Genomic DNA, 143405 nt, shown 5'->3' with positions numbered 1-143405 from the left:
AGCAGCTCAAGCAAGATGATCTGGCTATTACACAACCCACAGATGGCTGTGCTGGCTCCCAGAGCTACTCAGAAAAAGGGGGAGTGGGAACAGAAGACATTTGCCTCCTTCAGGTTGTACTTGTGTCGGATGGGACTAGGCTCAGCATGGAATTTGGGCCTACATTAAAAAGAGAAGCACTGTTCTTGATTTCAGATTCTCCTTCCCTACCGAGGGAAAATTTTGAAGTGGATTACAAGATGCATCGCTAGGAAGCTACCTTGCAAGAGTTCAGTAAGTCACGCTAGTAATCTACCCCAGAAATCATTAAAAACAGAGAGGAAGTACATGTGATAGCAATCTTTCTTGTGTTGATAGCATGAGTGTCGGGGATTATAGTTCATCACTAGCATTAATTTCCAGTTTACTACATGTGTGCCAACCACCAGACTTAAGCAAAGGTGCACATGTACAAGTAGGAGCCTAAACTGATATGCAGAAAATTATTGAAAGGGAAGGTTTTAGCCTGACATTTCCAGACAAGGTTGAATTTGCAGGAGAGAAAGAAAGAGAAGGGGAAGGAGAAAGAAAGAGAAAGAGAAAGAGAAAGAAAGAACGAATATTCCTGATATATGATCAGAGACAGACATATGAAAGCTTGTAATATTACCTGCAGTCAATTTTTAGAACAAAGCCATAGTTCCTGTATTCATGGGCTGGTCTGCTACATGGCATGGAGAGCTGAGCTAAAGATAATTGGTATGCACGGTATTTTGAAGGTATGAGACTTGTACTTCCTTGGTGAAACAGTGTCTGTCCTCATCAGCTTGCCTGGTCTCTCTACTTTTCTCTCTAGCATTCTTAATAAAGGCAAAGTACACTGAAGAAACATCCATGCAAAAAAACCAGGATATGTTTCTTGCTCAGCTTTAGAGTACTGTATTAAAAAAATGCTTGTTTCTGATGTCGTTAGCTATTAACCTTTTCTGTTTATCACTTGTGGGAGCACAGAAAATGCTGTTCAGCAGTCCTTTGGGGATAGGAATTGACTTGCAATCCAGTAGTACACAATTACGTTACTGTGGCATCTTAGACAATTTATTGCTGTTAGTTACTTACATTTCTTTTTAAAACTCCACAGTTGGGTTTTTAGAGGGGGCCATACATTCCTAACAATCTAATATTTTGGGGAAATGGCAGACATCAAGACATCAGTATGAAAACAGATTTAATATGTCATTACCAGCTGATCAGTGCTTAGCGCTATAAAAGCACGCAGATCAGATTAGGCACCATGTGATACGAATTCCAATGTGTACCTAGCAAACGGTATATGATTGTACGCACAGCCTGATAAGATTAAAAAACAGCAGATCACCTGAACTCCTTTTCTGACCTCTTTGCTAATTGTTCTGAAACCTTCTCAGCTCTGGGGACCTTTATCGATATTTTCCAGAAATCACAGTCCAACAAAAGCTTTTATTTATATTAATCAGTAGGAGGTTGCTGTTTTTTTCTCTCTTCCTAAACATATCTTGCTGGCATTGATGCTATGGATCAGGCTCTGCTTGGGGTTTTGCTTAAATTGAAGAGCAGATATAAAACGACAGCGATAACGACAAAGTTTGTAAAGGTCGGCATGAATGAGAGTTTTTGTGCTTTTTACCATCAGAAAAAAAAAAAGAAAAGAAAAGGAAAGTATGTTTCTTCCTGTCCTCCTGTAGGCCAACATGCAGCGTTCCCAAGCCATGAATAGGAGCAGTCCCTGGCAGCTCTTCTACCACATGCTGATTAGAGTCCACCAGCAACCAGATGCTGGCAGGGAAAAGCTGAGTGCCCCATGCTCTAACCCATCAGCTCTGTGGCAGTAGAGGCTCTCCCCATGCTGATGGTTTCTACTCCTAAAACATACTTAATCTTCTGTGAGTGCATATACAAACAGAGACCCATTTGCATCCTACAGGGTGGTTTCTTTATGCCATTCCAGAGAGAGAAGACAGCCGGCGTAGTCTTTGTCATGACTCCCTTTCTTCCATTTTCCCAGCAAAGGCTCAAAACATGTGTGCACCCATTCTACTGGATCAACTTGGCTTCAACCTGATGTTCATTTTTATATTAATTGAGCTACCTCTTGTTTGCTCTTTCCTCCCACTCCATTCTTGTTTTTCTGTAAGCTGTTTTCTGTCCATTTTTCTTGTCCTCCTGATGCATTTAGTTCTTTCCACTCCCCCAGCTCCCAAACTGAACAAGTTAAAGACGCTCTTTTCCCCTCTGTACTTTTCTCTAAACTTGCTTCTTTACTTCTCTTTCCCTATTACTCAGCATTCCCTATCATCTCAGTTTGGCATTCTCCCTTTTCACTCTGGCTTCCCTCTTCCTCCTATTCCAGAGCTATAATCAGGAAAATGGAATGGAAGCTGTTTTTTGTAGAAAAGTTATTCAAGAATCTTGCCTTTCCTTCTTGATATATTTATTTACTTATATAAATATGACAAGGGCAAGAGAACAGTTCTAGCCAAATGCTCCCCAGGCTAAGATGTCTAAAAAATGACCAGGGTTCCCTGTTTTGAGTTAGGCTGGGTAGATCTGGCAGTTGTCCCATCTCATCAAAACACAAAGAGCAACTGGCGACGTTTGCCAGCTCTTGGTACTGAACACAACTCAACTCAGAGGCAGAGCAGACTATATAGAGTACATTCTATATAACAGGATGCACACAAGGGATACTGTCCTCTTGCTACTGGTCATTTTCAGTAATTGGAAAGAAGATTTTTATTGAATTTACTTAAATCTGCCGCAGAATTTCCCATCTGTCACAAAACTCAGCACCAGAGTGCATGCCAGAAACCTGGAGTCTTGCCACAGACTCGGATCCAACTTACTGCCGAGTGCACAGGGCCCTGCTTATTGTGCATCTGCCCCAAACAGAAGCCTCTCTGTACCAATGGATGAGAGTGACAGATGAGCACTTTAACCACAGAGCACAATTTAGTAACTACAAAATGAAATGCTACTTTCACACCGAGTACAGGAAAAAAAACCCTGCAAGGACGTCACATGTCACTGAATCCCACTGCAATGATTACAGCTTCCTTCACAGGCACAGTAGAAAGAATCCAACCCTTCCATTTGGCTCCTCTTGGCCAAGACGACTCTGGTTATTTTTCTAATTATTACAACACATTTCCTCGTATCTAGCTAATAAACTGGCTTGTTTTTATTGCTTCATTACTGACTGCAAATATCATACTGGAAGGGTGGAGGAAGAGGAAGGAGTGAGAAGAAAGGCAGAGAGATTAAGATCTTGTGAAGCAGGATAGGTTGGCTTTAAATCAGCAAGCAAGAAGCCTTGATTTAAAACATCAATTTTAATCTTGTACTTATTTTACTAAGAACAGGTCGCCTCTCATTTGTGTTAAACTGTATGGGGAAGATGATTCAAATTCAATGACAAATACACAGGAACTTTTTTATTGAACTAAACAAAAGCTTTAATGTACCGATACATCAGACAATTCACTGGATAGTTTTGTTCAATCAACATGCAAAAAATCTACCTGCAGCTCATGAGCAGATGTCATTGTTTCTGGTCACCAAGTTTTAAAATACCAAGCACCAAGTTTTGGTGCTTCAAGTGTTTAGAATTAGGACTGTGGCTGGGCAATGCCTCTCAGTATGCACCAGCTGAACAGCATCCAGGTCAGTCCAGCTGAAGGACCCCTGAGATGACTGGCTTCTGAAAGTTAAGGGCTCACCCTCAAAGGGTACACCCAGTATGAAGTGGTAGAAAAAGAAAAGGTGAGAAGGGCTAAAACAGGGGTGGATCCAGCCTGCTGACCAGTCTGTCCCAGGCCCCCGGCAGACTCCATTTCCCAGCAGGCCCCGACGTGGGGGGTCCTACAGGCTTCTGTGCTGGACCAAACCCCGCTGCTCGGGCACCCCAGCCTGTCTGCCCTGCATCCACTGCTGGGGGCAGGATCTGTGTGGGCAGGGTGTGCAGCCAGGCGGCTGAGACTGGGCTGCAGCTGGAAGCGAGGCTGGAGGATAGGGCCAGGGACACTCTGGGATCTTGGGGCAGCGACAGCGTGGGCTGGGGCAGAGCTGCGATCTGTCAGGATTCCTGATGGCATAAAAATGACTGCAATACTTTATTTTTGTAGAGTCAGATTAAACAGCTTGCTACATATACATAAACAAGTTAATTTATTATAACAATATCCCAGAATATGGAAAACTAAGTATAAACCAATCAAGATTCCTAAATAATCTAGGAAATGTACAAGCAACTTAAGTGCTTCAGAACTACAGGGAAACCTGAGTGTACCTGGCTGATTAGCAAGCAAGCAATTTATATTTACATACGTTTTACCTTTTTACCATCACATATATAACTGCCATAATTTTTTTTAGCAGTTTCCCATTGTGCTTTGTACATCTGTCAGCTGCTTCTTGATGTAGCACAGATATAAGGGTTTTTTCCGCCCCCCCCCCCCCAATATAGGAAGTAGGAAGAAATACATTCAGAACAGGAAAAAGGAGTTGGCAAAATAAAAATCAAGATGTAGTAATTTGAAAGTTTTGTAAAGCTGACACGGGTTAATTAAAGAGTTACAACCAAGTGTCGCTAAGACATTGTTTTTCTTTCCATTGTCTCAGGCCTACTTAGAAGCTGGAAGATAAAGTCTAAGCTCATTTTCAGCTTTACCACCCGGTAAAACATTGTAGCTTGCTTTCTGTCAGTGGTTCCAGAGGTAAGAGCAGAGCTACTGGCTGATTTCTGACTGTGCACCAGTGCTTTATACTGCCATGTAAGATGGTTAACTTTTTTTTTTTGGATTCCAGCTAGATTCCAAGGGGTTCCAGTGAATGGGTGAAGTGTTGTGCTGAAAAGGAGTGGGTTTCTGGCTAAAACATGAATATAGTTGGTCTAACAAAAGAGATCACATTTACCCGAAGAACCTTGTCTGCCTGTGTCCTTAGACCAACACGGCTGTAACGAACAACCCTGAAGTCAGGAAGCAACATGAAGAACACCATTCATACTCGCCTGCCCTGCCTTCTCTTTACTACTGCAGTCCTTGATCCTCAACCTTTGACAAGGGACCAGCATTGGCAAAGCAAGGTGCCTGATGAGATCAGATGGAGCAACTGGCATGCTGTCAAAGGCAGCTCTGTCAGACAGCTGTGCCAGTATTATCATTTGGGGATGTGAAGAGACTACTTTGATATGAAGTGAATGAAGTAAAGGGAACAGAATCTATTTTCCTTTGCTCCAGTTATGATATATCTGTAGAGTCAGAAGTGCGACTATAAAATGAAAGTTTGGGTATAACTACATGCAACTCATGTGGGTACCAAAAACAGCGAAGGAATGGTGGGATGGATAAGCCTATAAAGTATGTGCTCAAGGTCTCACGCAAGCTTGTATAACTCAAAGACTGTGCCACTGAAGCCTTGGTGCTACTGGAATACAAGCTAACTAAATTAAAGCTAGCTTGGGTGTACTTACACTGCAATCAGACCACCCAATTGATGCGCAAATGCAAGTTTACTCTTTGTATGGGCTCTTGACTGAGCTCACACAACACTGAATAAGTACCATCCATTTCATTCACTACCTTCCCTCTGCTGGAAAATACCGGATGTTCATTTATTAGTTATTATCGACCAGTAAAGGGAGTTGAAGCACAGTTGTATTCATTTCTTCTTGGGACCAATGTAGGATTTGGAATCCATAAAATACTTGCCCTTTCAGATGAAGTGTTTGGCTCAACTAGGCTGGTATTAATTAAAAATGCACACCCCCCTCCCCAACATATTAACCCCCACCCCCAAAAGTCTGTATTATGAATCCAATTTTTAAACAATTCTCTCTCAGCAGCAGTTTACTTTGTTCCTTTAAAGACACCCTTTTATTCCATGCATTAAAGCCTGCTGGATTGGTAACACACATTAGAAACAACTCCCTGAAATGTGCACCTCAAATGAAATCTCTACCTCTACAATGCATTAAGAGAACACATTTTGTGGCTAGATCATATTACGCCATTTGGTTCCAAGTATTAGCCACAATCTAATTACTGCAAACTGATATACAAGCAAGCCAAAAACTTTGTACTCATCACAATCTTTACCTTGGATTGCCCTAAGCTCATTTATACTCAAAAGCAGTTTGAACACCAACTTTTGAGTAGTGATTTGTATGCGTACACACATGTGAACGAACTCAAAACTGCAAGAAAAAGTCTTGAGAAGAAGAAAAGTCTGGAATTTCTGGACAGCCTTTTCTTAACCTAGACCAGCAATAAACATTTCAGCTGCAAAACAGTACATAACTGAATGACATCTTGAATTCACAGAGAAGCAAATAATTAGTCTTACAATGTTTATAAGGAGAAGTGGGACAAAGTATCTTTGCACAAGAAAAGGGAAAACATGTTTTTAAAAAAAACCCCAAAACTTAAATTTGGACTACAAAGTTCAATGCTTAAAAATAAGCCTTTATAAAAATCTAAGGCCAGGACCAACTGTTCCATGCATTTCTAAACACTGCATTTCAATGGCAATAGCTTCTAAACAGACATCTCTCTGCAGGGTTTGCTACCCACGCACTAGTGTTGAGCCTAAATAAGAAACAGGCATCATTCATTTTCACTGTCCAGCAAGTCTGTGAATTTATATAAAAATAAATTGAATTCCATTTCCAACTTCAGTAAGCTAAGGTGCTAACAGAAACAAACCTAGTGTGTAAATTTTTTTTTTACTGTATGATATACAAACTAATTTCACACTGTCCTTTTAATATCTTATAATAGAAATTCATTACGCATTAGAAGAAAAATCTTCCACCTATCTAGGACAGCTTGCAGGAGGATTTAGAAGACTGATAATGAGCTGCTATATGGCCCTCAGGGACATGGGACTGATGCCCGATTTCAACACCACGACTTACTTGTTTCTAGAGTATCATGCAAAAAGCTATTTATATACTTGGCATAGGGCAAGTTATTGCATCTTGTCTCCACATATGCATAGTAATTTATATTTTTTCCTGTTGGTGGAAAAGGGGAGGAAGGAGGAGGATAAAAATGGTGTTTCAGAACAAAAGGAAGAAATATCCTTAGCAACAGTCAAATGATTAAATTCCCCACCAATACCCAGCAAGTGAAAAAGCAGTTAAACCAGCAATCTATCAGAGACAAGTAATGTCACTGATCAGTTCAAGAGCGGAAATAATCAGGAGGAAGGGAAAAGAAAATAGTGTCTCTGGGGGCCTCGGGGTGTTTAGGAAGGGCACGCAGGAGCGGAAGTGGTTGTCGCACTTCAAATGTGCCAGGACAGCATCTCTAATCTATTTTTCCCACCCAGCAAGATTACAAGGGAATGCAATGACAGTGGTGGGGAGATTATTTTGTAAACATGCAGGTGACAGTGATGCTGGAGTGACAGCATCCCTAGGACCTGGGGGAATGCTTGACCGAGCTGGAGTTGCTGAAACAGCAAGACATCAGGTTGCAGCAGTCACTGTGTAAATTCTGCATCTGTGCCTCAGTTTGCTATCATTAACCAGGATGCTGGGTCTGCCCATCCTTCCGTCATTAAAGCTCCTTTCGTCTTATTCTCTCACTCGAGGTTGCATCTTTCATGCCATTCAAAGCTTCCTGATCTGTTATTTCTTAAAAACCCCTTTTGCCTGATCTCCATTGTCAATAATTCTGCCAGCTATCAACTGCAAGCCTTTCTACTGCATTTGAAATAAGACTCCCTGTCTTAAGCATTACAGCATTACACACACCTATACTGGTATATAATTATTAGAAAAAAAGAGAATGTGGTACATAAAATAAAACAAAGGGGTCTTAAACCCCGCCCCAAAACACAGTGCAAACATTTATGAAGAATAAATCCTTTTCCAAGGAAGAGAAAATGCTAGCTTACTTGCATGGCAGAATGCGGACAACATCGTTCTGCTTGTAACTCTCAATGCAGACAGCACAATGATCAAAGTCTGGGTCAGTTTCCTAAAATGAACAGCATGAAAACTAAAGTCAAAAGTTATGACTGTATTAAAAGCAATGTAGGCACTTTGCAACTGAAGAATCCCACTAGCCCACGGAGCACTAGATATGCAAGACAACTATTAAGAGGAAGATACAGAAAGTGATACAGGTTATTAAATCCTACATTTCCCCCCCCGCCCCAAAACCCACATGTTTTACCTGCATGTCAAAGTCACCCACTCATCTAAAACTACTGTTTATATGTACCTGACATTTAAGTTAGAGGAAGACAAGACAGCTGTAACCATTTTGTATAAACAATCTCTTCACATTGACTCAAGGAGGCAGTAATTTTCAAGGGTGTTTTATCTATGTTCTAGTCTATGGCTATGGTTTATAACACACTTTTTTTGTATAATACTAAAAGATATTCTTTCATCCTCTCCTGTAATAAGAAATAACATCCTCTCCTGCCATCATTCCATGCTTCAAAAAGTCCAGCGTGCTCTCAATCTTCAAACCCTCTCCACAGCCTCAAAATTACTCATGCCCTTCTTAAGCAGAGAGGGATTCAGGTCAGGATGCTTGCTGGCTCTGCAGTATTTTGCTACAAAGATTACACTCCGATTACTGTTTCTACACTGACAGAAAGAATTTCACTTATTTTAAGCTTTCCTTTGGAGAAAGACAGATGTCACGTAGGCATATCCATGGCATTGTTGGTATACAATTAAAACCTTTGTGCTGCACACACAGACTGTGCTTTCTCCCAGCCCAAATTCAGACAGTTCTTTTCAACACCAGCAAAGTACTGAGACAAGGACATCAAAAACCACAGCAAGACAAAATTAGCAACTCTGCTGTAGGAAACAGGCAGTCAATATTTCATGCAGAGAACCCTGATGGGCTGCACTGATGAATGACAGATTTATTCCTGTATTCCTTTCAACTACATATACGCCTCCTGCTGCCTGTACTGCAACCTCCATATCACGTAACAGTCTTGCAAGAAGACAGCATCTTTCCTCTCTGTATTAAGTTCTAAATATATTCACGTAGGCAAAGATCTATTGCAGAAAGTTCTTATAGCCAAAAGGCATGGGGGGAGGAGGGGAGGAAAAGAACACAGGCTTGGGGAAAAACATCTTCCTCAGATTTCTCTTCAGGCAGGCACAAATTCAGAAAGCTTCTGCCATTAGAGATGGTACTGGTAGGAAAGATGAGACAGGCAGGCCTAAAAGGCCAAAGAGAAACTGCCTGCTTTTTAATACCATTTATTTAAAGTCAGGTCTATGCATGATGCAAAATGCAAAGGGACAGTAAAAGAGGCTATAAGCAAACCTCTGGTAAAACCAAAAACCTGAAGAATACCTACAGATTTATAATTTACAGTGCATCAATTATTCTGTGATAGCCAACCACAATTCCTACAGTTTCAGATGGCAGTGCCAAAGAAAATAACCTTATTGTGAATCCAAGGAGAGGATGTGGCAGTAAAGATTAAGGACTGCCTGACGATTAAAATTTTTAATTTTGTAACAGCTCCAAGCATCCTTTAAGTAAAAGCTAGTGTGCAATTCAACTCGTGTCACTCCAAGAACACATGACTGTTGAGAAATCACTTGTATGTGCATCTTCATCCCTAAGCCTTCTTCCACTTTGCATAACATACATGCAACTGCAAGTTTACTGCGACTTGCATTACCTGATTTTAACCCTGCCTTTTCTTTGGTACTGATCATTTATACAGAGCATAGTAAAGAAAACGTCATGATGGTTAAACAGGGTTCTGCATGACGCTTTCTGTACTCCTGCCTGCAAAACCACCAGGGCCAGCTAGCACAGAAAAGCACCTGACATTCAAGTTGCCAGACAGCGCTCACCAAGTTTACAGGCAAGAAAACTTCTCCGTTGGGGAAGCAGAAGTCACCTAGAGCTTTTGTGCATACTGTAGACAGTAAATATTACAGAGGGTGACCTCTCCAGCAAGCCACACAGTAACAGATGAAAGGGAGGAAGAAACAGTAAATTATTTTTCCTGCCAGAGTGAAATACAAGGCTCATGTTTATTGTGAGAAGTCTCATTACTATACCTTATCGCCCTTCTTTACTGTCCTGGTTGCTAGTTTGCCGATGGCTTTCTTGGCAGCATCTCCAAGGCGACGCTATTAAAAAGTTATAGAAAGAACACAGGAATTAGTGCTGAGAATCAAGCTATTTTTTTCCTTTAGAGGACTTATTTTGGCTAATTATCAGCACTGCAATGTCTGTCTGCTATAGCTAGGCCAGTGCACAAACTGTAGAGGGTACAGTAAAGACACAGGTGCTGGCAAATATATCCAGAGAGAACATCCAAGTACAGACCACGTGGGTACAGTTAGGGTAATCAGGAGTCTCAGACTGTTGTAGCCATGGCTTAAAAACAAAACTCATCCCCCCAGCCACACACACTTCAACAGAGCTATTAAAGACACAGGACAGGAATAGAAACACATGACCTTTCACTAATGTCTGTTGCATTCTGCTCTAATCACTTTTTATTCAGTGAGCCATAACAGCCTTCCCTTTTCTCTCCATACACTGCTTAGTTCTGTTTTTTCCCCAGAAGTGGGCAAATCTACCCTAAAAGGTTTATGGCTATTTTTTTTTTCCATCTCAACACAACCTGAAACTACCATTATCTATACATGGGGAAACAATTTAAGGACCATGAAATCTAAATCAATCAATACAGATGAAATAAAGCTCAAATGAATACTGATTCCAAAACTAAACTCTATCGGGCTGCAAAGGGTCAAGCCACTCTAATGGGCAGCAGTGCTTGGAAGCAGCCGTTTCTATGCTTAAAGTGCTGATCCTAATTGCAATGCCCTGTTTGGAGCCAATTAAAAATGGCTATTTGCCAGCTGGTTCAAGGGATTCCAAGGACAGGTCACTTTGAGCTGAGCAAAGCTCACGTTTCCTTGTTTCAATAACCAGAATGCCCTGGAGAAACAGGATTAAGTTTACACTGATCAGGACTTTTTTCCCCCTCCCAATCATTTCCAACTCCTATAGTCATATCACAAACACTTATTGCAAAAATGTTCCACCTTCACCCCTTTCATCCCAAGAAAAACGTTGGGTTGTGAACCTTGTTCATTCTTTGACTCTGAGTAGATGCAAACTGCACATGATATAAGTCACTACAGGTCTGTGAAAGAACGCACAAAGTAAAATGGATTCGTTCATCTCCAACTCTTCATAAGCTTGAAAAAACAATATCTGCTTTACAAGGCTACAGCTTTTTCTGTGAGTTTTTTTTATGGGTTTTTGGACAGCCAAAATGAACTTGTAGGGAGGCAGTTAGACAGGCCAAAGCTACCATGGAGCTGAGGATGGCAACCCAAGTAAAAGACAATAAGAAATTGTTTTTTAGATATATAGGGAGTAAAAGGAAGGCCCAGGGAGGAATAGGACCCCTGCTAAATGGGCAGAAACAATTGGTGACGGACAGAGGGGACAAGGCTGAACTCCTCAACGAGTTCTTCGCCTCAGTGCTCCTAAGCGAGAGGCACGACAAGTCTCTCACTGGGAGTGTAGGGAGGCAGCAGCAAGGCACCAGACTTCCATGCGTGGACCCTGAGGTGGTGCAGGGTCACTTGGAGGAACTGGATGCCTTTAAGTCGGCAGGCCCGGATGAGCTCCATCCAAGGGTACTGAAGGCACTGGCCGACATCATTGCAGAGCCACTGGCGGGAATATTTGAATGCTCGTGGCGCACGGGTCAAGTCCCGGAGGACTGGAAAAGGGCCAATGTGGTTCCCATTTTCAAGAAGGGGAGGAAGGAGGACCCGGGTAACTATAGGCCAGTCAGTCTCACCTCCATCCTTGGCAAAATCTTTGAGAAAATCATCAAGGCTCACATTTGTGAGAGCCCGGCAGGACAAATTATGCTGAGGGGAAACCAGCACGGGTTCGTGGCAGGTAGATCGTGCCTGACCAATCTAGTCTCTTTTTATGACCAGGTCACAAAACGCCTCGACGCAGGAGGAGGGGTGGATGTCGTATACTTGGACTTCAGGAAGGCCTTTGATACGGTATCCCACCCCATACTGGTGAACAAGTTAAGGGGCTGTGACTTGGATTACTGCACAGTCCGGTGGGTGGAGAATTGGCTGGAGGGTCGAACCCAGAGAGTTGTGGTGGATGGGTCGGTTTCAACCTGGAAGAGTGTGGGCAGTGGGGTCCCGCAGGGCTCGGTGCTTGGTCCGATACTCTTTAATGTCTTCATCAGCGACTTGGACGAGGGGGTGAAATGTACTCTGTCCAAGTTTGCAGATGACACTAAGCTATGGGGCGAAGTGGACACGCCGGAGGGCAGGGAACAGCTGCAAGCAGACCTGGACAGGTTAGACAAGTGGGCAGAAAACAACAGAATGCAGTTCAACAAGGAGAAATGCAAAGTGCTGCATCTAGGGAGGAAAAATGTCCAGCACACCTACAGCCTAGGAAATGACCTGCTGGGTGGCACGGAAGTGGAAAGGGATCTTGGAGTCCTAGTGGACTCCAAGATGAACATGAGTCGGCAGTGTGACGAAACCATCAGAAAAGCCAATGGCACTTTATCGTGCATCAGCAGATGCATGACAAATAGGTCCAAGGAGGTGATACTTCCCCTCTATCGGGCGCTGGTCAGACCGCAGCTGGAGTACTGCGTGCAATTCTGGGCGCCGCACTTCAAGAAGGATGCGGATAACCTGGAGAGGGTCCAGAGAAGGGCCACTCGTATGGTTAAGGGCCTGCAGGCCAAGCCCTACGAGGAGAGATTAGAGAAACTGGACCTTTTCAGCCTCCGCAAGAGAAGGTTGAGAGGCGACCTGGTGGCTGCCTATAAGTTCGTCAGGGGGGCACAGAAGGGAATTGGTGAGTATTTATTCACCAAGGCGCCCCCGGGGGTTACAAGAAATAATGGCCACAAGCTAGAGGAGAGCAGATTTAGATTGGATATTAGGAGGAACTTCTTCACAGTTCGAGTGGCCAAGGTCTGGAACAGGCTCCCAAGGGAGGTGGTGCTCTCCCCTACCCTGGGGGTATTCAAGAGAAGGTTGGATGTGTATCTAGCTGGGGTAATGTAGGCCCAGCACTCTTTCCTGCTTATGCAGGGGGTCGGACTCGATGATCTATTGAGGTCCCTTCCGACCCTAGCATCTATGAATCTATGAATCTATGAATCTATGAATCTATGAACACGACTCCTTATGTTTAAAGCAAAAGGCCTCTATTTTGCCACCACAAATGTGTTTACACACAACAATCATTGGCAAAGGCACATTATTCTGAACGTGCACAAAGGTCCATGTTTTCGGAGCCAAACCTAAGGGCCCAAACACTACTGCACCTTCCAGCTGGGGATAGGGGGAAGACAGTGGGGGGCAATGTAATTTAAGGTGCATCTAGACCTCCCAAAGTTTGGACTTGACTGGGGCCTTCTTGGTCCCCAGTTTAAGTTAGTGCAGCCTCTATTCTGTTAGAAGTGCTTTGCCAGTAAAGCTGTACTGGTATACCATACCAGCACAGCTCCCAGTGTGGACACAGCTTACACCGACAGAACTGCATTTTTGCCAGCATGCACTGCTAGCTGCTCACAGCCTGGCTCTGTGCAAAATCACTTGCATCAAGAAGTCAGCACTTTTAGTTGTATAAATGTACCTATACTCTGGGCTTTTGCCAGCACAGGTATGTCAATCGCTAAGCATACATCTTTACCCTTCTCCCCTGAACAGCTAAGTCGTGCTGGCAGAATGTTTTTACATCGATATAGCCTTATGTGCATTTTCACACTGCCTATGGGTCATGCCAGCAGTCCAGGTAACTAGAAGACAACACCGAAGCCCTTCTCTTGCTCTCAGCTGGCCTGTGTTGTCACCAGGGATGGCATATGGCTGATACACCAGCCTGAGCTGCCAACAGAACAGCCTGTGCTAGTGGACCAGCTCAGGGACACTATATTCACAAATAATGCTTTGGTTTTTTTTTATGATCCGAGATAAAATAGTCAAAACACTTCCCAAATTTGATATTCACAAATGCGAGCAATTGTGCATGCTGAAGCACGGCAGATGCCACACGGGCTTTCCACAAGTTGGGCAGTGCAATACATTCTTGACCTTCAAGCATCTCTGCAATTTCAGTATAAAGTGTACATTTTAAGATGTTTGTAGAGCCTAACAGTCTGCAGGACATGCAAAACTAGTGAAAGCTGTTAAATTTAAATCAGGTGAGAAGTTTAATTATGGTTTAATATTGAAGGAAGGGGCTTATAATTAAAAATGCTGCCTTAGAAATAAAGGAATAGTTTTTCCACACAAGTGTTAAATTAAGTGGCTGTTCTCATGATGTATTCAGACAAAGTTTTCATTGAAGAAATGTCTGTACAGAAGGAAAGCACTTGCACATAATTACAGATATCAGGTATCCCTCCACTAAACTGCAACCACACCTTCAGTTAATGCCTGAATCGCTATGCCTCTTAGAACAGGACATGAATGTTATTGTGGTCAATGGAATCTGAAATACAAATATGCAGAGGATTTAGCTGTTAAATTGCTTTTCAATCCTTTGGAGTATATCCATTGTAGGAGGAGCTGGCACCATCACCTATGATTAAGGTCAACTCATTCACTTCTGACAATAAAGATACTATTTTCAGTTTGCAGATAACTGCCAAATTAACAGTTTGGGCTGAATCCTTCCATGCTAGGGTCTGCCCTTTTCAGCTAATATCATTTAGCTGTTTCTGAGAACATTGGGGGAAAAAAATACATTTTCTCCACATTAAGAACAGATTCCTACAATTGTTTCACTGAAGAGCTCCAAGACCGTCATGCTATAAAGAAGGAATCTGAAACCTGGCAGGAGTTACCCTGATGTCGGATGCTTTCCCTATAAGAACCCATCCAAATCTGGCTGTTATGAGCTTCTGGGGAAAACAAACACACCAACCAACCACCCAACCCACCCTGCTTAAAAAAAAATTAAAAAAATAAAATAAAAATATATTAAGATTGGTATCTAAAATCTCTGGAGTTTTAAACAGTATTGGGTAGGTTTCAGTCTAGAGGCATATTTGATTTGAGCTGGACTTGATGGCCACACTTGGTAACAGATTTGGTAAATCTTCCTCTGCTGGTGTCTACAGAGCAAAGAGGACACAACCTGCCTGAAATGGGAGGATGAGAAATGGTGGGGGGCAAGAATAGGGCAGTAGGAAGTGAGGAGGAGACAGCAGGAGCAGAACGGGGAGGCTACGACTCAGGATGTGGCAAATAAGGCAAGGTAGACTGACAAAGTTGGCCTGAAGGGACAGAAGGGGTTTCATCAGGACAGCATGATCTCTCCAGCCCCTGGAACTGAAACCCAAAGTCCTGAATCTTGACAATGCCATGCTGTGAGCAAATAGCTTTACAACTTATTTGCAAAATATACTATCTTTCCTCCAGTGGCCGACTGGTCCACAAAGAATCTACCCCCCCATAACCAAGGACTTCATTGGTTTCAACTAGGTAGGGCAAGCTACAGATACAAGAGTCCAAAACCTAGCTCATGACCCAAACAGAAGGGCAAATTATTATTTTTATTACTACATTTCTTGAATGGACCTAGGTTGAAGACAAAAGAAAATCATGCTTCATGACATCTTCAATTACACTGCTGCAGACTATTTTTTTCTACCCTATCCACTATCCTGAATTCAGTGCATGTGAGGGCGGCAAAAATGGGTAGAAATAGGGGTGTGACAGGAATCAAACCCTGCATTTCCCCGAGTGCTTGACATTTAAGCCAATATAACCTAACACCACAGGCTTTTTGCAGGTGATTTATCAATATTGTTTGTATTACATGCACCTATACACTTGCACGGAGTGTTATCATTCATACTTAAGTATCAACTCTTCCAAACGCTAACAAAATTCAAGATGCAGTTGACTGCATTAACATTTATTACCACACTTCATTACCTTTGAATTCTATTTAATAGTTACATGATCATGTCAAGGTTAATGTGCATCTATATCAGGAATTTGCATTAGTACAAAAGCCCATGTCACTAATATTTCATAGATTTCATAGACATTAGGGCTGGAAGGGACCTCGGGAGATCATCGAGTCCAGCCCCCTGCCCAAAGGGCAGGAAGTCAGCTGGGGTCATAGGATCCCAGCAAGGTAAGCATCCAATTTACTCCTGAAGGTGTTCAATGTAGGTGCTTGAACCACCTCCGCTGGCAGGCTGTTCCAGACCTTGGGGGCTTGGACAGGAAAGAAATTCTTCCTTATGTCCAGCCTGAAACGGTCTTGCAGGAGTTTGTGACCGTTCGACCTCGTCATCCCTCGGGGCGCTCTGGTGAACAGATGTTCCCCCAGATCCTGGTGGTCACCCCTGAGAAACTTATAGGTGGCCATCAGATCACCCCTTAGCCTGCGCTTTTCCAGGCTAAAGAGTCCCATGGCTCTCAGCCTGTCATCGTAAGATCTGTTTTCCTGACCTCTGATCATGCGCGTGACTCTCCTCTGGACTCTCTCAAGCTTCTCCACGTCCTTTTTGAATTGTGGAGCCCAAAACTGGACGCAGTACTCCAGCTGCGGCCTCACCAAGGCCGAGTACAAGGGGAGAATTACGTCCCGGGATTTGCTCGAGAAGCATCTATGGATGCACGCCAGCATTTTGGTTGCTTTACTAGCCGCAGCATCGCATTGCAGGCTCATGTTCATCTTGTGGTCAATGATGACCCCCAAGTCTTTTTCTTCTGTAGTGCTAGCCAGCATAGCACTGCCGAGCCTATAAGGGTGCTGCAGGTTATTCCTCCCAAGGTGGAGAACCTTGCATTTTTCGGTGTTAAACACCAGGAGGTTCTCGTCTGCCCATTTGCTGAGCTTGTCCAGGTCAGCCTGGATCACCCGCCTATCTTCTGGCGTGGATGCTTTGCCCCAAAGTTTGGTGTCATCGGCGAACTTGGCCAGTCCGCTCCTGACTCCAATGTCCACATCGTTAATGAAGATGTTGAACAGGATGGGTCCCAGGACAGAGCCTTGAGGGACCCCACTGGTCACAGAGCACCACAATGAGTGACTGCCATCAATCACAACCCTCTGGGTCCGACCATGGAGCCAATTTCCCAGCCAGCGGATCGTGGTGGAGCCAAGGCCACAACTGGCCAGTTTGGCCAAGAGGTGATCATGGGATACCAGATCAAAAGCTTTTTTGAAGTCAAGATATATGACATCAACCTCTTCTCCCTTGTCCAGGTGATAGGTCACCTGGTCATAGAAGGAAATGAGATTGGTCAAACAAGACCTACGCGCAACAAACCCGTGCTGGCTATCCCTTAGGATGTTAGCCTGGGCCAGTCCCTCAAGGATGGCCTCCTTAATAAACTTTTCTAAGATCTTCCCCAGGATAGAAGTCAGGCTAATGGGCCTGTAGTTAGCCGGATCCACTCTCCTCCCTTTCTTGAAGATCGGCACTACATTGGCCTTCTTCCAGTCTTCGGGCACTACACCAGAGCGCCAGGAGTTTTCAAAGATCCGTGCCAGGGGCTGGGCTATGACGCTCGCCAGCTCCTTGAGTACCCTGGAGTGCAGATTGTCAGGGCTGGCTGACTTGAAGGTATCCAGCTTCTCAAGGTGTTCCTTCACGAGGTCAGCATTGATGGAGGATAGGGGATCCCCCTCACCCAGATTTCCCTGTCCCATAGCAGGCATGGGCATCCCGTGTGACTGATGAAAGACTGATGCAAGGTACCTATTTAATAGGTTGGCTTTTTCCTGGGCGTCAGTTGTCAGTTGCCCCATCTGGTTTAGCAGGGGTCCAACATTGCCCTTGCTTTTCCTCCGGCTCCCCACATATCTGAAAAAGGACTTTTTGTTGTCCTTGATGCCTGAAGCTAGTTGGAGTTCAGCTGCAGCCTTGGCTTTCCTGGTTTGCTCCCTGCAGGACCAGACCAGTGCGGAGTAATCCTCCTTGGAGGTGAATCCCGTCCTCCATCCTTTGTAGGCTTTCCTTTTTAGCCACAGTAGGTCTGCTAGGTCTCTGGAGAGCCAGGGGGGCTGCTGTGCCTTCTTGCTGCCTTTCCTCCGTGTTGGAATAGATTTAGCTTGTGCACTGAGGATCGCTTCCTTGAGAAGCGGCCACTCTTCTTGAACTCCCCTCTCCCTGGGGTCATGGTCCCTGAGGGCCTGACCGACTAGCCTCTTGAGCTTGTCAAAGTCGGCTTTTCTGAAGTCAAGGACTTCTGTGTTGCTGACTGACTTGCCAGCTTTATGGCGGACGGTGAAGGTGATCAGCTCGTGGTCGCTGTCACCCAACTTCCCATCAATCACTAGGTCGCCGATTAGGTCGTCCCCTGTAGCCAGTACCAGGTCAAGCAGTGCTTTGCCTCTCGTTGGCCCATAGACTTCTTGAGTCAGGCAGAGGTCATCCACGCACGAGAGAAAGCTGAGCTTTATTGCATTAATGGTCTCAGTTTGAAACCAGGATAGGGGAGTGCACAAACAAGATTGCATGTATGCTATTCATTTTCATTAGCACACTTACGCTGGTGCAAAATTTTTAACTGTAGATAACTATTTAGACAGGTCAGTGTCATACATGCTTTTTTGAGCAACTAGGACAGTGATTCTCAACCAGGTGCCATGAGACGCCTTGAAATCCTTTCATGGGTGCTGGGGGGGGGTGTTCCATACATTACCACTGTTAGGTCTGTAAATACAATTCACAAGATAAACCCAGAGATCTCAAATAAGAACCACAGTGTTAAAAACAGTGTAGACTCATTGTGGTCTGAGTTTGTACCAGGAGAATTGCTCTAGTACTTTTTGTAATCAAAAACAGAGTGAAAACTAAGAGCTGATATTTTCTGAGGGGTGCCACAAATCTACCAAGGGGTGCCTTGACCCTAAAAAGGTTGAGAACCACTGAACTAAGATGTACCGTATATTTGCTTATGGAAAAGTTCAGCACTATTACCTAGCTGAAAACCACAAAAGGAGTTTAATGTTTTTGGCCTAGTGGAAGTGCACAAGGTTAATCATGTGAAGCACCTGTATCGTACAACTCTACTTACATTTTCTTTTCTACAAAACAGCCTGTTTTCAATGGTTTCAGTAAACAGGAAGTGTGCTTCTGTACACGACAGCTTAAAACAACAGAGCTTAGAAATGAGCCATTGTTCATCAGTAATAGCTCTGGCTTCTCCGTTACAATATGAGAGCACTTCAAACTGGGCTCTAGCTGTTGCCACCTCCATATTAAACTTTAATAAGCTGAGCTTTTTAAACCACATAAAAATTTCATCAAGTTTCTCCTGACCTTTGTAAAAATCTAAAGAAAGAAGAAAGGTCATAAAAGCCCTTTCCCAGCGGAGCAACTGTTTTGACATGTGGGCATTTGGAAGTAGCACACAGCTAGGCCGGGGATCCACAGGAACAACTCTGTACTCCATGGGCATTCCTGGTGCATTTAAATCTTTATCTTCCCAAGGGACCACATTAAGTACCAGTTACAGTCTGGTCAGTCAAGTAATTAAATTTTCCCAAAGGTGTTTCAGGATCCCCTTTGGACCAACAGCCTACTAGAACCTATTTCTGGAAGCTAAGGAGGACACCCTTGGACACTTGTGAAGTTTTAAATCTGAGGTTTATTCAAGTAATGTTAAACAGATTCTTTAGACCTTCAAAGCAACTATAATGAGACCTTTCTTTAACAGAACATATCCCCCTGTAAGGAACTGTTAAAGCAATTCCTTATAGATGGACTAATTCCTAAAAAAACCTACATTATTCCTGCAACTATAGCCAAACAGTTGAAATTCTGAAATCTGGAAGAAGCCAAGAAGGCCTACAAAAGCTCCTGAGGTTTTCTAATCCCCTCCTAACAAAAACAATGGCATGGCACATGGGAACAAAAGACGCTGGGGGGGAAGCTCATGAAATATCAGGCTTGTCACACCAATTTAAGGAAGCTTTCATCGCTAGAGCTTAGCTTATATCTTAGTCTATAATCATGTAAGTGCTATGGAAAAGTAGGGAATGGCAGAGTGCAGCGATATTTAGTTAGCATTGCACCCAGAGAGAAACAGAAAATTGAAAGTGAGAGACAGTAATAAAATAAAGTTGAAGGAATGATTTAAGCTGATCACTGGAGTTTTGTTGATACCAAGAGCCAAGGACATTCTTCTCAGTTAAGAAGGCTGAAGTTTACTCTCAGCACTGAAGGCAACCAGTTCTGGAATATGTTTCTTGGTTCTTCAGAATTTAATTATGAATGTAAAAGCAACACTACTATAAATTGCATTATGATACTTGAAGTACAGGACCAGGAAAGTCAAGAGGTCTGCATATATATCATACTCTCTTGGGCAAAGGCACAAGTCAGGACACATCACATTTTGTGCCTTAGTTTCTTAATCTATAAAACTGGAACAATAATTATGTTACAGGACTGCTGCAGAATTCACTCACTGGCATCTGGAACGTACACCGACCATCTTAATATAATGCTTGACAGTGCATTCCACAGAAGCAATTCTCAGTTTAGTATCTTGGATAATGAATGCGGTTCTCATTTTTTTAAAAGTAGTAACAGGGTCCATCTCAGAAACAGCATCTTAAAAGAGTCTGGGAGTTACTGATTACAGGGCCTATTGAACTCCATGAGAATTGTGGGCTCTCATCTCGGAAGAGAACGGTGATCTTTTAACATCTTGCTTCTTGGTCTGAGTGCCCTTGAGCAGCTCTTGGAGACTGAATCAAAGTTAGATGCTGAATCTGGAAAGACATGAATTTCAATGATCTGGGCAGCAGATTAGGTCTTAGTTATTAACTGCCATAATCCTTCAAGTCGCGCTGCAGGTAGCAAGGTAGAGGAATTCTCTCCAAATGCATGCTTTGCTTACCATGCAAATATATTGCACTCATTTAAATCAACTACCAATTGGGATCTGTGAACTTTTTCCATAGGAAGCATCTCTTTAGACAATCTCACAGATCATTTACCCTCCCACTTGAAATGTCATGGCATCTGTGGCAACTGCTTACAATGTCTCTAAACAGCTCTAAAAACAATTTAGCACCTGTAGATGAGCAGATAGTGCTCTGTGAGGAAACAGATCTGCCGCTGCTCACAGCACCAGCCACTTAGAGAGGTAAACTCCTCTTTCATTTAAATACAGTCCACCTATGTACTACTAGTTTTAACATGTTAACTTGACTCAATGTATCAAGAGGGATTCAATTACCACCTTCCCAGTCTTAACTAATATCTGCTCTTGATTTTTAATGGGTTCTTAAAACCCCTGTTCCACTTGAATGTGTGTAATTTTGTGGGGGCATGCCTTGTGGAGCACTGCCACTTGGATACACTGAATACACACAACGAAATCCATCATCTGCAGACACAGATATTAGTGAAGCAGAAGTGCTCATGCAGAAGCAAAAGATATCTACTGAAAATCATGCCAACAACATCATAGACTAGATCACATTTCACCTAGTAATTCTCCTTTCTTATCAGTTTCTGTAACAACAACCTAAAAAAAAAAAAAAAAAGAGCAGTGGAGACAGGTATTTGGGGACTCAAAGGTCACTTCTACTAAGTCTCTTCATAGTTCAGCTGTTAGGATAACTGTACTTATAATATTAAAGCAATAGGGCACATTAATATTTTCACATGAACAGTACAATTGAAATGGCAACACATTCTTAAAATGTACTCATGATTCAATAACCAGGTCCTCTTATCTCAAGAGGAAGACATCTGCATAAACAATGTTAAGGTGCTATAATTATTAGCAATATAAAGGGTTTCAGATCCGTACTGGCTAGAGATGTGCAAATAGTTCATTCAGTTTGAGATTACTGTTCAAATGGAAGACGGGACCTAAATCAGAATATAAATCCTATTTCTTCTCCCATTTGTGTATACTAAGCTAACAGGGGTGTAATAAAAGATATCAGATTCACCCAAAGAACCTTGTCTACTAAGCTAATAGATATTCGTGCTTCTTTTAAATTTTATATCCAATTAATCTGTCCTCAGTTATTCCTATTACTATGTCTGAGAACAGAGAGAACTAATGGTAAGTGACACGGCATTCAGCTTTTACCTGTGTTTGGGAAGACTGCATTACACACAAGAAAAAAAGCCATGAATTAACCATGAAATTTTCAAACAAAAAGATATTGATATTGTAATCTGCATATAGCACATTTTATACAAAGTATTTTAAAAGATATTTAAAAATATTCAAATATTTTAAAATATTCAGCACATTTATTGGTACCACTTTTCCATATTTTTCTTCCTATTATACCACGCCCTGACTGCCACAAGTCTGACTGTATGGGCTCTTAGAAGAGACACTGGGTAATAAATATTTTATCTACTTTTGGTAATATTTAGCAGTGTTCCCCATACCTAGTCCAAACTCCTTCCTAGTGCACATCTATCCATGAATTCAAATGGATGCATTTCAAATGGATATGGTAATACGATTTAATTTTAGTCAATTCATGGCTGGTAAGGTACCCATTAAAAGGTACATTACTTTTCCAATATCCCTTCGGAGTTTCACATGCTGTGTACTTAATGGTTGCTTTTACCTTCATCGGAGCTTGGTTTCTCAATTCCCCATAGAACATTTTCTTCAGGGAGCTGATAGGAGTTGCTTCAAATCTCAGGACAGAGTTCCCTCTATCCTGAGATGTAGCCTCAGCAGAGGGATTTATTGTAGCTACTGTGGCAACAGGACTGTGTAGAATAAAAAGGCATTTTTTCCTGTGAGCTACTAACTGGGGTGGAAGAAACATTTACTGGTATACGTCCCTACATCAAGTATATTAGTCACGTGGATGATAGGACTAGAATGGAACTCTTCCAACAAGAACTAGACTTTGACAACAGGTGTGTGCAGTTTCTTTTTATTGGTTCACCCCTCCCATTAATGTTCAGTTAAACAGACTGGGCACATCTACACCTGGCATTAACACACTTTAGTTAACGCACATTAAATCTAGTACCGCCAGGGATTTTTACATGTGCTCTGGGTTACAGCATTGGGCACTTTAATTAGCGAGCCGCGCCAATTAAAAGCATCCACATCACGTGTATCAGCATCCCTGAGCTGCAAAATGGTGGCGGGGAGCTTTGAACTAAAGCTCATCGAATGTGTTTTAGTTCAAAGTGCTCCACTGCCATTTTTTCAATACAGGGATGCTGATGCATATGATGTTTAGACTAGACATCTGAAGGCACAACTTCACAGTTAGGGTGGCTAGGATCTGGAACCAACTTCCAAGGGAAATTGTGATGGCTTCTACCCTGGGTGTCTTTAAGAGGAGGCTTGATGCCTACCTGGCTGGGGTCATTTGAGTCCATTTCTCTCTCCTGCCCAGGGCAGGGGGTCGGACTTGATGATCTACAAGGTCCCTTCCAACCCTACATCTATGAATCTATGTGGAAGGCTGCCAGAGCACATCAATTTCCATGCTCCAGCAGACTCGATTAAATCGATTTTCAGTGTGTTGGAGCAGGCTCCCTGAACATCTAATAGGAGCCTTCCATTGTGAGGCATTAAGAAAGTGAGCATTAGCCTGTCTTAAGGCGCATTAACTAAAAAGCAGTTTTTAAGCAACACTTAATGCACATTAGTCTATTTTAACACACAAACTGAATAGCACTTTTTTAGTGATGCTGTAATGCTCATTAAAGTGCTTGTGTAGATGCACCCACCAAGTACTATTCTAATCCCTACTTTGACCACAGTTCCTGTGTTAAACAATTATTTATACCCACTTTCAATAAGAGAGGAGTTAACTTCTGGGAAGTAGTTAAATGGGCTTATCACTGCCAGCTTGGTTTCTTCCTCAGTCTGTAGACAAATGAACTATGACACAAAAGGGAGTGGATATGTACCATGCATCAGATACTCACGGATACTGTCTGTGTGCCCACACTTACCCAGGGGTAGATGAAAACTAAAAACTACAGCAGCTTGGATTTCTTTCACTGAAGTATCTTAGTACCTTTCTTTGAGTACTGAGCTACTGCAGTGTAGCTTTCACCTACTGTGGAGCAAGAGAGTACTTACAGTGACAGTGCCCCACTTTCATTTTGATTTAGGCTGTTTGCATTAAGTCATCTGAAAGCTTGCAATCTACTTGGTATAATTCTTACCAGCACAGCTTTCACCAAGGTATTCAAATCTGAACCCCTATTGAGATTTCTGTTTGATATTCTTCTGATATCCAAGATATGTCTATGGCCCTCACAGCATCCAAATACATCAATATTTTTAGTGCATTTATCACAGTGCTTCCATGAGGCAGGAAAGTGCTTGACCTCCATTTTACAAACTAATTTACCCAAGGTCACATAGAAAGTCTACAGTAAGACAGAACATTTAACAGACCTCCTGAGTCCCAGGCTTGTGCCCAAGCCAGCAGACCATCCTTCCCCATACAGAAACCACAGAAGAAGTAATCCTGATGAACTTGGCTTCTCTGAAACTTTTTTCCCCTTCTTCCCTCTACACCTCCCATGCACTATGAAGATTTCCATGCTAGTCACTTATTACTAACAAGAGGCTGACAAACCAGATTTCAATAAGAATAACAAAAGTTTCTGTGCAAGTGTCTGCCATTGGCTAGTTAGGAAGTTTCATGCCAGACATCTAAAGCTCCATGAAAGTTATATGACAACCTACCTGAGATTCCTAAAATATTGCACAAGGAATGAACTAAAAATTAAATTGATTTACAAGATAATTTAGAAAGATTAATAGAGGCGCACCAATACATTGGTCTGAGATCGGATTGGTAATGATATGAAGAAAATGGTCTATATTGGCCCTATGGAGCTGATAACGTGGCTGATAAATGCCCATGCTGTGCGCAGCTGCAGCATAGCAAGGAGCAAAGTCAGCAGCATGGAGAGCTTCCTCCAGGTAGTAAGTCAAAAGGGAAGGGGCGTGGGGGGGACAGATCAACGCTCCTCGTGATGAGGGAGGGGGCAGGCACTGCCTAGATGGGACTTATCAGCAGATGGCAGCTGTATCAGATCGGTATCGGCCGATATACTGCCTTAAATATTAGCATTGGCCCCCAAAATCTCTTATCGGTGCACTCCTAAAGATTACATATATGATCCAACCCTCAGTTAGCAAAATCTCCCCAGAACAATGAGCAGCCAATTTCCTCCAGCAGCATACCATACAATTTATCTCAAACTTCATTTCCTTTTAAAATCTCTAGGGATTTTCAAGAGAAGCAAAAAATATTATACTCTAGTTCGCCAAAAACGGGTGATTTTTGTTCTCAACGAATGAATCTCACTTCAGAGGACTCCATGTATTTTATTCTTCAGTTTCCGTGCATTAATCTCACAATGAAAATAAAAATTCTTCCCTTAGGAAAGAAAGATTATATATCTTACTATACACAACTATCACATAGCGTCTTATGCTCTGAGCACCTAAACATCCAGAATCTACATTTAAAGACTACAAATTCACAGTTTATGGCCCAACAGACCATGTATCAGCAATCAACTGTACAGTATACCATTTTATATGTATTTTCATAAATTGATAGGAGAAAAACAACCTATTACCTGGTTCCTGTCACGTGCACTTGTGTACCTAATCTTTTGGATGAAGTAAAAGATTAACCATGCTGAAGAAATGATCATCAAAACGATGAATGATATTGACACAAAGACCAAAGAGCCACGACTGAAATTCTTTGGAGGAACACGACCTCCGACTGCTATTGCCATCAAGACAGAAATGTTCTTCTCCAAGTAATTCAGGATCTCCTTCACCTTTGACTCTGTAATCATCACAGCAACAATGTCCCCAGTTCCTAGAAGAAAAAAGAGAAAAAGTTCACACCAACCTTTTAACACACGTGCATCCTACCTACTTAAAAAGAAATGAATCCTAACCCTTTGGCCCTTTGTGACTGATATTCACAACTTGTCCTACAAACCCAGATCCCCAACTTATAACATTCATAAACGCACCTGTACCATAGTCCTCTAGCAAATCGATAAGCAGCATTTATTGCTTAAAACAGCTACAAAGGCAATCTCAGAATGCACAACTCCTTTCCTCCTCTCCCCCAAACACATTAATCCATGTATACCTTGTAGATGTTACCCATGTGACTTGAACAGCTATTACTTTTTTCAGTCTTTAAGACTACTACACAGGAAAACCTGCTGGAAATTCATTCCACAGGGAACATAATTTGGGACTTCTTTTTATTTTATTCATTACAAAGCTTCACATGCACCACCCTTGTAGAAGAGCAGGGTACTTGCAGCAGTGACTACATCACCAAAAAAACGAACTAGTCCAGGGTATGAAGTGGAAAAAAGAAAGTTTAATTTCTTGCTTCCTTAGGAGGCACCATTATCAAATGAGGATGCAACCTGTGGGGGGTTGAGTGTGCGGGGGGGATAAAATCTGAGAAGAGCGAGGGAAGCAGTGCAGGTTGCTGCAGAACACATTCAATGCATATTATTCAGCTTTATAATATTCAGGTAAGACACCAAATGCAGCAAGGTCCTCCTGTAATAGTAATGAACCAGGTAAAGTGACTGGAGCCAGCTATGAATTCCCAGCAAAGGGCTCTACTAATCGAGACTAGAAACTGTGAATATCTGAACAGTACTTCATGGGAAAAGCTTAGTAGAGCACTGTAGTGATCAAAAGACAAGAGATTAGGGAGTCTGGCAATTCAAATTTTAAGGTGACACTTCAAGGAAAAAATGTTGTGCGTTCCCATAATTACAGTTATTTAGATGGCTGTAATTCTGCTGTGCATCTCTAAAAAACAAGAACTCTACAAACAAATTTATTTTCAAAGACCAATGCAAATATCCAGTAGCTACTACGGTGTCTGCATTTTTAAAATTCTACTTCCAGTGTCTGACAAAAGAATCACTGCTTCCACTCTCTTTCCCAAGTCAACTCTTTTTTGTGGCTAAGATTACCATTTGTTTCCTGGTGACAGTTAACAGGCAATTAATTACTGTGTATGAGAACTATTCCTTTCTGATCACTACTTTTAGGACTGGAAAAGTCATAATGATGATGGGGAAAAAATAAAATGAATAAACAAAAAATAATATTAATAAAAATAAAAATAGTAATAATAGTCATATAATAATAATAATAATAATAATAATAATAATAATAAATCTCATTATAAATCCTACTAGTTTTTCGTCTTCTAGCATCAGGCAGAAAGCCCAGAAAATCAGCCTTGGCCTTCCATATTTCGTGGTGTGCATGGAAACAATCTGGTGTTCTGTTTAAGAAACCTTAAGGATGGGCAGAAACCTCCAGCGACGTTGTTTCGGGGTGTTCTACCTGGAGGACCAGCTGAGAATACTGGAAGGTCTTCAGCACTTTAAGAAACACTATTTTTTGTGTGCCTTCTGCAAACAGCTTTGGGATCTCCCCAACCATCTATTCTAGATAATCCAGCTCTGAGAGGCTGCTGCAGACAGCTGAGCAAATGGCCCCAAGAGGAACCATCTTGACGTACACAGCTCAATGGCAACTGCTGGGGAAAGCTACAGGTTTCCCTCGAGATGATTTGCCTGTTTCGTCAAACTAGTACCAGATGCCGTATTAACGGTGGAAGCTAGATTCAAAGGAAATGGCAAAAGTTAGGTTTCTGTGCAAGTCACTCTGGAGAAAGCAAAACAAAAGTAATAACATTTGGGTGCAAAGCAGAGGGAAGAATGAAGTGCTAAGATTCAGCAGAAAAATCAGGAGTGACACCTGCCAGTGGTACAGTGAGAGCTGGTGGCTGAGACAGATGCTAAGGCTTCTACGTGCGAAAGAAAGGGCTGTAGAAGGACAGAGTTCTTGTAGAAAAGAAAAGGCCCTGGGAGAGGAAACTGGAAAGATCATGTGCTGGGTGCTCTCATCACCTGATGAAGCTGATCAGGAGGTTGCTTGACAATGGGACTGGAGAGGTTAGGAGGAGGCTCTGCAGATTTGAGAGAGAATCTTTTTATGTTCCAGAGCAGTGGTCTCCAAACTTTTTTGATCGTACCCCTATCAGGAAAAAAAATTTTGAGCACACCCCCCAATATATGCATATTTATATAAATATAAATAGAAGTTCTATTTTCTTCCCGCACCCCAATGGATCGTCTTGCGCACCTCACTTTGGAGACCACTGTTCTACAGGAAAGGGAAGTGGACAGGCATCTTTTCCCTGCACCTACCACCATAAACACAGATCCTTGAAAACAAGTTCCCTCCAAATAACCTTACATCATTTAACACTTACAGTATTTTAAATGAATAGGTTGGAAGTAGCATTTAAACAACCCTGCATTTTAGAAACCAAGTTCAAGTGCACAAGACTCAGTGCCTTCTCCTGAACTGAGTGTTTTTTAAAAGTAAATTATTACAATAACATAGAAGTTTTACGTAGCAACCAGAAATCAACATGATTTATGGTAATCATTTATTTTACCAGTAGTGCACCAGAAAATCACCAACCATCTAATACAGACTATCTGCAAAGGCCTTTCCTCCATTCTCAAGGCAGAGGGAACATTTTTACAAGAAATGTTACTGGGATATTTACTGGGTGGCAGGACTTGAACAACCAAACAAGAGCAAAAGTTTGACACAGTTTTATAAACACTGTCCCCTAATTGTAAGAAAAAGGTATTCCCTGGCTTTCTACCTTGGTTCCAGTATAGAAGGGATGCTCTGAAGCGTCTTCCCTTGCAGCTGCAGCTACAAGACGACAAAAGTCAGTGTGCCTTTGGCAAAGAATTCACTGAAAACATGAAGTACTGATGTAGAAGTATTTCTCTATCCCTGAACAGTATATAGCTCAGATGATACATGATCTATCAAGATTAGTAATTTATTATTGTTTTTCCCCCTAGATTTAACTTCTGCTTTACATACCTGATGGTGGAGGAAGAATGATTTTTCCCAAGAATGTGTTGGGTTATCTTTCCTACTGCGTTACCCACTGTGATTCTGGGATCATTTTTGTGTTGACCTATCAACCAACATACCCAAAGTGGGTTCCCAGCATGATATACATGGAGCCATCTGCAAAGCACAACTAAAAGATCATATGATCTTAGTGTCTAACTGCAAAAGCTTTTACTTCTAGTCCTACCTCGATGAGCTGACAATCTGTCATGTGTTTTTACAATGCCTAGCACAATGGGGTCCTTTGGCACTACTGCAACATAATTTGAACACTGAATGACTCAAATTGAAAAACAACTGCTGTTTCTGACCTTGCAAGGGCCAAGAAAAATGCAGAACAGAAGAAAAGGTTGCGCCTGCTTAAAACATCCTAAAGACGTTCAAATCGGTGTAAACTGTAACTTTGTTGGAAGGGCTCCTTACTGCAGAAAGCTATTTAATATAGTTCATAAAAATGCGTTCATCCAAAACCTTAGACAAAGAAAAATAAATTTTTCGCTTCTTACATCTTCAAAAAAGTATAGCTCCAGGTAGACTCTGAATTTGTATTTGTAGACAAATCTCTCGATATTAAGGGTAATTAAAAAAATCACATTCCAATATGCTAATAAAAAGCAATGCTTCCATTAGCCCAGAACAAAGCCATTTTGTAGAGGAAGGGGAGAGGTGCTAGAGTGTTAACTAAACCCACTTGGAGGCCATGAGTTAAGGACAGATGCTAGATCAAGATTAGGGATAATTTACAAATCCCAATGTTTAAATTTAACTTTTACCAGCACTCAGCTTTTCCAATCCAACAAGAATACCAAATTAAACAATTCATCTGGCAGCACTATGAAAATGTATGGTAATCAAAACACAATCATGATGTAAAATTAATTTTATATGGGAGAGAAAATAAGAGGAACCGAAGACAGAAGAGCTGAAAAACAAGGAAAATGGAACAACAACAACAAAAACAACAAGCTGTATTCAAAAAGGTCCCAGTGGTTTTACTAGTAAATTATTAGTAGAGTTCCTAGCAAGTGCCGGGCGTTTTGTTAGCTGGTTCACTCTTGCTAGCTATTTTAAACAACATTTCGAAGACAGGAAGTTATATCAAAGAGCATCAATCTCTCATGTTTGCCAGTGTCAATGCAGTAAGTTTACTCATACTTGTTTTTACTTTAAAGCTAGCAGATATCATCTGAAACTCATGGTGTGAGGTCAGGCTACTGCATCAGTCAGACTGACTGCATGCAGCCAAGTGTGGTCACACAGTATGTGGTGCTGCAGACCAGTCTGTGGTGATGCACTGCACACATTTCAGGTATTCCCCATGCTGTACCTTGGGGGGGGGGGGGTGTGTGTCTGTGTGTGTGTGTGTGTGTGTCTGTGAGTGAGAGAGAGAGAGAGAGAGAGAGAGAGAGAGAGAGAGAACCTGTGCAGAAAAAAGCGGGGAGGTGCATGTGGCGGTGCACCCCAAACTGGAATCTAGCTGGCTGGAGCCACACTCTGGCTGCCAGCCAGGCTCCCAGATGCAGGAGCACCATGGGTGCAGCTTCCTAGGCCTCCAGGCAAGGCTGTTGGGGCCAGTACAGTTGGTGGCCCCAGCTTCCACTACCCCACCTGGGGTAACCTGCCATGTGCCAGAGGGCATGTGGCACAAACATTCCCCAGAGACAAGCAGCAGTGGCACAAGTTGTGCCACTTCTTGTCCTCAGGGAAACAGACATCCGCACTTGTGTGAACGTGGCCACTGTAACTGAATCTGATCCAGTATGCCATTCCTTATTCTCTCCTACTGCTAAAAATGTGACTTGAAGAGTTAGTCACCTCTGACTGGATGAAAATTTTTCAGGTAATACAGTAGGATGCCTACAAGCATCCAACTGAATAAATCAATGCTTGGAGCGAAGCAGAGAAATACTGTGGAAAAATCTCTTTCAAAGAGGTTGCGCTTTTTTTTTTGTTTTTTTGAGAAGCAGGTCGAAACTATATTTCAGCTGGGTGACAGCACTTCAACTATGTCACTGTATACAGCCAGTTATTGGGGACAGTGGTCCAACTGATTTTAGAAAGGGAAACCATCTATGTTGGTTTAGCAATAAAATATGAAGAATTAAGGACTGGCTATTGGCACTAGTTAGTTAAGACGACAATGTCACCAGGACATTTGCTCCTGATGAAGGCAAATCAGGGAGCAGGAAGCCCTGGACAGGACTTGCTTCAGTGAACAAAGCAGAAAAGTGTATGTATAGTGGCATAAATAACCATTATAGTGCACAATGAGGTGGGACATGGAAATGAAGTGGATGGACAGGTTTTTACAGCCAGACCTTCATGGTCACATTACAACTCCACACACACATGATCAGAATGTGCTAAATCAAGTCACAGGAAAACAAAGATCACAATTATGCGTGTCAGTGTTTAACCTCTAAAAGCAAGGTTAAACACAGTTATCATAGCTGGGGAAAAAATAAATTTTAAAAGGACCACCGATTTACTGGAACTTCTCTTTCTATTATATTTATACCATTAAACCATTGAACAATTGCTTAGTACGTACATTTTTACATTAGGATGTCTGTTCTTTTATGGGAGAGAGCGGTACTGGGACTAGAAGAGATGTTACCATATACGGAAAGAGAAAACTGTAAAATACATAACTGCACATGAAACATTGTGCCCTTATATCCCGCTGAAGCATCCATGTGAAACCATAATATGCCCTTGGGAGCCCCTGGCTGCCTCAAATTTCTGAATGTACAGTGCAACTCCTTTTGGATACTGTTAGACAGGCAATTTTACTGAACAAAACCAGGCAGATCAGCTACCAAGACACTGGTTAAAAGACTGATCTATGGAATAAATTACTTTTGTTCACTTGTTTTTCTTCTAGATACCTGCCAAGCTTTAACATTCAGAAAAGGCCAAGCAGTTTTGGTGGTTCCAGAATGAAGCAGCAGCATTAATGGAGCAAGGACAGTGTTGTAAGTATTGTACTACTTAGGCCACATTCTTACAGTTAGTTACATGTGCTAAACTTTATGCATGCTAATAAGCCTGTTCAAAAGAGCAGAACTAAGTTGGCATGTGTTATGTACGCTAAAGTTCAGTTAGTCCGTCAGATACATTTCTGAAATAAATGGAATTTCCCTTCTCATCATTTGAAGTCCTCTTTCTAAAAATGGATTATTAGATTATAAAATCTTGTAACATGTTCTTCTGAAATCATATATAGGCATTCCAAAATAAAAACTGCAATACATACATTTCTCCTTCCTGCACTAAAGCCACCACCTTTTATTCTTACAGTCCCTTGCTGCAATTTCTCTAATCTAGCAGCTATAATTATTTTCTCACTTAGTAGGCTACTGGTTATATCATCAATTATATGTAAAGCTGTGTAAATGCAGGGTCAGAGTTGCCCAGAAACTGGAATATTAATTACTGGTAAATGAGAAGTGACCAAGATGTGAAAAAATGGACTTGCAAACAGTTTATTAGGCTCTGAGCAACAGTGGTGTTTTATCTTGCTCTTCTGTATGTATTCGAGTCATTACTTTCATAGTCACATGCATGCATGATGTGAGCAAAGTTAACGGGCAATGCGCCGAACTTATAAAGCAATTACTATTTTTCACATTTAACTATCTTGGCATCTCCGAATGCTTACAGCCTACAAGGGTCTGCAAGGCATTCCACAGAATCATAGAAGTAGGGTCAGAAGGGACCTTGTAGATCTTCAAGTCCAATGCCCCCCCCACCTGGGCAGGAGAAAAACTGGGCTCAAATGACTCCAGCCAGGTAGAAATCAAGCCTCCTCTTAAAGACCCCCAGGGTACGAGCCAGCACCACTTCCCTTGGAAGTTGGTTCCAGCTCCTAGTTGCCCTGACCGTGAAGCAGCGCCTCCTGATGTCTAGTCTGAACCTCCTCTCTAACAACTTGTGGCCGTTATTCCTTGTTATGCCAGGGGGCGCTCAGGGAAACAAGATCTCTCCCAAAAATGCACTAGCATTTAAATGCACTCGCATCTCTGAATGCTGGTAGTCTATTGTCTTCCAAAGATAAGTAACACCTCAAAACCAGCAGATCACATCCAAAGTAAGATTTATGTTATATACTTATACACGTGCCAGATGTCTGCTCCATTGCATGATAATTAGCACACAATTAAATACAGCAGCCTCCGTGTCATGTCTATTCAGTGTCCCTGAACTTCAAAATGGCACCAGAGGTGCTTTAACTAAAGCTCGTTGAAGATGAAGGACCTGATCTTGAGAGGTGCTGAGCATTCAAGACTCTCAATATCCCTAGACACCACAGATGGTTAGCAACTAAGGATTAAGGCCAAGTCACCAAATTCATGTTACAGGACATTTGTACGCAACTCTCCCACACCCTCCTCCCCATAATTACATTGACATGGACAATACCACACTGATCCTATTTCACAGTCCTTTTGTTTCTGGGCTGCAGATAGTCAGTATACATAATTAATAAATCTTTTATTCAGGCTGCTGGTCCCAGGTATAACTATAAACTGCATCTGACTGGAAGGCTTGGTGGCAACATAGTGGAGCTAGTTATGGTGGGGTAGCTCCTATAAAATACCACAAGGTTGCAAACTCTAGAGTAAGGCAAATATCAGGCGCCTCCCCCACTGCCTGGTGGGCAGTCCTTGGCTGGAGAAAGGACAAGAGCCATCACCCTGGCAGAAACATGCCTTTGCCGAGGCATCTGGCAGTCAGCAGCAGTTCTTATCTGTCGCTCTCTAGCAGCAGCTACAAACATCGAGGCACTGAACATCTGGACTCGGTCTGGCCTTTGGATTTTGTCTCAATGGCCTGAAGGGGAGGGGTGATAGGTCTTGGGGAGCCTCCACTCCTCCACACTTCTGCCTAGGCAAGAGGCGCAATGTCCGTGTCCAAGGTCTTGGTGCAATGGTCACAGGACTCTGAACAAGTGGATTCATAAGGCGCTCGCCTAGACCTCCTACACGTACACCATGATCCAGAGGATTGAAGGTAGCCTACTTGTATTCAGGCTTAAGAGAACAGTTCAAAACACTTGAAGTCTTATTGTTCTAGTGAAGCATTATCAAATGTGCACACGTTTTGATAAAATTCACTTGCTCATTTTCACTGAAAAGTAAGAGCCTGATTTCAAGAGAACTCAGCTTAGTCACCAAGTTTGTTTGTTTGGAAACGCCACCCCTAATTGCCATAAGGAAATCTCCTGGATAGTCTACACTTTTGGAAATCTGGCCAAAGTTCCTTACCACTTAGTTTCACACTTTAAAATAAGATGAATTTGCAAGATTAGGGCTTTTTAAAAAAGTATGAATAACTGTTGATATTACATCACAATTGCAGCATTTTTTTGAAAAAATATCTGCAGCAAAAACTGCCACGTAATAAAGAAAACCTGTCAGGTTTACAGTGCTGCACTTCTACTTCACCATGGTGGCAAGAACAACAACAAAACAACTGTGTGACAGCTGCTTCATATCAGCCAAAATAACATTAAAAGGGTATTACAAAAAAAAAAGAAGAAAAAATAGATTCCTCTCTCCAGTTCACTGATTGCAAGATAATGCCATTACAACCAATTTAACTGGCCTTGCTAACAAACATTCCCCTACTACCGTGCGGGTCCCAATTGCAGGAGCACAAGGTTCCCAAGCGCCGCCGGCATTTTAACCACAACATCCTGAACATCAGTGGTGCTATTAACTGTGGGAAATTTCTGAGAAAAACAGCTTGCATGGAGAGAACCTGGAAAGATAGCAAGATCATCATAAGGGGATCTCTTTTCAAGACAAGACTACCAGCCTGCAATGGGAAGACATAAGGATAGACTGAAACTATTACTTAGCACATTGTTGTGGCTGCATCTTCTTAGATTAAGGTCGAAAGGGAATACGAGAGGAATCAGAACCCTAGAACAGTTAGCCGGAGGGATCAAATAGCATCTGAATCGATCTGGATAGTGTACTATGTACTTTTAAGAAGTTGTATTTCCTCAAATGAGTCATTTTTATGGATAGCTTTACTTTATAGATTCAGAAAAAGCAGAAGTAACAGATATCACCATATAAGAGATACAGTTAAAGAGAGGATTGAGGGTGCATATAGACATGTGGGGATGCATACTCCGACATGCTGCAATTACAGTGCCTTGGAGCAGACTCATTAATCCAGCAGATTAATAGTCTGCTGGGGCATGCTAATTAGCATGCTCGAGCAATCTCAGTGTCTTGTGTATTCAATGTCCCCGCGGGGCTAAATGGTGGGGGCACTTACTTAAAGCTTTTTCAATGAGCTTTAGTTCAAGCACCCCATATTTTGAAGTCTGTGGCTGTGTAGTACAGGAAATATAGAAACACAGATCTTGTTCCTTCATTGCAACTATACAGAGCTATGCATCTAGATTGGCTTTTGCAATATTCTGAAGATTTGCATTTTTAAGCTACTTAATTCTTAAATATCTTCTTCTGAAACCACAAGGATGGTATTAAAATTTATGCAGACTATCTGGAAGAGAAAAAAAAATCCTTTACTTACATGATTTAATTGAAGAAACATTGGCTGGAATCTACTGCATTCAATATTCCCCATTTTAGAAAAAGGCAGAGACTCATCTGTCTTTTTCCTTGTGATATATTTTCAATGCTGCACTCCTTAGGATACATAAAAAGTACATAACCACAGCTGAAGAGGCTACTGCAAACGTGGACTACTGTGCAACAGTTCAGTACACTGAATAAGATGCACAAAAAATACTAACAAACAATAGGCAACACGGAGGTTGCACACACCACATGCAGTCAGGAGATGAACACTTTTTTTTTTAAATTAGAGTTTACCACTTTGTGGAGAGGACCTAAACTTTGCTCCATGAGCAAACTAAAGCTCTAGAAATGAAGAACTCTCAAACCATGACTCAAGACACAAAGGTTTCCCCTTTGGGGCAAATTTAGTCAGCACTATGTCTAACAGCAGAATGTATCTATTTAACCAAAAACAGCACTGCTGGTGCTAAAAGCTGAACTTTAGGCTTCCGACTGCTGTGTTTATATGCTACAGGAAGTAACCTTACTCTGTAAATTCTTTTTACAACAGGAATCGTACCGCCTTCCCAAAAAGCAGACATTTGGCATATGGGCAACAATGAAATCATAGGGATCTTAGCTTACAGGAGCTACAGGCCCTGGTGAATATCACCAAAATTTGCTGACATGTTTCAGTATCTTGGATTAATGGTTCTCAATGGCACTACTATGACAGATGTGGTTAGCGGTTCACTAAATTCCTGTTCTCTTCTTTAAGAGAGGGGAATGACATTAAGACAAAGAACTACAACCAGAAAGCATCAGCAGCTTTCCAAAGAGTGGAACTGTGGTATTTTCAAGAAGCAGCAAAGTTGTATTATGTACTAGTTTAACAAGGAAAATATTTAACAAGATATTTTTCCATATCCCCAGCATATTTAAAAAGCCTTAAAGACAGGAATTTCTTTCCAACAGAACTGCTCCAAGCCTTCAACATAACTTTCTGAATGCAGTGCTTTTAGACCACCATTATGAACTGACAAGCCCAACGTGTTATTAAAGGGGTTTTTAGATTAAAGGGGTTTTTAGATGGCAAAACAAGAGACCTATTTTTTTGCCCAAATTCTTGGCTACCTTTAAAATGTTAACTGTTGGGACCTGAATTGGTTAAATCGCATTATTCAGTTCTGCCACTCACTGAAGCATTAAGTGGATGGCCATGCATGAGTGACATTTCAAGTCTAGAAAGGCATATCTGGCTTCTGGGTACATCTGTCTCTTCACTATACCCATGGCTTCAAAAAATGAATGTGGTCTAACAGAAGGCCTCATCTGCAGAAACATGCATGTCTAGTCACATACATGTATAGTCCTAGTATGAAAACAATGTCACTGTATTAAGGACTATAGATTTTCCTCCTCAAAAAATTCAGGAAGCATGCATCTCACTGCCTAGCGTAACTCACCTACACTACTTAAAAACCATTTTAAATGTATTGTTATTAAACCCCTTTTGTTTAATGAGGGAAGTGTCCAGTTCTTCCCTAAGTCTTGCTCATCATCATATTCGCTCTACTTCAAGTCACCATTCTCCTATTTTACCATCTCACAGAGGTATTGGGAGCAAGTCCCAGGAGGTAAGACTAGCACCAAAACTACTATGGAGTTTAATTTTAAATTGCAAGGACAGTTTCTTTTGCGCTCTTCCCCACCCCCACTGACCTCTTAGACTACTGCCTGGTTCTTAAAAATCAAACAGTGAAATAGCCAAGATTATTCCTCTTATAGTATATTTTTTTCTGGATGCGGAGCATGTTGCCTTCTGGAAACAGGTTTGTTTTTAGTAATGCTTCTAGATAAAGTCTTGGAGAATCTAAAGGGATCTCAGCGCAGCGAAAGCAGCTATAATATAAAGATGCTCCTTAATGCAAGAGACTGAGGAAATAGGGAATTGGGAGATTGTCCCTGAGATAGAGAATAGCTAGTTAGAGACATGCAAAGAGTCTGCAGAGGTTGCCTACTGCTCACATTAAAAGCTGTTGTTTAGTTCTTCTCAATCACGTACGCCTGTCTATGCTTTCATTGAACCCTATGATCGCTACTCTCAGGAAATATTAAGTGATAGAAATTATATTCAAAAGGCAACCTAACCCTTTTGCCTGTTAATTCTTTCTAAGCAGGACAAAAAAAAGCTGGAGAAACAGGGATGAGGCAGCTGAACTTTGCAACACATCTACAAACCCCTCACTCAATAGTTACCATCTCTACCACATGCTGCTTCTATCCATCTGCTTGACCCTGCAAGGCTGGAATCTGAAAGAGAGCTGGTGAAGAAAGTCCCTTTTATTCCAGCATACTTATGAGAACTGTTCATATTCCTTTTCTGAAACAGATCTGTTAACATCTGTCTTTTCAGTGAAGCATTCATTTCCTTCAGACCAGTGGTTCTCAACCTTTTTAGACTCAAGGCACCCTTCAGGAAAAAAAAATGTCAGCCCTTAGGTTTTCACTCATTTTTTGACTGCAGAAAAATAAGTGCAGTTCTTCTGTTACAAAGCACTCAGAAAAACTACAACAGGTCAGAATGGTTTAACCACTATGGATTCCCAGTTGAAATCTCTGGGCTTACTCTGAGAGTCATGTTGCACACACAACAGTGCTGACACTGCATGGCACCCCACAGCACTCTTGAAAGGATCTTCAGGTACCGCAGGGTGCCACAGCACCTTGGCTGAAAAATCACTATGTTATTCTGACCTCTTTTTGAGTCAAACTAGCACCTTCTGCAGTGGGCAAAATCTCACAAAATGCCTACTCCAAACTTACATTTTTTGGAGGACAATTCTGTTATACTGGAGATATGTACCTGCTTCCTGTGACCTCATGTGATTTCAACTATGTCTGTCATGCATGCCTGTCTCCCGGAGTGCTATTAAGAATCCTGTTAACATTTCAAGTGTAGTCTGAATGATAGCTGTGCTTGCCTCTGGAATAAAACAGAGACTCAACACAGGTGTTGATCAGAGGACATGCATCTAGCAAGATAAGAGACTGAAGTAGTAAAAGGCAATTTATCAGAGGGGCACACAACCGCTTAATCATGCAGCTGTCATTAATAAGAGTCATGCCATGTACCGATCTGAAAACTTACCTATATGCAACGTGTAGCTTAGTTAGCTGTAGCCTTCTTAGAAATGCATTATGCATTGCAACTCACCAGGTTTGTCTTTTAAGTAAATATGGCTACTATAAAAAATCATAAAGGATACCTTTTATTTTTAATTAAAACAAAAAGATGCAGAAAAAGAAAGAGGGTGATAAATCTGAAAAGTCATTCAGTATTTCTGGGTTGCATGTTTATTTATAATTAAATTGCATGACAAAAACCAGCATGAATGTTGAATAGTGCCTGTCCTTGAGAGGAAGCAGCTTTATCAGAAAGTCACGGCAGAAATGTCTTTACCACTCTCCTCCCCACATCAGTTTGCATATATGTTTTCCCCCTTTGTTCAAATTAATTTTATTGGACAGATACGGAAACAATGAACTTGCAGTAAGACTGCAAATGGGGTTCTCACTGTTGGGAAATCAGCAAAGCTAACAAGCAAGGAATGAAAGAGATAGGAAGTCTTGAGCCAATGCAAAACTTTAGAGTTAGAACAGCTTAAGACTAAATCAATTCCAGAAAACTGCAAATGAAAAAGGGAAATAATCAATGACGAAAATCTACTCTACATCTCACAAAATCCCCATTTGAGTATTCTTGCTAGTATGAAATTAGAGGGTAAAACAGCGAGTGACTTTTCTACAAGCCACTGAAAGGAAGTCTTTTGGAATTTTTTTCCTTCTTATTAACTAAATATTATAAGATGAACTGATGCCAGCAGAGCTGGAGAAATGACAAGATGCATATGCTACTTATCCTGCAAATGAGAAAGTGAAATATAATAACGTTTCTGGTTTTTCTGGCAACTTCTTCATTTCATCCTATTCATAGCTCAGTGAAGTCAATTAAATGCAAAGCAGCATGCTTCCTAACTGATTAGCAAGCTATTCATATTAATATATTTGGGGGTTCAATATTTTTGAGGAAAGCACTAGTACTCATTGGAGAGGTTTTCTACACACCACTTTCAAGGGGTTTGCCATGGAAACACAATGTAATACTTCAGCATTTGAAGCACGCCTGGTCAACTAGCTTCTAGCTACGTAGTCATTTGCCTTACATGCCATTGCCGTCTATGAAGGGGGACTGATACGGACTACTGCTACGGGCAAACAGTGGTCCTCCTCTTTATTGTGAAGTCACACTGTACCATAATTGAGGTTATGCAGTTTGCAATTCAACAGAAATGAGAAATAAACTGTAGAAGTGGAAAAGCAATAGACCTCACATAGTATCTGAAATGGCCAAAACGGTTTTTATGAATTAATTTACTGCTCGAAAAATAACCTGCCAGAAGTGACTACTTGTAAATATTTTAGAAGGCGTTAATGCCTCTTTTAGATCCTTGCGATCTGTTTGCGTGCGTTTGTTACCTTTATATATAACACGCTGATTAGATCAGTGTCATTTACGAACAGATCTGCAGCTTGGGGGTAGGGTGGGTATAATTTCCTGCACTTTTAAGTTGGTGGCAAATCTATACACTCCAAGTTAGCAAAGACATATAGCCACTCATGAAACACCATTCTTGAATTGAGAAAGAGCAAATTATATTCAAAATCTCTTTCTGAATTACTGTTGGTTAAATTTCTATGCCTTTTGCCACACTAGCAAAACCAACACCAAGTTGCCTACCTTACAGAGCTTTATCTATTTAAGGAATAAAGAAGAATTTAAATGCTAAATCTGTATCTCTAAATATTAAAAGTAATACATTCCCCAACTTCAAAAGCACACTCTAATAAAACCTTAACCATGACTTCCAACAACGTACAGCAGAGTAACTTCTCAACTGCACGGAAATTGTGCCAATCTTTTGACCGAAGACAGCACGAAATCACTTGTTAAAGATTTCCCTGAGTTACTTCATATTGCAGAAATTGTAAGTAGTCTGGATCAAGGGAGGCTCAACCCCACAGACCATGGGCCAGATCTAGTCCCCAAGGCTTGTCATCCAGCCCACATAGCTCCCCAAAGATCTGTGGAGATCCCCATGGACCACGGCACAGTAGATCATGCCTGATCCCAGCATGCGGCAGAATTGGGCAGGGGTGATACAGGGTCCATGGAGTCCAGTCCTGGCCAGGTGGAGGCAGCCCACGGCCTAATCCAGACCTCACACCAGTCATCTGACCCATGGGACACAAAACTGTGAGCACCATTGGTCTGTACCTACAAGATCACAATTACCAAAGTTAGCTAGAGCAATGAGAGGAGACTTAACAGGAAGCACATTAGTAAGGGTTTCAAAGCATTTCAGATTCAGCACAGGAGAACAGGACAGGAAGTAACTATACACAGACTATACCAGCAGGGGACATCTCCAACTTCAGCTATATAGATTACCTATAAGACTTCTCAATTTCTCAGACTCTTTCAAATAATAACAGGTCTCTTCACTTTAAATTACATGCGTGTCCACTTCCTGTTGCATTACATTAATTGCTCTTCTTGGCCTGCTGCTCACAAACAGGGAAGAACTGGGGGGATGTAGTAGCGGATGGCAACTTGGGCAGCAGTGACCATGAGATGGTTGAGTTCCGGATCCTGAGGAAAGAAAGGATGGAGAGCAGCAAGGAAAGGACCCTAGACTTCAGAAATGCAGACTTCGACTCACTCAGGGACCTCATGGGCAGGGTCCCCTGGGAAGCCAGACTGAGGGGCAGAGGAGTCTAGGAGAGCTGGCTGTACTTCAAAGAAGCCTTACTGAGAGTGCAGGAACAAACCATCCCGACGCACAGGAAGAGTAGCAAGCATGGCAGAAGACCAGCTTGGTTTAGCAGGGGATTCTTCAGTAAACTAAATCACAAAAAGGAAGCCTATAAGAAGTGGAAACTTGGACAGATAACTAGGGCAAAATACAAGAGCACTGCTTGGGTGTGCAGGGATGAAATCAGGAAGACCAAAGTGCAACTGGAGTTGTAGCTAGCAAGGGATGCGAAAGCTAACGAGAAGGGTTTCTAACAAGTATGTTGGTAGCAAGAGGATGATCAGGGAAAGTGTGGGTCCTTTACTGAATGGGGAGGCACCGTTGTGACAGGGGATGCAGAAAAGGCCTTTTTTGTCTCAGTCTTCACAGACAAGGTCAGCTCCCTATTACAACAGTGTATCACACCAACGTTTGTTAGCAGTTTGATAGCCAAATATTTGATTCAGTTCCATACCATAACATGGTGTGAAGCTAGTTGGCATCTCTTGTGGTTACTGTTTCTAGAGTTTTCCACCTGATGCTGGAGCCAGAAAATAAAAGTATTCTTAATGAGGGGAGGGGGAAGGAAGTATCCCTTGTATACTAATTTTGTATTGGGTTTTTTTTGCTCAAACAGGACCATTAATGGAACCTTAATTCATTAGTGCAAAGGCCCAGTAACAAATGCACAGACTAAAAATAGCACTTTGCTGCTGAGGTTCAGTCATGGATGACAAACAGAACTTAACCCCTCACAATGTCACGGCCTTTTCATAGTGACAAGAGTGATCAACTTCTCCATCCCCTAAATAACAAGATAGCTCTACCTTGGTGGCTGTAACTACTTCTGAAGACGGTGAAATAACATCTGGAAAATGTTCAGGTGCGAGAGTTGTGGCCATGATGGCCCAGGAAACGCATAAGAAAAAGTGTCGCCTTTTGATATGGGCACAGATTATTCTCCAATACACTTTAATAATGTGTCCATTCACTGGAGCAGTTTTTCCCGGCTTATCCTGGAATGGCTCTGGTGTCTCAGCTTCCTAACACGCACTCTCCTGTTAACAGTCAAGACAACTTTACTGCTTAGACTTTCTTTTTGATTGGTATGCCTTTAAATTGCAATGAAAGACTAGGTTTACATGCATGTTTTTTTTGCCTCCAGTCACTTACCATTTTACCTTGCGTAACCTGCAATAATTAAAATTGTGTATTAGCAAGAGGCAACAGTGCAAACTTCTCTTCCTTGCCCCAATATCAACCCTGAATCTTGACTTGAAACCACTACCCTTTGGAGGCAAAAGCATAGTTACTTTTATATATTCGTTCCCTTCTTTAATGCCCAAGTGCCAACAAGCAGTATCATGGCAATTTAAATGAAAGGTTCTTAACATGTACAATGCCAACCTTGAACCCTCAATGACACAAATGAAAGAGCCATCAGGTGGCAATGACAAGCCACTACTGTCCCCATTCTGCCTTTAAATTTGAGACCTAAACTTATAAATTCTCATCTTTGATTGCATTTTAGAACAGACATGAATCCTGCTTTCTTAACCACTCTTCTGTCAGATGGAGACCAACTATATACTATCCTGGGGGAAGTACATCCTCCAAAAAAGTTAACACGCCTTTCTTACAGCACAAAGACTTATGGCAGAGAATCTGCCTACATACCATGCCAAACAGAGATGCTCGAAAAAGGAACAGATTATTTAGCCAAAAATGCAATGAAGCCACATCAAGATCAATATCTGCAAGTTTGTCCTGAAGCCTTTCAACACTTAATCTTGGACAATTACCCACCCAGGATCAGCTATTATGCTAAATACAGAGTAAAGACTTAAATGAATCTTCTTAACACAAGCGATACCATTCATCCATCACTGGAATTTGGTAATTTTTATATTGTTGTTTTGAGTCTCCATTTAGATGAGTTTTATTTTAAGTGCTTAAAAAAAAAAAAAAAAAAAGGAGAGGAAAGAACCTATACTAACCTCTAGAATAAAAATGACAGAACTTTATAGAATAAAAATTCCAAGAAGTTAATGGAGTAAAATTGCTACAATTTGAGAATTAATCATAGTTTCTACAGCAATTTTTTTAAAATGAACATTTAATGTTAAAGTGTTAGTTTACCTGCACTTCCTTCCCATTCCCATAATTGATTATAATGGGACAGCTACTAAATATTTTCTTCCACCACATATGCACTCACTACATTAGACAGTATTTGTTCTGCTTGAGTAGAAGTAGCAAACAAAACCACCCATAAAGCTGCCTTCCTGCCAGTAATATCATAGCCTGTAAAACCTGTGCTGGGAAGGATGTCCTCTATTGAGAAAATGAAGGGCATTTACCAGGTTATGCAAAATGTACATGTTTTACTGTGGGTATATAGACAGGGGAAGCAAGATAAAATTTGCTGCAACTCAAGTCAGCAGAATTTTTTGGTTTTAGAAGTGGATACAAACTTAGTAAGGTCAATGCCTCTTTTGCAATTGGGCCCTGGGTGACAGCAGCACTAAAACCCAAGAGTCAAAGACAATATACTATTACAGCACCAAGGAGCAGGGGAAGGGAGGAACAACTCTTAATGTTAAAAGAGCCAATTGTTTTCAAGTGACGCATGAAAATGTTTTTTGATTGAAGAGTGGTGATGGCTGACATCTGGCCACCAGAAAGGTTTTGTATTCTGTTGAAGCAACGTGTGGATTACATACATGCACACAGACGTCTGTACCCTTTTTTTCTTCAAGATGTGCATTTAGCCTCAAAACAGAACACAACATGGATGAAACCTTCATGAATATGCTAAAATAAACAGACCTGCAGGAGGGCCGCTTGCTCACATCTGCAGGGAAATAGGTGCCCTCTGAAGGGCAACATAATGTTAAAAACTGAATAGATAAAGGATTACCTTTACATGCAAGACTTGTATGTCCAAGACTCAACTAATCTGGGTCTCATCTCATTAAGAAAGTAGAGCAGATGAGATCACCCATGGTGCCTGAACAGGAGGAGCAGAGTTGGAGGAAAAAGGCAAGGGATCCTTTGTTAACCCTATTCAATGGCTGGACACGGTGAAGTTCAGAACATGCAAGAATATTTTCTATTTCTCCAGACTTATGGGGAAGAGGGCTGATGTGGGAGAAGATAACAACTGAGGGAACAGCTGCCACATCATCTTAGAAGGATACAGATGTGGTACGTTAGGTTTGTGGGCCTGATCGGAATGGGAGCAAACTAAACTGTGCTTTCAAAATAAAGGCAGCAAAAGCAAACCAATATTTTTGTATGCAGCCCTGCCTCTTGTATTGCTCTGCATCCCTGGGCTGTTTGCATGGGTCCCAAGCACTATCAGACCAGGATCAAGCACGTACATGGCCCACAGAAAATGTGTCCTGCACAGCTTCTGTTCTCCCTGCTTTCCTTCTCTGGAAGAACAGAATATGCCCTTTGAATATCTCAGAAAGCCTACGAAGCAAACACACAGCATGCATTTAGCAGCACTGGGCTGCATCTAGTAGACCCTTGTGCAGTCAAACTGAGAAAGGGGACATCCTAAATGCCCTATGGAAACTGTGTAATAACTGAGAGTACTGGAAAACTGGCATGGAAAAATGAGTGTGTCTCATGTCTATTTACCTATCAAATAACTTTATTTTAAGAACACCTACTTGGTTAGACTAGTTAGACAACAACTGTCACAGCCATGGAAAGTCAAGCCCTGCTGAGTGGGAAACTGCAAAGAAACAAGGTAATGGACTTCAGTATCTTGTTAGTGCAGAGAATGCCAGACTCCTTACAAAATGACCAGCAAGGAATATAGGTAATAGTACAGGGAACTGAAGGGTCAAAACCTGAGAATATTATGCTGAGTTACAGAGATTCACCTAAAAGACAGTAAGATTCATAAATCAGAATACTTGAGCCATTATATAGATGGATTCACAGTGGGTAGGAAGCTTGGAGGACCAGACTACACAGCTATGAAGTGTGTCCTCTCTGACATCCATTTTAGTGATGAATTGAAGTTACAGCGATGACTAGTCTAGATATCACAATTGCCACATCTATAAAACTGCTGTTTCCCCACTGACAATTAAATTTTGCTTAGGTCAGCAAATAATGTGACTCATAAAACAATGTTGTAGCCCTATACAGAGTCTCCAATGCTTGTTCTCAAGACAAAGTAAAATACAGTTGTGTTCTACTTTATTACCACGACATTTAATACTGACATTAAATTAAAGCCGAGATAGCACATTATTTTGAATTTGCTAAGCAGTTTGAATTCTTCAAGTCTAATATCTGGTTCAGTTGGTACTGACAGGTCTCAATCAGCAAATGAGCCTGTTTTACTGTATTAGGGCCAGTACACAACAAAAAATGGCCCCTGCCCCAAGTAACTTCAGGATGCAACATGCATTTTTTGTGATTAATATTTTTATCTCCTCATGCAAAGATTAACTTAAATTACATGTGGCATAAAAAAGGTGGGGAACTAAAGGAAGCACATTGTAAAACATTTATTTTTCAAACATAAACCACCCATGTAATGATATCATGAGTCTCTGTCCTTGTGACTCCTCACTAATGGTTCTTGGGTCCTTACAGTTTGAAGAATTACATTAAGATGTCAGCCCCAAGACCTACTGAAGGACTCTTCCAAGGAACTAAACTGGTACTTGTGCTGAAGTGCTGAGTGAACTTTAATTTTCCCTTTAACAAATGGACACATTCATAACTACACAATGTATGTACCAAACTCAATGAATTAGGATCCTCTCTCTCAAGGGCCACCTTATGTTTCCCTTAACATTCAATATTTGAGTTACCTCTCTAGGCTTTACTTGGTAACTGAAATGCTACCGTCAATGTTTTAGCGCAGGGGTGGTCAACCTCTGGCCTGCAAGCCAAATGTGGCCTGTGGAGCCTTGGCATCTGGCCCACAGGGCTCCCCAAGGGTGAGGAAATTTGGTGGTAGGGGAACACTGGCAGTTAATACTGCCACCCCTCCCCTGCTGCCAAATTCCCAAGTTCTGTGCAGCATATTGGACATGGGGTACATCCCTTCCACCCATATGGTTAGATCAGGGCCAGGCCATGCCCTCTTCTTGCAGGGCTGAATCAGGGATAAACCACATCCTTTCCCTGCCACGGCCTGATTGGGGCTGGGCCAAGCCCCATCCCCCAGAGACTTGGGCCATGCCCTCTCCACTCCCATGGGGCCAGGTTGGGCCAGACTGATCCCTCTTCCCCCTCTGTGCTGCCAGATGGGGACCTGCAATATCTGCCCCGGGTGCCGGATCAGAACCACCACTAGGACCTGGGTCACAGAGAGACTGGGCACCATCCATCTGGCACACCAGATAAAAAGGTTGGGCACCACTGCTTTAGCACAAGTCTCTCCAATCTTGGATGTTCCTATAGTTCCCTTCCTGACAGACCTGTCTAGACTTTCCTCTTTTCTTAAAGGTCACGCCTACTGAATAACTTATAGGAGGAGGAAAAGCGTAAGTCAGTAGAATGTGGTCAAGGACTTTATATGCAGCATTCTACTATTTATTAACAGGGTAGAAGCAACAAATTGTTTTAAATCTATATGTACAGTTGTTGATATAGTTTATTACAAAAGGTATCAATAGGTGCAATATCAGGACTTCCAATTCATTAGGAGCATTAGAAACCACAAAACATACGTATTGCTAAATACAGGCAGTAGGCACTTCAAAGTCTTATCCACTGGCCCTGAAAAGGCAGAGATCAAAACTGAAAGGTTTAAGGGGAAACTACATAAGCAGAGGAGACAAAGAATAAAGATGTCCCACAGAAGGAAGATGTAGAAAGTGTTTTAATAGAACAAAGCAAAAGACAGCTAGCAAGAGTTATGAACATAGGTACTGGGTAGTTTCCTCTGTATGAGATTTTGCTCAAATCCCAAATTAGGTATTCAAGAGACTATATAGTTCCCTTAGCAAAGCATATTTAAAACTATTTCACACGTGGGTTCCACAATGTGCAAATTGATCATTTGCAGATTCCAACTTCTACAACCATTTCCTCTCTGTTTAAAAAGAAATGCACTGAAACAATTTTAGAAGAATATTTAGAGGAAACAGCCATCAGAAACATATGAAACTTTTCAGGGAAGGGAAGGATGAAGACAACTCAAAACAGACATTCTTCTGCAAAAATAAAGCAAAATTTTGTCCAGGCTTGAAAAATTTACAAAAAATGTGTTTCAGTTGTGGGAAAAGGCAAAAGGAACAAGTTCTAACTACCAAAAACAATCACTAGCAACACCAACATTATCCATGTGGAGTATTCTAGTAAAATGAAAATCTGCAGAGATCCAAGACCATTAATGCATCAAACCTCAAACGGATACTTCTAGATTATATTTAGAGGCATGTTTCTTTCAAGCATGTGCACCTTGTTAGGGCAGTACAACAGTCAGGTACATTTATTGGCTTGGACCATCAGAAGAGAACTAGGCTGTCACCAAAAAGGGGTGTGTAGAACACAATTTTTGCACCATCTCCTATAGGCTCTTTTGAAAACCCAAGCTTAAAACAACCAGTGAGAGACAACTATAAACATTCGCTACTCCCCTATGCTTTGTAAAAGTTATAGCTCTTCTTGTATTCAAGAATGTTGTCTCCCATAAACTTCACAAGTGACAGCTCTAAAATCCACCAAAAAGGAAGGAGATAAAAGTTACTTGGTAGACAGGCATTCCCTTTGGAGTATAGCTCCAAATGCATTCATTTCACTGTATTATATATGTATGCACATCTTCAGAGAACAGAGGGACAAGTGCTTTCAATCAGTATTGTGCGTATGCTTTAGAAACAGCATACCTGGCAGAAAAAACATGAAGTTTTAGGAAGTGAAAGGTGAATGAATTCTGTTCTATTTACCTTGATGGGTCATAGTGACGGGCTCTTCACTGGATACGTTGTTGTAAATGACCACCGCTGTGGCATTGTGTGAAGCTGCTCGCAATATTTTCTCTCTAAAAGTACAATTTCCTCGTTGCAGCAAGGCAATCCACTGCTTGGTGTTTGGTGGAACATTGAAACGAGTTCGTGGATCACACCCCAAACGATCCGCAACTAAGGGAAAAACATTTATATATTTACAGGTGCATTCCGACAGGCTAAAGTCAAACAGTAAAGCAGAAAACAAACAGTTGTCACAGAACCCAGTTGGCTTAAGCAAGAAAGCTTAGACTGTTCTGTTACCGAAGACTAAAACTATGTGCATATTTATAGGAGAGGTCCTCCTTGGAAATATTTTTAACACATAGGAAGCTGTGAATATACCTGAGAATTTGGCTCACTGACCAACTGTTAGACATTCATAACGCTTGGGCAGTCAGTATAATGAATTTATATTTAAATCAATACCTGTATGGGAGGGAAAAACATTAGAATATGGTTCAGATGCTGTAAGCATTTAACAAACAGCAGCTTATCATTCACCATCACATTTTTCTTTCCAATCATTCCAGTGTAAAGTGTGGCCAGACAGAGAGAAAATAGGATTTTTGGACTGGCTATGCCATGCAGACACTAGTCTTTATAACTGGTGACTTGTTCTTGGGCTTGCAAAACTTCAGCTGCCCTCGTCAAATAAATGCATGTGGCCCCTGAAGCCCATTTAAATTAATTTAAAAAGTCACTGAGAAAGACATGCTGCAACCAAGTTACTGTACCAGTATGAAAGAATTCTGCTATTATAGCTCTTACATTACAGAAACCGCAAATCCCAATTACACCTTTAATTTCAACACCCACAGCAAATTTTTCCTGTTGTGCTCTTTCCAATCTTACTACAGGAAAACAGGAGTGTCATGCAATTTCTCCTGGGGTTCACTAACAAGATTAACTGACCCACTATACAAAAAGGATAAAAAGCAAGGTAATAATATATAGCTTGCAGTAAAACGGCCAACACCCATGAAAAGTAATTCTGTTCACAACAGGAAACTCAGGCAAGAATATTCAAGACTGCACCTAGAGAATTCAACACAGCAGAACCAACAGTAACTTGCAAGACAGCAAAGCAATTGCATATTTGGGGATCAGTTATCCCTTCTACCTGCCAAAAAAATGCAAGTATGATTGGCTTCCAATGTCAGGTTAGGACCAAGAATTTACTAAAATAAATATAGTACAGCTGAGAACTTCTATTTCCTATATTTCTATAACACAGATAGACTGGTGTTTGCTGGAATATATCAAACGCTCTCCTCTCTGTTTTCACAACTGAGAGAAGGTAAGGGGCAGTTATGTTCATTCACAAGATATCCCATTCTAAGCAGTGTCTTGAATCGAGTTAATTACAGCATTGCCATTTAAGGTCAAACAATACTGTGGATTTGATGTGGCATCCTTAAGATGTGCATTTCCACCCCAGAGACATGCTACATATCAGAAGCTGCAGAATGACTGCACATTTTCTAACTGTGGACAACAAGGACTTCTAAGCTGGGCTCATTTTGTACTTCAGCAATAAAAAAGCCGCCCAAATAAGAATCTAAATACACAGTGATAGCAGTCCATGTAGTCGACAATTAACTACTGCAAAAAAGCTGGTGTAGCATTTCTCCTGATGTAATTTACAGATTCAGTGAGCCTGGCTTATATTTGTCTGATCAGCAGCTACAAATCTGACAAAATTCTAAGCGTGACAAAAGGAAAGTCATCCACATCAGGTCCAGGTGAGCTGGTATGGAGAGTGGACAAATTTGGGAAATAGCAAAGCTGCTCAACAATTCATGCTAGGCAGGTTGCAGCCAAATACACCATCAATGAGAACCTGAAGGACTAGACAGACTCTTTTAATAGACAGGCTGATGAGAAGCTTTATTTGATTAAAAGAATGTTTTAGACATTCATCAGACCTCTGTAGCAATCAAAATCTGTTAGGCAACAAACTTCCAAGACATTATTACCTAGAAAATGTCTTAGAAAATAGTGAATATAATTATTCTAGCTTATGATTGTGCTAAATCTTTGTAACTCATTTGTCACTAAATCATGAGCACAGGTGCGTAACAAATTCTGGTAAGTTTTTTTTGACAACTACATGGCATTCAGGGACACGAACAGAATGCCACAATTTCTTTCAACCCTTATTTTTTGTTTTATTATATTTTTTAAAAATATATTCAGAGGACAAACTCTTAGTCACTACCTTTTCTTACTGAATTCACCGAATTGGGCAAGATAAAATATCTACTGTACACCTAAAGTGCCAGACATATCAATTTCTGTTGTAAGGGAGGTAGATAACCAAACTAAGTCAGCAAGTATAGTTGTCAATAGTTGTCCATTATCATCCGTCATCTATACTCAGTTGTTCAAAATGCATTTGGGATGTACAATCTTTCACAAGCCTAGAACCTGAATAGATCAGCTGGATGGTCTCCATGACATAATGAAAAGCAATTTAGAGTAATTTTAAATACTAATACAAATCACATATATGAAAAGATCTTATCAGAAGTAATTTGTCATTTCATAATTGTGGAAAATATCAATAGAGAAAGCAATATTTTTGTTTTTCTCATGATAAACAAAGTACCATTATATGAGCTAACTCAGAATAGCAGTTACTTGTCAAGTCTTCCTTGCCCATATCTGCTGCTGTACCAAAACCAACCTGGGCACAATATGAGCATCCTGACAGATTAGGGCAAAAGCCAAATCTGCAACCTACCATCCTCTAAAGTCTACTCAGCCCCACTCAGAAGTCCTTGTGGTCTTATTTTATAAGCCACCCAAACATCTGCACTTCTGCTTTAATTTGGTTGCAGAAGTTCATTTCATACAAGCCTCTTGATTAAACTGAGGAGCCACGTATGACATTGCATCACGCTTCTCTGTCAAATCATTTTGAACTGCAGTTTCCCCTCTTTCAAACTTTATCAGAATTACAGGAAGTTTAAGTGAATACCAGCGGACCCAACTATATGCAATTTCACCTTTTAGTTACAGGCTTTATTACAGAAGGCAGACAGAACCCACATGAGAGACTGTGAATGACAAGCTGTACTTGTCCAACAACATGAGACCAATAATTTACTATTTTCTTCTTGTTCTGTATTATTTCCATTTCCTGTAAAAGTGAATATTGCAATGCTATTTTGTCACTTTCTTTGGACATGTATTTGCTACTGAAGCTGCTCTAACTTAGTAGCATCACTCAGAAGTATTCAACTGGAATGTCTATCAAGCAAAACACATTATTCCCTGGACACTTGCTTAGAACGCCCTCCCGTCCCCCTCAGAAAAGCACCTTACTATACAAGATAAGGAGTTTCCACAGCCACAATCTGTACAAAAAGCACAATGGCTCATCTTCTCTTTTCCAACCAAAGGCAACTTGCAGTTTTGATTTCTTCTACTGGTAGAATAAAAATCCAGATTTGGAGACTCAAAGACCTCTTTCCTTCCTCTTCTGAAAGCTCTAAACTAGGGGTGCTCAAATTCCAGTCAGCAGGCCAGATCCTGCCTGTGATGCTGTGTCATCTGGCCTGCAGAGCTCCCCATGGGACTGGAAATTTGGCAGCAGGGGAACGGTACCACCACTCTCCAGCCGCCAAATCTCTGGACCGATTAGGAGCCGTAGGCCCTGCGTGCTGGACAGGGTGCTCAAACCCAGCATGTAAGGCCAGGCGGGGGCAGTGCCAGGTCTCCTGGACCCAAACCCAGTGTGTGAAGACTAGGAGGGGGCAGTACCAAGCCTCCAGGACCCAATCCTGGGGCACTGGGTGTAGGAGGGGCATTGGCAGGCCCCAGGACCTAATCTGGCCTGCTGACAGGCCCCTGTGGTACCATCCCTGCTCTACCATCCCAACCTCCCTTCTCATACAAGAACAATGTTATCCACCTTTAATTTGTCCATATGAATTCACACGTGTAAAGGATGATGTTAAGAATGCAAAATAAATCCCTCCTCTAAAAGCTACATTCCACCCATACCAACAAGGCTACAACCAACACCCCTGAAGCAGTCCACCTATATGCGCACGTCTTTCACATTTAGGGAGCTTCAATACAATTGGGTTTAGAAGGTATTAACAGGCAGATCAAACTCCTGAAAGTCAAGGGAAAAGTGGAAAGTACCATGTTTTCTACAGAAGTTCTGATGACAGTATTATCTTTTTAAAAAGTTGTAAGGGAAATTATCTATTGATAAAGATATTCCCCCATCCTCTCTATGGAGAGCCTTTTATTTCTTTAAAATTAAATTCAATTGAAGTGCATGTGCAGGAAGTAGAAAAACAGTAAGTTGTTCTCCCTAGAAACCATTAAGGTCACTTCATTACTTAGCAGCCAAGCTACTAAGCTCAAAGTGTGAGCTCAAAGATTACATCGGCTTTTTTTTTTGGTTAGTTTAAAAACTCTGATTTTTACCAATATAAAAATGTTCATAGGTTAATGACCACAGCATGTCCCTATAGCAGTAACAGTACTTTCAAAACTCTAAAAATAAAATATAGATGGTCTCTTAATTATGTCCTCTGAAATGTCTTTTAAAAGATAAATAAGGTAGCAAGAAGGTATTTGAAACAGCAGTCATCATAACCATTACAAATATTTTCATAATCAAATATTTGTAATGGTTCAAATATTTTGGAAAATTACAACTTTTGGAGACTTTCCGCTATTAAAATTTCAGTTTTGCTCAGCTAAAGTGACAGAATGTTCTTAAAGTGTTTTCTGCTAGAATATACTATAATTACAACATTACACACAAACTGTTAAGAGAACATTATCACTGCTAAGCCAAGCACCACTCAAAATATAAAGTGCCAGAATTAAGGCAACCTGCGCATCCCTCTCTGAACATTATGATGCAGTCTAATTACATGATTATACACTATTTTTTCCACAGAAGTCCACTTCGTACAAGGCACAGGATGGACTAACTGAACTAAAAGTGGTAAGAAGTACTCGTCTATAGGACGCCTGCTGCCTTAATTACAGAGAATGGCAGACGCAGTGAATGAGACAGGACTACGGAAAGAAAAAATGATGTTCTGATAGTTAAGTTAGTTATGCTGCCCTGCATAACTGAATTCTGTCCCTACATATACCAGAGCTCCTGTATGATGTAAGTCACTTAACTCAAGAATTTTCATAGTTAGACACTTTGCATGCTTTTCATTTTTCACTCTCTGGTCAACCTCAAGTGCTGCTGCATACTCATAAATACAAACTGAGATAAGGAAACTATGCCCTGCCACAACACTTGATTTTTTTCAAAGTATAAGAGTCTCAAATGCAGTATCCAAATTTAGTGCACATTTTTACCTTAATTTCTCTTTTGGTTCCTCAAATGTATACCTATTACAATGATATCCCTAAGAGGCAAAGCAAGATTATGAAAACAAATGAATGTTTCTAAAATGCTCAGATAAATGATATAGGAAAACCAAAAGAAAATGAATAATTCTATTCTCAGAGCAGGGTTTGAATATTATGCATTAAAAGAAGGAATGGGGCCACCCACTGAACAAAATTAATCAAAATATTAAATAATTGTTCACTAAGGGTATGGTTTTGCAAACAAATTACTATAGGTAAACTAAAGTGAACTCACAGCATACGAGCTACTCTGACCTTATAGTAAGTGCAAGTAGCTTACTCAGAACAGAAAAAGTGACCTTGTATAGGCTGAAGCATGTGCATGTGGGAATCGTCTGCAGAATAGCTGACACTGGAAGTTCACTCCTTAGCTTACCTAGGAGTTAGCTGCTCAAGTAGCCATGCCTTACATGCACACTCTGGGCGCTGAATTACATACATCCTCCAGAGAAATCCATGAACACATATTATGGTTCAAAAGGGAATTGGCCAGTCAGTCACTTGCAATGCTGTCATTGCCTAACTCTGATGTTACTTTCTTTGTGTTCCTTCTTCTGATCCTAGACTTCTTGCACAGTGCATTCCAATCCCCCTCACTTTGTCCTGGTTGTCACCTGCCCTTCCAAGTCCCAATTATCCTCCCAGTCTTCCTTCTTCCCCTTTCTTGTCCTGATCTACTTCCCTATCACACTCTCCACTGCAGCTCATCTCCTGTTTTGCTCTCTATTCTGTCTGAGCATCAGCAGAGTGCAGAACAGAAAGTCTTGCGATTCTTAATTCCAGTGCCCAGATATGGCTTGAGAAGCAGTTCAGAACAGTCATTACAGGAAAACCCCTTCTCAGCCCCAGGCTGACAGCATGGTTGGTGGGGACAAAACCTTAGGGGGATTTAAACTGCAAAACTCTAGGGAGTTTCTACTGCAACTGTCTCCACCAAAGTTTTTCAAAAGTTTTTAACTTGACCAAATTGACTTATGAGAACAAACTACACATCCCCAGTAGAAATGTTAGAAGAAAATTTCAAGTTCCTTCTCCATACCATGGTGTGCTACAGCTTCTCACTCTGATTTTTACCAATATAAAAGTGTTCATAGCTTAATGACCTCAACATGTCCCCATAGCAGTAACAGTACTTTATAAACACTAAAAATAAAATATAGATGGTCCCTTAATTACATCCTCTGAAATGTCTTTTAAAAGATGAAGAAAGTAGTAAGAAGGTGTTTGAAACAGTATAGACATCATAACCATTACAAATATTCTTGTAGAGATCAACTATATTGGGAAATTACATCCTGGAAAACTACCACCAGAATTAAAAAGTCTTGCTCATCTCAACCTAGCTCTGTTTTCCAGAAGTTACTTATCTGGTTTGACTGAAGTTTTCTGAAGAATTTTAGCTTCAGGCAAGCACTCAGTTTGAATAATTTCAGCTCAAGCTACGAAAATGTGGCAGAGTTACAGGCCACTGAAAATAGGATCTTTGAGAATGTGATTTATTTACGTATTATTAAATGTATAGGCAGACAGAATAAAAACATTAAAATAAAATAGTATGTAACAGAACAAACTTGGTTGGCGTTTATACCAGCCCTACTGGTGATAACAAAGAAACTTTAAAACAGGCTTATACAAGATCTTTTATTATTATTGTTCTGTTTTGATGTCAAAAGACAGTCTATGCTTTCCATTCTGTACATATTGTAATCTATATTTAGGAAGCCAGTTAAAAGCAATTTTTATTGTTATATGACTGTATTATGTACTTTGTTCTGACGTCTTTAAAAATTAAGCTTTCAAGCCAGTGACAAAGAGAACGAAACCCAAAGACATGCAAACAGAGGATATAATGGTGAATAATATGATAGCTGAGACATTTTTAACATACTATTTGTAGCCTAGGCTGAATGCGACATGAGCAAAATGACCTGACTTACACATTTACAGACTCTAATGTAAATTACTTTTACAAGTATATCTGGGAGGTGGAGGGAGGAGGCAAATGGACAGCTCTTGAGATCCAACCATTTCACCAACAATTTTGATAGATTCATAGATTGTAAGGTCAAAAGGGACCTTGGAAGATCACTCGGTCCAGCCCCCTGCACTAAACAGGAAAGATAACTGGGGGTCAGGTGACCCCAGCAAAGTCACTGTCTAGTCTCCTCTAGACTTGAAGGGACAGGGAAAAAAGCTTGGTGTTAGGACAATTATAGCATACTGTAAGTACAACTTCAAGGGAATGAGGACTCCATGTGGGAGGAGGTACAGTGGACCGAATCTTTTTTTACTATTTATTTTAAAAGGAAGAGTGGCTGATGTAGAAAGTACTGAGTAAGCAAAGGGCCCAGTCATGAGAATCGAATCAAGCATATATTGTTTAATATTATAAGTAGTGGTAACACTTAAAACATCAAGTTTAGTAGTTTAACCTTTTCAGGACTGACTCCAAAGCACTACACACAACTAATTTACTTCCTTCTATGCAGCTAAAGAGAACTATCATATTTGTACACAGAGGCATCTCCATCCCCCAGGCCGGATCCAAACTGAATCAGTAATTCTGAGCAACCAGATTCACATAAGAGTCCATGCGAGACAGTGAATGGAGAGCCTGATACCAAACCCGAACTTCACTACCAGTCTGTCTGCATACATGATCACAGCAGGGACATGGGGCCTTTTCTGCTCACCTCAAGCGTGAAGCTGAACCTGGCTGAACAGGACGTATTTCAGCAGAAGATTACACTGTTTATTCTACTTAAGAGGTATTATAACACCTTCTAGCAGACAATAATAAAGGCACTAGGGCAAATGCTGGCAGAGAGCAAACATTAGGGCTCTTATCAAATACAACACATCAGGTGGAAATAAAAAAAGCATGATTATGTCTAAACAGAAGCATCTTGGATCAACTAGAAAAATATGAATTTCAATATTCCCCATGCTAGATGAACGATTGCATGATACTATTATTTTTTACCTATGTGAAACCATGCTGTGGCAAAATTCAAGCAAAACGTGCAAGGCTTAAAGTATACCCTGGAACAATTCTTAAGGGGTTAAGGAGGAGTGGAAGGCAGCTGTGCATACCTTCACAGCCTTCTTTTGACGAGCTGAAGGACTGAATTGAACCTGCTCAGCAACTGATGACATATCAAATTTTAATGATTACACCATGTCAAAACTGCAATAATTCAGAGCTCTGCAATTTCATGATTCACCATGCTACCTAGCTGAAGTTATTTGTCATGCTATGCTTTAGTACAGTATACTAAAAGATGTTTATGGACTGCTAAGATTTTGTTCAGATTTTCTCTTCTTATGGGCTTCCAGTTAAAATACAATCATCCCCTGAACAAGGCCTTTTCACTCTTTGGCAGGTACTGTATCATATCAGAAAAGACTACTATAAACAGATTAAAAAAAAAAACTCTCTAGCTGAAACACTTCTATTGCTTAAAGATGCAGCAGTATCATAAACTTAAAAACATCCAAAACATCATGTTTTCAGCTTGGTCAAGCATCAAAATATGCTATTAAGATTTAACACACTAGCTTCGCCCAACCCCCAATTATACTTTAGAAATACATGGCCTGAAAGCATGTTAAGGTATTCTTCATCTCAGCTCTTAAAAAAGTGTACGCCTCCATGATGAGCGTGTAAGGTTACTTTGAAAGAATAATCCATTTTCTGGTCTCTTAAGAAGTCCAGTGTCCAGAAACCAGGCCGGGGCCAGATGCACTCCATCAAGTCAGTCCATTTTCTAAGAAAGGTGGCAATTTGAGAACCTATTGTGATGTACTGTCTACAGCCAAAGAGAGCAGACATATCTAAGGCAAGAGAAACCATCTTTTTCTAGGTAACGGACTTTAGTTTCAGCTTTGGCTAGATCAGCATAATTAAAAAAACAAGTTAAAACTAGAATAGTTATATTACATTGGCTAAAAACCACCCCCAAACAGCCATTAAAAAAAAAAAAAAAAAAAAATCAGCAAGCAAGCAACTGCCTGTCACGTTTCGGTTTCAGAATGCTAATAAAAGAAATGGGGCTAAAGTCACATCACACCTCTTAAGACGACACTGTCGTGCAAGGGGCACGGTTAAGAGGCTGAGGAGCAGGGCTGGAAGGGGACCTCCGGAGGTCACCCCGATCCAAACCATCCTCTACGAACGCAGCGTCTCGACCCGGTTATCAGACACCAGTCAAGAAGAACCCCCAAGGGTTTCACAGGCCAGAACAGAGCGAGACACAAGGATGAAAAGCTGGGCTGGTTCAGCCACCTTGCAAAAGGCAGGGGGGCAAAAACATCAGTGTGTCAAGCACCGGAAGAGGCTGCCCAGACAGGAGGTGGAAGCTGTATCCTTGGAGGTGTTTCACACCCGGCTAGACAAAGCCTTGGCTGGGATGATGTAGCTGGGGCTGGTCCTGCTTGGAACAGGGGGTTGGACTAGACGTGACCTTCCTCACATTGGATGGTTCAGTTTGGAGCGTACCGGGCTGAACTAGGCCAGGCCACCCTCGGCTTTGAGGCACTGTTTCTCAGGGCGCTGGTGGAGCGGCTGCATGGCTGGGAGAGCCGCAGATGAGCGTCCTAAGGCAAGACACCCTCCAGCTCCCGGCTGCAAGAGCCCTTGCACAGGGGTGCAAACGGGGAGCAGCTGATGGGGCCTGCGCCTCTTACAAACACAGGCTCCACAAAGACAGAAGTGTGTCTATAAATACACACACACACACAGGTCTCATGGCTGAGCAGGGACCCTTCTTACACACACACACACACACACAGGTCTAATGCTTGTGCAGGGACCCCCATTACACACACACACATCCCATGGCTGGGCATGGACCCCTGTTACACACACGCACGCAGGTCCCACACTTGTGCAAGGATCCTGTTACACCCTCCCCCTCATTCCACACACAAGTCTCACGGCTGGACAGGGATCCTACCGTTCCCCACACACACACAGGTCTCATGCTTGGGCAGGACCCCGTTCCACACCCACACCGACAGGTGTGACGCTGAGGCAGGACCCCGCCGTTGGGCCGCGGCGCTACCCACCTCCGTTGATGGGCCCGGGGGCCACGAGCAGGCCCCTGACCTCCACCTTGGGCGAGTCCTGGCCGTAGCGGCCGCGGTCGAGGCGCAGCAGCGCGGGGCCGCCACGCTCGGGGCTGAGCACCGTGACGTTGAGCAGCGCCGTGTAGTACGCCTGGCTCGCGTTGTCGGCGCCCGCCAGCGCCGCGCACCAGGGCAGCAGCACCCAGAGCGGCGCGGGGCAGCGGGCGCGCCGCGGGCTCATGGTGGCGCCGCGGCGCGGGGCTCACATCCCCCCCTCGCCTCGCCTCGCCTCAGCGCCCCATGGCCGCGCCGCGCTCCTCTCCGCGGGGGCGGCGACGTCTCGCGGGCTCCCGCCGCAGCCGCGCCACTGCGCACGCGCGCGCCGCCCCGCCCCCGCCACGAGGAGGGGGCGGGGCTCCGCGGGGCCACGCCCACAACGGGGGAGAGACCGCGAGCGCGCGCGCGTCACCCGGGGGGGCGGGGCGAGCTGGAACTGGGTCGGGGTGGGGCGGGGTCAATGGGAGGAGGGGGCGGGGCCACAGCTGGGTGCAGTGGGGCCAGGGTGCAGGCCTTGCCTCCCCACCCAGCAGGGGGGCAGGGAGCCCTACGCCTTGCACCCACCCCACGTACAGATCCGAGGGGCACGCGCCCCCTCGCGCCCTCCTTCCCCATAGGGGGCAAACCCCCCTCGCCTTGTATTGTTGTGACACCATGCGGGGTCACACCCCCGATTTTGGGAACCGCTGCTCTAGGATCCGGAGCTGAGATCTGCTCAGGTCCCTTCCGACCCTACGAACTATGAAACTATGAAGATGGGCGCGAAGAATGAAATGCGCAAACACGTCTGGTATGTGCCGGAGGAAGGAAGGGCCAGGTGGGGAAATGGAGAGTAATTGAGACGATGGCAAGTAGAGCAGGGACTTAAATAGATGCACTACAATGACCTTCCTTGGAATTCTGCCACCGCTGCTTGGTGGCAGAATCTTTTTGTTTGGAATAAAGTAGGAAAGCGCACAAATACCCAAATGTTACAGAATTAAACAAATAAATATTCATCTCATTACGTCCTGTACAGGCAGGGGTTGGGGAGTGAGCATGTCTTCATTTAAATGACAAAACAGGAGTTACAGGGATTTGAGGCTGGTTATGGCCTCAGGAACAGTTAAAAATAACGACAGCAACAACAACAAAAAACAACAACTCACAGATCTTGCAAAGGCAAAGTCTCTCAAATTTATGTCTTCCAGAGAAAACAAGTAATCTAGTATTTCAGTCCTCGCTGGGCCTTCGTGGCGGATACTTTCTGAATTCCCCAACCAATAATTGCGCCGCTGTTCTTCTGAGATATGCACTCCCTGATGATTTTACCAGCAGCTGTGGAAAGCCCTACGATAAGCAAAGTGATTAACCTTTAGTATTCTGGGTAAATGGTTCCTCTTTTTAAGTTTTGCAGCTTATCTGGTTCTGATCCACACGGCTGCACAAGCACATGCAATAGCAAGGAGAAAGCCCCTCTCTTTGTGTCCTTGACTTGTAACTGCTGGGCCATATGCAGTCCTTGGCTTTGTCTGTGTAGCTCCCAGGGAAGGCAGTGGGCATCACACACATGCCTCTGACGCCAGAGCTGGCCCAGCGGGCCCCTGACGGCATGTAACTTGTGGATCTGTGAAATCCTCCGAGAGGCTGTTTATGAAAAGCTCTATAGAAATGTCAATACAATACAGGAAATGGTTCTAAAGCAACAGCTGAATGTTCTGCTTTTGCATCGTATTTTTTCCTCCTCTGCTTGGGAAATGCTGGGTGAAAAACCGCAATGATTTCACTAATGGCCTCTGAGCATTTTACAAAACCCTTCATCCTGCCCTCCCTGAGAGAGGGGCCACAAGGCAGCAGCAATGACGAATGCTCACAATTTGATAGCGTCCCTTGCTGAAACCATTCCAGAGCCCTTGTGCCTGGAGTGAGGACGGGAAGTTGAATGTTATGGGCCAACAACTCTGTGGCAATCAAAGCAAACTCAGAGCGAGGAGTTTCTCTGCCGAAATGCCCTTTCCCCATAGCACAGCTCACAGATATGGGGAGTCACCTCTGCACGGCTTAGGCACCAAGGGTTGAACAAGAGGGAGGCAGCGTGCTGGAGCGCCAGGGGCTGGTTCATCTCACCTGCAGTCCAGGGGAGTGTACCAGGCCATCTCAGTGTGTATCCCTGCTTTGCAGAGGCACAACAATCAGTGGGGTGTCAAGAGAGCTCCAACGCCATGGCTGTGTCCCTAACCTGCTTCCTTCACCCCGGTGATTCTCTAGCAGGATCCTGTGATAACCTGGGGTGCACTGAGATCCTTTCAAGGGTGTTGCAGAGTGCCACACAATGCTAGCAGCATGAGTGTGCTAATGGGGTTCCCAGGACAAACCCAGAGGAATCCACAGTGCTAAAAACATTCTGACCTGTTGTGGTCTTTCTGCGTACTTTGCAACAGAAATACCTGTCTAATATTTTTACATAATAAAATAAAAACTAATGAAAACTAAGAGCTGGCATTTTCCAACAGGTGCCTGGAGTCTAACAAGGCTGACAACCCCTGCCCCACCCTGTCCTGTCCCCTGCACAGCGGGGTATTGCTGAGACAGCCCAGGGCTGGGTGCAGCAGCAAGCTTCTCTGTGCACAGAGGAGTCCCAGAGCATCTCTTGCAGCTGCTCAGCAGCCCCTTCGTGTCAGGCTTGCCAGCAGAAATGTGCTGCAAAGAAATGCTGCAGAGGGACAAATAGCTTTCTATGGGGAGCAAGGTCTGCAGGAGTGAACACTGGGTTGCTCAGGAAATGCTGGCAGCTCCTCCTGTTTCATGCTGGGTGGTGCTGAGCCAGCTACTTCCCTCCTCACCTCAGTTTTCTCAGCTGCAAAGTGGAGCTAATCTCCCCCCAGGGGAGCTGCGAGGTGTGCTTGGTAAGCATTTGTCCAGTGCTATGAAAACAGCACTGAATGGTCAAGTTGCTATTACTGCTCCCTTTTTTTCTGCGAATCTCAAAACACTGCGCAAGCACCTGTAAAACGCCATAATGCCCTGAAATATGGTTTCTATTTTACACGTGGGGATGTTTCTCCCAGTCCATTGCTCTACACTGTGTTGCCTATTTCGAAGGGACCTCCTTTCTCACCCTCGCCCTCTCATCTTTCCTGGGTGTTGTGTCCCCTAGTTCACACCTCCCAGGTCACGAGTCCCTGGATGCTGCAGCTCTCTGGCCTTGCACTTGGACGGCACCGATCTGCGCAATGGAAGACTACACGTGTCTAGAGGAGCTAATCCTCCCGCCCCCGGTGCGAGCAGCCAAGTTCTCTTCTCACACTTTGCTTTTCAAGGTACAAATGTTTCTTTTCCCAAAGCTTCCCCCTATCCACCCTCCTCATTCAGTCTCGCTGTGCCTTCCCCGTCCCACAGGTTTCCAGCCTCATGTCTCAGCAGCCCTGGTCCTTTCCTGTCCTGTGCAGTGTTGGAGTCAGAGCTCCACCTTGAGGAGATCTAGGAGAAAAAAAACAACATTTTCTCACCTCTTTCTCCAAGTGTTGCTCAGGCCCCGGGCAGCAGCACCCCTTGGAAAACAGCCGGACGGGGAGGATTTACTGGGTTGGGTGCCGGCTTGAGCATCTCTTGACCCTCGGTCAGGATTGCTGGCGTCTGATGTAGAGGCGGTGGGTCTGGGACCCCGGGGAAGGGCATCTCAGGGCCCGCTCTGACTCCTGCCTGTTGATTTCAGCACATCGCCAGGTTTGAAGGAACACATTCATATATCTTTGCAACTGGATAAAAGCTATCCACGTCACAGCCTTCTGGGGCCTGTGCCACCACGGGGACAGGAACTGTGGAAGTGGGGTCCGTTTCAGTGGATTATGACTAGGCAAAAAATCCCCAAACCTCCAGTAAGGAACCTCCTCCCTCTTCCTTAGGTTTTAGCTTGTATTCTGGGGCCCGGTGGGATTAGGTAGCCATACTTATCCAAAATGCATTTGGTTTTATCCAAAGATCTCATGAGAAAACACTTATATTTTAACCTGGGATGGAAATGCCACCACCAGCACAGCTGCTTCCTGGCTGCAAGAAGGAAATGCAAAGGGGCACAAAAAAAAAAAGATGAAGCCAAAGCATGTTCATTGATTTGAGCTGGATCTCAAGATAGCTTGGATTCATGCTCGAGTTCTGTGTAAAGATCAGAGTCACCGGGACTTGCCGAGAATCAACACCTCGGTATCCGGTGCTGGGTGGCCTCAGGCATGACAGGCAGCAGGTGCAAGTTATAACTTTATTTAATCTTTCACATTCAGATATTACAACAAAACTCTTAATGACAAAGTATAACAAGTACTATACGAGGAGAAGAAAGAAAGAAGTGTTTTAACTGGTTTGATATATAACCATGAACTTCCAGAGATAGGACTCAAATACAGTGGGTTGTAAAACCCATGGGTACTTCTAGGTAACGGCAACACTCACAAACACACAAACACTTTCTCACACTCACAACACCCACTTACTCTCACACACAACACACTTACTCACTCATGCAGAACCCCTAATATCCTACTTTTATCAAAGTCCACTTCACCAAAACATTCAATGCTGCTGGGGCAACAACTGGTACCAGTTTAAAATGTTGTCATATAAATGAAGTATTACTGGATACACAGGTCTGATGCATGTTCAGGGTATGAGCATGTGTATGTGCAGGCAGAGAATTCATGACTGCTTGGAATCAAATCCTTTACTTTCACGAGGGAGGAATGTCTTTTATCAGTATCAATGAGTGGCAAAGAAAAAGGAAACTCTGGGTATATGAAGTACAGTCATTTTTAAGGGACGATGGCAAGTAGGTGCAGTGACAAAAGAAGTGAGGGTGCTGTTATAACCCAGTAGGTATAGAAATTAGCAGGGACTATAAACCTGAACTATAATCCTGTGACTGTCAAAAACCCAAATAGTATTAGACACCAGAGCCAAAAAAACCCAACTGCCAGCATCATGTCATCGGTTGTCCTGATCTGCGCCAAATAAAAAATGAAAGAAATAATAGAAAAGTGGATTTGTAAAACTCTGGAAGGTTTAATACTCACTGAGGTGGCCACAACACTGAAAAGAACATCACATTATGAAACTAGAATTTGAATCTTGCTTGAATGGTTGTAAAAGACCAAGAATACAATTGTCTGTGACCGTCCAGATTCACGCATTACGTTCATGCTTCATTAGAGGGCACGTCTGCACAGCACATGGTACATGCTCATATTATGGGTGCACTATTCATATCTTTCTCTTGTTGCAGATGCAATAGGATTTGATTTTTTTCCTCCCAGTCAAGATGGTGCAAACAATAGGCAACAAAGAAAACCTCTGTCCATTTTGAATGACTGGAACAATAAAAATTAAATATTACTCCAGCTCCTCACCGCTGAAATTCAGAGACTCGTCCAGGTCACCTCTGACCACGGACTTTAATACCGTAACCTTTCCACAGGTTGGTCTCTGTACACCAGTTATAGCGTGAGTGCATGTTCTGAATGCTGAGACACTGCTCAGCAGTGCAAGCTCACTGCCTGTGAAGGGAAATAATGTGTTTCAAACCCATGCGTTCACACTGGTCAAGGGAGCTGCATTAGGACCTTGTTTAAACAAGGCTACATTTCAGCCATCCCATACACAAAGCTGTGAGGCCTTCTGCAGAGTGTGTTACTTGCTGTTTTATGTATAGACGAAGGCAGGCTGCTATGGAGGATGCCTGCCCTGGAGAGAGCGGGCTACATTCAGCTTGGTTTTTTGCTTGCCCTGAAGCAGATATAAGACCTCAGCAGTGCGAAGCGGGCGTAACCTCCCCTCTGCCAAGGGGAGAGCGAAAAATAGCCGCACGTGTGCAGAGGAGAACTGATATTACACAGAGCAGACACTGAGTGCACCCACAAGGCACGGGCCAACGCAGGAAAGGCATGGGCATTGAGGGACAGGCTTAGAAATTCATAAAGCCTTCTTAGGGAAGAAACAGAGTCTGGAAAACACGTGTCTGGTACAACAACAACAACAAAAAAGCCCAAATAACCCCCTTATTTTATACAAAGAAGCCTGGCCCGCAAGCAGAGTTCCTTGGGTGCTGAGATGCCAGTGAGATAGGGAGCTTCCAGCAGGGAGGGGGATGAGGGATCAGAGATGCTGGAGGGAAGCTCACAAGCTGCTCAAACCAGCCTCTTCAGAAGAAGCCTCTGATGTGCCTGCATGCATTAGGAGCAGAGAAAAGGCAGGTGGAGAATGGCAGGGAACCAGAACCAACATGTGTCCCAAAGGGCCTGCAGAGAGATTCCCCAGATCTTCTTCATTCACGTGGTTTTGCATATACAGAAAGCCACTGAAGCAGCTCCTAAAGAACATATGGGTACTGCTACCCAGCCCCACGGCTGACCAGCAAAGCTTACCGGGATGCGAGACTGGCACACATCGGAGGCTCTGCCATGACAGGAGCTGCAGAGGAGCCTGGCAGAGGGGGTGTTGTCTGCTGGAGCAGTGGCTGCCTAAAGTGGGGCTCATAGATAGGGAGCACGCTTATCTGTCCAGGCTTAATAGTGCTTACCGATCCCTGCACACAAGCCTCTCTTCCACTTGTGCAGCAATGCCAGCAAACAAGTGCTACAAGGAAAGGAGCCTTGTCTTTCCGCTTGGTCTCCCCCATTGTTTGTAAAGCACTTGCAGCAGTTTGCATATAAACACCTTGCTCCTTGCCAGCTTGATCCTTTTCCTTCCAGCAAACACTGATTTTCTCCCTCTGCCTTGAAAAGCCAGCTGAGATTTACATGGCTTTGTCATTTATTTTCTTATCTGAGCAACAAATGATCTCAGCACAGCCCTGGGGAAAGGCTGCTTAGCTCCCTGCTGCCAGCACAGAGGGGATAAACCTCTGCTTTTTCATAGGGTCTTCAATAATACTTCATCTGGAGGACTTCAGCTACTGGCTGCTGCCTGTTTCCAGGCCTGTTGCTTTAAGATGGCAAAAATAACCCACCTGGTAAGACACTCAAAGCAGGCCTGGGCATTATTCCCGGAGGAATGCTGGGATGGGATGGACCTGGGGAGCAGGGATGGCATGGGTGGGTATCCCCTGGGATCTACCCAACTGCCTCTGGGAAATGGCCTGCTTTTGCTGCTGGTTGGGGTTTCTTCCCTTTGATCCTGCCCCCTTCCTCAGTGGCTGAAGTGGGGAGGAGAGGCAGAAAAGACAATCCCAGGAAAGCAATTTCAGGCTGCATGTCAGGATGGAGACGGTTCTATTTATATCTGACCTGAACCACGGCTTATGGAGTGGAGTCCTGTCTGCATGGAGCCGGGATGCAAAGAGAAGGGCTACAGTGCTTGGGAGGGACACCCGCCTGTCTGACCCAGGCAGATCTCATTACACCCACTGCTCAGGGGTCCCCCCCGCGAGGCGGCAACTTGAGTCGCGGCATCAGTCGGTGTCCAGAGGGGTCTCTCCTTCTCTCCCTGTGCTCTGCATGGGTTTCCTGCTGGGGTTCCTTCTGGCTCGAAGGGGAAGCTCAAGGGGGAAGCTCCGTATGGCAGTGGCGATGCAGCGTCGGGGGGTGGAAGGTGGGTCTCGGCATGGCATCTTTGCTGCCCGTGCCCGTCAGTACTGCTCCGAGAAGAAGGATGCCTGGAGGGCGGAGGGGCTGGCCCCCTCCCCGGGCGGGGTGCAGCTGCCATCCTCCGAGTGTTCTGACAGCTCCCCATATTCGCTGTTGTAAAAAGTCTGGCCTCTGACCTGGGACTGACATGATGGCCGAGCCCTGCCCCTCAGGTCCGACTGTTCCTCTGCCAGCTCCATGTTCCAACCGGGCCCTTTACTGCTGCAAGGGGGAAGAGAGGTGCAGAGAATCAGTCCCAAGCAGCCCCCGGGAACCCCCATCGCTCTGCAAGGCTTCCCCGCACCAGGGAGACTCCCCTAAAGAGCTGCCAAGGCAGGGACAGGAGAGAGAGACTTGCTTGGTGTGTCCACACCCCACAGGCAGTGCATGTGAGGGGAACCCCTGGTGTGCTAACACCTAGTGCCTCCGACAAGCTGGGGATGCTTGCCACCAGCCCATGCCAGCGAGCTAACAGCCAGGGGGCCCTGAGGAGTTAATCCCCAGCATGCTAATAGAAAGCACATCCAAGCTACTAGGAAGAAGCAAGCTAGCAACCAGTGCTGACACCGAGTGTGCCGACAGTCTGTCCAAGCAAGCTGAACCTGGGTCTGCTAACAGCCTGAGCATGACACAGTACAGCCCAGAGGGGTAACAGCCCAGTCACCTAGGGCACAAACACACTGTGCACCCAGGTTTAAATCCTATACCCAGCACCAGGCCTGACACTTGGGGGTGTGCATGTGTGGGAACGGTTCTCCCAGGGCCACTTGCTGGCAGCTGTTCCAGCTCAGTGGTTGTAGTGGTCTCTATAGAGCCCTGCACAGTGGCTGGTGCACCTGGGAAGGCAATCAGGTAGAGACAAGTAACAAAGAAGACAGCCCCTGCCCCACCACGGTCACAGCTGAGGTGTCAGACGGGATGCAGTTGGTGGCTGAGATGGACAGACAGGAGGGAAGAGGGGGAAGACAAGGGCACAACACAAAGTTTTGCAGGAAAACAGAAACCTCAGCTCCCCCCTGTCTAAGGCCACTGGGCAGCAAGTGGCAGAGGAAGGCTTCAAGGACAGATTTAGGAAGAGGAGTGCCTCTGGGAAGTCTGGCAGGAGATCTTCCCCAGTGCAGCTGTGGCCTGGAAGGAAATGTGCTGATGCTTGAGGGATGAGTGAACAGGCAATAATCAAAGCTGGTGTGTCCCTGAGAGCAGGCTGATGTGTTAGCATGCCTGGAGGACAGGTTGGGGCTAAATGCCCAAGGGTCTAAAACCCAAGGCAAGGATGCTGAGTCCAAGGTGATGGAGGAGGGTAGGCAGTTGCAGACTCAGGGGCTGGGTTTCCCCAGAGCAAACTTGTGCGTAACTCATGCAAGGCCTCTCTGCCCTCCTCCTGCCCCAGTGGCAGCATGTCCCAGCGGGACCATGCCTGACACACCCTGCACACACGCTCTGAACCCAGAAGTGCATTATGCTGTTGTTCTGGGGTGACCCTCTGCAGCTGCTCTTGCGACCTCACTCTTTGGATCCTAGAGAGTCTTTATTGGAACATTTCCCAGTTCAGAGGGTGTGGGTGGGGAGCAGATGGGCAGGGCAAGCTGGAGGCCATGCCAGTCAGGGTGCATACCTGCATGGGGCAGACCTGTCCTCCACCTTCTAACACAGGGCACCGGCCTTTGTCTCTGGGGAGAGGAGGGATATTCTGGGAAGGTGAGAAGTGGATGTGGTCTCACTCTCAACTTCTGGATATTGGAAATTAGCCATAATATAGAATGAGAAGGGATACAGAAAGGGCCTGGCCCTGGAATAGCAACAGGTGGTATAGGATTTTACCACTTTCTAACGCTTATTCCTTTTGCTCCTGCAAAAGTAATGTGCCCACTCAGGCCTCTCCTGGCAAAGGGCTCCAGGAATGCAGCTGCTAGGAGCAAGTCTATGGGGAGGCAACCAGGAGATGCACAGCTCCCTGCCTTCAGTAGCAGGAGTCCTAAAGCAGGCAGCAGAACTCAGCCAAGGGGGTCCGAGTAGGAGATACCTGCATCCACCTTCTTTTCTGTGTCGGTTTTCTATCCTCTCAAACTCCTCAGAGGCCAGAACCATCCCACTGTCCGTTTGATTGTCCTGGGTGGAAGCAAGGGAGCATTATCAGTACCAGCCCTACCAAGTGGTCCTTCCACTCCTGCTGGCATTGTGGGGTGGAAAGCATCATTCATGAAAGCACACACCAGAGCTATCTGCTAGAGAGGTGGCAGCGCTGAGGGAGGTGGGAGACATTTTTGCCAGGGGATGCTGTGGTTTCAGTGGGCCTCAGCTTTCAGAAGCAGCCTCTGGAAGTCACATTTTCAAATGCAGGGTTTGTGTGTGTACTTTAGGCGACTGGTTTTGAACATCTGCTTCCTTTCGCTGAAGGTATGACCTGTCCCAGCAAACAGCATGGCACCCGGCATTTTTCTGACAAGGCCCCTCAGTAGCTGGGGAATTAATTTTTGAAACTGTGGGAAAATGGAGGTTAATGTAATTTCTAAGCTATCTATTCAACACTCAGACAGGCCAGCGATGGCTATACAGAAATACTGCACATGATGGTGACAAACATGCACGGGGCTGGACTGGGTAGTACAGAGATGAACAGATAGACCGCATATGGGTAACGACTCTCCCTCTGTCTATCTCACAGTGAATGGGCCAGAAAATAATGCACTTCCCTCACCTGCCCTTGTCCCCCAGGCTGCACTCACCGGGTGTGCTTTATACATGGTGTGCATCATGGGGAACTCCTCGAATGTCTTTATTCTGGACGGACACCTTATCTGATTCCCCCCAGTCAGACAGCCGGGGAATGACACGCAGTTGTAGTATCTGTCAACAGAAACAGGCAGCACATGAGAAAACGAATAAGCCACTCTCTAGATTCATGCTCTGCAAAAGGTCACCTGTCTTGGGCTCCCCTCAAAGAGCTTATCTTGGTGAGCAGGCAACTCTCACAGGCAGTCAGGGGGCTCTGGCAGTTTCTAGACACCTGTGTGCTAACCTTCTTCTTTTAACACAGTGGCACAGAGGCCTGGGATGTACTTGGTAGCCGTGTTGGTCTGAGACAAGAAGACATACACAAACCTAGAACTCTTGGGTCCAAAATGATACCTTTTATTAGACCAAAACTGGGAAATTGGCAGGACACTTTTCTTGTGATTTCCCAGTTGGTCTAATAACAGGTATCATTTTGGAACTGAGAGCTGTAGTTTTTTTGTATGGAGGCCTGGGGCACTGCTCCTCCGGCGATGGAGAAGCACCCACCAGGGAGGAAGGCAACCAGGCAGGCACTGCAGTCACTAAAAGCTTTCTGTCATCCTACACACCTTGGCTATTCAGCTTTTTAGCCATGTCCTAGAGCTTAACCACCAGAGACACTGTGGATCGGTGGTGAGAGACAGTGGATAAGAGAGGAAATTTTCCATGCATCAATACTGTCCAAGCCCTGCCCTGCAATCACTGAACAGCCTCCCAAGGGTTGAGGCACAGGACCCATCTCTTGAGTCACTTAAAAGTGGACAAAAGAAGGCACCTGATGGATTGGCAGCGACAAACTAGACAGGTAGTTCCCTGCCATAGGAATCCAGGGTCTGGAGTGCATTGCTGGTGGTGGGAGGTCGATGCAGATGATCTGCTCAGGCATGAGGTCTCTTGCTGGACACCAGGAACACAATGAGGAAGCTTTGCCTCCCAGCACCGGACTCAGATCTGCTTAAAGGGCATCCCCAAAGCTTAGCTCTACGGAGATTTTCCAAAGGGCATCATTATGGGATCAGCTCCTGGCAGGGTTCTTTGTCCCATCAAGACACTTCCCAGGAGGCATCAGGGACTCACCTTGCTGCTAAACTGTGGCAGCGTATCCTCATGTCAAACTCCTCTTCATCAGAGTTCTGCTGGGCAGAGGAAGGCACCTGGGAGAAGCCGTCGTCCTCCGAGCTCTGCGAGTCGTTCAGCGGGATGTAATCCTTCCCTTCCTGGTGGGAGGGAACACAGCTGAGGAGGTGCATGGAAAACAGCAGGAGTGGGCAGGCCAAAACCATCTCCCTTGAGCCCAGTGAGGGAGGAGGCTGGGTGTGTTACGGGGGCTGCGAGTATGTGCGGATGTGCGTGCACTGGAGGAACAGCAAGGAGAAAGAAAGTAGCTAATCCCCTATCTTGGAAAGGATGCAGCTCCTCAGCTTCCCTCTTGTGGGGATGTTGGTAGAAAGCAGGTGCAGCACTTATTCTACTGACATTTACCCCAGGGTTCACTGTTAGATTGAAGTCTAACAGCCTGTAGGCCACAATGGATGCTACGTACAGTGCACAGAAATCAACCCCCCACCCATATTGGGGATGTCTTGTGCGTCGGATGTGCCACTGTACTGTGTTGACTTCTGGCCAGCACCTGCAGAGTGTTATGCCTGATGTGTCCCTTTGTGATACACTAATGGGACAACAGCATTTGGAAAGCCTGCAGCTGCACCTGGGATGAATTTGCCCTGGGGCACAGCAGCAAAAGGGTTAATTTTGAAGCATGATCAAGGAAACTATGAACCAGAGCTGCATGTTCACTGCATGGCAAATCAGATCTGATCAACTACTGCATGGCAGTAATTAGGAGCATGTGTAGATACATCTGTATGTCACCATTGATGGTTAATAGGATAATTGGCTGGTCTGCGTGCCCATGACATTCAAATTTGGAGATACAGTTTCAAAAAGCCTTGCTAATGCCTGGTATTCATTACTGGTGCCTGACAGAGGCAAGGACTTGCCAGGAGGTAAAGGCAGCTTAGAAACTCCATAACGTGGAGGCAACTGAGAAAGAACAAGCAGTTGGCTATACTCCCAGCAAGCTAGCTAGCAATGCTGTGCTGGGGACTACAGTGAAACACGCATGTCACAGAGCGATACAGATAACAACTGTGTGAGTCTGAACCTCAGCACATGTCCCTCCGTGTATTTTCCATGTTGCTATGCAGATTTACCATCTGTTCATCTGTCCACTCGTGCACATGCACGCACACACAAACACACACATGCATGGTGTCAGAGGAGGTTGTAGGTGAGAGGTGGATAACTAGTAGCGCAAGGAAGAAAGGGCTGCTTGAAGGAACCGGGCCCAGCACTGTGCTGGGCTGTGATGGTTTGTAAGAGCCTCACCTGCTGGACGTTCTCCTGTAGAAGATCCCCCAAGATCTCCACCAGGTCTGAGAACGTGGGTCTCTCCTTGGGGTCCCCATTCCAGCAGCTCAACATGATGCGGTAACTGCCAGGAGGAAACAGTGCTCACTTTTCATAAAACTCACCCTTCTCAGGCAGCCTGCAGTCCTCAGCTGAACGCAAGGGCCGCTTAGACAGGTGGTGACAGCCCAGTGATGGAGCGAATGATCTCTCTCAGGTGAATACCTAGCTTTCTACAACACCATCCCGGTTTGGCTACCCTGGATAGAAGGAAGCCTGAAGTCAAGCTGTCCTAAGCAGCTCTGACTCGGGCATCCTTTTACGTTTATTTGTCTTCAGCCTCGTCCCTGAAGACAATGCTTTCTGGGGCACAAACTAAAGAGTTGCAAATACACTGTTTGAAAGAGAAAGGGCATCTATCCAGCATGGGTGACCTTCCCTCAGCCTTCCTGGCTCTGTGGTTTGAGTCAGAAGTGTCCCACTCACATTTCTGCCGTGGCGTATTCAGGAGCTCTCATCCTGGTACCATCCTTGAGTCTCTGGCAGAACTCCTCATTGATCTGGACTCCAGGGTAAGGGGAGGCACCTAGAGAGGAAAATTCAAAGATGATAAGGAATAGGGGAAATGAAATCTGCAGGACACCTGCATCTTGTCCTGCAGAGGCAGGTGTGATGCTGGAGAGGCAGGTGTGATGCTGCTTCCCTCTCCATCCTCTTCTTTCACACTCTGTCTCACACTGGAAGGTGCAGTCTTTCTTTTCCCACCGTGCTTTCAGAGGTACTGCTGAAAAGGCCGCCTGTCCTGTATGCCAAGCCTGCTCTGCAGAAGATCTCCCTCGGAAGTGCATGGTACCCCCCCCATCTCAGCACTGACCTAGAGAAAAGATCTCCCAGAGCAGGACTCCAAAGGACCAGACGTCACTCTGGGTGGTGTAGACCTTGTCAAAGATGCTTTCTGGAGCCATCCACTTCAAGGGAAGGCGAGCCTGTGGGACAGAGACATGCCGTAGGAACAGGGTCATCCTTGCAACCTGGAACAGACCTATGGGTACCAGTGTGAGAAATGAGACCCAGAACAGCTTCCCCACCCCGGGCTATTTCACGGGCAGAAGGGATAAGGATGGATGTCAGCTAAGGGAGAAGAAACATCCGTGCATCAAAACGTTACATCCCTGTTCTGTGGTGACAGCTGTAAATATATCAATCTCTAAGTATTATGTTCCCACTGAGGGACAGATCACTTAAGTTTTCTCCTGCCCAGTCATCTCTTTCTGTTCCTCCTTTGTATTTACCACCCACAGGGTAGCCCCAGGCCCAATCCAGATGTGCATAAGCCGAGATTCTCTACTCACGCTGCCTTTCCTGACATAGTCGGGGTCTTTGTAGATGTCCCGGGCTAGACCGAAGTCGCAGATCTTCACCACGTTGTTCTCTGACAGCAAGATGTTGCGCGCTGCTAGATCTCTGTGGATGCACTAGGGGAGAACAGGAAGAGGGGCAAGATCAGAATGAGTGGAGTTTGTGCAGGGTCAGCCAAGGGAGGTGGAAAAACTGCTGCATCTCCCCCTCACTTGCTTGTAGCCATGAAAGCAGCCCCTAGAAACTCCTTTACCTCTGGACACCTGCAGTCGACTCCAGGGAGCTCACAAGGAAGAAGCAGACCTCTCAAGAGCAAATGAACATGCATCGTGCTCAGGGCACTTAAGTCAGAATCAGAACAAATATGAAACCCAGAGCAGAATCAAATGACTCCTGCTTCCCCCTTCTGGAAACCACAGCATTCTGGTTTGGGGTTTTTGGCAGTAGGGGAAAGACAAAAATCCAAAAGAAGATTGGTTGTATGATTAAGGGACAGGGCAGGGCTCAGGAACTCAGCTGTCTTCCCAGCTTGGCCACAGACTTCCCATGAGCTCAGGGCAAGTCCTTTCGTTTCTCTCGGTGCAAGCTTCCCATCTATAAAATGGCAATGGTAATAGCTCCTTCCAGTGCAATGGTTTCGTGAGGATATATCAATACAGACAGAGAAACGCCATTGCCATTTTAGAGATGGAGAGCAGACACAGAGAAGTGTACACGTACGTACACCCCCACCTTCATTTCTATTATATGGATATTGTGAGAGACCTATCAAGACAGAGAGATAGGAAACAGAATCAGGATACATAAGGCAAGCTCACCTTTCTAGATGCTAGGAACTCCATGCCCCGTGCCACCTGGAAGCTGTAGCAGATCAGGTCTTCCATAGTTAAAGGACTTTGCCACAAATCATCCACTGTCCCAGAAGTGAAAGAAAAAAATCATTATCTTCCCTGGCTGATAGACTTCACCTTCCACCCCCGCTTGCCTCCAGAACTGCTGGATGAGCTCAGTACCTCAGCAAACTACCAGGATGTTTAATGCAGCCTATTTCTTAACAGGACCAGCTATAGTCTAGAACAGTGACTCTCAACCGGGGTGCCTCAAGATCCTTTCAGGAGTGCTGTAGGGTGCCAGGCAGTGGTAGCATGGTTAGGTGTGCAAACATAATTCACAAGATAAGCTCAGAGACTTCAAATAGGAATCCAGAGTGTTAAAAACGTTCTGCCCCGTTGTGATTTTTCTGACTTCTTTGCAACAGAAGAATTACTCTACTATTTTTCTGTAGCTAAAAAATGAGTGAAAACTAAGAGCTGGTATTGTTTGAGACTCCTAAGGAGTGCCCACGTTTACCCAAGAGAGCTTTGAGTCTAAAAATAATGAGAACCACACGTCTAGGGTTTTTCCTGCGACCACTTCAGATGATGACGTGTTCACTAAGAAAGGCTGTTCAAGTCCAGGAAGAAACCTTCTGCAGCTGATGCTTTTCAATCATGATTGACAGAGCCTGTGCCAATCCACAGAGCTTGGGGGAGAGGATGCTTTCAGATGAACCACTGATTACTACAGTTGCTTGTGAGTATTGAGTAGGAGCTGGGGTCCTGGCAGATTAGGGCCCCATTGCACTAGATACTATTCATGCATAAAAAGCTGCTGCTGGCTCAAAGAATGCACGATCTGGGTTTATAAACAGAGAGAAAAGATGGGTACAACAAACTACCAAGAACACATGACCATGAACAGTTAGAGGGAGGAAGGAGTGGGCACCATCTCTCTTTCTGGAACTTCTCTGTATCTTTGCTCACATGAGGAGGAAGAAGATGCATGGGCTGGCCTCACATGGGGAGAGGACCTTAATGTGCAACCACAAGGAAGTGACTGGTCCCCCATGTGACCTGGTCACCCCAGTTAGGAACCTGAACAAAGCATCTGGTCAGGAGATCTGGGCTGTGTTCCCAGCTCTGCTCTCTGCCCCCAGGAGGGACATTCTCATCTTCCTCTTTCTCAGTTTCCCCATTTGCACACTGGGGAAGATGCTGTGAAACTTTTGAGAGCTCCAGGTGAGAAGCTCTTTGTTAGTACGAGCTAAGGATTATTCTGCATCTTAAACAAGTTGCCAGGCTTGTTCAGAGACAGCACTAATCACCGCATACTAGGCTTGGTAACCTCAGAGCCCACGCTATCACAAGAGGCCACAGGATTCCAGCTAAGGCAAGGAAAGCAATCAGACCAACGTCACTGGACTCCCCTGCCCCTGTTAGTCAGGGCTGCTTGCTGCACGTTGACAGATACCCTAACGATTCAGTGGTAATTAAACCTGGCACTAATTTAATGGGATGAAACAGGCAGCAAATAGTGAAGGCCAGGGCTGATTACTCACTTTCCTGTATTGGCTGTGCTGTCTGGCTCTTGTTCATCAGAAGCCTGCTGAAGATTGCACTGTCGCTGGTACCCGAGCGACTCCTCCTGTCTGCTCTCACGGCCTCGACAATGGACCGGACCTGGATGCGCTGTCTGGGTGATTTCTCCTTTGAAGCAAACAGCTCAGTGTAAGACGCACAGCAGCGATTTCGTCACCACATTTTGTACCCTACGCTTCCCAGCTCTGGTCTGCCAAAGGGACCCCACCCTGGCCTGGATGCACCAATCCTCCCTTGGGCAGCAAGTGATGCACACTCTGCATTCACCCATCAGCAGCACCATCACATGGAACCGGCACATGCCTAGCCGTGAGGCTTCATTGCACCTGACCGTCAGACTCAGGCTTGCTCCAAGCCATCTGCACGCTTCTTCCTTCCCTAACCATGGGGCAAGGTCTGCTAACATGCTGCAAGGTAAGATAGGCTACGTACCCTGTAAGGACTGAATCCTTCTCGTTTGGTCCGCAGGTAGTTGGAGAGGTTTCCATATTTGCAAAACTCCACAATCACCATGAGGGGGCCTCGAGAGAAGAAACAAAGGCGTCAGCAGTTTCCTGGACGGAGAGCTAAATCTGCCCTGACTTCCTCCACGTGTAGTTCCACTCTGCTCAGCAGACACGTCATCACATGCGCTCCCGGATGCGTACCGATGCATCCCAACACTCACGCTCCTCTGCTGTCGCACTCACAGGGGAAATGATGCACTGTGTGAGGCGGAAGAACTCTGGACTCACTTCCCAGCCAGCTGTCCCAGGGACGGTGGATATTTACCATTGGGTTTAGTGCAGGCGCCCAGCAGGTTAACAACATTGAGGTGGTTTCCAATGTGAATGAGGATCTTCAGCTCGGACATCAGTGCCTTGTGCTCACTTGCAGTAGCTCCCTCTGCAAAAATACACACCAGAGTATGGATCCTCTTGGATTAAAGCCCCTTTCTCCATACTTGTTTTCACTAAGGCCCTATCCCCAGTAACCTCAAAACTACGTCGGCTCAGATCATAATTGTGTCAAACATGGTACCCGTTAGCAAGGCAGTAGCACCAGTGTAGACGAGGTCTTACTACCTTGTCTTATAAAAATATGACCGGTAGACTCCTCCATCCCGCCCAGCTGTATTGCTAGTCTAAGTTACGGTAGGTCAGCCTACTGCTGTTGAAAACTGCAGCCAAAGGTAACGCAACCTGCACCAACAAACTGTTGCTAGTGGTAGCTGGAAGTGTTTGAATCCACTTGGCAGAGGGACAAATTACCAAGTCAGGTCTGCATACACATGTCCACGCATTTCTAACCTGGCCCGATGACTTCTTGGACTGAGATAATAAGCCATAAAACCTTTGAAGGAAAACCAGAAACAAACTGAATTTGGGTTTTTCAGAGCCTGGCTGTAGACAGCTACACTGGGGTTAGAGTCTCTGACTTGGTTCAGACCCAGAAGTTTATTCTTTCATTCATTTCCTATATTAACCACATTGTTTGAGTAACTCTTTGTTCCTAGAGTTTTCCTCTAGAGAATGCAAGCTGCAGCAGTGTTTGCTCTTCAATAGTTATTTATGCTCCAGGTGTTGTGTTGTTGCTCCATGCACTGAGATGCATCTCTTTTTTGTGAGCATTTTCTGCTTCTTCCTCCTGTTTTAAGCAGATCTAAGGCTTGCTATTCAGAGCGGTTTGGCCACAGAGATTCTCCCTGCTTGGAGGGGGGCAGGGAAGGGCCTTTCCAAAGAGAGTCTTACATGCTGGAAGAGAGCTAATGTTAGTGCCTGGCGGGGAATTGCAATCAATGTTCACATGGTCTTGCTTTCAAACAGGCCTCTACAATTACTCCCACAGACTTTGTGTGTGCACCCTCATATGTAAATGGGCACTGAGATCAATGTCTTCCACATGCTAATGCCTATCTGTGTGTGCAGGGCCCTTTGCCTTAGGGGTTGCACATATACGTGGTGCCCAGTGTGCTCAAATAATGTGGGGTGTTTTTAAGCATCCAGGACAGGAGGATGACGCTGCAGAGGCCTGTTGGAAAATGTGGTCACAGGCTGGAGACCTCAAATCAGCAGCATGCCAAGACAGGGCCTGTGTCTGACAGGTGCAGGGCAGGTCAAGCTCTCCTGATTTCAAGAGAATTGCAACCTACTTCCCCCAGCTCTGCATCCGGTCTTTAAACACAAAATGCCATCCGCTTTGAAAGCAAGGATCAGAATAGCTAGCGCGGCTGTGGAATTTCCATTACCGGCAGGTTTAAGCGCAGGTTGGACAACCATTTGTCTGGGATGGCTTCGACACAGCCAATCCTGCTCTGAGCAAGGGCTGGATTAGATGGCCGCTTGAGTTCCCTCTCAGCCTTATTTTCTATGATTCTATGACAAGCAGCTTCCTTGTCAGTCACAGGCCAAACGTGGAGCTCAGGACCATCTCTCTCTCTCCTCCGAGAGTCAGTAAGGCCAACCAAGTCCCTAAAGCAGAGCAGGGAAGGAGCATTTCCTTGCAGTCCTCAGGAACTTAAACTGGAAGCTGGATATCCCAGGGTCCTGGGTGTACGGCTACACTGCTGGAACACAGCACTGTACACCGAGTGCTCAGTGCCTGTTCTGCACATGCTACCTCCTGAAATGGGAGCAATGTGGCCAGCTTGGTAGATGCCTGCCACAGCAGAGCTGAATGACACCACTGCAGGCAGGTGGCAACATTACTGGCCTTTTGGGGGGCAGCAGGTGTGGAGGTGTGGAGGGCTCCCGCGTGCTGCCAGGCCAGCCTAGACAAGACCTAATGGTACAAGGAGGCATCTAATTGGGTTTGCAAAAGCACCTGAGCTGCCTAATTCCAGCAGCATAACTCAGGGTAGTAAGCAGGGCACCAGTGCCAGGTGCCCGTTTAAGGGAGCCCATACTGCCCCCACCACTGCTCCTGCCACTGCAGCAACGGTGAGCGTTTGGGGAACTTGCACTGTGGCAGCAGCCCTGTGCAAGGAGGTAAATGGTCAGGACCCCATAACTCTTGGCTGTGCCTCGGCTGGACCCCCACCAGGGCAGGACCAGCGGGACTGTAGTGGGAGTCAGATCCAGTCCCTCAAGGTAGCTTTCTGCATACCTTGTAAAGCTGGCCCCCACTCCTCTGCAGCTTTTCCAGTGCCCCCGCATGGGGACAGGATGCCTTCTAGCAGAGGCCAATGGGAGCAAGGGCTCAAAGCCCAGAGACCTAGAAGTTGAAGGAAGCATGTTCCCTTTACGGCCCCATGCACCCCCCATCCTCTGCCAAGGGCTGCAGAGACCTAGGGGCTTTCACCACGTGAGCACTGGAGAGGTGACAAGGATTCATCTAAATCACTGAAAGCGGTTTCTGTAAGACACAGGTATTAGCCAAGCAGCCAGCTCCTCCCCTGCTGTCTGCCCCAGCCATCCTTCTTGCCTCCTTGGCTCCATACCTTTCAGCATTTTGACTGCCACAGTCTCACAGCTGTTACTCTTATGAATCCCAAACGCGGAGGCTTCCACCACCTTCCCGAAGGCACCATGGCCGAGGACTTTACCTGCCAGGAAGAGAAGGACAGAGGGAAGGTAGCGCGCCTCTCCTGGTGACGGGAGAACAGGTGGCTCGCCTGGGGCCGCGCCAGGAGAACGGGACAAAAACAAAACAGGAAAGCGGGAGGAAGAGAAAAGGGATGAAAAAGGAAGAGGAAGGAGTAGAGCATTTGCACTGCCCAGGTCGCTGCCTCTCCGGGGGCCATCGTGAAAGGATGAATGGGGGAGCGGAGACAGACCCAGCGCTGACAAAGCACAGGAAGGAAGTCGCTTGCTGAGGTGAGGCACCATTTGTTGCCCCCGAGCGGAGTTTGTGGGAAAGGTGAGCGCAACACCTTGGAGCAGAACGGCGAGGGCGGATGGCGCTATTCCAGCCCTGGCATTCCCACACGCAGCCCTCTCAACCCTCCGGAGGCTGCGCAGGGAGTGGAAGTGGGGACAGGGGTGCGTGTGTTGGGCGGGGGGCGCCTACTCCAGCATGCTCCCTCTGCAAAGGAGCCTTGGACTACCTGGAAGGCCCCGGGCTTCTGGCACCCTTGCTTCACAGGGAGCAAGGAAGCAGGGCCCTAGAGTGAGTGGAGTTTGGGGACTCGGCCATGGCTAAAACCCAGGCATACAGAAGCCCCGGAGGAACAAGGCAGTGAGATCCAGAAGCCTACATCATGCCCAAGGGTGGTGTCCAAGTGTACCCTGCATTGAGGACAGAAGCTGGGGACCCGATACTGGCAGGAGGCAGGGCGCCCAGAAGGAGAGATCAACCCTCAGGCACAGCCCAGAGCTTGCAGGGCCTGGCTGCCCCTCACCTAAGCGGAGTCGCTCCCGGGGGAACTCCCACTTGCTGGAGTCGTAAGGCAGGTATTCGCACTGCTCCTCCAGGGGCACTGCGCCGGGGTCCATGATGATGGACAGGTAGCCGGTCTTGATATCGGCATGGGCAGGCTGCAGGAGTCAACAGACAGGGAGTCAGTCTCATTTCCAGTGGGAAGGCACCCTCCTCCCTGGCTGTACGGCGCCCTAACACCTGACCCTCAGGTCTGCTCGAAGGGGATCTCCTCCTTCCCCTCAGAGGAAGCTCTGTGCCCTTAGTCCAATGCCAAGACTACCCATCCTTCTCCCCAGCCTTGTGGCCACTGTGCCTGGAAACAAGGCAGCCCAGGGAATCATACAGTGCACATCCTCTCAGTGACATGAGAATAAGGCGCCTGCAGGTGCTGCTGGAAAGGTCACTTCAGCTGCTGTGCCCTCCCTCCAGGACATGCAAGAGGCTTTTGAGCTCCTCTCTCCCACTCCTACCTGCCCTCCTCCACCTCTCCCCCCACAACGCACCCTTCTGATATTACAGAAGATGAGAATGAGGAGGATCCAGAAGAAGACGGCGATGACCCCCGTGCCAATGAGGATGACAATCTCCACGTTGGTCTTGTCATCGGAGCCTGTGGGAGGTGGGGGACAACAGTGGGATCAGGAAGATGCTCATTCACCGCTCTCCACCCCAGCCTGGCCCACCCTTGCCATGTGCCCCGAGACACAGGAGGCAGGGGTCGGAGGAGATGAGACAGTGCATTCCCCTCACACTGAGCTAAGCACAGGTGCCGCTGTGAGAGCCCTGCCTCCCATCAGAGAGCCCTCAGCATGGTCCAACACCCTGTGAGTGAGCCACGGCTGCATGTCTGTGGAGAATACGGCTCAGTTGCATGCTCGCTCCCTCTCCTCATGACGCCTTACCTTCAGCAAGACCAAGGTGCCTTTGATCCCCACTGCACCAGCTCCCTCGAAGCCCGTGGAAGCAGTAGGGGCCCTTGTCTGCACCCCCACCCTAAGCCTCAAGAGACTGTTCCCCATGCATCTACAGGCTGGGGAGCTGACGGTACCTTCCACAGAGACGCTGGCCGAGGAGTTCACGCAGCCCTTGGCGTTGCAGACACTGCACAGGTAGAGGCCAGCGTCCTCTTCTCGCACCCTCTGAATGCTCAGCCTCTGGTTGGAATCTGCCAGGTCAATGCCTGAAAGGTGCAGAGGGCTGCGGGTATCAGTGCTGGCTGGGGCAGGCCCAGGAAGGACGAGAGCCTCACACTAGATAGACTCAGACTCAACGTAAGACATACGCTTTATATAGGGAGGGTCATTTGCAAGTGGGGCCTCTTGCCCAGGGCTGCAGTGGAGTCCCCATCTCTGAATGTTTCCAACTCAAAGCTGGGTGCCTTGTAAGAGCTGTGCTCTAGTCTGAACAGAAGTTGATGGCGTGCAGACAATAGCTAATGCTACTAGTCCCTGGTGTGGTTTGACACCTCACATAAGAAGACCCTGGGGTGAAAAGACCTGGGACCGAGCTTAGCTTCCCAGCTGTGCACAGGCACAGTACAAATGCACCTGCGCTCAAGTCAGGCCCCGGTGTCATGTGCTTGGCCAGTGAGGACACAGTCAAATCATGGTGGAACCTAACATCCAACCCTGTTCCAGACCTGCTGTGCAGCACGGGGGCCTAGAGTCTAGACCACATCTACCTATGATAGCAGATATGCCTGGCAGTCCTGTAGAGGCAGACCCCCCCACCTTCTGCTCCACCCCTGCAAACCAGATGTACCTGAGACCTCTTCCACCAGCTTCTCGTCCTTGTACCAGCTGATGGCAGGAATGTGAATGCCGTCCACCCTGCAACGCATCTCTATCGAGTCACTGACGTTCACCCAGATGTCTGTCAGGTTCTGCTTCAGTCTGGGGATCTCCAGGGCTAAAGGAGCAGCATGCAAACAAAGAGGAGGCTGAAGGAAAGCAGGAGCTTTACTGCTCTGAAAACACCCGGACCCCTACGGGAGTGGGAAAGAAGTCTGTGAATGGGGCAGAGGGAGCTACATAGAGCAATGGCAGAGGCCCCAGCTTCTGCTGGCGGAGACACCAGTACTGCAAGCTTGCCCTTGCTGCTAATGGCTCATTCGCTCCAGCCCCTCCTGGTCCTCTCCATGTCCCTTGCTCTGCACACTTATGCAAAGCCTGTCCCTTGCCTTGTCCCCCTTCCACCACCCCAGCACATGGGGCCCATTTAGGCTTTGTGCATGCCCTCTGCCCTCCCGAGCCCTGGCTCCTCACCCTGAACCGAGATGTATTTCTTGTGGCAGTGCTTCTCTCGGGTCTTTCGGTTCTGCACCTCGCAAACATAGTCGCCCTCCTCACCCAGCGAGATGTTGGGAATGGTGAGCAGCAGGGTGGCGTCATTGGAGTCGGGTTTGAAGTGCAGCTCCCCTTGCATCTTGGTGGCATAGTGGTGGACGTTCTTGCAGTCGAGCACCAGCGGGTTGCCTTCCTCATCGTGTAGCTTGGAGAGGTTCAGCCGGTACCACTGCAGGTTCTCGTAGGTGTAGTTGTCGGCATTGCAGCTCAGCTGGAGGTCTTGCCCCTCAATGGGCTCCTCCGATGGCTGAGTCTCGATCTTAAATCCATCGGGAATGGCTGCCAGGAAAACAAGGCATGTGTGGCTGAGATTTATGGCTCATCTGTCACTGAATGGCCTTACAGGGTAGAACTGTAACTGTGCTGAACTCCCCGAGTCGACCCTGTACACAGAAAGCTTTCCAGAGCACAGCTGCAGCTTTCACATTTTGGCAAGTAATAACTATGGCTAGGAGGGGTCACAGGTGATGCACTGAAGACCTGAGCTCAAGTTAAGACCAGGTCACAAGTCCAGCGAGGTTGGGAGGTCTGAACCTTGCGGTCAGTCTAAGGCCCCTGCTACACATTACATACACTACACAATGAATTGCACAATAAATTTAGACCAGCCACACATGCAAAATAATTATCGTGTGATAAAAATGACTATCCATCTATGCAAAGGGCCAACCAGCTATAAAGTGAGTTCTTGAAAGAGTGTAACAAATTTACCACTGGTTTCTATCCAGCTTTCATCTGAATGTGTAGCAGGGTCCTAAGTGTTAAAACAGGTTTCTAAGCTGCTTCCACTAAAAAAGAGCTTGCACCCACCCTTTGCACATTGAAGAGGTGTGTATGCAGACAAGGTTAAGTGCCCACCTGCCCACACAAACAACAGCTCTGTGTGCGTAGCCTTGTTGCAATTCATGTGGCTGTGATGGGCTCTTTACACGTAGGGATGAAGACCAGTCCCCACCCCGAACCGTTTATACTCTCAAGAGCACGCTGAATCCGCACCACCAGGGCATCCTGCAAAAATCCCAGACTCCCCAGGACAGAGACTTGGGCCTGTCTAGCAAGGGGGAATGCTGGTCAGGCCTATATAATGGCCTCTTATACTGCATTTCCCTGTCTTTTTTGTGCCTTAAGCCAGTTCTGGCAGTCTCCAAACTTTAACCACAGCTCTCTGGGATTCACCTCTTCCCTGCACTCCCACCAAGCGCCTTGGGAATGGAGCACAACCCCTTTGGGCCAGTGCAGTTGGGGCATACAGCACTAGGGGGAGATCTTACACCAGACACACCTGAGAGCCGCACGCTCCGATTTTGCGGCTGCGACAGAACAAGGCTGCAAACTCTTCCTTCAGAGGCAGGCAGGAAAGTTGCAAGGGGAACAGAGAGGACTCTCAGTCACACTACCATTGTGAGTCCCTGAAGATGCCAGCACGGGCACTGTTTTTCAAGTACCAGATGAGTAAAAGCCTGCAGCAGCGACACTAGCTGGCACATAGTGACTTTTTACTTTGAGGCTGAGTTTGCTGCCAGGACCTTGAGATGGACCTGCTGCAGGCTGCTCCGTGGGGTCATGCCTTGACCTGATTTGGCAGCTGATGCCAACGCATAATGTTCAGGGGAATTTCTCATGGTGAGTGCATGACCCAAGTGCTCTGGGATCAACTTGAGTGGCCTGATGGCTTTCCAGGTGGAGCTTACAGTGCTAATTTTGACCTACAAAGCCACATATGTCCTGGGACTGGCCTATTTGAGGGCCTGCAAGCAGGCAGACAGACAGAAGGGAATGGAAATTCCCAGGCCATGGAAGGGATGGAAATTGCCCTGGCATATTTGTGGTACTCACTGGTTACATAGAAGTAGATCAACCGCTCATCTCGGCCCACTTTGTTGGAAGCAACACACTTGTACATGACGGAAACGTTGGCTTCCTGGATCACCAGTTTGCTGACGGTCTGATAAAGGAAGCAAATGTCAGAATGAATGATAGGGGGAGACAGGCTCTTCTTGGGCCAACACAGGGCAGGCAGTAAAACACATAGCAAATTCCTCTTCCTCACCCCCCAAAAAGCCATAAAGTGCTGTTCCACTCTGAAAAAAAGAGAAATGGTGTAAAAACTGGCCCCTTGGTCTTCAACAGGCTTCTGTACATTTAGAAATCAAATCTTCCCCATCTAACATCTGGCAATACCTTTTTTGGCTTTCTATGACCATTGACAATGCAGAGCCAATATGGGGTGCATACACACATATTAAGTAGACTTAAAATAAGGTGACTTATCTAAGCCAATTCAATTAACACATGTTGGAGTGTATACATGTACAGCTGCTTGACATGGTGACAGCCATCTTGTGAGCTGAGTTGACTTACCTAATGAGACTCAAGATAAGACACCTGGGAGATGTATTATCTTACACCACATTTAAATTGATTCTACATGTGTACAGTGTGACAGTTAAGTCAACTTAAAAAAGTTAAGTTGACTTAACTGCCAGAAAGTTAGTACATAGGTGTATGCACCCCCGGCTACTAGATAAGGAGCAGGATCCCATTCCTAATCATGCCTCAGAAACAGGATTGTGTGCTAACTTCCAGCAAGCACATGAGGGCAAGTCTCCGGAGGGCTATGGAGAGTGTGGGACTCTGCCAGGGGTCCTCAATACCCTCTAACTATTTAGTAGAGGTGAGGAAGAGTGAGAAGGAAAGAGCTTGGATAGATTTACAGGTTCCAAATACAGGTTTGTGGGACTTGGGTTACCGTTTGGGTACAAAAAGCCCATCTGCTTATTTGTAACTGGGGCACAGGTAGATGTGGAGTCCTACCAGGTTGTTTTTACATTTTATAGTTACCTTTCACATCAGAAGGGCACCTTGGCCCTCATTCAGGAAAGCAGATCTGTTCAGCAAAGCAGTTAAGCACATGCTTACTGGCTATCTGAATTCAGTGGGCAGTAAGCAGTTGCTTAAAGTATTTTTAGCGTAAGGAGAAATTCAGGGGCCTGAAAACGCCATGGATCTCACTGCTTTAGGCCATTTTTTCTGCATTCTGTAAATCCCAAGCTTTCATTTAGAAATTTCAAAAAAAGCCGCTCCCTTTTCCCATTGCCAAGATACAGCCAACACAAAGTAAACAGCTCTGTGGCTGTTGTTTGCTCAACATTAGAGGAAACTGTCTCCAGCAAAAACAATAGCATCGACAGCAAAGATTGGAATTTGCTCTTCCTCCACCCTCTTCACCTCGCGGAGGTACGGACTTCAAAGCGATGTGTTATTTGAGCACTTTCCCTTTGAAATGCTCTGTGGTATGAAATCCTGGTTTCCTCTTTTGAGTTAAAGCAACAAGACAGTGCAGAAAGCTATGACAATACAGTATCTCAAAAGAACAAGAAAATGCAAAAACAATTAAAGTTCCTATAACAAGGATAGTTTGCTCCTCCTATGCAGCCTGGATGCTTTAAGTGCTAAGCATGAACAAGGACCCCAAGCACTTCAGTCGTGCGGTGAGGCCCAGAGAAGGAGTCGGAGGAGAAACACAATCTGAGGGCACGACTTCCTTTCCTAAGTAGCGCAGTGCTCTTCTCCCAGAGCTTTGGAGGCTCCCATTGGTTTCGCTGTCTGAGGTCCTTTGGATATTTCATTAAAGTAACCCCTGACGAGCAGGTGCATGGGAGGGGCAGAGGGGAAGAATATATGGGAAAGAGGAGGACGGGGCAGGAGAAGGAGGAGAAGAGCCAAGGGAGCTAGCTGCTAAGAGAAAAGATGAAAGCCACGCTACGAGGCGCCGGGTGCCACCACCAGCGCCTGCTACATCTCTCGGTCACGTCGCCCTTCATCCATGGACAACTGCCCCCAAAGGGAAGGGGCTGGAGCAGAGTCACAGGCAGCATCTTCCCGCCTGCCACCCTTTCTGGCACAGCGACGAATTCCTGGCCGGGGCGTTGGAACCGGACGGGACTTCGGAGGTGTGTATGAAAACAGGAAGTGACTTTAGGAAACAAGGAGCGTTTGTTTGTTCTTGAGCCTGTATCCCTCTGTGCGCGTTTGGTGCCTGACACTCCAGCCCGGAGCAGGAAGTTAGTCATGGCGGGGCGCACATACTTCTGACACTTATGGCTACCAGAGGGATGGAGAGACACAGCTATTCAGCGCTGGCCGGGCTTTGCCGTGTCACACGTCAGAAGGAGGGAGTGGAGTCCCTTCCAGGGAGGAAGCATGCTGCGAGAGCCAACGGCTTGGGCTCCACGGGGCATGCATGCACTCCCACGCTTTCATTCACGCCGGCACTGGCCGGGTGTCAGCCTTTCCACGCCACTCCGCTTACTGGCTTTTCCCCCAGGCCAAACTGAGTCTCAAGTGAGTGGTTGTTATCCCAGGATGGTCAGAGTCCCATCCTGTCCTTCGGGGATAGGTTGGTGTCTGATTTGCAGCAGTGGGCTGGCTTTCCCCAGCTGATTGTCTCTACTTCATGTACTGGGATTCTGCACCTGAGAAGTGATGCCTGTGTCCAAGAGCAAAAGCATGGGGGTTTATGGGACAGAGGAGAGTGTTTTGCCTCTGGGGAAGGGATAAGGTGGAACCTAATTACAGCGGGGAACAACCTTCCCTCGAGGTTGGTTTGGTAGAGACAGGCTTGAGATGTTTATCAGTTTGCAGGGAACTAGCCTGCCAGCATTTCTCTGTGTCTTGGGCCCCCTCTCTCCCTGGCTTGGACTTTTGCTTCACAGCTTGGTTGCTGGCTGGCAGCAAACCCACGAGGCAACAGAAGACGGTAGTGGAAACCCCGCAAGATCTGCCCCTGGGTGCCCAGACATGCCCTCTGCCTTCCCAGTTGCTCCGGCTGGTCCAGCAGGCTAGATGGCGGGGAGCTAATCTGAACTGAACTACCAGCTGCACCGTACCGAGACTGCTGGCAGCCCCAGGCAAACCTTTAGTATTGCCCCCCACTTCACCTTCACCAGAGATAATGATAATGATAACAATAAAAATTACCATTTTGGGGCCCCCTTTCTGTCTGGGTACCCGGTTCATCCATGCCCGTGTCCGGCCCTGACTACCAGAGAGCTCTGCATCACAAGGAGGGACCTAGAGAAACAGCCTCACCTTGTTTCTTCCTTCTACAAACTCTGTCCAGGTCTCGATGTTCTCAATGGGGTTCACGGCGTCCTGCAGCGACACGTCCTTCCAGTCCTTGCACTCGGGCATCCGGTCCCGCTGATGCCGCTTTGCTGCCCGTCGCCAACTGCGATAGCAGGGAGGGGAGAAAGGGAAGGGAGAGAGGGTGTTAGCTGGGAAGGAGACAAACAGAGGGCTTGAGACCCGGAGGGCTCCTTGCACTGAGACAAGACGCACTTTTTGGGCTCGGTTACAATACTTCACGTCCCAATGGCATTTGCCACGTGGGCAGGTCTTACCAAACCCCTTGAGCCGGGCAAGAGGATTACTTCTGTTCAGAGGGAGACACTGCAGCAGGGAGAGGGAAGCAACCAGCCCAGCATGGCCACTATTTTAGCTACAAGTTTGTCCTGGCCTCCGAAAGCAGGAGGAGGCTGGAAAGGAAAGCCAGTCGCTCCTGCCGAGGCCGGTTTCTGGCTGTGCTCTGAATCCACATTACGATTCTCCGGAGCTGGATCCGGAGCGCAGAGGGCTGAAATGCCACCGCCTGGGGCTTGCTGCCGGGGAGCGATTGCATATGTTTCTGCTCCCCCACCTGGTGGCTCAGGTCCACCGAAATCCTGCTCTGGGGCCGAGGGAAACGTCTCCGGCACAGATGCTGAAGGCAGCGAAGAGAGAAGGGAGTGACTGAACCTCCTTGGCCCCGGCGCTTTCCAATGTGGGGGAAGGAGCCCGAGGCTGTTCAGCCTTTGATTTTCCAGCAGTGCAGAACCCAGTCTAACGGGGCTGTGCATTTAAGAAAGGCAGGTGGGCGATGTGGAAAGGAGCAGAGGGTCGGTCCGAGACCCCCGGAGCAGGGCACGAGGGTGCCCCCGGGGGAGTGAGCAGGGAGCATCCCCAGTCTGTGAAGGGGCTGGTGCTTTGCAGCTTGGGCAAACCGGGGGCAAGGGGCACAGGGCAGAGCGACGCTGCTCCACGGGTGCATGGGGGTAAGGGCAAGGGGGAATCTGCCGGGAGCGCAGGGCAGAGGGCTCAGGGTTTTGCGGGCCCCAGGATCTGTGTAAACAACAGGAAGTCAGGAAGAAGCCTCCTGCATCCTCTGGAGCTGCACTAAGCAGAAACGCCGCGGCCTTGGGAGACAGTGCTCATAACTCACCGGCCCTGCTGCTTCCTGACAGGGCCACAAAGCGCTCGTGTGCTAGTGGAAATGCCCTGGCTTCCTTGCCCCTGGCAGCAGTGCCTTTGTGGCCTGGGTGGTTGTGCAAGTGTGACATTTCCTCCAGGCCCTGTGACTCTCCTCTCTGCCAGCTCCTGCTGCCTCTGCTTCGCTCTCTGGATGCATCCGCACACAACCTTTCCCTTGAACCGCAGTGGGGACCAGGGAGCGAGCGAGCCCCCCGGAGCCAGCTGCCATTTGACCGCTGCATCACCTATTTTGAGCAGGGTGCGATAGCACAGGGATGAAAAGACTTGGGACCCGCTACACAAGCACCTCGTACGAGGCGGCCTGCCCCAGCACTACGGGCAGCAAGGGATTTTGCAGGGGGAAGTCTAGTGTAGACGGGGCCTCCCAGACACCCCTCACCTTTACAGCTCATCATGCTGAAGGCCGTGCACTGCAGAGACCTATTCCTGCCATAAAAGGCCAGCAGGATCCTTTCCAGAGCCTACATCAGCCAGTGGAGCTGGGAGAGAGGATTGGAGGGTCCCCTAGCCCCCAGAGCCTGAGCATACACAGCCCCTGGCCCCTACTGCTTTGGTTGTAGTCCCGCACATCACAGGCTGCCAGCGTTTAAATAAAGAGAGGGTGAGGAGCAGGTGTCAGTTTTTGCCTTAGCAAGGGGCAGGGAAATCCTGGCCTGGAGCTTTGCACCTGACCAGTGGTGAAAATGCGGCAATGACGGCGAAGTGAGATCAAGGCCACAGAGCGGGTCAGTAAGAGGACCCAGGAGTCCTGGCGCCTCCCAGTTGACAACTGGCTCCTGGCCTTGCCTCCTATTGCACTATGTAATGGTGTAAATGTTACACGTGCACACCGTGACTAAAGGTCTGACGGGTCTGCAATCATTGACCGCACAACCTTAACGATGTCACGACCTGCTTTTCCTAAGAGGAGCACCTCGTGTTACATCACACCTCTTTGGTGGGAAAGCTTGCAATGCTCACCCATGCTCCCGAGTGGTCACCGTGGGATCGACTGCAGTCCGTGAGACTGCATGACTGGTTGCGCACGAGATGGACAGGAGTTCAAGGGTGCGAGAGCTGAGGTGGGTGTGAGTGGGTGTGCAAGCTGCGGTGTAAGAGGTGTGTGAGCATTGGGCAAATACCATGCCCAAGTCAGTGATTTTTGGCTCATATCAAGTGGGGGCATCCGAATCACAAGACCTCCAGGCTTGGGTCTGCATGTAGGATGCCTGCCAGTGGATTTGGGAATCTCTAAAGTCTCAGGGTGAGAGCCTGGGATGGAGGACACTCGCCGGTTGTAGCGCCATACGGGGTATTTCGAATGATTGGGTGCTGCCTGCTCCATCGATATGGTTTTTGGAACGACTGAGTTCTGCTCAAATCGATTCGATTTGGAATTGATTTGACCTGGAACATGAAATGTATTAATAGAAAAAAAAATTGGTGTGAAATCTTGTGTATGAGTAAGATCCAGTGCTGTGAGGTGGGACGCGCGGGAGGCGGTGGGAGTTGAGAAGGGAGCCTGGGCTGTGGGAGATGATACTCCGAGACAGTGGAGTATACTCGAATTTGGCCTGAAGTACATCCTGAACCTTTCATCTGAAGGAGTGGGTAACATATAATTTATCCCTTTTCCAGTGACATGCCGAGTCCCCGGTGGGAAAGGTACAGAAATCTTCACTGGGGGAGAACAGGGGGCGGCGGAAGAGGAGCTCCACCACCTTGGGGAGAGTGCTGACGGGAGTGAGCACTGTTGATTTTATGTTTCCTGTTATTCTCTGTATATTTGTGTCGTCTGTTTATACTGGTTAACCTTCCATGGTTGTTGTCACTATTGTCTTTTAAATACAGTCTTGCGGTTGAACTTTAACTGTGGCCCATTTTAATTATCGCCTCGGGGTGGGGCCAGGCCGTAGGCCGGTGCCCAAAGGTATCTAACCCTGTGAATGCACCACTTCTTGTCAGGACCCAGGATTTCTTTGAGAAGGCCTAACAACCCTGATTGACTTTAAGAAGCCCTGGGTTCTTCACCTTCTTGCTCCAAGTCGTAGACAACACCACTCTCCACGTACCAAAGCGCTGTCCAGCAGCCAGTCTCCCCCATCCTATTGGACATGCCCAGCTCTGAGGGTCACTAAATCCATTGGCAAAACGAGGGTCGAAGGGACCGCGGGGGGGGTCACATCTAGTCCAGCCCCCTGCTCCAAGCAGGACCAGCCCCAGCTACATCATCCCAGACAAGGCTTTGTCTACCTGGGTCTTAAAAACCTTTGAGGATGGAGAGTCCACCACCTCCCTGGGCAGCCTGCTCCAGGCCCAGGAGCTTCTCCTGAGTGACCTGACAGGGACCCGGGTGCCCGGTCCTCTCCTCAAAAAGCCAGGATAGGAACAGGACTTACAGGCTGCGTCGGGAGAACATCCGGCAAGGCATCCACGGCCTCCACTGCCACTGGATCGTTTCAGGTGCTGGGATGCCGTAGACCGTGCAGGTGAGGGCCTGATGGCTCCGGCGGGAATAGATGCTCGGGGAAGACGCTTCCTTCTCGTGGATGCGCGGAGGAACTGAAATCAGCACAACGGCCGCCTGCATCACCTGGCACCATCCTGGCTGCCCCTTTGTTGAGCTGCCATCTGGACATGACCCCTTCCCTGTCCTGCTCTATTAAAAGATGGGTCTCTGGAGCTCTCTGGGCTTCATGGCAGCTGAGTCCAGCCGCAGGGGGCTCCGGGAGGCTCTTGGCCGGGTGGTGAACTGATGCAATGGACCTGAACCTCTGAAATGTGGAGGTGGGTGCACGGTGGGCGCTGCAGGGTAGGTTGCCTTCCCCCGTGGGACATCACTGATGTATCACAGCAGCTTCTGGCAACCCACCACCGCAGTCCGCTCCTGTCAGGCCCTCTCAAGAGGCACATTCAGCAGGACCAGACCATCCCAACAATGGGGTCCCTTCCTCCTGCCCCACCTTTCCCTGCTCAGACGTGTTGTTTCCATATTGAAGGGATGCAGGAGGTTCCTAACTCATCCCTGGGCTAACTCCAGTGGATTGACATGGGTGGAGACTGGGTGAGTGATTTGCTGATGGGAGCAAAGAAAGTTGCAAATACCAGCCTCTGGAGGCCAGTGGCAGAGCCAGGAAGAGGCCCCCAGGTCTTCTGGATCCCAGCCTAATGCCCTATCTACGAGGCCACGCTGAAAATGCCAGGTGTCCTTATCTCGGCACAACTGGAGGTGTTTCAAGGGGCTGGGGAAGGCGGTGACAGCTCCCAGACAGAGCCGTCTCCCTGTGAAACAATACAAAGGGCCAACGAACCCCCTGGAGACACCCCAGGGACAGGAGGCCCCCTGGCCACCCGCTGCCTTCCCATTCCTTACCATTGACGACGAGCTGGAGGCTGATGCTCTGCTCCAGCCCAGCCGGCCCGTTCCTCAGGACCAGGGTGTACGTCCCAGAGTGCTGCTCTGCCACGTCCTTGATCTGCATCGAATATTGAGATTGCCTGTTGGGAATTAACTTTCCATCCTTGTACCTGGGGGAGGCAGAGAGAAAACGCATGCACCCAGAGGAACGCTCCCGCCGAGGCATGCTCCAGGCTGGGGGGCACATGGGGGTTTCTGTCGCCCCACTTTCCTGAGGAAACAAAGGAGGGGCCTTCTGATGTCCTGGAGGGACAGACTCTAGCACCAGGAGGCCCGGGTTGCAGGGCGCCCAGCAGTGCAGGATGAGGCCCTCTGCTTTTATCCTCCATGCGACAATGACCCTAGCTACCCAGCCAGGAGAGGAGCAGCACAAATGCAGCTCTGCTCAGCCCCTTGGGCAACGTGGCAGTGCCCAGCTCCGCATCCCTGCCGCTTGCTTTCAGCACACACCCTGCTTCCCTCCCGGGCAGGGGGAAGGTGCCCACCATTGCAAAGTAGCCACCTGCCCTGTACATGGGGGGCTGCGGGCGGCGAGGACAGAGGAGGTCGAGGGATGGGAGAGCCGATGCAGCCAAAACCAGAAGTCTGACTCCAAGGGCCCATTAGGAGCGCTCTCTGCCCTGGCCGGCTGCCAGCTGCCTGGGCTTGAGCCAAGGGAGAGCACTTCCATCAGCGGCAACTGCGGGGATCTCTCAGTCAATCCCGTTAGCCAGTTCCTGGCCCCCCGGAGTGCTGGAGGGAAATCTCTCTCCCCGACAGGGCTATCCCCAGACCCGAGAGCCCCAGTCCTCCCCGCTCCCTCCGCAGTCCTGCTGGCATGACTGGCGGGTCCGAAGGAGGGGCGGGCAGGGAAAGGTGCGTTACCACTGGAACTCCGGCTGCGGGTAGGCGACGACCTTCACCGGCAGCTTCACCACATCGTCTCCTGCCGTGGCCTCGATCACGGGGCCCTTCCTCCACTCCACGTTGATGAAGGGCTTTTCTGTAGGCACCGGGGAGGGAAAGGAGATGCATGAAAGGACAGGCCCTCCAGCTGCTCTATGAGGAGTCAGCCACGTGTGGCAGGACCACGAGTGCTAGGAGTGCATGCCAGTCAGTGTGTGGAAACAGGGCTGTGCCCTTGCTGGGGTGTAAGGAAACTGCGAACACCAAGCTGCCAGCTCAGAGCTGAAATGCCGGCGGCCCCCAGCTCATCCTTGGCTTTGGGAGCTCTCACTCTGCTTTCAGGCTGTCTCTCCCCGCCACCTTCCCGGACCCCCACCGCCTGGGACACGGGGAACATCCGCTGTACCGTGCACGATGACGTCCGTGCTCTCCTGGATTATCTTCTCCCCATTGCTGGCAATGCACTTGTAATTCCCCAGGTCCTGCTGGCTCACGTTCTGGATGATGAGGATACTGGAGAGCTCCGTGTGCGTCTGCTGGGAGCGCCTCTCGGGGACCTCTGTGGCGGCCCGCTGCAGCTGCCAGTTGGAGTGGGTAGAAAGAAGGGGGTTAAAAAACAAGATGGGAGCAGTTTGGATGGGTTTCCACAGGAGGAGTCTCATGGCTTGGAGGGCTCCGGTCCTTCCCCAGTTGCTTCTCCCCGAGCCATTGTTTGAAAGATGGGCAGCTCCATTATCTGCTTCCATCCTTTGGGACCCGCTCAGCCTGGCAGCAAGCCAATCCTACAGGTCTGGGATTGTGCCAGGCCTACGATGAATCAGCCTGCGGTCCAGGTACAACTAGACCAGGAACCCTGCCGTGTTTTTACCTTTCTGAAGTTCACCAGCAACGTTACCATTGAGTACTGTTTTACAGGACAAAGTCTGGCCCGTGGCTGTTCTACCCCAGCACCTGCCAGCTGTATTTTAATCTTACCAGGAGCTAGGCAGGAGCTACCGGCATGGGTGGGCGTCTCAACAAGGAAGGAGGTCACAGGTTCCCTGCCCTGCCGCCTCCCACATTTAACCTCACTCAAATGCTGAAGTGGATGTACAACAAAGCCAATGGCACACAATAGCCCTGGTAAAACGCAAGGTAAAGAGGCGCACAGCAAGGCTGTTGTGACAGGAACAGCTGGGCGAAGCAGCCGCTTCCGCTGCCCTTGACAGACGCAGGCGCTCGGCTGCAAGTTGCAGCCCTGAAAAGCTCAAATAACCCTACTCAAGTCAAGGATGTTTGCAGTGGTTTTGCACCTGTGGAAACAAAACTGGCACTTGACCTGCAGGCTGCCAGAGAGAGGCAGAAAAGGACGGCTTGACTTTCCCGGGAGTGGAGGGAACAAAAAGTTCCCTCCTCCACCGGCTCTTGCTGCATAATGGCGAAGAGGGGCACTCGGTGGGAAGCAGCCTAGTCGCATGATCTAAATGGGATGCTCAGGCCTCAGCCAGGCAGGGTGGCCACAACTGGGATCTGAGCCTCACCATCAGCCATGGGGGGGGAGCTCACTGCCTGGCAGAGAAAAAGAGGAAAACAGGATGGAAGTTAACCCTGGACACCACGTGCCCCAGTAGCCATCGCTTCCTGGCCTGAGAACAGCACCAGCATGAGTGAAGCACCAGTCTGGAGGCTGAATGTATGGGCAGCAGCTGGGGGTGGCAGGAGGGTGTTTCAGGTACCTGTTTCCCAGGATAATCCCACTGGAAGTGCACTCCGGAGTTGAACTCAGCCCACACAGTGCAGTTCAGGACCAGTTTCTCCCCCACAAGCAGCTCCATGGCCTTCTTGGGAAACAACTGGATGTCGTACAATTCATTCCCTGACAAAACAGAGGTGAGAAGAGAAGCCATTCCTGAGTGAAGGAAATACCACGTGTCCACAGGCACATTGAGGAATTCAGCACAGCAGGGCAAAGGGCGCCAGATACCAGCCTACCTGTGATGTGGACAATGAAGAAATTGGACTTGAAAGGCTTCTTGTCAATGGCGGTTTCACACTGAATGAACCAGGAGTCCTTGATCTGGCGAGTGGGGACCAGCATCCCCTTCTTGTTGTCCCAGACAATGCTCTTCCCATCGGGGTAGAGGTCTGAGAATGGCTGGAAAGAAAGCAACCGTTTGCAACGTCTGCCGAAAGCAGAGTGGCATCTTTCTCCACTCCTTGTCTTTCATGTGAACCAACATGTCCTGCCAGCGTTTCTTGGGGGAGCGGGAGACATGCAGCAATACACCACGCTGGACCCCTGCCCTCCTCCTGCCTCCAAGTCCTTGTCATCTAGGAGCACCAAGAGCCCAGCAAGTCACCAGCGGGATGGGACTGAGTCTTCCAGGAATGGGAAAGGATAGTGATAGCGGAGGAAGCTGCCACTGCCGTCCCAAGCAGAAGCCCCAAAGGCATGAGTGCTGACCTTGTGTGGGGGCCTGCCTGGGCAAGGGGAAGGCCCCCGGCCCCCAGAGGATCCCAGGAGACCTTTGCACAATAACATGGCTCATCCTGGAAGGATGTCATGCCATTGTACCTAGCCACAAAGCAGGCTGAGAATAGAGTTGTTTTGAATGAGGAGCCCCTGGTCTCTTGGGGACGCTGGCCACCCAGTGTGTCTGAAGATCTCGACGCTCACTGCAGCAGCGACCCCAGGGGTAGATGCGAGCGGGAAATAGCATTAAACAAAGATTTTACAGCTTCAGTGGGCCAGAGCGATCCAGCAGGAAACCTGCTGGCCAGGCTTCACAGATGGCTCAAAGGGCCTGGTCAGCACCGCTCCAGCCAGCACATTGAATGAGGAAGCCAGTGGCTTGCACTTTCCATGGAAAATCTGCCCCGTGCATTTCCCAGCCCTGGCAGTGTCTACTCCAGTTCTTCTCAGCCCATTAAAACACACAGTGAAAGCAGAGAGGGTTCATGGGGGACAGGCAGGTCTCCTACCAAGTGCAGCGTGACGTTGAGGTCCGGGATAGACACCAAGCAGGGCACTCGGGTGGTCTCTTTCTTGTTGATGAGGAGCGTTTCCGGTCTGTTGATAAAGGGTTGCTCGAAATCTGAGAAAAAAGTGAGGGAAGGGGCAGGAAGAGTGGGGAAGGGGAGGAAGAAAAAATGGGTGACTTGCTGGCAAGGGTCACCCCAGCACGAGGGGGACCAGGAGGGCCACCTGGGCATTCGGGCGCTGGGAAGTTTAAAAGACCACCTGTCAACCTTGGACACACCCAGGGAATAAGTGAATATATTACTTATATTCCCAGGGAGCATGCTGGGTGGAAAGAAAGCAGGAACCCATTGGGAGCCTGGTCTGCCCTTCGTCTCCTGCTAGGACCTTCAGCCTTCCCTTATGGGAGCCCCTGCCCTCCACTCATATCCTCAGTGCTGTCTGCACTGGGCACCTCCCCTTGGACCACTTCCCCAACTCAGCCAAATGCTATTTTTTTAGAACAATGGTCAAATTTCGGCAGTGATTTAGCCACCAAAACCCTTCATGTAAAAATGAGAAAATATTCTGGGGCTTCGGGTTGCAGGCACTGCTCCAGGACTTTGCAAAAGAGGCTCTTCTTATTTGCACGACACCGCTTCTCATGACACCTTGCTAGCCCTGTGACACTGGGCAGAGCCAGCACGGACGTGCGCGTCACGAGAGAAGGCAGCCAGTGCGACCTTCCCACCCGAGGAGGAAGTGATGCATGGCCCAACGGTATGCAGATGTCATCCTGCGGAGATCCCGGCCAGGAGATAAACAGATGAGCTGAGATATCCAGGGCTTTCACCCCACCTCCGCTGGACTCTCACAAGCACAAATATTGACAGGAAGAGCGGAAACACCAGAATTAATCTTTGAAGCTGCCTTGGTAAAATGCTGTGTCTTAGGCTAAACCCTTCCGAGCCCTCCAAGAAACCGTGTTGGGCCTCAAAGGGAACATCCAGCAAACAGACGCCCCAGGGGGCACTGTCCCCCCCAGACTGCTCAGCATATTGCCCTGATCAAGCAAGACAAGGGCCCACATCTTAGGGCCCCCGCCAACCACCAACACCAGTGTGTGGACCATCCAGTTCTGTGGCCTGGACGATGTTTGCTATCAGCACAGCTCTGTGATGCAGCACCTCTCACTGCCCTCAGCACGGTGGGACAGGATAACTGGGTGATGCAGGAGACCGGGAATGAGACGCACCCCTTTCCTCTCCAAGTCTAGCTGAGGCCTCCCGTGAGTGACTGCCCTCAGGAAGCCCATCGTGGACCAGGACACTGTTGTGCCAGGCTCACAACGAGATGGCCCCTGGCCCAGGGAAGGGCCGCGCTATGCGAACGGGCAGGGCCTCCCGGCAGGACCTCTGCCGCATTATTCACTCTCCCTTCCATCCACATCAGGACCTGGAAATAAAAGTGAGGACAAATGGCGACTTTTCAATGACGACCACTGCACTGCATAGGAAAAGAGCTCTTGATGCTTTTCATGGCCATGGAGCCACGTCATAAAATCCAGCACCACCAGTAGCCTCCTTTCAGGCAGCCTCCGCCAAAAGAGGATCAGCGTGATCCATCCCCTGCTCCCCATAGCCCTATGTTAGCCGCAGAGTCCTTCCCACTTCTGAGCGCAGCAGCCTGCCACATGTTTTTAGTGCAAGCAATACAGCAGTGGTTCCCAAACAAGAGGTCATGACCCCCAATACGGTCGAAGGACTTAATGAATGAGTTTGCAAAGCCTCATTACAGTGATTGGGACTGGCTTGGAAACCCAGTCATGGACTGACTGGGAATGGGACTGCCCTGGAAAAAAAGTGGGAACTGCTGCAGGAGAGGTTCATGCTTTTAGGCTCCAGTTTTAATTCCAGCTGCAATGCCAGGAACCGAACAGCCCTAGAAAACAAGCAACCTTCTCATCCCTGGGAGATTGCACCCGTCAGGTCAATACTGAGATCCCCCCCCAGCCGGGGCCGCAAGAGAGGTTTGCTGCAAATGCCGAACAGGTGCGAAACACAGGCTCTTCTGTTGCTTTCATCCATACAAGGCTTTTGCCGTGATTTCTTTTACTCATCAATTACTTGATTGTTTCAGGCAAAGGGTTACTTAATCCCTGTGGCTGTATATAACAGGTCCTCCAAGGTACGCTTGAAGAACAGCCACTGATAGTTTTATAAAAGGCCTCAAACCAGACGAGGAGATGAGATGATGAATTTTTGGGATGGAAATTCCTGCCAAGTCCTTTCTGTTGCTGGCTGTTGTTTTCAGTTTGGTAATGGAGGAAGATTTGCTCTGAAATAGCAGCACCACGTTGCCCACGAGTGCTCCTTCCCCAGGGGCAGAATCCAAGCGTGGACCCATAGCTAATGCCCATAACTCACACCAAAGCAAGCGCAATGAGCTTTGAAATGCCCGCACCATATCTGTCCTCAGCTGGCTTCTCCTGTGAAATCTGCCCACGTGGACACTGGAAATATTTCTTACACGGGGAAGTGATGGAGCTGAAACAAGATCTGGGCCCAGGGCAGGGAGGACTAGGTGAAATTCTGCGGCCATTACGCAGTGAATGCCTGCCAGCAGCTGGTGCATGCATCTGGGATGACCTGATACTTTACCCCTCTTAGACGGTGCAGCCACTTGCCATCCAAGACGAAGATGCCCTTGGAGTCAGGACCCAACAGGTCAGACTTTGGGATCTAGTCCAATCCACCTCTTGCACCATTAGGTACATAAGGCAAAAGTCAACCATTGCCAACTAATCCTACCCTCCGCTCCTCCAACTGATTCAAGTTGTCGACTAGGACGGTCATTGCTTCAGTCGCCCTCTTGCTGCAAAGGTTCCTTCTGCCTGGACACCCGGAACAGGGCTTCTACAGGCAGCCTGTGGTTTGGCTCTTTTTTAAGAGTGATTTGGATGGAGAAACTCTGTGTTTGCTTTTAGCAGCTGAGGTCTGCAGATTTGCTTCTCCATTTACTTCTGTTTCTTTTCACTGGTTGTTCATGGAGCTTCAATGGTCAGAGAGACACTTAACTGGCCATCTACTTAGGTACTTACACAAACCCTGATATCACAGCATCGGAGGAGCCTCTGGCACTCATGGATGCATCTTCGCAACACACCTGACACAGAGAAGGCTTATCTCCTTTAACAGGGCAGGAGCCAAGTTGCAGAAAGTTTAAGCAGCTTGCCTGAGGGAATCCATGACAGGGACCAGAGCTGATCCTAGATCTCTTGCATCTTGGGCTGGCGCCTCAGCCCCCGAGACCCTGATGCCTCCCCACCGGCGGCCCAGACTGAGCTGCTTTTCCACTGCAGTCATCGCAGCGGCAGGAGCAATCTTGTGTGTGCATTTCTGGTGCTACCCTGGCCCTGCCAAAAATGTTGTCTTATAGATCACAACCTTCCCAGCTCACGGTGACAACACAGACTAGAAAAGGAGCAAATGATGGCCCACTCCTTCCAGCGGGCAGATGATCCATCTTCACAGCATGAGCTTTTAGCTTTGGCGCAAGCAGAATGGGGGGACCGTCAGTGAGGGCAGGGAGTTAATGCAGCAGCTCTTCACCTCTGCAGACCTTGGGGTTTGACTCAGGTCACACAGTTGCATCTAATAAGAGACACAATTCATACCTGGGGGACAGACGCTCTTACAGAAACTTGCCTCCTAATTCTGCCTGGCGTAGCAGCGAGTCTCCAGCCAGGTGAGGCCCAGGCACCACAGAAGGCAGCTGATATAACTGGACGAGGTTCTGCAAGTCGGGGCTGATGGGCACGGCCACGTCCAGCCGGGTCCGTCGGAGCCTGCCTGCGCTCTGCCCTGTCCCCTGCCGCCTACGGGTCCAGCACTGCACGGAGCACCACAGGGCTCAGTCCTGCACCGGGGCTGCTCTTCGCAGAGCCCGGCAGCCCTTGACTTTTGTGCAGACTGAGCTCCTCGAAGGGCCAGCGCTCTGCCCGGGGGACAGCGCGGAGCTGAAAATTCCTGCATTCCAGACGGACGGGAACAACCCCCCGGCACCGCTGTGATTGAATCCCGGGCAGAGCAGAGCTCCAGCCGCCCTGCAGAAGGGGACGGATATTGGTCCTCTCAGCATGGGGGGACAGCCCTCCGCCCTCCGCCCTCCAGCCGCCTTTCTGCAGACAAGAGGACGGGCATGTTTATGGAGGAGACTTGCAGGATATGAGCGGTGAGCTCAGCTCTGGAAGACGTGTCGCTGCCTGAGGGCAAGGCTGCACTTTGTAACACTTCTTTCATTCGGTCCGTGCCCCCTGCTCAGTCATGCTGGCATCTCCGATCTCTTGGGGGCTGTCCGCTTCTTGGGGTCGATGCAGCTCCAATGGAACTGGACAAAAGCAAGGGGTCCTCCCCACCCAGGGACCCTGCCAGCCCACGGTCACTTTTCCCCAAAACAGGCCTTTCCTAACACCTGTCCTAGGGAACCTTCCCACTCGCTCAGAAGCTCCCGGGGCCAAGCAGGTCCCAGCGCTGCAAGCCTCGCTCAGCTACAAGGATGTTGCCCCTTCCTCAGATTTATGCCCAGAGCAACACAGTTTTGCTGCGCCCTCAGTGCTAGGTGTGCCGTGCTGCCAGGCCACACCGAAGAGACACGGGTCTAAGCCAACGGGAGGGCTGGAGCGACAGGGGAAATGATGGGACAGAAGCGTGCATGGAGGCCAGGCTGGTCCCAGCATCAGCTACGTGTTTATCAGGCTCCTTTTAGAGAGGGGATGGCCCCTTCCTGCCAGGACCGACTCTGACCGCTCAGCTGCTTCTCCTCGGTGTACTCCCTGAAGGGTTTCGTGTGGCCCGGCTCCCCTAGCCCTCCCTTCGCCCTTGCCCCTGAGCCCTGGCCTCTTACCTCTCACAAACACGTAGGTGCTGACCGCTGTGGTGCCCTCAATTTTGGCTTTGATGTACTTGTAGTAGCAGCAGTAGTAGCCTGTGTCATTAGCCTGGGTCTCCGTCAGCACCAAGATCTTGCAGTAGGGCTTTGCGTCAGTGCCCTCGCAGTCGTCCTGCCGGACAGTCCGGCTGCCGCTGATGCTCACCAGCACGGCTGACTCGCTCTCCTTTTCGCTCTGGACAGGATCCGCCCGGCCCCCAGGCCACGACCACTCCAGGGGGTGCTGCCCTCTTCACAGAAACAAAGGAAGAGTTAGCCAGGCCCAAGGACTCACACGGCTAATCCACGCTTAGCCTGTCCTCTCTCTGCACAAGCGTCTGGCTCCCACCCTTCATACCAGACCACGCTTCTTCCTGGGACTGACCAGGGGAAGGGGGAACCAGATACTCCCCGAGACCAGCTCTGCCCAAGTCTGTAGGTGCCCAGGTGAACGCCGCTGCGCGGGTGGTGCCCAGAGGGGCAGGGGCATGGCCTGTGGGCCGAAAGGGGTGCAGTGTGATGATGAAAACCCACGGCTCCACGAGCCCAGCCGGTGACAAAGAGGAAGAGAGAGATGCCCCCTTTCCTGCAAGACACCAGCACGCTTCATCCACGGAGTCTCCCTTTCCTGAGCGCCCCTGACTCCACGTGCGACTGGTCTGCTCCAGCTCTCACGAAACAATGGGTGTTGCCCCCTGCCTAGCTCCTGTAACACAACGGGTGTCTCATCATCTCCTCCGGGGCCCATGGTTTCACGCTGCTTATACTGACTCCAGAGCAGGATGCAGAGGGAAAGGATCCGCTTATCCAAGATCTCCCTCCCCATTACTCAGAAGAGTTTTCAGCAGTAAAGAAAGCATATAGACATGACACCCTCTGCCTCTGGCTCATGGCTGGTGACTCAGGCTCGGGTGTGAAACAGGGAGTAGGTAGGAGGACGGAAAGGGGAGAGGAACTGACTGGGAAGAAAACAGCAGAAAGGAAGCAGGGACAGAGATGAAGTCAAGGAGAGGGAAACCAAGGGGAAGCTAGAAACTCATTGAACTTCCTTGAATCCAGCTGCGGGGCCTATTCATCCCTCTCATATTGGCAGCCAGTCGCCTTCCAGGCAAGTGCTCCAGCACAGTTGTTCAGGTGCCTAGCGTGCTCCCTGCGGGCCAGCTCAAGCTTCGCCCGGGCTAGAAAGGATGGTCAGCCTTGAGGAAGCCCCCAGGGCTGGCCTGCCGCCTTCCAGGGATGTCCAGGAAAACTCACGGCATCGAGCACACGTGTGCCCCCGACGAACAGAGCCTGGGGTTTCCAGGCAGACACACATCTGTGCAAACACGTGCTCACACGCACTCTGACAGCTGGACACACTTACTGAAAACGCAGCGCTGATGGATTCTTCGCAGAAGGTTTCTCGCAGCAAACTTGGAGCCCCTTCCACAAAAATGCCTCGTCTGCACTTTCAGATGCTTTGGCAAGCGTAGCTAACCCCCAAAGCCCCATGCCTCTAGCTGGAGTGGTTGGGCTGGAAGTCCTTGTGCTGGGAGAGCCTCTTTCACTGGGCAAACTGGTTGCAGCTGTACTGGTAAAGGCACACTTTGCTGGTACAAGCCATTAAGGCGGGTTGCCAGGACAGCAAGTACTTGAGGTGTGTGCGCCCGAAAGCTTGCAGAAAAATATATATGTTTTTGCAAATTCTTAGTTGGTCTAATAAAAGGTATCATCTCTGAAGCAAGAGTTCGAGAGTTTTGCATTTCTTTTGGTCTCAGACCAACATGGCTACCAAATAAATCCCTGAAATGTAGAACTGGGGCCAGTTTAGCTGGCGCTGGGAGAGGATAGTGAAGAGGAAATGAGACAAGAGGGCACAATGAAAGAGCACCTGAGATTGTACGGGATGGGATTCCTGTGTGCAGTGCTGGAGATGATGCCATGCTTTCCTCTCTGCATTTGTCCTCAGCAAAGGATTTTCCTTCCTGCACAGACCCTGCCTTGCAGGGGAGGCTGGATGGAGCTCCCTTCCAGACAGGGCCTTTAATTAGCTACAGAGGCCCCTGGGGACTGATTTAATTGCCCTCTCTCACCTGCTCCAGCCTCCACATAGGTCCCAGCCCTGCCGATATGTGGACCAGCATTAAGTAGGGCACGGTGAGAGATTAACCAGTTCAGAGAGGCATACGCTTTCATAGATGACAAGCTATTTTATCTGAGGCCATCATCTGTTGTCAGGGTTTGTAATGGTTAATGCAAACCACAGGTTTGGAAGAGATGCTCAGGGCATAAGGCAATCTCTATCTTGGAGAGGCTTAAGGGGGAGGAGGAAATGACCTTACATCTGCTCCTGCAGGACTGTTAAACCGTCATCCGAATCAATCAACGCCAGGCATAGTTGGAGATAGGATACGGGGTTGGGTGGACCTCAGGGCCGGTCCATCCAGCAACTCCTACATCGCCCTGCTTTCCGCAGCAGTGCAGCCTGCTCGGGGTAGGACTCAGGAGTGGGTTGCCTTCTCCACTGATCAGACTCAAGAATAAGGATGCCTGTTTGCTTACAAAGACGCTTTGTCGACTCCGGTCCGGAGTCCGTCTCGAGCATAAGCCAAGCGAGGGCTACGCTGCCTCGCCTGTGGAGCGCAGGAAGCAGGAGGCACGTCAAGAAGGAGCTGGTGCAGCTTCCACGGCGGGGGGTGCTGGCTGGGAAGAGAGTGCAGCCAAGGGACGTGCAGATCCAACACGTTGGCCGAGCAGTCTCCTACGGGATGCGATGGGTTTGCTCTGAAGCACTTGCAGCTGCCCGCTTCTGGGAACCTTTGCCTGGGGCGTGGGAGGACGAGTGGGGGCAGGTGGAGCTCCCGTGATGGACAGTCCAGCTGCTGCCCTTGTCCAGTCATCCCGGGCCCTTTACTGCTCCGGTATCGCCAGCTACAGACCGAATTGTGCCTTCAGTGACACCTGAGCAGCCCTCTCCTTCAGTGGTGCTGCACAGGTGTAAATGCCCGGGCTCTGTGTGTCGGCCTCAAGATGCCTGCTGGTGCCTGAGATGGGATGGAAACCATGCCTTGCTCAGCCCTAGCAAGCTAACACCGAAAATGTCTGCTCATGGCTCACGTGAGCAAATGTGACTGAATGGGGAGTGGGGAGGGGCTGTTTTTATACTGAGAACAAGGTGCTTTCAGTCTTGGATGGAGCATGAGCATAGTTTCACTAGGATGCAACGTGCCAGAGTTGGGGACTCCGGGTTAGATTCAATCCCGTCTCTTAGTTATGCAGGAGTGCTATGTTTTAAAACATGCATTTGGCTTTTTAAGTTGAAACCAGAAACAAATGGTAAACTCTCTTCCCCTCACCAGACTCGGACCCCTCTTCCCAGCGAGTCTGCTCACGCTCTCTCTGCAGATCCTGTTCCTCAAAAGCCCAGGGCAACAGGATTGGTAGCAGGATGGCTGTGCTTATTAGCAATATCTCAAGGTTTTAAGGCCCAGACTACATTATAGGGCCTCAAAGCCTCTCGCATTTGTTCAGGCATTCCTGGTGCTGTGTACGGAGCAGAATAATGCTGGGAGTCTCCAGAGTTTCCGCTGTTTGTTTACCACATGGGATTTTCATCCCTTCTCAAACCCACTGTTTTATTAACCATCAAGGCTAGCAGCGGTTGAGTGATGAGTATATACACATGTACCCAAGCAGGGCCAATACAAACAGACCTGCTGACCGGTCCTGGGTAGTGCTAAAGGCATGCATTCCTGCATCACGTGACACTGGATTGAATTCGGAGCTGGGGAGAGGCGTGATGTGTGGGCACATGCATGTGGGGGCAGACCGAGGTGGGAGTGACGTCGGGTCAGGCTCGTTTCGAATCGCCTCTGTGTTTGTGTTTGGACCGCTGAGCTTTGGAAGAGGCCCGGGGAGCAGTTTCTGGACAGCTCCCTCCCTCCTGCCCTTCCCCGGCAGCGCTCTGCTTCATTATGCTGCTCCAGCCGGGGCCCATCTGCCAGCTCTTGTGACTGCTCCTCTCTGCTGAGAGGTAGGAGAAAGGCAGTGCTGGTGCCAGCTAGGAACAGATGCCGCACAGACTTCTCTGCAGCTGCATACATGAATAGCCCAAGTCTTCTCCAAAAGGATGCTCTTCAAGGGAGACAGGCCACTGACAGCTCTCTTCTTCCCGGCCCAGCGCTCTCCACCTCCCCACGCGCAGACAGACGGGGCAAAAGCTTCAGTGGGCTTGCGAGCCGATCTCATGGAAGGAGACCGTCTAACTCGGGGGGGGACTTAGAGGAGCCAAGCAGGGGTTTGCTGCATCTGCCGCACAAGAGCGCAGTCCTGTCTCTTCCCCATGCTCCCTGAGAGCTGCCACGGGGGCATGGCTGTGCCCTTCTGTTCCTACAGCTCCACAATAGCTGCTTGCTTCCTTGTCACCCTGAGCTGGGAGGGGGCCAGGGACAAACTTTCCTTCTGCCAGTGGAATATTTGGGCAGCCACAGGCAGCCCCCAAGCAGCAATGTGAGCTCATCGCCCCGCGGCGAACCGCAATGCTCTCTGCCCTTTCCCGGGCGTCAAGGCCAGCCCCGGTGCACCCGAGCGCGCGACACCTGAGTGGGGACGCGTTAGGCAGGCAAGCAGTGGGGTGAGCGCGGCGCCCGGTGCACTTCTTCCCTCCGGGGCTCCCTGTTGCTGTGCAAGCAGCTCTGGTGGGCTCTGCGCCAGTATTCATGAGACGGAAAGGCACAAAGTCTCCGCTTCCCCTCTGGCATGGGCTGCGGAGGGCATGAATACAGAGATTCATCCCGATAGTCCTTCCTTCCTTCTTAGGACTCAAACTAATAAAAGATGCACTGTGTGCACGGACATCACCCTCTTGGCCCTTGGCTGTTATATGCTTTGACTCAGTCATTTTGGTCTGTTCGCGGTCAGCCCGAGTGCCCAGGGCTGATCTGTAATTCTGGAAAGGAGAGGGAGTATTTTTATATGGGGCCCAGCCTGGTCTGTGCAAGGGAACAAAAGCCAGTGGGTTTGCAGAGGGAGCCTAGCTCTCCGCCTAAATGCTGTTTAACAGGCTTGGACTAACGGGGCCGGAGGCAGATGCCAGCAGCAGGCAGAGAGCATGGTTTGTGGGGTGACAACGAGGACAAGCAAAGACCACGTGCAGCTTGACTCCCAGAAGGAGCCGTCAGACACAAATCATCCCCCTGCCCCACCCTGGCACTCTTCCCTCGCCTCCTCTGCCCTTGGCGGCCTGGATGCTTGTGTATTTTGCTGCCATAACCCTTCCTCGCCCATTAACGCGAGCCGTGTCCTGTCAGGGTGGTCTGTGGTCTAGGGGGGAGACTTGGAGACAGCTGGGCCTAATTAAAAATGCATGAACCCGTAAGAATGAAAAGCAAATTCAAGTGATGGAGTGGCTGGGGGCGGTGGAGGGGAGGATGACTCCGTAGCTGCCTTCTCAGCAAAATGATCTCCTCAAGATGCTAGAGAAACACGGGCGCGAGAGGCCAGGAAGGCCCAGGAGGGAGCATCTGAATCCGGTCTTCACTGGGACCTGTGCAGGTGTGGAGGATCTGTGCAAGGCCACAGCCCCCAGGACTTCCACGAGCCGATCGCCGCTCGGGCACCAGAAGGACCCCAGTGGGGAACACAGCTTAATGGGAGCATAGCCTTCACAAACCTGTCCTTTATATGCCTTCTTTGGCCCAGTCTTCACAGGCAAGGGCAGCTCCCAGACTACTGCACCGGGCACCACATTTTGGGGAGGAGGGGAGCAGCCAACAGCGGTGAAAGAACAGGTCAGGGACTATTTAGAAAAGCTGGACGTGTACAAGACCATGGGGCTGGATGAGATGCACCCAAGGGTGCTGAGGGAGTTGGCTGATGAAACTGCAGAGCCATCGGCCATCGTCTTTGAAAACTCATGGCAATCAGGAGAGGTCCCGGACGACTGAAAAAGGGCAATCATAGTGTCCATATTCAAGAAAAAGGAGGACCCAGGGAACTACAGACCAGTCAGCCTCAACTTAGTCCCTGGAAAATCCTGGAGCAGATCCTCCAGGGATTCATTTCTAAGCACTTGGAGGAGAAAAGAGTGATCAGGAGCAGTCGGCATGGATTCACCGGGTGCAAGTCATGCCTGACCAACCTGACTGCCTTCTGCAACAAGGTGACTGCTCTGTGGATGCGGGGAGACCGGTGGATGTGGTGGGCCTTGATTTTAGCAGGGCTTTTGATATGGTCTCCCACACGATTCTTGCAGGCAAGATAAGAGAGTATGAGCTAGATGAATGGACTGTAGAGTGGTTAGAAACCTGGTTGGAACATCGGGCTCAGAGGGTAGCAATCAATGCTCGATGTCTAGTTGGCAGCCGGTATCACGTGGAGTGCCCCAGGGGTCGGTCCTGGGGCTGGTTTTGTTCAATGTCTTCATTAACGACCCGGAAGATGGCAGAGTGCACCCTCAGCAAGTCTGCAGATGACACTGAGCTGGGGGGAGTAGTAGATACACTGGAGGGCAGGGCTGGGATTCAGAGTGACCTCAGCCAACTGGAGGGTTGGGCCAAAGGGAATCTCCTGAGGTTCAACAAGGACAAGTGTAAGGTCCAGCACTGAGGCCTGAACAATCCTCTGCACTGGTGCAGGCTGGGGGGGACGGGCTGGGCAGCAGCTCTGCAGAAAAGGACCTGGGTGTGACAGGGGACAAGAAGCTGAACAGGAGCCGGCAGTGTGCCCTCATTGCCAAGAAAGCTAATGGGATCCTGGGCTGCACTGGCGGTGCCAGCAGATCGAGGGCAGTGACCCTTCCCCTCTATTCAGCACTGTTGAGGCCACATCTGGAGTCCTGTGTCCAGTTTCTGGGCCCCCACTGCAGAAAGGATGTGGACACATTGGAGAGAGTCCAGTGGAGGGCAATGGAAATGGTTCAGGGGCTGGGGCACATGACTGGTGAGGGAAGGCTGAGCGAACTGGGCTCATTTAGTCTAGAGAAAAGGAGACTGAGGGGGATTGAATAGCAGCCTTCAGCTCCCTGCAGGGGGCTCGAAAGAGGATGGAGCTGGGCTGGTCTCAGTGGGGGCGGATGACAGGACAAGGAACAAAGGTCATAAGTTGCAGCAAGGGAGGTTTAAGATAGATATGAGGAAACATTTTCCCATTAGGAGGGTAGTAAAGCACTGGAACAGGTGACCCAGAGAGGTGGTGGGGTCTCCCTCCTTGGAGGTTTTTAAGACCCAGGTAGACAAAGCCCTGGCTGGGATGATGTAGGTGGGACTGGTTCTGCTTTGAGCAGGGGGTTGGACTAGATGTGACCTCCCGAGGTCCCTCCAACCCTTGTTTTCTATGACTCTAAGGCACAGGGACCACCCCCACCCTGCTCTATTTGCAGGGACCCCAGTGAGCTTTGGCTGGGCCTGCATCCCACTGAAAGCCTGGAAGCGTAGGCCAGAGTTGCTCCTGGTTTGCCCTGCCAGGACACGGCTCGCACGAATGGGCACCTCTGGTGTTTGCAGGATACAAAGAGAGGCTTTTGCTCACTGTGCTTGGTCTGCAAACGAGACCCTTTTCTGCTCTGCATGGCTTTCTTCCGTGTACACGGATGCATACAGAGCGTATAGCTAAGGATGCAATGTTAGCATAATGGCTATTTCCTGTCCCAGTGTGGGGAGCTTAAGAGAAGGGCTTTGCACTCCACAGTGAACAGGCAGGAATATGCATAGAGCAAGGCCTGGGGTGCTCACTGCAAGGGACTGTTTGTGTGTGCCCACCTGTCTCTAACCCTCATTTGTCCTCCGTGCCCAACAATGACCCGTAGGCACCGCATGGGTCTGGCCTTTCCCTGCCCTGCCTTCATGTAGGAATACCTGCCTTTCATGCCACCTACAGAACGGCTCCCAGACCTGACATGGGCAGCTATTCAGATGCAGATGAAGGGAGGAGAGCTCTTCTCTTGCTGCATGTGGGGGTTAAAGGGTGTCAGGACCCCTAGCACTGCCTACAAGCCAAGATGCAACTGGAGGTGCCAGCCAGCATCTTTTCAGAGTGCAAAACAGTGCAGCAGGGGCTGGCACAGCTGGTGCAGCTCATGCATGTACCCCACTGTTGACAGCCAGTGCTGCCCAGGTCAGCCACGCACACTGCACCCACCTGGGACATGCAGCTTGGGCTTGCAGTTTGTTGCTCCAGGCTGCTCTGCCAATGCAGGAGGCCTCCTCATGCCCACTGGCGGCAGTCTTCCTAACTTGGGGAACAGTGCTGGCTGGAGAGCCCCAGAGAAAGGCCTCCCATTGAGGCCGTGCGCAGCACGGGCACCAGCAGCACAGTGCAAGCCTCTCCCAGCACTCCCACTGCTCCCAAGCCCATTCACTGCTTTGCTGAGAAAGGATCCGCACAGATACTGAAATCTCTGGGATGTGATTAAAAGCCCTTTGGGAATGAAACGGAGGCCAATGCAACTATTTCTTTCCTCCACCACCAAGGTCCAAATGAGTCTGGGGGAGAACGTGGCCCCAAAACGCCTAAGAGAACTGGAGATGGAGCCCTGTCTACAGCTGTCCTTTAACACCGTCCACCTGCTCCTGAAACCCAGGACACTTGCAGGCAAGAAGGGAGCAGTCAGCAGTGATGAGCTGGATATCGCTAAGTGAGCTTGGGACAAGACAAGTGCATGGCCCTATACCCAGGTCTGGCACAAATGCTTCAGTGCCATGTATAATGCTGAAATTATAGTGCACACCTCCCCGGGCACCTGCCTGCACAATCCTGCCATGGGCTACTTCATGCTCTTGAAGCGAATTCCCTGATTCAGCAGCACAGGCACGTCCAGCCAGAGACCAGCTCCCTCCCATGTGTGTGAGGACAATGCAAGGCATCGAATATCTGCTTATGGGAAATACCAAGGACCACCTCCATCACAGCCAACAGACGCAGCTTTAGCCTCCTGCTCTCCACATCCCAGAACCACCAAATAGCAGGCAGGCTTGGCTCAGTGCAAAGCCAGAACTAGACTGGCAGGGAGCACAGGACCAACGCTAGGGCCATGCTAGACGTATTGAAGGGCTGTCACATGCACAAGGAGGAGGAGGAGGGTAAAGGCAATGCTTTCTTTCAGAGACCGGCGAGGGACTGGATGCGATAACAAGCCACGTGGAAGTCCTCATTGCCGGGCGTGCTCGGAGTCCAAAGAGCAGACCACCAGGAGCCGGCAAGGGCACCCAGAGCAAAGCCGCTGTCACGGGTCTCTTACCTGCAGGTAACAGCCAGTGTGTCCTTGGCGTTTATGACGTGCTCCTCCTCGGTGATGCTAAGAGTGGGTGGGCTCATGGAATAGCTGCTCACCAAATCTGCAGAGAAAAGGGAAAGAGAAAGAGAAATGCAGTTGCTCTGCTGTGCTTTGGTCTGCCGTCAAAAGCCAGCCCGTGGCAGGAGAGATGCCGTAAAAGAGCAGCAGGGTCCTGCTGCCCTGGACTGATTTATTGCTAACTCACTGGGGCAAGCACAAATCCTCAGGCTCTCCCTTCTCTAGAAGGCATCAGCTCCCCAGCAAAGGTAGCTCAGCCTCAGGGACAGATTGGTCCTGAAGGAAGGAGCTGCAGGAGCACACAAAACCTCGGGAGCCGGCTTTGGGCTAGCTTGCACGGAGCTCCACCTTGGAGCCCCCTTTGTTAATAGCTGAGAGTCCAGGAGAGGGCTCATCTTGGACGAAGTTGGGTGCAACCCCATCTGCATACAGATCCCCAGCTTAAAAACTCCTGCCTTCGTACCGCAGAAGGCTAGGAAATTCTTTCCCCGCGAGGCCATCATTGAGCATACATGTGCTGAGTAGTTTGCAGCGGACTCTCTCTCGAAGGACGATGTTGTCTGGGAGGGGGCTGAACCTCCAGGAATTTAAACAGGCCCCTCTCCACGGCTGCGGGGCACGGATTCCAGGAGAGGACGTCCGCAGCATTGCAGAAAATCACGGGCACATCTGCTTTTAAGCAGACTAACGCAAGATCATTGATTTATTCTTCACATCGGCACCATCAGTGGACTGCGCCAGGGGCAAACGTCTTGAGGTGTCACTGAGACAGCAAAATAAGTAACCACTGACTTGCACCAAGCCGGTGTCACCCATTCTCCTTATTTCCTGGCCAGCCGCATGATCTTAGGGGTCTATGTTTAAACTCAAGCTCCTGGAAATGTGCTAATTGAGAAAGGGAAGTTTCTAGCCCTTCTGATTGCAAAGAAAAGCCTGAAGATATGACCAAGAGGATGCTAAAAGCCCGCTCAACATTTCTTTTGAAAGTCTCTTGGTTTTTGACTCTTATGAACGGGAATGAAACTAAGGTCTTAGCTGATGGAAAGCCAACTGGGCTTTATTCCTGGGCTGGTGGCTTTGTTTCTGGGTTTGACAGCAACGTCCCAGAGCTGCGCGGCCCACGGTCTGGCAGAGAACCAAACACCAGAGCATCTGATGAAACGAGACTCCCTGCGGACGGAGCCGCGATCTGGAGACGGAGGCGAGAAGCATCCCGGCCCCGAGCAGACAGGGCCAGCCCCCCGTGGCCGGCCACGGGACGTGCAGGGAAACATCCACCGCCGTCAAATAACACCGCTCTGCGCAGATGGCCTTGTGGGGCTTTTTTTATTTTAATTGTTTTCCATTTCCTTCCCACCCAGAAGTCATTCTGAGCACAGTCATATGACTGGCTGTGCCCATGGAAACTGGCCCAGCGCTAGTCTATCGCGGACTGACGCAGCGGCCGTCAATCCCCCTCTTCCCCTTCCTGCGCTACGATGATCGAGGCTGGCTCAGACGTTCCCCGGACTGGCTCGGGGAGGAGATGATTTGCCACGATTGTGGCGCGGCACTGGGCGATGTCATGGCCAAATGCCGCGCGTCCATCTCCGCCCCTTCGTCCGGCATGCCCTTTATGCACAGAAAGCCTCCCCCGGCTTCCACCCTGGCCCCCCAGTCACCGTGCTGCCAGGCTTGCCCCTGCCAAGAGTCCGTATGCAAGGATTCGACAACAGGAATCCGGTGCAATTAAGCAAGCCGATCCCCGTCTCGCACTCCCACCCAGACTTCTCAGCGTCTGCTCTGCCCCACTTCAACCTTAGGCTTTCCATGGCAGGGCCGGTCTGCCTTTTATGCCGTGCTGAGCTGAGCACGCCGTCAGCCCTTGACAAATACTTCTGCAGACAACAGAAATTTGGGAGAGGAACAAAAAAGAAAGAGGAAGAGTGAGGGATAGATAAGGAAGGATAAGAAAAAGGCAAAGAGGGGAACAGGCAAGCAGGCTTTGCAAACTGGTGTCTCCCCCCACACCTGCCCTAGAGCGTGCCAATGGACCGCCAGTGCCTGGGCAAGCCCGGAGGGGCACAAGCTCACCCGAGCACAGGAGGATACAGAAAGGTGTAGCTGAAAGAGCGGAGAGTGGAGGGAAGCGGAAGAGGGAGAGAGAGCGGGAGACGAGCAGAGGTGCGGACAGAAGGGGTGAAGCGCTCCCTCTCCCCGTGGCCATCACTTAAACAACAATTTGTTAAGGGAGAGAAAGGGAGAGATGCTTTGGATGTCAGACAACAAATGTAGCCCGTGGTTGTGACAATAAATTAAAGCATTTTGGTGAAATCCCTGAAAAAATAGAACAACGGGTATTGGAACAAAAGAAATCCAGGTCCTCTGCCACAGGGCCGGGCTGGATTCGAATCTGTGTTTCCTGTTACTGCTGCACAGGGCGATGCTGCCCAGACACTGCTTCCCAGAATGGCCAGGTCTATCTCGCTCAAACTTTGTGCTACTCTTGGGTCTACATCTAGGGACAATCTCTGCCACAGAATAGGAGGCGCTCACTGCATTGTGGCCCACGTACAAGATAAACCCCCAGAGCCCAAAAAGCCCTGGTCAGATGTGGTTCGTACTTATGGACTCTCTAGGAAGTTTCCCTCTTTGTCTGGTCCGGGTGAACTTCTCAATATTTTCCACCTGAATGCAGTGAACATGTAAGTGCCAGCCTAGCCGCTCTAGATTAAGCCAGCTACCGTGCAGGCGAGTCCTTTGTGCAGTTCTGCAAGCAATGCCCGTGCATAAAAGTCTTCCCACCAAGCCAACAGACTACTCGTCTAAACATGCAGGGGTGCCTGAAGGATCAGAGCCCACATTTCTCTGTACGACTCTGGCAAAATACCTGCCCTACAGGACCGCCGGAGCTCAGGTAGGCAGTTCAGTTCAGACCGTCGGCACCTTGGATATTCCCGACAGATCCCAGCACAACTTGAAGAACACAGCTCAGTCCAGGCCCCAAATCCCTCTGCTCTTCCAGTCGCGGCTGCCCGCACAGCGCTGCCAACGCTGCTCAGCACCCACTGAAAGCGCTCCTCGCCGCTCCACCCTCGGACACCCACAGCAGCGCCTGCCGCGTGCGCTGACACCTCACCGCGGGCTTGCGAAGCCCACCCGGGCCTGGCTGAGGTTGCCAAATGTTCTGCGAGCGGGAGTTTTTGCATGACACCACTTCGGAGGACTAGTGCTTTTTTTGTTGTTGACTGGAACAGGATTTTTTCAAACAAAAAAGAAATCATTTTGGTTAATTTTTCCTACATTTTAAAGAAAATCTGGAAACCAGTCATAGACATGCAGCAAAAAAAAAAAAAAAAAAAAAAAAAAAAAAATAAAAAATAAAAATCAGTTTTAGGGTTCTTAGGTTTTGCAAACTGAATTTTTTTTTTGCCAAACGTGGTTTCTTTCCAAGACTAAATATGCTTTGGTTTTCTGGTTCCTTTTTTAATCAGGAAAAACAAATTGAACATATTTAAGGGGGAAATGGAAATTTTCCTAAATTTCCTACAAAATCCAGCATTTTTTGATCACTTCAGCCATTTGTCTGTGACTTTCTTAAAAAAGAGTGAACCCAGTTCTTCAGCACTGAAAGGCAAGTGCATTTGTCCGCTTTCCGCGGTAGTTTCCAAGTGACGACGATCAGAACACAGGTCTGGTCTGGGGGCTGGGATGCTCAGCTGCTAAAAAATGAAGCAAGCCTGAACAGTAACGAATTAGCAACCGACTGAGTGATTTGCAGGTCCCAACAGCTCTCGTCCGTTGATCTGAGGGTCCCAACTCCCTGCTTTTACCGGGCAGCTCTCAGGATGGTTTCAACCTCAGTCTCGCGCTGTGCGACAGAAGGCAGTAGCAGGACGCACGCTGCTCCCTGCGATACGGGCAGAGGACTTGGGCAGCACCCGATAGGACATCTCCCATATGTGGGTGCCCCATGGGGCAGGGCTGGGGGATATTGTCTGGTCTTCCAGAGCCTAAGTTTCAGAGGCAATCGGTCTGTGTGACCTGCCGGGACTCTCCTGGCCTCCATGCCTTGTGTTTCTGGTGATGCATACTACCACTGCTATCACAGCAATGCTTTGCAGTCCATGCTCCCCGTGCTAAGTGCTGTGCTTTGACATCCCACGGGCTCCATCAGCTCACCAGCTGGAAGGAGTTAAGAGGCAGTGAGAGCTGAAATGTCGTCCCCCAGCTGATGGGCCCTTGCCTGGGCCGCTGGAGCACGGCGCCCCGTCGGGAGGGCAAGGTGTGCCGGTCGAGATGCACCCGGCTGGGATGCCTGCAGGTGGCTTCACAGAGACCCAGGAGAAGGCCTAAGGCAGCCACAAAGATAACGGCCCGTCTCCCTTTCTGTGCGGTGTTATGACCCGCTAGAAAACAACGCCGGGGGCGGGGGCAGGGGCAGGGGCAGGGGCAGGGGCAGGGAAGGACGAAAAAGTACGGGCTGTGCAGGTTAAGGCTCTGGGATTCCTGCAGATGTATCCTGTCTGCGCCCGGCCGCAAGTACAACAGGAAAAGGAACAAACGCTGCAGCGAAGCGCACTCGGACAGAGCTGCCCACGCCGCGCGGGCCACGGTCGTGCCGCTGACCAGCCGGCGCGGAGCCGTCCTCCTGCCAGCCTGGCTCCACGAGCTCTGGCTTTGACCCCACCGGCGGGAGGTTCCCGGCTTGCCCCTGCCCCTCTCGGCACAGCTCCTTGTGCGAGTCTGGCCCCCGCGGGGCGAGTTCACAGGCAGGAGCAGTCCCCTTCCGACCCTTGGACTGCACCGCTGGCGACATGCCGCGGCCGAACACCTCCCTTCTTCCTAACCAAACCCACCCCGATACCGCCCGTGCTCCCACGGCAATGCCCCTCCGCGGGAATTCGCCCCGTGCCTGCGCAGCACAACCCGACTCTCCTGACAGTTGATCTTGGCACCGGCTTTTGCTAGGAAACGTCAGCTGACTGACAAACAGATGGTTCGTGTCTCTGGCAAATCCCGGCGCGCGAGGGAGACGTCTCCTGAGAAAACAGGGCCCCATCTCCCCAGATCACACGTTCCCCGGAGCCAGCCCAGGCAGGGAGACTGAGCGGCCCCGGCTCCTCCAGGCGTGCACCAGCGACGTGTGTCACATGTACCCTGATGCACGCGTGCGTGCGTGGTGGTGGCGGGGGCTACAACAGTGCATGCATCATTATATGTGCATGTCTGTGTGCGCGCACACGCATCACACACGTCCACAGAGAAAGAATTAATGTAATTAAAAAGGCATGCCTCGGCCCCAGTGATCTTTGTTTTTTCAAGAGGGTTTCCAAGCGAGTTGGCAGGAGGATATTAAAATAAACAGAGCGGGATTGATGGGACGCGGGGAGAGGGGGAAGCCCGGTTCCACAGCCGCTCGCACCTCGTCTGCTTGGGGAGAGGCGTGTTTCCCACCGTCTCCCCTACCCTTGACCTCCCAGCTCAAAGGAGCAGGCTGCGAGCCCCTTCTCCAGCTTGGATGCGTCATCTGGAGCTCCTTCATCTTCTGGAGCTCTCCTGCGAGTCCATGAACGGCCCTCGAAATCACTGGAAGGAGCCTCCGGACACGGCTGTCAGAGCCGGCACCAGCGCTCGCCACGGAGCGGCCTGCCGTGCACCCCGCTAGCGCTCAAACTACGCTTCTTCGCCTTGCCCAAAGGCAATCTGGGAAAGAGTTGCCCGGTGCCCCGCAGCTGCCCAGCGTAACCCGGCTGACTCGCAGGGAGGCACGCCTGACTGGCGCCGGCCTGAAACGCCGCGCAGCTCAGACAGGGCCGTTGACGGGACCCTCTGCCCACGTGGGGCCGAGCGTGCCGGGGGCAGATGCGAGCGTGCTTTGGTCTCTGCCGTTCAGCAATGCTTTCCACTCCCACGCCCCGTCCCCCGGACCGACGCGGTGAGACCACTCGAACAGCTCCAGCGCGTCTCTGCCCCCCGTCCCCTCCCTCTTGCAGGAGGCCGCCCCGCTGAGCTCCTCTCCAGAGCGCGATCCAGCTCGCACCGACCGCCGTTCCTGTCCTGGCCTGTGCCGAATCCCCCCGGTTATCGGGCAGCCCCAAAGGGCCCCTGCGCTGAGATACCCCGCGCTTCCAGGATCCTTTTCATAAACGGGCTTCGCAGCTGCAGCACATCTTATCGCAAGTGGCTGCAATAAGGATTTCCAGAGCTGGAGCATCCAGCATTCGGCCAAGGGGTCATCAGCCCTGGGCCCACCGCTCCGATTTCCTCCCTCCTGCTCCCAGTCCCAGCTCTGCGGGTCCCCCTTCTCTTCTTCCTCCCTTCCTGCCCACATCTTCTCCCCTGCTCTCTTCCTTCTTTTGCCTCCATTTCCTCTTGCTCTTCCTCAGCCGTTTTCCTGTTTCTTATCTCACCTCCACTCCCCACAAGCCCCAGGCCACCCCTGGGCTTGAAGCTCCCTGGCGCTCCCAAGCGGTGCAAGTCGACACCAGTGCGCAGTCAGCAGGTGAGTTTGGCCCTTCCCGCGTCCCTGGGAAGCGCGGGGTGGCTTTGGCATCGAACAAGGGCAGCTGCTCCAGAGCACGGCTCTGCAATGGGAGAGCCCTGCAGGCGGGGAAGGGAGTGGGGAACCAGCTTCAACAAGTGGAATTAAAATCCATCTATTTTCTTTTCTAACACCGGAAATGGCATTTTCCTCCTCGGACCTTCCCCCCTGCCTTGTTTGCCTTTTCAAGCCGAGCCCTGAGCATTTCCAGATATTAGCGGATATGTTGGCAGCCAACTCCACGTCTAGACGGCCCGTTGGGCTAGTTCCTTATGTCAACAAGAGCAGAGGTTACTGCTGATGGGGGATGTCAGCACCAGAAGTGTCAGGACAAGGCCATGCATTTCCACTCCCTTCCCCACCCCCTCCGAGCCCACCCTCCTGCTAGGGGCCGATTGAAAGGCATGAGCCTTTGTGTCTCCGACGCCACCCGGGCCCATCTGGTCCGGTCCACCCAGGTGCGTGGTGCACCCCTTGTTGCTACACAGAGATTTCCACGTCAAAAGAAGAGCTAAGAAAGAAACACGGCGCTTCTCCGTCTGCTCCACCCCAGCAAAGGGACAAGACCCAACCCTCTGCCAGCACGCAGATCTTGTCCACACTCAGTCCCGCTGCGGGGAGCTTGCACCCAACAGGGTTCGGACCATTTTGATGCTCTCTGTGCCTGGGAACACCAGGGAACCCCCCCAGTCTCCACTTCGTCATTCAAGGCTCCTGCCTGGATCATCTGAACGGCCTCCGCTGCCATGCGATCGCCAAAGTGCGCTGAGCAAGGCCCCATGTGTCACGACGATCCCTGGGGTTCAAAGCCACCTCCACGAGTGGCTGCATTTCTCAGTGCCTGGGCCTCCCTCTAAAGGATAGCACTGACCTGCCTCAATCGTCAAGAGCTTGGAGGAGGTTAAACCTACGCTGGGTTACACTGTGCACGTTGGGGACAAACTCGGTTGCAGATACCAGGGTGGCCGAGATCAGTCATCGCCTTAGCGTTACATCGGGGGAACTCTTCAACAGCCCTGGGCTGGGCTGGATGTTTGTTGCGCAGAGCACATGGACGTCATGCTGCAAAGCAGTTGGCAGCATCCCCTATCCCGGGGCTGACAAATCTCCCAGCCTCAGAGGGTGCAGGTAGAAAACCAAACCGGCTCTCAGGTACCAGCTGCTGAGACACCAGGATGGCTGGACTTGCATTGCAGATTTGCGATTCCCTTTGCATCGCAGCTTTGCAAGCCTGGGCTCCTGCTGTTGGGAGCTGCTGTGTTCCCCGGCAGCCTGAGCTGCCTGCACTTCCCCAGCCCACTCCTTTCCCTGCTGCCCTTCACGGCGAGGAGCGGAGCTGATGTGCAATGCTCCCCCATGCCGCTTGTGGGGGAGTGACAATACCTCCTCCACTCCCCGACACTTCTGTCAGAACAGGGCTTCACAATGCAAAATGCCTTCAGCTTTTGAATCTCGTTACCAGCGCAGTAAGACCCCTTGTTCCACCCCTCCAGGCCTTCCATGGGTCAGGAAGCCTGGCAGAGCTGCCTTCCCTGCGTGCACCGCTTACAGCATCACCCTCTTGCTCTGAGCGCTGCTGACACCCGGAAAAGTAAAACTGCCCTTCTGGACACCAAGGGTGCTGGAGCAAGCTCTCAGCCAAGCAAACCTTATGACCTTCCCCCTCGCTCAGCCTTACTTAGCAAAGCAGAAAGGAGGAGGTGAGAGACACCTGCTTCCTAGTCAGCAGAGGCTAGGACCAGGAGAGCTGACTTCGTCCGCTGGAGGGAAACACGTACAGCATACGGTGGCCGCTTGGAGGAGAATTAGCAGCCACCACTAAAAAAGCCCCTGCAAAAAGTGGCACCCCCATCAGAGTCCTGAGAAGAGGCCGAAGACTGGACGGACCCAGCTGACCTCTCACATCCAGCGGCAGCTCTCATCTGGAGAGGCGTCCCGCTGTAGGCGCAGGCAGCCGGTGCATGAAGGAAGCTTGTCCATACTGGCCCTAAAGGACTTCCCAGTCCAGAGCCGTCTTCCCCCAACCCTGAACACTGGGGAGCGGATTAGCAGAGCACAAGGCCGGCGCAAATCTGATGTAGTAACAACTTATATCCCCTTTTCCCGGGAAATGTGGCCCCTGGTACCTCAATGTGATTCGATCCACGTGCTGCAGACAAAGCTCGCCCCATTTCCCCCCACTGGGCTGAAGTTCTTGCGGCAGGCTGCGTCCTCCTCTTCTGCAGGGGAAGCTTGGAGCCGTCTTTGAAAAGCAGAACGTGGCTGTCACGCATCGAGCAGGGGAGCTGGCAGGTCGACACGGGGAATTTGAATGCACAGCTGACATCTCCTCCTCCTCTTCACAGTTACTCATGTCATAAGAAAGGACAGGCAAAGGGCGAGGAAGGCTTGTTTGCAAAGGCATGACACAGTGCTGAAGATTGAAAACTGAATAAACCAGCCCTCGCCAGCTCTAGCCACAGCTGGGATAAAACCCATGGAGATGCACAGCAGGTGAGGTTCCCCCTGTCCGTCACCCAGGATGACCCGTCCTAAATGAGGACAGCAGCACTCCAGCAGCATGGAGCAGTCTTTCAATGCTAACGAGCAGCAATAAGGTGGGCCCGGAGGTGACCATTTCAGAAGGATCCCAGCAGAGAGGACGGGGCAGGCTAGGATGCGCATAACCAACAACTGAAAGCAGGAATCCCAGAAAAACGGCTGGTTCCCACGAAGGGCAGAGGCATTGCCTCCCTTTCTTGTGCTCCCAACGAGCTGCTTAAGAGACATGCCCAATGTGCCAACCCAGCTGGCTCGAGGATGCAGGAGAAGTCAGGTTGTGGCAAACCTGGCATCTGAACTGCAACCTAGGCACTCCCACTACTTAGCTGGTGATCTCAAGAACCCCTTTGGCCAAGAGCCGTGGACTTTCTTATCGCAATAAGAGACTTGCACACACAACGATCTCCCGAGGTCCCTTCCAGCCCTAATGTCTACGAAAGTCTGTGAAACACACACTTCGAAGGGCTTCCTACGGAGGCAAGCGGGGTATCTCAGTGCATCAAGTTAGCACCAAGTTGGGCACGTGGGCCCCTCAGGAAGCTAAACATAGATGTTTCTGCTATGATGCGCCAGCCCTGAGGCCCTTGGGAGGCAGGGATGCACTAAGACCTAATGGCTAGAGTATGAGCCTGGAGTTGGTGACATCTGCCAACCTCACAGAGGAGCGGGGTGGCTTCAGGTCCTCACACAAATGCTGCTCTAACAAAGCACTGCTATTTGTACAAGCCCTGCCCTCTCTCTGGGGCGCGCCAGGCCTGCCGCGGAGGGAGAGGGGCAGGGGAGCAGGGCAGCCAACCCCGCTGTCCAGGCATCTCCGAGCCTCCCAGCATCCTTGCTCAGCTTGGGAACAGCATCAGTTCCTCTGCCCGGGAGTGTTTATCTGTCCGTCTTTCTCCCTCTCCCTCTGCAGGAAGCTCTCTCATCATCACCCTGCTTCGCTCCAGCCTGGTTTCCTGCACAATCCTGCCAGGTTTACCCTGCGTTTTCCTCCTTGCCTCCCCCCATGCTATGACCATCAGGCCATGTTTGCATTTCTGTCTCCTGCTGCCTTTCCTCTCCCTTCCCCCCATGCTCCCTGTTCCATCCTCCCGGAGAGGCCATGTCCTGAGCCAAAGTTAGCCTCTGTCAGGTAGCCACATGTCCGGCCCAGAGCAGCGGGTCAGCCGGGGCCACCCTGCAGACCTCCTCTAGGATCTGTGCTGTCAGCAGCCCCTCCGGGCCCCAGGGGAGTTGGATGTTTGCTGCTCTGCACTGGTGAGGGATGCTCTCCGCACATCTGAGACAACTCACTTCCCCCCCGCCTGGCCAGCCCACCTCCTCGTTCGCTGGCAAGGGGCTGGCCAGACGCCTCTTTGTTTGGTCCCCAAATCCCCGAATTGCTTTGCATTTGTTGGCTGCCCACTTCAAGCCGGAGAATCCTTTTCCTGCCTTTGAGATAGAGGATGCTCCAGCCATCTGTGTGCTATTTCCTAGTAGAAACTCACCAGCGCAGAATTGCTTCCGCGCCCCGACACGTGGGAGCGCGGCATGGGTTTTCAGCAAGGCACAGGCCTAGGCCATGTGGGCGGGAAGGACCCAGAACCTTTTGGCAGGACTTAGACCTGCCTTGATCATTGGATGCATGCCCCAAGGAGGAGAAAAAGGTGGCCTTCAAAATCCGTAAGGCTTCAGAGCGTCTAGAGTAGCTTCCAGGGCTGCATGGTAGCCATCATTACTAAGACAGGTGCTGATACTGCCTGGTAGCACAAGCAGAGATCTCCCCCATCAGTGTACAAGACTGGCCTCTGGGATGTGGCCTTCATCGATCATAGGGGTCGACTTTTGCAAAACTCAATTAAAAATCACCCTCCTTCCTTTTACAGCCTGTCGGTCTCCCCTCCCTTGTCCTTTTCCATTCCTTTCTCTTGCAAGCTCATCTTGCTACTCTCCTCCGTTCCGACGGGATGCACTTAACGAGGAGCATAAAGAGCACGGGGGCTTGGTGGCTCCAGGGTTTGGTAATGGGAAACAGCACATTTCACTGGCAGGTCTCTAGTCACGAGGGATCCAAGCCCATATTGGGAACGATCAGTAGGTCGGAGACCTGACTGATGGCCTGCGTGAAACGAGCAGTTGGTCCCAGGCCAGTTCTCAGCAGACGAGTGTCCACGTTGCAGATGGCAGTCTCAGCAGAGGGACCCAGCGCGGGGTCAGCCAGGAGGGTCAAGCTTTGCTCTAGTGGTAGCTGAGGACAGACAAGGATGTCTTGGGGGAAGCTTGCACTGTCCTGGCCCAAGATGAATCCATCCTGCAACTAAAGAGAGGCTTTGCCCATTCCAGCGCCTTTCCCTAGCACCTTCCTTCGCTTCCATTTAAGGAGGAAAACAGCAATGCTCCACTGCAGGAGGAATGCAACAGCAAAGGGGATAAACCAGGAGGTTATGTAAGGCCAAACTCGTCTACAGAGGCAGAGCTCTTGGTGCCTTCGCTGCAACGAGCATGGCCTGGTGTGTTTAGCAGCAGGAGGTGAAGCCCAGATCTTCATGGCACAGTTTTGCCAGCACCACCAGGCCAGGCAGGGGTGTGAGCTACCTAATAGCCCACACTGCCAACAAAGCTCCTTTTGTGGATGCAGCAAGACAAAGAAAAGGGCACTGGTCAGCTTGATTACATTGCTCAGGGAGGTGGTGAAGACAACCCCTGACTGGCATAGGCTGCATCTTCACCAGGGGCTGTGCTGATAGAGCCGTGCCGTGTAGCAGCATCAGTAGAGGCTTTGCAGAACAGGCGGGGCCAAAGAAGGGGATACTCCACACCTTGTCCCTCCTCCCATGAGAGGGCAAAAGCAGGGTACAGTGGGGATTGGTGAAGGGGCTTCAGTGCTTACACAATTATGCAGACCCTAGCGTGGGTGGGTGCTGGTGGGAGACATAAGAGATGGCCAGATGCATAAAATGGCTCAGCTGCCGATGACAAAGAACCAGCTAAAGCAAAGTGACTGTCAGAGGAAGGCTAGGCAGCAGCGATAGTGGTAATGTGAGGCAGCAAGGAAGGCCAGGAATCAGTTATAACCAGACAGAAAACCAGAGCAGGGCCCTGGACAGACAGATGGGAATGGGGAGAGACACTCTCAGCGTCTCATGAAGCAACCTGCTGCATACGAAAGCTTATGCATCTCTAATGCAGTTATTTTATAGTCTGCAGGTGCAAATCTACCTGGCCTTTCGCCTGACTTCAGACTGACACAGCTAGCCACCTCTACAAACAGGGGAGATCCATGTATGCCCACGTGCCCTGCTGGGTTCAATACCATGAGCTTACTCATGGACCAAACTCCTGAAGTCCTCGCTGAGGAAACACACCCCCTGAGGAGGGGGCTTCAAAATGAACCAGGATGTTAGGATTTGGCCCGTGAGGAGGCAGAAGGTATAAGCAGAGGCTGGGCAGGAGTCAGAGGGCCCCAAATGCCCCCTGAGAGGGGCTGCAGCACCAGTGCCGACTGAGGAACTATAAACTGGAATTAATCCAGGTTCCCAAAGCAAAAGAGCAACAGCAGGGTTTGTTTCTCCTTTCCACCCCCCCGGCACGGCCACCTTGAAACCTACCCCTGCTTGGTCCACAGAAGAAGCAACATCAAGTGGTTAGAAGTGATTTGAAAAGAAGATGCAAGAAACAGCAGGGAAGTCCAGCAAGTTGGGGATAGTCCTAGACGTGGGGAACCCAAGTTCAACCCCTCCTTGGAGATCTTGGGTAAACCACTGGGGGACAACAGGGAAAAGAGCATGGCCCAGGCTCCCAAGGGTGCTGCGAGGATACAGGGGCTCATGTGGCGGGGATGCAAGCAGATTAGATAGACCTCGAGAGAGATGAAGCTTTGAAAGCAGATGAGCTAGCTGGCCCTGGAGGAAAAACAGCCGGGAAGGACAAATCACCATAGCTCCATAAAGAAAATGAATGCAGAGCAAAGGAGCAGGATTTGTTCAAGACCATATGAGGGGAATGAGCTACTGGAGGATGTGGAAGGGGGGATGCTGGAAAGGAAGAAGAGTTTAACAAAGAGCAAACTAACAGCAAGAGGAGGCTCTAAGCTCGCAGGGTCCCATGGGTAGGAGCCGCAAAAGCCAGGACACAGAGTATTTACACAGATAACAACTATGGGAGGGTGTGCAAGTGTAGAAGTGGGTTGCTCTACGTGGACTTAAGAGGTGTAGACAACTCAGACGGCGAGAGGGCACTTGCTCCAATTCTCGCACTTGCGCTCCCTGCACAAGTTATTCTGGCAGGGGAATGAAAATCTCAGGTACGAGGCAATGAGGGATCTTATCTATGTGGACATGCAGCAGGAAGGCCTTCAATGGCCCTGCAGACTTCTGTGAGCATGTCCGTGCAGCAGACCGGGCACGAAGGAAGAGTCCAGGGAGATGTGCAGCAATCTAGGGGCAGAGAGGAGCGTCACCCCTCCAAGTCAAGCACTGGCCTCTCCTGCCACCCTCTGCAGCATCTGATAGGAACCATCCCTGGCCTGACATGCAGATGCAAGCCCCGGCCACGCTGCTCTATGGATCTTGCTGAAGGGCGAGGTCCACGTGAGCAAGTGACAGGGACCCTCATGCCACAGCATTTGGAGACGAGCCCCATCTGACTTGCAGGACTGTAAATGGTCCCTGATGCTAGTAACAAAACATAAAGGGGCAGTTGGGAAACTGGCTCCGTGGTCGGACCCAGAGGGTTGTAATCGATGGCAGTCACTCATCGTGGTGCCCTGTGACCAGTGGGGTCCCTCCAGGCTCTGTCCTGGGACCCATCCTGTTCAACATCTTCATTAACGATGTGGACATTGGAGTCAGGAGTGGACTGGCCAAGTTCGCCGATGACACCAAACTTTGGGGCAAAGCATCCACGCCAGAAGATAGGCGGGTGATCCAGGCTGACCTGGACAGGCTCAGCAAATGGGCAGACGAGAACCTGATGGTGTTTAACACCAAAAAATGCAAGGCTCTCCACCTTGGGAGGAAAAACCTGCAGCAGCCTTATAGGCTCGGCAGTGCCTACGCTGGCTAGCACTACAGAAGAAAGAGACTTGGGGGTCATCATTGACCACAAGATGAACATGATCCTCCAATGCGATGCTGCGGCTAGTAAAGCGACCAAAACGCTGGCGTGCATCCATAGATGCTTCTCGAGCAAATCCCGGGATGTCATTCTCCCCTTGTACTCGGCCTTGGTGAGGCCGCAGCTGGAGTACTGCATCCAGTTTTGGGCTCCACAATTCAAAAAGGACGTGGAGAAGCTTGAGAGAGTCCAGAGGAGAGCCACGCGCATGATCAGAGGTCAGGAAAACAGATCTTACGATGACAGGCTGAGAGCCATGGAGCTCTTTAGCCTGGAAAAGCGCAGGCTCAGGGGTGATCTGATGGCCACCTATAAGTTTCTCAGGGGTGACCACCAGGATCTGGGGGAACGTCTGTTCACCAGAGCGCCCCGAGGGATGACGAGGTCGAACGGTCACAAACTCCTGCAAGACCGTTTCAGGCTGGACATAAGGAAGAATTTCTTTCCTGTCCGAGCCCCCAAGGTCTGGAACAGTCTGCCAGCGGAGGTGGTTCAAGCGCCTACATTGAACACCTTCAAGAGCAAACTGGATGCTTATCTTGCTGGGATCCTGTGACCCCAGCTGACTTCCTGCCCCTGGGGCGGGGGGCTGGACTCGCTGATCTCCCGAGGTCCCTTCCAGCCCTGATGTCTATGAAATCTATGAAGATGAACCATCCTGTGCCCTTGGCTTAGGTGAGGGGCTCCTTGATTTCCAGGGAAGCAGAAAGGACCACGCTCTGTCCCTTTTCTTCTCAGCATACGGCTGTGACTGCAAGCCAGGCATGGTTTTATTAATAAGACGTGATAGCTATCAGAGCCCCCGGAGGCAAGCAGTGAAGTCGAGGGAGGCACCAGCATCACTCTGGTGAAGACTGAGACCTGCTTATTGCTTGACACCTGCGCACAGCTCCCCATTGCCTGCCACACAGCACAGCGCCTGCAGACAGGAGACTCATTTCATTCCTTTCGAGAGAAGACGAGCTTTGAAATGTCTTGCGTGGTATACCCCGGCAGAGCTCCTGAGAGCAAACTCTATTACCGTGCTCAGGAGCAATATGAAGGCAGGCACGGTGAAGACATGCTTTATAAGCAGCTTGAAAGAAGCTCCCGGGTTTGTATAAACAGGCAAATGAGGCCTTTCTTGAGATGCATGACTTGATAGTTGTTATCTTACTGAAGGACCTTTCCCAGGCCATATAACCCAGCCCAGAGATGCACACCACCAAACACAATAGAAAGGAAGTGTTTACATATGCTAATGACTTCCACGAAAGGAGCAGAAATAACAGTAGAGCTTGTCCTAAAATGCCTGGACATCTCGATGTGCTTCTCCGGGTGTGACCGCGGCACAACGACCCGGGAACAGACGGAGCTCAGGGCCCTGCGGGCGCAGCCTCGCAGGCCAAACTGCTTGCCCACAGGCACACACCTTTCATGTTCCTCTGCCAGGAGCCAGCTTTCCTGGCAGATGTTTCTACCACCAGCTGTTTCTGCCATGCACGGCAGGATTCGCACAGGGGACACAGGCCTTGCCGGTTTCCACACTCTCTCACAGCCCTGAGCAGAGCTGGGAGGCACAAAGCCCTCCTGCGGGCAGCGTGAAAGAGTGGGAGAAGCCCTGGCTGACGTGCTGGATTAGAGCACGGCCCTGCGATGGGAACGACGCCCACGGGAGCTGCGGGCACACGTGCAGCGGTGCACGCACAGCGCTCCGCTGCTGCACTGCCGCATACTGCTGTACAAGGTGAGGGGAACACATCGATCCCCCCGAGATCAATCTTGGAGAGGTCTTTTGCCAAGAGCTCGTGAAAGGGACTGGGGCACAGGACTGGTGAGGGGAGGCTGAGGGCACTGGGCTTCTTTAGTCTGCAGAAGAGAAGACCGAGGGGGATTTGACAGCAGGCTTCACCTCCCTGGGGGGCTGCAAAATGGACAGAGCTGGGCTGGTCTCAGTGGGGGCAGATGCCAGGACAAGGAACAATGGGCTCAAGTTGCAGCAAGGGAAGTTGAGGTTGGATATTAGGAAAAACTCTCTCACTAGCGGGGTGGTGAAGCACTGGGACAGGTCACCCAGAGAGGCGGTGGACTCTCCATCCTTGGAGGTTTTTAGGCCCCAGGTAGACAAAGCCTGGGCTGGGATGATGTAGCTGGGGCTGGTCCTGCTTGGAGCAGGGGGCTGGACTGGATGTCCACCAGTGCTACTGATACCCTTGTTTATTCTGCAGGTGGAAAGAGGAACAGCCTTTCCCTTCTCACTTCCATTAGTGTCCTCAGTACCAGCGTTGCGCATTACCCCGGAAGTGCTCAGGGAGCATCAGGGAGGAAACACAGCTGAGACGGGAGAACTGGGCCGAGCTCTGAAGGCAGGACAAACCGTCTGTGCAGGGAGAGAGGTCATAGGGTTGCAACTCTCCCTTTCCAAGTGCATGGACAATTACCTCCTCCAGGTCCTGCTCAGCAGGTTCATCACAGATGTATCTTTTTGCCCTTGCAGAGGTCTCTCAAGTTCATCTGGGGATGGCTTTATTACTGTTTTTTAAAAAATCTGGAATTGTATTTAGGCATTGCTCTCTTTGGGTGAGCCTTGCTGGGAGGCCAATGCTGCACAGCATCTTCTGCCTTTCATCACAGCAACAACCATTAAGGAGCAGCTCAGCCACAGCCACTGGCTCTTATCTTCAATAAAGGCTGGCTGGTGTTCCTACCCCCATATCAAAATGGATCCTGGTGCTCCCTCTCTCCCACTGATAAGTTCTGGGAGATGCCACCCAGATCTTGTCATTGCTTTGGAGGCCGGAGGCCTGGGGGATTAAGCGCTTTCAGTCAGCGTTGGACGTGATTTGTGTAAGGAGCCGGGGGCGGCGAGGGACTGCAGATCTTGTGAAACGCTGCACACGGTGAGCACAGGCCTTGGCCTGCTGAACTGCAGTCAGGTGCAAGCCGTGCGCTGCTGCGTGGCATAAAATCCCAGGACAGGTCCGACTAGTGCAGCCATTGCATGTGGGGAGGGGAGAGGGGATGGAGAGGCAGCTGAAGCCACTTTCTTTCCCCCAGAGCGGATAAGGAAGATGTCAAGGACCTGTCCCTGGACCAGCCTGACCCAGGAGAGCAATCTTGGGTTCTGAGATCCCACCTACACTGGCTGCTTCTTTTTGAACTTCCTTGCTGGCAACAGGCTGGCTCTAGCCAAGGCAGATCTTCCGCAGACTGTTTAGAATAACCTCAGTCCTTCCCTCCCTGTACCGGCTACACACCAACAGCCCTGTGACGTGCTCCCAAGGGCACAAATGATTTCTGCTTGCATTCATTAATTAGGCAGCTCCACGCGAGGCAGGGCACGCGACACACTCTTCCACAACATCCCTTTTGGTCATAGTGAGCTAAACTGAAAGAAGCACTCTTAGACCAAAGTAGGAGGACTAATTCTACACAGGTTTGCACTGAAATCACGTCATGGTTCACTGGCAGTTGAGCTGGGCATGTCTGCATGCAGGCAAGGCATCTGCCTCCGCAATGTGATGCTGCTGCTTTCCGCTGGGCACGTTCCACCCAAGGATCTCCGAGCTTCTGCCAAACAAATCAAGCTGAGGTGTGAAGGAGTCCTGGCCAATGGAAGCCGTACGCAAGCCATACAGCCCATCTCATTCTGTTGACTTGATGTCAACTCAAATCCATTTGCCAGCAAGTGAAACATGGATTTTTCTGGGCATCTGACTTCCTCAGCTCTTTATGATGCAATTTTAAAAGAGGAATTTTTTTTAAACAACAACAACCCCTGCTATTGGTTAATGCAGTGACACAGAATTGCCTACTGGCTATTTTGAATGACAGCAATGAATGGAAATAGCAATTCTGATATTGACTTTTGTTTCTTTGAACATCAAGATTTATTGTCCTGCAAGAAAGCTATTGGCTTCAGCTTTGCATTGGTCAATATGTATATCCAGAGTTTTTGACCCCCGCAAAGCACATCTCAGCAGGACTCAGTATGAGCCCGAGGCAGGGTAGGGAACAAATGCTGCTAACTGACTGACGGAGCAGAGTCCTGGCTGTCTGGTCCCTTCTTTTAACCAGCAGGCACATGCCTTTCCTTTCGGGGGCTTCAAAGCGTGCATGTGCCAGGGGACGTTCCACAAGCCTTTGTGCCATCATCTCATGTCCATTTTGCAGGCTTAAGATACAACTATGCCCCTTTCTCACATCTCCTGCGGGGGAGAAGGCAATGAAATAGTATACTCTTATGGACATATTCATCTTCTGAAGAGCCTGCATGCCCTCTACAACGCCCTCTGCCCGATTAAGTGCTTTCAAGCTCTCCACAGGCCTCTTGGTGCTCGTGAATCTCTAGACATGCTCTCATCAACCTTCTGATTCATTACATAATTGTGTACAACTAATCAGGGCTTCCAGAAGCACGTCTAGTAGCAAAAGAGCAGCTCAGAGCTCTGTTTGTCTTAATCCACCAGCAAAGTAAATGCAATAAAGATATCTATTTATCTATCTCCATTGATCTATATATCTAGATATAGACCTAGATACTGCATCTAGATATCTAGGTATCTATCTATACATCTGTATCTAGGTATCTATCTACTGTATCTATATACCTAGGTATTTATCTATATATCATCTAAATTGATCTATATATCTTGATCTAGATCTACATACTGTATCTATATATCTAGATACCTATCTATCTATAGATCTATATACCTATCTATATACTGCATCTATATATCTAGACATATAGATTTTTTTTAAAGCAACGCACACGCTGTGCAGAGGGCAAGCAGTTGCTCAGAGTCTGAGCTGTGTGCAGAAAGATGCTGGACGCTGGTAGACACACTCAGCAAACAATACTGTTCGCTAGGGGCCAGATTCTGAAGCCCTTGCTTCAGCTGACCAGAGGCAGATCTCGCAGTGGAGTCATCAAGGACTTAGCCACCATAAATCTGAAGGACTTCAGGATCTGACCTGCTAATAAAAGCTTCCTTCCTTCAGTAGTGCTCGCTCAGCCTGATGCCACGGCGGCCTATCTCCTCCATGTCTCCCGAGGCCTCGGCCATCAGTTATTTTGGTTTATGCTGCACTGTCTTTGTACCATCTGCTGGGCTGGGTCCATCCCTTCCTGCAGCTGCTAGCTGCCACAGTGGAAATGAGGCAAGCTTCCAGCCGTCCGTGAGGAAAGGGGCGTGGGCCAGTGTAAACAGCAAGGCACAAGATGGGCACTGCCGCCTTCCTGGCATGTGCACGGGGACGTAGGTATGAGCATGCATGGGTCATAGTAGGCACGTAAATGCACCTAGCTGGGAGTCGGAGCATCCCGGTGTAAACGGGACGGTGCTGTATTACAGGGCAGGGCTACCCAACTGGTGGGTGCACGGTGCGCAGAGCTGAGGGGCAATGCAGCAGTGGCGGGGAGGAGGGCAGGAGGTCTGGGCTCGCAGGGAAGCAGGAGGGGAAAGGGGGTTGTCTTCACAGCATGCAGCCGTGGGGGCCCATGACTTGCCGTGGTCTGGCCTGTGGGCACTTGGCCCCCGGGTACTTAGAAGCTGGCCAGCCCTGCTGTAGGATGCAACAGCACGGGAGAAATGAATGATCTGAAGTAAACCCTTTGCTCCATAGATCTTGCTTCTCTTTCTGCTCTCAGAAGGCCTGGGGTGTCATTATTCTGATCACAACCAGTCCTCTGCAAGCACCGAGCTGAAGCAGCAGCATTCGGGTGGGATCGGGGAGGGAAGTCTTGCTTTCATTTCTCGCCGAATGAGCTTGCAAGTGCCTCGGCTGGCAGCGGTGCTTGAGCATCACTGAAAATTTTGGTTTCCTCCCACACGTGCCCTCGCAACTTGGAAACTTCCTGCTTGTGAATCCGCAGGGCAGCGAGGTCTGACCACACGCAGCGGTTGCAGAAGCCCAAAATGAGCTATTTTAAAAACACTGACGTGCGCAGCAGAGGATGAGCTGTTTAGATATTACGACGCTAACTCTGGTACAGTGACTTGGGCCCTTGTGCATGGACTTTACTAGATGCATGGCAGCCCCAGGGAAGGGCGCGGGAACGCTTACACAGCATGAAGTAAAGCACGGGTAAGCACGGGCCCCACTGAAGCGCTGGAGAAAGAGCGTTTTCCCATTTGCTCGGGTGAAGCTGAATATGGCACATGCCCTTCTGCGCCTGGGCACGTCCTCTCACGCACGTGGAATCGAAACGCTCCACTCCGCGGAGGAGATTATGCTATCCCCATGTGCAAGACACTCGGGAGGTACCCCAGCGTCGCACAGCTCCGCACCAGAGCGTGAGGGTGAAGCCTCGTGGGCAGCACGTGACGGAGAGCTCCCCGCTCTGGTCCTCACCGCAGTGGTGCTGGCGCCATTCCTCAGCCCTCCGCTAGCAGCAGCACAGGAGAGTGGAGAGGATAATCTAGTGCCTCATCCAATTTTTTACACCATTCATCTTGCTTGATGCTTGCCCTTTCCTCTCCTGGACATGTTCCCCCTTTGCAACCTATTAATTACTATGGAAACTAAACTATGGTTGGTATGAGAGCCGCTTAACAGCCTCCACAGATGCAAGCTCAAAATCAATGGACACAGCACAATACAGACAGTTGTTTGGGACCCCAGGTCTTAGGGGACGGTTGTTTTCTAACAGATGTGCTCCTGGCATGTCATTAACCTCCTCACCAATGAAACGCATCTTTTACCACGAGAAGATGGGGGAAGGGGAACCATTGGGTGGACTTTCCCTTGGCCGGGCTTATCTGCTGGATGGCTTCAGTTGCAGGCGTGTGGTCCTTGGGGTTGCGCTGGGCACGGGCACGTGGCATGGCACACGCACAGACCTCTTCTTCCACCCCCTCTTCTGTAGCTGGCCGTGTCACCAGGCCATCACGCTCATCGCCACCCCGTTGCATGTCACATCCCCAGCACTAGGGCTGGAAAGCTCTGCCTGGCCCTGGGCCCAGCCCGGTGGCCGTCCTCCCGGATCTCCCCTCACCCCACACGCCCCGCTTGAGTGTGCTACCAAGAGGTCATCGCTCCTCATCCTTGACCGCCTTTTAACTCAGATCTGGTGGGGTTTATGCACAAACAAGCAAACAAGGCCGAGGGAAGGGGCCGGGCCCGGAGGGAGTGCTTATACCATGGCCAATGGAAACCTGGAGCAGGGGCAGCCCGAGCTGCCCCCTTTCTCCCATCCTGGATAGACCAAAACCTGCCCTGCTCCCTGCTGTTCTGCCCACCATAAAGGGGTCCCTGAACTGTTATCAGGCAGTGACAGTTTCCGCCATTCGATTCCTCCTGTCCGTCAGGAAAGCTAAATAAGGAACGTCGTGCAGGCGGCTGCAGGAAAAGGGGAAATGCAGGAACATCCGGCCCAGCTGCCAATTTTTCCTTTCCCATGAACCACTGCTGACCTCCACCAAGGAGAACCTGGACACCCAGCCTGGCATCAGGACCACTCATCTTCACGTAACTCTTCAGGGGCTACCGGCCGCGGTCGATCCCACCTAGCCAGCACCTGCCTGGTGTGGCGGGTATCCCAGCCCTGCCGCCCCATCGCTCGGTTTAACCCAAAGAGGGATGGTGCCCTTGTGAGCGGGGCGCTACGTCACCTGGTGTCGTGCTACCATTCGAGCGGGAAGCCAATGCCGCTTGGCTCCTACGCACCAGCTGACTTTCACCCAGTGAACTGGAGTCTCCAACGTGCAAAATAATTAACCCTTTCACCCCTGCAGGCGGTTGGATTTGCACAATGACAATTCACGACCCGCATCATTCTGAAATATAGTACCCCCCTCATGCACCCCCCCACTCCAGAGCAAGGGAAAACGTCCACTAAAAGAGGGTGTTCGCTGGTACAGGGGCAGTCAATTTGCTGCATTACAGCAATGAAGAAGTCCGGGCCTGCTGGTAGGAGTGTTAAAAGCAAGGGATTGCTATAAACAGGGCTCATGAAAAATAGATTGCACCGTCTCACTCAGCTACTTTATCTCTTTGGAGGCAGTTTCTCTGTTTAATGTTTGCATTAAGCCCGCACGTGAACCCACGGGAGTGGTTGAATCTCCTCCATTCTCGAAGCCGTCTGGGATTAGTCTGTGTCCTTCTGGACGCTGATGGGGGCTCTAAACCAGCTCTCGGCTGGCTGCCATAGGGAGGCAAAACCCACCGAATCTGCGCAGCTCTACCCACTCCGCTTGCTGCTCCAGAACAAGGCCCAGGAGTGTCTGGAGGGGTCTGGGATACGGCTCCTGCCAAGTCCTTGTCACGCACAGCCCCGTGGGCTGGTACTGCTTTTGCCCAATCGGACAGCACGTTCGTATCGCGGGAACGAGTCTGCAGCTCGGTCCCTGGCAGAGACCTCAAAACGGGCATGGAGACTCCGGGAGGGAGCACCACATCCAGAGACCACTGCAAGCGTGCCCACCCTGAAGCAACCATCGTCTTTCCCACGTGTTACACTGACCTCGTGTCCTCCTGCACTCCCTTAGAGGGATGTGCCCCACACCACCTCTGACGGGGGCTGTTTAAGTCTGTACATTCGAGGGAATCAGTGGACTGGCTCAGACCTGACGGGCTTGGAATAGGGGGAAGCCCCAAGAAGGGCCGTCGCTGGCAGGGGGGAGAAGTGGAAGTCACCCTCTGGACCGAGCTCAGGTTCCTCCACTTGTTCCCAACTCCGCAGTGCTCGCCCTGAGCAAAACCATGGCTTAATAAAGCTGGCTTTATCCCCAAGTTAGCAAACCCCCCGCCCCCATGCCCTTTGCATGGGGATCTTACCTCACCTCTGGCATCAGCACCAAAGTGTCCTGAGCGCTAAGAGCTGGCAAGTGGCAGAGCCAGGCTTTGAGCACGGGCCTTCTTGCACCACTTGCCATCTCCGCTCCTGTGATTTTGCTGCGACAGCAAAACACCGCAGACAGGCGAGAATACATTCAGCATAACGGGCTTGACCAGAAAGGAAAAGCCCCCCTTCGGACTCAGCTAACCCTCTGCTCGAACAACCAGAAACAAGAAACACGGGCCTCGCATAGCCAGAGGCAATAAAACCCTGGGATTAATTTAACCAGGCTCTAGATGCCAGTGCAGCTGCAGCAGCACTTGGTTTGCTTAGGGAAGGAGAAGTTCTGATTTCAGCTCAGATCCGAGGGAAAGTCTAGCCCCGTCCCACGCAGCCGGCTGTGCTGAGCTCGCGAGCACCGTGTGCCTGGCTGTCCCCTTCCGACCACGGCACCAGGCAGAGCCGTACTGTATGTCTCTCGAAGCCTTGGCTGCTCCCCGTACCGCCGCGGAGCCAGGCCTTCGGCTCCCTGGTGTTTCAGGTGCTTTTCTAAAAAGCTACTGAGATCTGCAACTCAGGCATCCAAATCTCCTAGGCAGCTTTTGACCCAGCTGGGTCAAGATGAAATGGGGTGTGGGGTTCCTCCAGCACACAGGCTGCCTCTGCCAGCCCACGGGCCGTTACTTGGTCAGGAATGTGGTATCTCTTCCTAAAAGCAATGGGCTCCCCGGTCCCTGGGGTGGCACCATGAGAGTCCCTCACCCTCTTCCATGGTCCCTGGGTTGGAAAATAGGGTTGCCCTGGCCGTGGACACAGGAGCTTGGGTTCCCCTGTAGCGGCTTCCCCCAGCTCTCATGCAGAAAGGGCCCATTTGCCAGAATGAAAAGAAACGAGCCCCCAAAACCCAGCTGGAAAAGGGAGGTCAGACAGCCCTGAGAAGCTCCCGCTCCCAGAGGTGTCGTGGCACGCTGCTGGTGGAGAAACCTGGGAGAGAGGAGGCTGCCACTTCTAATCCCTGCATCCCCCCAAACCGCGGGGAACGAAGCGGGGGGGAGGACGGGCCTCTGATCACCCCCGTCTTCACCACCCCGCAGGCATAGCTGCAGTTGCAGGGCGAGGGCCTCTCACTCAGCAAGAGCTTTGCGGAGAAGCTCTGATTTCAGCTAAGCTCAGAGGGAGAAGTCTAGCCCTCGTCTCAGACAGCCGGACCCCGAGAGCCATCGGTCCCCCCTGGTTTGCAAAAGCATCCTATGGAGAAACAGAGCTGGGGACGGCTGCCCCCGCCCTGGCTGCCCCTCTCTGGTGGATATGGTCTTCTCCGCCAAGCTCTGTTCTCCTCCTCCTCCTCCTCCTCCTCCTCCGCAGAAGACTTTGCAGGGAGGTTTTCGCAGGCCACCTCTTTGCCTGCAGGATACCCGTGTCTTCCCTTCCCCAGGGGGCCAGAAATGGACCGTGCCACGCCACCACGGAGAGGCTGTAACCCCTGAGCGGAGCCAGGAGGGGTCGGCGCACAGGTGGAAACCCCCTGGGGTGGCATCTCCCCAAGCCCCATGGCAGTGCTGCCCCAAGGGGGCAAGGAGGCCATGCGCAGCTGGAAGCGGCCCCTGCGCAGGACATGGAGCACCACCATCGTTAGGAGCTGCCGGGAGAGCAGGCCAAATCCCAGCAGGGGCAAGACGTCTCCTTCAGCTGGGGTGCTTTTGTCTTTGCAAATGGGTGGCATGGCTTTGCAGCCCTCGCCTGCAAGCTGCTGGGACACAGGGCTCGAGGGGGCTTCCTGAGGCATCCGATTCAGTCTGCAAGGGCGGTCTTGGCCTCTGTAGGGAACAGCACGGCCCTAAACGGTGCCTGGACACTTCCAGAGCTCTGTGCCCTCTCCCCCTACCTTTGTCCCCTACCATTGCTCTCTACCCAGGTGCTCCCCTATGCTGGGAACAGCTCCCCTGTCCTGGCACACGCTGGTGGCACTTGCTTATGAGTGAATAAGTCGGTGCATCCGGGTGGCTGCACATTCCCGGATCCTTGCAGGGAGGCCATCGGAGAAATGGCCATTTTTAACAAGCAATAAAGCTGCGGATGCAACTGCTTCCGGCACTAGATGCGAGTGTCACAACCGCCTCTCCAGGGTGCAAATACCTGTGCTGCAGCCACGGGAGCCGGGGAGTCGGCGCATCTGAACACAGGGGTGGTGTTGTGCTCTCGGATAACTAGGGCTCTCTGGGAATCTGGAGCAGGGTTGCTGGCCAAGCGGGATATCTCAGTTCTGGACCTCCACATGCGATCCCCGACACCCCAGTGGGACGTTACCCCCTGACATTAGGGAGACGACCCCTCAAATCCAAAGAACCGGCCCAACAGTCTGTCCCAGGGGGTCAGGCTCTCTCTTCCCCTTCCAGGACGCTGCTGGAAAACCCGCTAGACCCTCCCAGCCAAAGTCGGTGATGGCCAGCCACTCGCACAGGGCATATCGCACTGGCCGGGTATGATCCATTCCCAAACGGGACAGGCGCTGCACGCTGAGCCTGATGCTCTCTGTCGAGACCGATCCGCATTACAGACCCATAGATACAGAGAGCTGGACGAGACCTCCAAGGATCCTCTGCCCCAGCCCCTATCCCCCTGTCTAAACGCTCCCATACGCCCGTCTGTCTTGCCCGCACCGAAGCGCTTCCAGCGCCGGAGATTGCACAGCTGCTCTAGGTGATTTGCTGCTTCCTAGGACGAGGGTGGAAATCCCCTTCGCTGGCGGTTTCCAGGAAGAAACTGGATGGGCATGTGTGGGGCAGGTCAGGAGCAACGAGCCCCGCATCTGTGCGGGGGGCTGGACGAGGTGGCCCCAAAGTCCCCCCGAACCAATGCTCTTACACATTATCCTGATTCTTCTCTGTCTCTGCTGGAAAAGCTGCCTCACCTCCTCCTAACACAGACCCTGACTTCTGATCCCCACACGGCACCGGGCGGGGAAGAAACGCGAGTACATCCCAGCCGCGCGCCCTCCTCGCCTGGCGTTTAGCAAGGCGCACATCAGCCTCTCCCCAGCGAGCGCGGCGCCGGGAAACCCGCCGTCCCGGGGGCAGAGGCTCCGGCCTCTCGTGTCCGCACTTCTCCGCTCCCCACTCGGGAGGTAGCGAGGGCCACGTGCCCCCCCAGGACGGGCCGGGGCGCAGCCGAGAGCTGCTCTGCAACTTGCGGCCGAAGCGCTTCGGACAGCCGCCGCCGCGGCAGCGGGGCCACAAGCGGCGCGTGGCAGCCCTCCGGGGGGCCGCCTCCCCCGCGCCGCTCGCGGCTCGGCCCGCAGACCCGCCGGGGCACCCGGGCAGCGAGGGCCCCTCGGCTCTGTGCTGCCCCGCAGGACGCTGCCCGGGGGCCTCGGCCCCGGCCGGGCTGGGAAGCGGCTTGCCGGAGCGGCGGCGGTGCTCGGCGCTGCGCGGCGGCGCTCACCTGCCTGCGAGACGAGGCGGATCCAGAGCCAGAGGCGCAGCGGGCAGACCCTCCTCATCTCCGGGCGGCAGGTGCGGGCAGCCGAGCCGAGCCGAGCCGAGCCGAGCGGGCGCAGCCTCCAGCCTCGCGGCCCCGGCTCCGCTTCCTTTTCCTCCGCGCCCGCGGCCCCCGCGCCGGGCAGGGCCGCGCCGGCAGCGGGGAGGGGCCGCGCCGCGCGCGCCGGGCCGCGGGCGGGGCGGGGCGGGGGCGGGCCGGCCCGGGCCACGCACCTGCCAGTGCACGCGTGGCACACCCAGGGCACGCGGCTGAACTCCCGCGCCGCTCGCCCGAGTGCACGCATAGCGCACGACACGCACGGGCACGCGGCTGAATACACGACTCGCACCTGTGTGGACACATGTGGCACGGACATAGCACACACAGGCCACAGGGGTGCACGCCTGGGTGCCCAAGCCTCACGCCTGGGTGCCCACGTGCACACTGCCCGCACTTGCGCACTCCGTGCCCACATGTGCACCCGCGGCGGCACGCCCCCGCGCCCCGCGTGGCCGGGCACGCCCCACAGCCCGCCGTGTTCACAGCCAGGGCCGCGGAAACACGCTCCCGCACGCCCCGTCTACACACGTCGGCACGCCACGCGCAGGCACCGCCGCACACGCGCTCCCTCCGTCCCTCCCGGCTGCTCGGTGGTGCTCCCTCTGCCTCCCTCCTTCAGGTCCTCCCTTCGCGGCCCGCGAAGAGAGCCAGGCCGGGCCCTCCGGGGACTTGCTGGTGGGGGCCGGGCCTTAGACAGCGAGGGCCACAGCTCCTGCGCCAGCCCTGGGCCGTAGGGGCAGGCCGCGTGCCACCCTGCGCTGGGGCGGGCGGCCCCGGAGTCTTGCTGGGCGCTCGGTGCTGGCAACCTGGGCCTGGCTTTGTAGGCATGAGTGAGTGGGTGAGAGAGGTTACCCTCCAGGATAAGTAGCCTGCTGCGGCTGGGGGTCCATAACACGCGTCTGGGGGCGAAGGCCAGGGCGCCGGTCACAACCCCCTAGGACTGACGTGTGCCGTAGCTGTGGCTGCGGCTGCCGAGAGCAATAGTGTAGAAACCGCAAAGGGCTCCTTACGCCCGCGTCAGTGGAGTTCAAGGGGCGGGGAGCTACTTAACGTGCGCCCGCAGCAGGAGGGCTTTGCAGAGCCAGATGTTCCCCTTCACGCACGCGACGGGACGATCTGGTTACGTCCACTAACGCTCCCGCCTTCTGCCGCGCTACAGCGGGCAAGTGTGGGGCACAGGGGACGCACCAAGAGCTGCTCTGTGACGCAGGCAGAAGAGATGCTCTCCCAGGGAGGGATGCACACGTGCATCTAGAAACCCGCCGTCCAAACTGCCCTGAAGGAAAAGGCCGTGACATTAGTGGCCTGTAAGCTCTGTGCCAACAGATGCGGGGGCATAAACTTTCTGATTCTTAATTACGATCACAGCTCAGCAATCTGGAGACCAGCCTTCACATCCAGCGTGGATTTCCCAGAGCGGTCGGTAAATGAACGTCACCCCCCGGCTCATACCTTAGAGATGCAGCAATAGCAGAGTGCCACTTTGCCAACATAAAAAAAGAGGGGTCTGGATTGGGAACTGTGGCCCTGGGGCCTCAGAAAGGCACGAGGCCTTGTGTGCCTTTAGCTGCCTCCCCAGATCTGTGACAGAAGCACCCCTCTTCCCAAAGGCGATAAAGGACATCTAAGAAGCTACAAGTGCTTCCAGCTAGGTTATTCTCCCCCGTCCCCCCAGCAGTACAATTCTGGACGTTTTAATTGCTCAAGTGCCAACACAAGCGCACACATCCACGTGCCCATTTTGCTTCTTGAGATGAATACGGGCAAATGCTTGTGTTTCTCATCTGTGACTTCCACCAAACCCTCCCCCCATCCCCACTGTGACTCAAAATCGGGCGGTCTTCATAGTCCTAATGTCCCCTGCTCATGGCTCAAGACGTTTCCGAAGAGGGAGGAGGTTGGTTAGGGCCAGTTATTCAGCAGTCCCTCACCTAACCTCGCTTTTCCCGCCGGCGCAGTTTTAAACCAGACTCGGCACCTCCGACGCTGGATCACGTCCTAGAGCAGCAACCTCCTCATTCTGGAGCTGCGGTCTAAACTGCTCTCCCTCGGGTGAATCGTTATTAGATGCCGATGATATATTTCCATTGCTGTACAGCCCAGGATCCCCCCAGGGACAGATCAGGAGTCCCTTGTGCTAGGCACCATGTGTCAAAGGAACAAAGCTCCCCCCCCCAGGGCTCGCAGTCCACAGGGGGAGTGAATGCCAGCAGGACTGTGTGCTGCGAGCTGTTTCCACCTATGTGTTTCTAAAGCCCCTCTGGGAACCAGTTGCTGGCAAAAGCCCCAGAGCCAGAGGCCCCCCCAGATTTGCACAGGTAGGAACAGGAGTCGCACAAAACCCCCTGGTACCCATGTCCTGGTGCCATCCCTAGGTTTGTGCTCAGTGCAACGAGACAGGGAAGGAGGGCGGCAGTGGGGCCTGGCAACCAGGACACCCGCAGCCTGGGAACTGGACTGGGAGCGCTGGGTTGCAGGAGCGGCCCTGGTTTCCAGTCATCCCCCGAGGCCCTGGCCCAATTCTTGCAGGTCCCCTGAAGGCACAGCCAGGGCTCAGGGGGAGAAGGAACACGCTCAGCCCATTGCGTGGCAACGAGTGCCGGGCCCAGCCCTTCCTGCGAACATCTGTTTCGGCGGCGAGGAGCAAAGGCAGCACAGGTACAGAAATAACAGGCTGCTGAATCACCGGCACTGGCGCGCGGACAGACAGGGGAGGAAACGCAGCCGTGCGCGGCAGAGGGTTTGCCTGCAGCAGCGGAGGGGGGAAGCGGGCTGGCTGCCAACTCCCCTGTCACCGTGTCCCGGGGGGCCAGGCGAGCAGCCCGCGGCCGGCGGGGAAGGGGCTGCTGGGCACCTGAGGAAGGCTACGGCGCCCCGCTGCTTGCAAACCAGCTGCCCCACGCCCAGCGGGCACGGACCCCCTCTGCCAGGGCTGGGACCAAGCTGCCATCTAATGGTGGGAAACGAGCAGGAGCGTGCGCCCGAGAAAGCTCCGCGGGAAACTTTCCATCACAAACACAGGTTACCATGCGCCCGACCGGGCCTTTTTGGTGTTCCTTTGCTCAGGAAACAAAAGGAGCTTATTTTAAAGCCTCACTCCCCCGCATTGCCCAGGACATTGGACTGACAAGTGGAACAAAGGCATCATGCATACGCGGGGCGCCGGGACTCTTCCCTTTCCCCCAGATTTGAGCCCCGGCTGAGTCAGTGTCCGGAGAGCCGCCCTCCAGCAGCCTCCGCTCAGCCAGGGAGGCCTTGGCGATTCGGTCGGTCTGGGGGAGCTCGGGTTGAAGGCTCTGGGCGGCTGAGGCTTGTAGGGGTGCCGGGGGGCACGGGGTCGGCCATGGGCCCGGCGAGGGGTACAAGGGATGTGGCTGCAGATCCTCAGGGTGCTCCCTTCGGAGCACGGCTGGGTCTGGGCTAGGTGAGAATCAGTCCAGGAGGTCTAGGGACCTGGGACGTCCAAGGCTGCTCGGTGCCGTCCCCACCTGCACTCTGCGCATGGGTTTCGGAGAGTAGCTCAGGATGCTACGCAGGCGTATGATAAAGGCCTACCCCACGCGTGTCACGGCCACGGAGATCAAGGCCTTCTCTTATTCCAAGCATAGCAGGAAGGCAGGCCAGATACAGCGCTTGCCACCCCCCTGGCTCTACCCAAGGCCCAGGAGGCACACGGACGTGGGTGTCCTTGCGCTGCAACCCTTCCCAGTGCAGAGGAGATGCATCAACAGCGTCCCTCCCGCCTGACCCCTCCCAGCCCCGCTGCTGTGAAATGGGACCCCTGCCTTTGCCTCCTCAGCAGCGGAGCCCAAAGCAAGTGGGGTTGAGGATGCTGGAGGAGAGCCCTTTGCTGGGATGGGACGTGAGCTCACCTCACAGGCAGCTGGCATGGGCTGGGCAGAGACGGGGCTTTCTCCAGGACTAAGATGCCATACATTTCTGAACTGCACCTGCTGGGTAGGCCTGATTTTCCTGCCCAAGACACCTGCGCAGGCCTAACTGGGGCTTGTCCAGGGGCAGCACCAGGCACTTCCTCTCATGCTCCTTTAGCAGGGCTCAGAGCCACTCGAGGGCTTGCCAAACGCCTGCCTGCCGCCGCAGCAACCCTCTGCCTGGCTTTGACACATCACAGCATCGCGTCCCCTGGGGGAGCAGACAGCCCGGGAGATACAGCAGAAATACAGCTGTGGTCCTCAGGGTTGTGTTGGACCGGCTGCTTGGACCGTGGTCAAGCCACTTACCATCTCGGTGCAGCTTTACCTGTCACACATTGTCTGGCCTACTGGACTGTAAACCCTTTGGAGCAAAGCCTGTTTCTTTGGCTTTGTACAGCGCCTTGCACGGGGGAGCCTCAGCTCAGCCAGTGCCCTTATGCAACAATCAACAGTCATACGAGCAACATGCACGCTGTGCACACTCAGTGCTTGCACAGCCGAGCACCGGCCCTGTCCAAGAACTCCAGAGAGGCGTTACGTATCGGCGCTAGTGCTACGCATCGTCTCACATGCACGGGAACTAACTGCTCTACAGCTTTTCTCTAGATGCTACGCGCTGCTCCCCGAAAGGCCGTAGCAGGGACCGGAAATGCCATATGGACTCCGACCTCTGCATTTTTCTCTTTTTGCAAAAATATTTATATTTTTATATATAACTCCACCTCCAACACTGCCAAGTGGGTAAAACCCATTACAGTTTGCCCCGTGTATCCATACACCCACCTCCATATCCATCCCTCCACCCACCGCCAGCCTCAGAGGGCCTTCCCCTGGAAAAGTCTATGCCAGCCCCTCTCCACCGGCCGAGGCCTGCCATTTCTTTCCCATTGTCCTCTTCTGTCTTCCTGCAGCACCAGTACATTTCACTTAGTCCCATTTTAATACCTCTGCAATGACTTCTTCCTGCTAGAACCAGCCTTACTGACCTCTCCCCCGGCTCCTGCGCACGGGAGCGCAGCAAGGCTTTGTTTTGAGCCTGATTGCCAAGGACAAGCATGTGCAGCCTCTTCTCTCCTGCCAGTCAGTCCCGTTCTCGGGTGCACAGTCTCTTCCTCCAGAAACCACCCAGCCATCCTGGCCCACTTGTCTTCCATTTCTTGCTCCTCATCTTCTCTTTTGCATCCTCGGGCTGCTTCTGCGCTCCCTGCCCCCGGGGTGCTGCTACAATTCATTAACAAATGCATTTCCTGGACAGCATTGCCAAGGGGAGAGCAGTTCAGTGCAGGCGGTTCTACCCTGCAGATCCCCGGGCAGCAGTGGTGGTAGCAGGGATAGCCTTTTCCCGGCTTCTTTGCAACGCGCCTAATCGACCTAGCACTCGCAGCGATGCCGCACCCACAGCTGGGCACGTGCCGGAGGACGGTGCCCCCTGAACAGCAGTGTCCCCGGAGAGGGGCAGCTACGTACCCTGCAGGATGCGATCACCTGGGACAGGCCCGTGCCGCAGTGGCCATGGCAGAAGTTAACGCGGCAGCTCAGGCATTGTCTCATTTCCTGGCAGTGACCCCCCGGGGTCTCCAATGTGCTTCCTCGCCTCCTGACCCCCAGCGCAGGCTGGAGCCACCGACATCCCCTTCCTCGCGGGGGAGGGAGGGTGCGGCCAGCCGGGACCTGGAGGGAGCCCTTCCAGGCAGACCCATGGGGCAGAGGTCCCCCAAACTATTCCAGCCGTTCCCCTTATCCAGGCAGTATTAGATGGCGAGGCAGGTCCCCCTGGTACCCTCCAGACTCTGCTGCCTCTACCCCGCTCCCCAGACACTGCCAGAGGGCTGGTTTCCGGGGCTGGGTCCAGCATCCGAATCCCCAAGCGCAGCGACAGACCCAGTCCTTGACAGAGAAGGCAGGACACGCCGTGGCACCGCTCCCGTCCTAGTGGTGACAGCCCCCGCAGGAGGCCCTGAGCGTTCAGAGCGATGCCCGGGTGCTGGAGCAAGAGAGGCGCAAGCGTCTGCACCCGTGGAGAAGCCACGGGCATCACAGAGCTAAGTCCAGGCTGTGCACAGAGCGCGAAAAGCCCTGGGCTGACAGCACCTACAGCCTTGGCAGCTGCAGCCACCGTGGGGGAAGGCAGCGCTCGGTCCCTCGAAGGACAAAGGTGGAGCTCCTGCCCTACCACCATCATCTTCTCCCAGGGCCCAGCAGCGAAGTGGGTTTGTGCCCGAGTTTTCCAGCTGGTTGCTGCCCCTGCCTTGCACCAGGCTCATGGGGCAGGGCAGCCCTTGCGCCTGCAAAGCAGCTCGGCACTCCCGGCACAGGGGTGCGGTGCCAAGGCTGGACCCTCCAACAGGGAGGGCTTCTCGCACGGCTCCACATCGGCCTGAGTGCCACAACCCAATGCCGGGCCTTCCCCCCCCGGGCGTCTCTGGAAAACAAAGCCCCTTGAATCCAGAGGTGCATCAACACTGCACCTCGAGCTGCCATCCTCTCCAGGCGTGCACGCGTCTTTCTGCCTGCCGGGATGCGCCGAGACGAGCAACTCTCAACCGGGGTCCGGTGGCACCTCAGGCTGCCTCGAGATCCTGTTGAGGCTGCCACGGGGGGCCACACACATTTAGGTGTGCACACATGCTATACAAGATAAACCCAGGGGTTTCCGGCAGGAAGCGACAGGGCTACAAACACGCTGCCTGGCCGGGGCCTGTTCTGCAACAGAAGAGCGGCTCTGCTGTGTTTCTATACACCAAAAATGAGCTGAAGTGAAGAGCTGGCGTTTTGCAAGGAGGGCCCCAAGCCTGAGAGCCACTGCTCTAAATAGCGGCACTTCGGCTCTGCGTCCCAGGGCTGCAAACCCCCGGGCCTGATCCCACCCACGTGAGATCCCAGCTCACCTCCAGGGAGAGCCGAGCCCAGCTGCCCTGGGTAAGAGAGGGCTATCCCGCCACCCACCAACCCTCCACCAATCCCCCTGGCCTGTGCCCAACTCCCCGGGTGTCCTCTCGGCTCCTTCCCTGCACATGCCGACACAGCCAGGCGGGTATGGAGACCGCCCCAATGGACACCCTCGGCCCCAAGCTCCTCCCCTGGAAAACGGGCCAGGCGGCCGGTGTCCGGCCCATGTCACAAGCTAGAGACTGACCGTCCGACGAACAGGAATCCACGGGC

General features: G+C 49.5%; 2 protein-coding genes across 6 annotated transcripts in view; both read right to left on the bottom strand.

The window, feature by feature from the left end:
- Positions 1–59219, bottom strand: part of RNF130 (ring finger protein 130) — an 82324-nt gene extending 23105 nt beyond the window's left edge. For 2 of the 3 annotated variants that reach the window (XM_090064551.1, XM_090064552.1), the window contains exons 1-5: positions 58838–59219; positions 48311–48505; positions 25624–25874; positions 10073–10144; positions 7918–8000 (exon numbers count right to left, since the gene is read on the bottom strand). In XM_090064551.1, coding sequence (XP_089920677.1) covers positions 7918–8000; positions 10073–10144; positions 25624–25874; positions 48311–48505; positions 58838–59078 — 842 coding nt within the window. In that variant the 5' untranslated portion in view covers positions 59079–59219. The remainder of the gene's footprint in view (positions 1–7917; positions 8001–10072; positions 10145–25623; positions 25875–48310; positions 48506–58837) is intronic. The other variant, XM_090064550.1, reaches the window with a different exon arrangement.
- Positions 59220–63124: 3905 nt separating this feature from the next.
- Positions 63125–136452, bottom strand: FLT4 (fms related receptor tyrosine kinase 4). Of its 3 annotated transcripts, none has more exons than XM_090064931.1 (30): positions 136213–136452; positions 109802–109898; positions 100564–100838; positions 95682–95794; positions 94692–94854; positions 94436–94575; positions 93127–93298; positions 92700–92817; positions 91791–91945; positions 90817–90979; positions 87221–87359; positions 83966–84074; positions 82133–82408; positions 81546–81692; positions 80833–80964; positions 80288–80394; positions 79765–79900; positions 78865–78969; positions 76218–76331; positions 75879–75967; positions 75407–75554; positions 73848–73942; positions 73023–73145; positions 72545–72656; positions 72157–72256; positions 71650–71755; positions 70339–70478; positions 69213–69333; positions 68510–68595; positions 63125–66708 (listed from the first exon to the last, which is right to left on the bottom strand). In XM_090064931.1, the coding sequence occupies exons 1-30, from the start codon at positions 136268–136270 to the stop codon at positions 66489–66491; spliced, it is 4059 nt and encodes a 1352-aa protein (XP_089921057.1). In that variant the 5' UTR covers positions 136271–136452; the 3' UTR covers positions 63125–66488. The 3 variants fall into 3 exon arrangements, with proteins under 3 accessions (XP_089921057.1, XP_089921055.1, XP_089921056.1); XM_090064929.1 differs by having other exon boundaries at positions 82049–82408; positions 136213–136451; XM_090064930.1 differs by lacking the exon at positions 136213–136452 and adding an exon at positions 132771–132857 and having other exon boundaries at positions 82049–82408.
- Positions 136453–143405: the final 6953 nt, after the last annotated feature.

Source organism: Crocodylus siamensis, chromosome 10 (assembly GCF_052110815.1).
Source record: "Crocodylus siamensis isolate JL-2025a chromosome 10, ASM5211081v1, whole genome shotgun sequence".
Taxonomy (NCBI): Eukaryota; Metazoa; Chordata; order Crocodylia; family Crocodylidae; genus Crocodylus; species Crocodylus siamensis.
This window is presented reverse-complemented; position numbering and strand designations above follow the sequence as displayed.

Bases quoted from the DNA above. Each gene is read 5' to 3' on its own strand.
- FLT4 (XM_090064929.1), bottom strand. From the start codon at position 136,270: ATGAGGAGGGTCTGCCCGCTGCGCCTCTGGCTCTGGATCCGCCTCGTC. The intron at 109,899-136,212 runs GTGAGCGCCGCC...TTTTCTCTGCAG, and splicing joins CCGCCTCGTCTCGCAGGCAG to ATTTGGTGAGCAGCTATTCC. The intron at 94,576-94,691 runs GTAGGCTGGTAT...CTGTTTTGTCAG, and splicing joins CTTCATTGTCCACATCACAG to GGAATGAATTGTACGACATC.